The sequence below is a fragment of the Tinamus guttatus genome, unplaced genomic scaffold (assembly GCF_059628265.1).
Source record: "Tinamus guttatus ecotype Peru unplaced genomic scaffold, ASM5962826v1 Tinamus_guttatus_pri_ptg000439l, whole genome shotgun sequence".
Lineage (NCBI taxonomy): Eukaryota > Metazoa > Chordata > Aves > Tinamiformes > Tinamidae > Tinamus > Tinamus guttatus.
Genome location: NW_028288973.1, coordinates 894,184 through 1,029,246, shown reverse-complemented (window position 1 = coordinate 1,029,246; position 135,063 = coordinate 894,184). Strand labels below are relative to the sequence as shown.

Genomic DNA, 135,063 nt, shown 5'->3' with positions numbered 1-135,063 from the left:
GGTTCACTCTCTTTAAGTCCTTTCCTGATGCCTCCCCCACCTCTTTCTCTCAGAGATCCCATGCAGCTGGACTTGGCCTCGGTCTCCTCCATCCAGGTGGTGGGCATTGTGGAAGCCCTCATCCAAAACGCGGACACTCTCTTCCCCGGAGGTAGGGCCACAGTTTCTCTCTGTCCTTCCTTCTTCGGGGAGCAGTAACACTGGGTCCCACTGCTATTGCTAAGTGCAGCGCAATAGCCAAAGAGCATCCCGTGCTGGTCAGCTCTGTCCTGCTCCTCTGGGGCTGCTGCAGAAGGGATTTGCAGCAGGAACAGTGCTTAACTGCAGCCCATGTTTGCAGCAGGGCAGCTGACAAAATGAGTTAGAAATCTGCCCCGCTTTGCTCAGGGAGACTGTGAATCACAGGCTCAGTGGGAAGGGAGCAATGGAGCACGATTTTGCCTCTGTGAGACCTGACTTGGCCCAAGTTTCCAGCTCAGCTGAGCTTGTGTCTCCTAGAGGTGCCCTCACACTGATCTGCTGAGCACACATATGTTGTCTCACATATAAGCCACAAGCTTGTGGTTTGTGGCTAGCTGGGGACTCTAATCCTGCTTCAAGCTCTGTATAGAAGCAAAGCAGCTCTCTGCCACCCATTCTCCCTGCTCACGCCCTCAGACACCAGGGGACTCATGGAAGAGAACTCTAGAAGCAAAATCACTCTGCAGGAAGGCGATCAGTCCCATCAGGTGGAGCTGCTGCCCCTAATCTGCACATGGGTCTATGCTCCAGGACAAAGTGCTGGGGCTATGCAGTATGAGGAAGGATCAAGTGCACTTTCAGTCCCCAAGAGAGGTTGATATCGAGGGCCAGGCTGTCTTCCCTCCCTCAGACAAAAGCTGAGGTCCTAGCCAAGAGGAGGGAAGGGGTAGGGTGCACTGGTGCAGGAAGGCAGCGGGGCTCAGGAGATTGCTGCATGTCTGGGCTATACCCCCCCCAGTCTGCTCTGACTCCCAGTCTGGTGATGAGTCCTGTGCAGCGTTTGACACTGCTAGTGTGTACAGTTCCCTGTACAGTTTCCTCAGGTCTTCCTTCCTTTCTCTCTATCTAGAGATCGATTTCAACGTCTCTGGCATGTTCACACCACCTGCGAACGCTGTACTCAGCGAGGCTGGCCCCGTGGAGGAATTGTCTCCCAAGTCTCCCCCAGCCACTGCCCCTGCTTTCCCAGAGGAAGAAGCGTAAGTCTGACAGGAGCTGGCAGCTCCGGCTGTCCTGGCTCTTCTCCCTTCCCATCCCACCCTGCACCCGTATCTTCACACAAAGCCATGGCCTAGGCATGGGGCACCCCATGCCAAGGACCAGCTGTCCCCCGCAGAGGCATGGACTCCCACCATCAGCAGGATACACTGACTTCCACTGCCAGCAGCATAATCAAAGCCTGACTTGCCCCCTTTTCCCGCAGCACGAAGGATCCCAAGACGAGTTCTCAGACAGCTTCTCCGAAGGTGACCACATCTTCCGAAGGTTCAGGGCTGGTAGCCCCAATGCCAGCCAGTGACACCACCCGCAAAGGTTAGGCCGTGCAGCAGGAAGCCCCAGACCACGCACCAAGATGCTGGCAATGATCAGGAGATATCCCCAGGCCTACCAACCCTAATGCTGCATTTTCTGGTTGCCTTCAGCCCATCACACCCTAGAAGAAAGGGTGCTCAGGGCTGCCCCTGTTGCTGAATGGGAGGGGAAGGGTTTGTGGTCCAGCTGTGTAGAAAGGATTCCAGCCTTCATTTCCAGCCACTTCCATTTCCACCACTAGCCGAGGTAGGACCATGGGATGGACCTGGCTAGCTCTCTGGTGGAAGAAACTCCCTTCTTTTAGAGCCTTCGAAGTTCAGGGTCTCTTGAGGAGGGGAGAAGGAAGGAAAAGCCCCCAAAGCTGGTGTGTGCTCTGTGCGCCCAGCTCGGTGCTCCAGGATGGGGTTTAGGAGCTAGGTGAGGGGCAGTGTGCCCATCACTGTGTCACGTGTGGGGCACTGCACGTGCCTCGAGGCAGCACCACAGCCCCTCTCCAAGGGATGCGCTGAGACCTGCGCGGAGGGGAAGCTAAGCCCCCCTTGGCTTCCTTTCCAGGCAAGCGCCCGGCTCCGGCGCGGCCCACGGTGCCGCCACCGCCTGTGGCCCAGCCCCGCAGCGCCACTGCCACCCCCACGGCCCCCGAGGACGCTGCTGCCCCCCGGGCCCTGCCCCGGCGCATGGCGGGGGCCGCGAGCCGCGCACCCTCCGTGGCCCCGCCGCTGCCCCCGCAGCCGAGCCGCCGCCAGAGCCGCGACGGCCCCCACCGGCCACCCAGCAGCGAGGCCGGCACCGCGGCTGAGCCGGAGCACAGCATGGACTGTGCGCCGGGAGCTGCCGACGAGGGGCAGCCGCTGTCTCCGGCAGGAAGGAGTCCTCCCGCGGCATCGCAGCCAACGGGCCAGGCCGCGGAGATCGACTGAGTGGGGCCGCGGGACTCGGAGCACCAGCTCTCCTGCCCTCCTGCCACAGGTCCGAGGGAGACGGGATCCAGTGCTCCTCCAGAATCCCCTTCTCCTCCTGTGGCCGAGCATCCGGCACGAGTGCAAGGGGAGCTCTGTGAAGACGTCCTGGAGGTGTGAGAGACGATGTGTCCTCAGCTCCTCCCTCTGCTGCCTTGGTTCATCCCGAGCGGACCCTTTGCGTGCTTCTCCCTCTCTGTCTGCCCCTCAGAAGGTCTTTCCTCCTCTCATCACTGCTTAGCCCTGCCATGTTCCTGCTATCACGAGCGCGGGTGGACTTTCCCTCTTCCCCTTCGACTGGCAGGAACTTCCCATCATGACGCACCCTGAACCTCAGCTCCTGGAGAGCCTTACTGCGTTGCAGGGATTGCAAATGCCTGCAGGAAACCTGTGCCCTTGCCCAGGCCCATATGCCCGATCCTGACTGCTCCTGTGGAGCCATCCAGCACTGTGGGGGTCAGGGATCGCTGCAGTCAGATACTTCAGATCAGTGTTAGGGTATGTGGTGGCGAGGGCCCAGTTGCTCTGTTTCTCCTGGGCTTGCCCTCCAGGGCCACATTGAAGAGTCAGCCCCACAAAGAGAGTTGCACAAGGCTGTGCCTTATCCACTTTCTTTTATCAAAATATTGTCTTATTTTAGTGCCCTCTTGTTCCCCAAACACTGCAGTGTCAGTGTGGAAAGAGACTCTAAGCTGTATTTGTGATATTTAGGCATGAGGTGGGAAATGCATCACCAGGCAAAGAGCAACTGCTTCTGGCTTCAGAAGCGTTTCAGCTGAGAAAGCCTGGCTCCACAGGCTCGTATGGTTGTTTACAGATGCAAAGGAGTAATTTTAAACCCTAACATCTATTTTTGCCTTAAAATGTCTTGTGCTACACACAGGAATTGGTATGGTTGGTTTTACAGCAAGGGTTTTACAATGCAAACACACACTCATTGCAACTAAATTATTTGAAGAGTCGGTGCCAAAATTACACCGTGGTGTTGCTGCGCACATCATGCTTTGCAGCCTGCGGTGCAGGAGGCCAGCAGAGAGGATGGGGACAGGGGCTGCTCCCTATAGGTATAAACATCGGCAGGACGTGGATCAGCGGAACTGGGTGCCGGGAGTCGCTCCCCAGCGCCCGGAGGGGCCAAGGGGCCCTGCGCCCGCACGTTGCCATGGCGATTCCCGGAGGAAGCGGTAGCTGGGGCCGCACGTTGGCCAATGCGCAAGCACGGTCAGGCTTTGCCCCGCCTCTTCGCCTCTTTCCCAGCAACTAATAGGACAAGCTGGGTGCCACTCTCGGGGCTCGCCCGCCCCCCCAGCGGCGAGAGTCTCACCGCTGTCTCCGCCTCGCTAACCCCCTCCCCGCCCCTTCCCCTCGAGCAGACTGGGCGCTGCCGCTGTCACTCCGCCGCACTGCGCCTCTCATTGGCTCGCACTCGCGGAGGGCGGTGCTGAGGGCGGGCCGCGGTGCGGGCGGCCGCGCGCTGATTGGCGGCGCGGCGGGGCGGTGGCCGTTGGGACGGTTGGCGGCGGCGCGCTGATTGGCGGCGCGCGGCGGCGGCGGCCGTTGGGACCGTTGGTGGCAGCGGCATGGCGGGCTGCCGGCGGCTGAGCGGCGCGGGCTTGCGCGAGGTGCTGGGCCCGGCGCAGGGGTTGCTCTTCGACTGCGACGGCGTGCTGTGGGCGGGCGAGCGGGCCGTGCCGGGCGCCCCCGAGCTGCTGGAGCGGCTGCGGCGCAGCGGCAAGGCCACGCTCTTCGTGAGCAACAACAGCCGCCGCTCCGTGGCCGAGCTGGAGCGGCGCTTTAGCCGCCTCGGCTTCCGCGGCGTCCGCGCCGAGCAGGTCTTCAGCTCGGCGCTCTGCTCCGCGCTCTTTCTCCGCCAGCGCCTCCTCCTCGGCGGCGGCGGCGGGCCCGGCCGCGTCTTCGTGCTGGGAGGCGAGGGGCTGCGCGGCGAGGTGCGCGACGCCGGCCTGCGCCTGGCGGGCGAGGGCGAGCAGGGCTCCGGCGACGCCGAGCCCGTGCGCGCCGTCCTGGTGGGCTACGATGACCAGTTCACCTTCGCCAAGCTGGCGCAGGCCTGCGGCTACCTGCGCGACCCGCAGTGCCTCCTGGTGGCCACCGATCCCGACCCCTGGCATCCACTCAGCGACGGCCAGCGCACTCCCGGTGAGCTCCCCTCACCGCTCCCCCTCGCCCGGGTGCGTCGTGCCAGGCAGCCCTGTTTTCCCCGGGTTTCTCCCACAGTATGTCCCAGGGGTGGTGGATGCGCTGGACTGAGGCCTGGCCAGGTTTGACCACTGGCCCTCCTTTGGGTTTGTGCTGTTGCCCAGGCCCATTGCGGCCTCTTTGGTGGTACTACACTGGGAGCTGGCTCAGGTTTCTAGTGAAAGGGTCGTCCCCTGTGGGATTTGCCATGCAAAGCTTGGATGAGACAGTTTGCTAAGCAGCAGGACAGGCTGTGTCTCTCTCGTGTATCACTCAGAGGTTCAGATTCTCATAGGGTTGCTGAGCTGCTAGTGCTCCACAGCCTACGTAGTCGTCTCACGTAATGCAAGGTGCTGGGCTGCCTGTGGCCATTGTGTGGTTATCTCGCAGTTATTTCTTTTTCTCCTCCTCCCAGGGACAGGCAGTCTCACAGCAGCAGTGGAAACTGCCTCTGGCCGCAAGGCGCTGGTGGTGGGGAAGCCGAACACGTACATGTTTGATTGCATCGTGGAGCGGTTTGGTGTAGACCCCTCCCGCACCCTCATGGTTGGAGACCGCCTGGAGACAGATATCCTCTTCGGCAAGAACTGCGGCCTCTCCACCATCCTTACCCTGACAGGCGTCTCCCGCCTGGAAGAGGCACAGGCTTATATGGCCAGTGACAGCGCAGCTGCCAAGGATCTTGTGCCCAATTACTATGTGGACAGCATTGCAGACTTGATACCAGGCCTGGATGAGTAGTGTTTGGTATATGTGAGGGGAAAGTGATTGAGTTCCCCATCCCAGATCTCCATCTGCTCCCCACTCTCTCTTTCAGCCCTATTTCCTCATTTTTTTTCCTTTTTTTTTTTTTCCCCCCCTCACATTCCAGTACCCTTCTTTAGGGGCAAAGAGTGTGGGGGAAGGAGGGGACACTGTTCCAGTTGTCTCCATTCTATGATAGAATCCTTCTCTCCCTCTTTGTCAGCTGCCAGCATCTCTGAAAGAGAGCTGGAGGGGCCTTGAGGATGACGGGAGCCAAATCAGAGTCTGTTTGTGGTTTCTGTCCCTACAGTGGTTAGGGACTGTCTGTCTTGTTTATTTTTCTCATAGATAATCAGTGGTGGCCTTTTACTGCTGTCCCTTCCCTCGTGTAACTCTTCTGAGCTGCAGCCCCTGCAATCCTTGTAGTAACCTCCTCCTTCCCAGGGTATCAGCTGTCTTGTCACCCTCTCTGTCTCAGTCAGTGCCAGGAGTGTGTCGGGGTTCTGAAGTGTTGAATGAGAGCCTCCCACAAGCACAAGTGAAAGGGAGCCTCATCTCTTCTATCCCCTGTTCCTCAGAGATGTTTCCCTCCAACCCCCTGCTCTGGTTCCATTAATAATTATGCCAGTGTCTGAAGGACTGTAGAAAGAGAAGATAGACTGTCCGTTTCTGTGCCAAACAATTCAGGCAAGCTGTGACTGTGCACAGTGGTTCTGTGATTGTATTATTTTTTTAACCCCATCGCCCTCTCCCAAGGAGCCTGTGAAGGGGAGAGAGCTCCTAGATCAGGAACGCACAGCAGTGATGGACTACATGGCTTTCCCCTTCCCCCTACTCAGTGGATTTTGCCATAGCATGGTGAGAAAAGGGCTGATGGGGGGTCTGTTTTCCAACCACTGGTGTGCAGGTGGGGTGTTGTTAGTATTGTCACTGCTGTGAATCTGTCACAGCCCTCAGAATCATTCCTTACTGCTTTGTCTTTCTAGTTTTTTTTAATTTACCTTATTTATTGAACTTAATTTATGTTAAAATATTGTATTATTTGTATAAATTATGCTGACTGGTTGTGCCAAGGGGCATTGATATTGATGTTCTTACACTCACTTGCCATGTCTCTGTATATAATAAAATGTGAGCATAGGCTGGAAATGGCCTCTTTTTTTTTTTTTTTTTTCCCTACTTGTGGTCTATGTTACACTGGACCCATCAAGGTGGGAATGACCTGGGCATCTTTGAGCCCCTAGAAACTCCATTTGACTAAGCAGGTCGTGGAAGGGCTTTTACTCATAAGGCTGTGCTAGGTAGGCAGAAGAGCGGATGGACAGCAACTTGTGGACAGTGTTTTGCCTTCTTATACTATTGTTTCCTGCTGCCTCTTACTGAGGGCTACTCTCAAAATATACAGCTTGAAACTAGGGTGGAAGTGGCCCATGTGGCTATGACATAGGGCAAAGAGCTGAATGGTGTCTGGATGGGTGAATTAGAGAAGTGAGCTATGCAAACTTTGCCCAGTTCTTTTTGCTTTCCAGCAAGACTGACTCCTCACCAGGACACGATTTCTGTCACTAAGCACATGAGGTCTGCCTGCTGCTGCTCAGACAGCCTCTTGCATCCCTACAGCCACATGCACTGGTACCCAGCTCTTGAACATGCGGGACTGTGGAGGGACGAGGTGTCTCCTTAGCCTTGACCTGGCTGGGGGAGGGCAAAGAGCTGCTCCTGTGAGGCTGCTGTAACCCTTTTCACCTATACTAAGCCATGAGTGAAGGGGAATTGGGTCTTGCCACATCCTTGGAGGTGACTTTTGCTGGACTGGCAGTCATTGTTTGCCTTGTTCTGTGTCCTCTTCCTTAGCTTTGCTGCGATCTGAGATGGAAGGAGAAAATATGTTTTGGGTAAGAAAAATGGCTGAAATCCCACAAATGTCCTTTGTCTCCTGCCCCAGACGGGATCAAAGTCTGTCCTTTAGTCTGTCTGACCTCTTTAATGGTTGTTTCCTGATAATCAAGCATTTCATTTTCCACTTTAGTAGATAAATTGTTTTAATGGACAGCTGGCCTTACATATAAGTTATTACTGGATTAGGTCTGTGGTAGAACTAGATGCAACATAATGGCATTTTTCAAAATAAGTTAGGAGACGGGACTCCAAATCATAAATACATAAAAAAACGCTTAAAACACTCCGAAGACTGCCTGTCGTCTTAGTGGGTTTCCTTTGTGTGTCTTTCTCTTCCGTCTCTAATTAGACTATCTGAGGAGTGGTATTCACTTAATGAGCATCTGATCAACACTTGTATTGCTGAGCAAAGCAAGGTCTCTGCTAATTCTAACTAGACATACCCAGACCCCAATTTATTTTGTAGAACTCTCAGTTCTCACAGCAGGCTGGACCTCACACCTTTGGTGTGAGATTGAGACACCTGCATGTGAAACTCTGCATGTCTGTAAATCACATCAGTCCACTAGATGTATATGCACAGAGGAGACTGTGCACAGTAAGAGCCTACCTAGGAATTCCCCCTTTTTTTTTCCAAGGCTCCGAGGGTGAAAACTTCTTGTGCTCCTCTGCCTCATTCCTTCTCTCCTTTCAAGCTGTCACAACCAGCAGACTGGAGGTAGCAGGGGGTGATCTGGCACCCAAGAGTACACAGCTTCTAGCAGCTGATTGGATCATAACAGCCCAACAGCCTGTGCTTGGCTGCTCCCTCGACTTTGGCTTTCTCATGGTTCTTTATGCAGCTGACGCCCCTGTTGGGGCCCAGAAAGTGCCTCCTCTCCCCAGCAATGCAATGGGAGGGTTAAGCGCTACCTCCAGCCAGCGGGCGGCTGCTCCATCCCAAAATTGAATGAGGGTGGGAGCAGCAATCAGAGATCCATCAGGCCTGCTGAACTTCAGTATGTGGGACTTCCTTCTGCTACCTTCTCCCCTGTGTGTGGTGAAGGTGAGAACAGATCTTACTAGAAAATAACCGCTTCCCAGAGTCCCCAGGGAATAGTCAGTTCTCCATCTAAGCCCTTCAGATATCTATTCACTCTGTGTTTAAATCTCCAATGCTAAAAGCTGTGCAATATTTAATGGGATCAGTCCATGGCCTGGGGTTCTGGTTCCTGCCCTGAGTTAGGCCTGGGGGCCTGCAGAGCATGTCTGCTGTTGATTTGAAGTAAGTGGCAGCTAATGCCCAGATAGACTGATCTGTTGGTACTGGGCACTTTTTCTTTCTTAGGTTTGCTGTTTAACCAAAGCAGTGCAATTGCCAAAGAGAACAGGGCTGAGAAGAGCAAAAGCGTGGAAGTACGAGAGAGGGAGTGGGTGGGAAGCCTGACTTAGTGTAATGTAGAGAAAGGTATTTATTTTCTCACCTGCAGAAAACTGTACAGTTCTTTCCAGCTGTGCAATAAAGACAACACCCTGACCAGGAGCAGACTTACTGTTAGCCAGGGAACCTCGTATTCTTCCACACGTAAGTGTGGTTACTGTGGCAACCTCTGGTTGGATGATGCAAGCAGCAACCTGCAGAGCATCAACTGTTCTGGACAAGGCCCAGGGAGAGGCTCAGGATGCCCATGTTCCCCAGGCCTGGTGAGGGCTACGTGGCCACGGGAGGCAACTTCATGTCACCACCCAGGCTCTAGGCATCCTTGAGCACAGACGGGGGGAGGAGGCTGAGAGCTGGGCAAAATCTCCCTGAACTTTTGGGAGCATGTGGCAGTGAGGAAAAGGGTCACATTAATAGGCAGGCTAGCCTGCCTGTGTCTGCAGGAAATTACCTCTTCAGGTCCTTTAGGTCAATTTCATGTATTTGAAATCAGTAACCTGGAGACAGTCTGTGTATGCTCCTCTGTGCCCGTGCGCTGCTTTCCTGTACTGCTTTGTGATCTCTGGTTCGACTGCTGTCACCTACCTGACTTCTAGGGCACGGAGGCTGTAGGAACCTGGTGTCCCCTAGTTTGAAATATTCTTTAACATTTCTTTAACATGCTTTTTTTTTTTTTCTTCTCCTAGGATCAACGTATTAGCTGGTCCTTTCTGTTTTTCTTTCTAAAGCCACACATACCAAAGCGTATCACTTTCTCCCCTTTACACTGCAGGAAGACAGCAAATGGCCCTCAACACAGGCCAAAGGTGTTAATCATGAGTGGATATCTTTAATACAAGGGACTTGTGATCATCCTAGCTGTGATGTTTCTGGCATTCAGCCATGTGATGCGGTAAGAGAAATGGGAGGATCTGGAAGGTACTGGGACTAGCAAATCAGAGGAGTTTTTTTGCATGGGAAAGTTTCTCCAGAGCCAACAGAGAATCATGATCCTAAGAACTTGCTCGATACTTGCCTAACCTGATGTGAAACTCCCTTTTGCCAAGGTAGGAACCTCTGGCACCACCCTGTCCCGCAGCACCTGGAACAGGGAGGAGAACATAAGAATTCCTGCTCTTGCATGGCCTGTTACTGCCTGCCTTCAGGAGGCAACCAGCACCTGCACTTCTTCTAGCAATGTCACAGGTACAGGTCCCTTCTTCACAGCAGAGCTTCTCTCCTTGCTCCTCACATGAGGCAGGGCCACTTCCTGCCTGTAACGTGAGCTTTGAGACACCCCTTTCCCATCCTTGTGTCATTACCCATTCCTTTTCTCCTTATTTTATCTTCTTTCACTGTGAGGACTCTGACCCCAGCAAACTCGCCAAGCAACCCAGGAGACTTTCATGGCTATGCAAGTATGGGAAATGCTGCTGTGCTGTTAGGCTTTGTCTGCATGGAAACAGTACATGGATAATGTATTGGAAGTGCTCCTGGTACACAAGTTTTTTTTGCTTTCTACATAATCCCTGTGAGATTCTAGACATCCGAACCAGCTGAGAGCAATTAAACTCCAATTTAGAGACTAGCACTCGTTGTTGCAGCTTCTGCCTGCCACTGCAGCAAGGCTTCAGCAAGATTTGAGCATGGGGATGGGCTGTCTCAGGCAAGGGAACCTTGCACCAAAGGCTCAAAGCTCTGAGGAAATACCTCAAGCCACTCTACCATAATCGGAATATCTGCAGTGCTCTGCTTAAAAGCCCAGGGCTTTTAAACAGGCTTTGCAAAACTCAGATTGACTCTGCTGCAAAGCTAATGCTAGCTCAGAAGCATAGAAGGTCTCCTGCTACTGCGGCCGAAAACTGCTCTCTAGGAACGAGTGGGGCTCAGGTTGCTCCAAGCTCTGTGCACAGCAACCTTTGCTGAACCTCTACCTTGCCTTCCACAGAAGCAGCACAGAAAGCAGTAGCTGGTTAAAATTTTGGGGAAGCAATTGATTTAATGTTTGTTTCAAGTATTCTGAAATGACTCAGGTACGGTTTTCTGTTTCCTCAAGGTGTATTCTGCTGCTGTACTACTACTGCTTGTGTGCAAGTAAGTAGTAGTTTTCCACCATTCAGATATCGGGGAAATTGAGTATTTGTGGTCTGCTTCCTAGAGATTCCCACCCCTACACCTCCCTACTCTGCTAGAGCAATGGTGGTCAGAACCCTGGCAAGCTGCCCATTCCTTGTGAAGCGGAGGAGTTCTCGAGTTAGTGTCCCCTGCTCTGCTTCAGTGTGCTGAGGCTGCTGATGCAGCTGAACTTGATGAGCAGACCTTACGAGCGGCATGGCACAGGGCCAGCTCCTAGTTGTGCTCTTACAGCACTTGGGGGTGGAGGTGTAAGGGATGGTGATATGTTCCCCTGCAGCACTCCAGTACAGGGACCACGGGGCAGTAACCTGGAGATGGCAATGTCTCATGGAGGTGAGGTGGCCGTACTGTTGTGGTGCAGAGCTTAGACTGCTGACCTTTACAATGCTCATGGCCTTGCAATTCACCACAGTCAGTCTCATTAACTTTCTTCTGTAGTTTCAGAGGGGGAAGGACATATGTCACTGAGCAGTGCCACGTTGTGTTGGATTCCTGTTTGGCCACATGGCACTGTATCTCCTTGAGCTGGAATTGCTGGAAACCCACCTGTTGATGGAAGTTTCCAGCTGATTTTCCCAGTCATCTGTTTTGGCATCCCAGTGTTAAAGGTGCTCAGGAAAACTTTCTAGAGAAGTGATTTTCCTCATCCTGAAGGTTCAGCTGTCACTCTGGTGGTCATTGTGTCAAAAGCATGGTCCCCCTGCACTGAAGCACACTCTTTCTCTGGGTCCAGAACAGTCAATCCATGCCTGGAGATGGCAAGCAGCACATGCTCCTAGCTGGTGTACCTCTTAATGGACAAGATCTGAAGCAGACCCTTTTGCTGCTTGCTGCCACAATACAAACCTCTGCCGTTATTACTTGTAGGTGGGATGTAAGGTCTCCAGTATACCTCCTGCAACAAACAGCAGCAGGAAAATCTGCTATCTGAACCCTGTATCAAATCACCTCTTTCCTCTCTCTTTCCACCACAACTATGAGGGACTCTGCTGCCAGTTTCATGTACCAGTGGAGTGAGAGTTGTTGTGAGTCACCACCACCATCTACCCATGAAGCACCACATGTTACCATGTCCTTTAACACACAGGTAGGTTATACCTAGAGGCCACAGTGTTGGGCAAGACAGGACTAAAAAAAAAAAAAAGGATAGAAAGGAGGTATGACAGCTGAAACTGCTTTTCAGCAGACCTCATTTTCTCTGTTTACTGTGTGTTTCATAGAAGGAAAGGAGCAGGAGGTTCCATGCCACAGTTGCTCCATAGCTCTGCAACCAACATAAGCTGCCTGGAGAAAAAGCTGTTATTTTCATATCAGTCTAATGTGTAGCTGCAGGAATGCTACCACAAATGGAATCATAGAATCATAGAATGCTTAAGGTTGGAAGGGACCTCTAGCGATCATCTAGTCCAAGCCCCCTGCATACGCAGGGTCACCTAGAGCATGTGGCACAGGGCTGCATCCAAGCGGGTTTTGAAGATCTCCAGAGAAGGAGACTCCACAACCTCTCTGGGCAGCCTGTTCCAGTGCTCTGTCACCCTCACTGTTAAGAAATTTTTCCTTAAGTTCCAGTGGAACTTTTGGTGCTTCAGTTTCCGGCCATTTCCTCTAGTCCTATCAGTGGCCACCACTGAAAAGAGACCAGCACCATCCTCTGCACTCCCTCCCTTGAGGTACTTATATACACTGATTAGATCCCCTCTCAGCCTTCTCTTCTCCAGGCTGAACAGGCCCAGCTCCCTCAGCCGCTCCTCGTAGGGCAGATGTTCCAGGCCCCTGATCATCCTTGTGGCCCTGCGCTGGACTCTCTCCAGCAGCTCCACATCCCTCTTATACTGTGGAGCCCAGAGCTGGACACAATACTCCAGATGTGGCCTCACCAGGGCTGAGTAGAGGGGCAGGATCACCTCCCTCGACCTACTGGAGACGCTCTTCTTAATGCACCCCAGGATCCCATTGGCCTTCTTGGCCACGAGGGCACACTGCTGCCTCATGGTCAACTTGTCGTCCACCATGACACCCAGGTCTCTCTCCGCAGAGCTGCTCTCCAGAAGGTCAGTCCTCAGCCTGTACCGGTGTCTGGGGTTATTCCTCCCCAGGTGCAGCACCTTGCACTTGGCCAGTTAGTGCAAGGCACTGGCAAACAGCCAAAGGTGGGAAGACAGGGTAGAATGCTCTTTTGGAGTGTTATCCTGGTAAATGTGAGCTCATTGAAATATGGATAGTCAATGACAGCTGTCAGGGTAAAGAATGTGAAGTTCTGTCCTTGTACACATTCAAAACTTGCCTTCCTTTGGATTGTTGAACAAAACCCCTTCCCAAGGGTGGAAAAGTCTGATTTATAACTGCAGGCAGTTTTGACTGTGCTTCTGGGGTAACCTTCTTTCACTGGCCATTGTCAAAACTCCAAGGCTTCCAACTGTTCCTGGCACCCCAGGGTGCAGCAGTCACCCCATGGCTACAGCTCTCTGCTCCAGAGTTGTTTCTCATCCCAGCAGTTCCCTGCTTCACCACACAGCCCTGTTTGGCACTGGATCGGTCACGCAGTTCCTCTATTCAGGGCAGCCTGGGTGCCAGTGAGCACAACGCTGTGTCCTGAAGAGCAAACCACACAAAATGTGCCTGAAAATCCTGTAGTCTGAAGCCAAGTCACGGCCTCCCTTCGTATATATTTAATCAGCTCCTTCTGTGTTGAACTGTGGTGTGCTAGGGGTTGGTATCTCCTGTGATGCCTCCAGCTGTTCTTCGTGGGACTATGCCTTCCATCCATGTCATGTAGTTTAAATGTTATAGACGTATGTTTTCCAGTCTGCACATCATCCTCCCTTCAATAACAGTCTTAAGCAGCTCTTCCTCCATCCTTTGATGGATTCCAGACACTCTCGTCACTGGTTCATTCACACTGCATCAGCTGCACAGCTACCAGAATCAGATTTTCTATTTTCCGGGCCTGTAGCAAAATGAAGAAGGGCCTGATCCTTTCAGGCGCTGCTGTAAAGCCCTTAGCAGTTTCAGATGCCTGGTGAATTGGACTTGAACTCTGAAGTTGAGGGATAGGGAAAAGGGGCTGTGCCCAGCCCTGCTGGCTGTTGCTGGCACGCTGGCCAAGTTCATGCCAGTTCCTGGCTCCTACAGGAGAAGGTACTGAGCCTGCAAGAAGTGATCTGATGAACCATACTGGGTAGTGATGATTTAAATGACTCTTTTCTGTTATCCAAATACCCAGGGAAATGTGTTATCAGTCCTGAGTGGTGGGCTGGAGCCTTAAGGAGCGGGCAGAGGCCCATCAAGCAATCCCAAATTCAAATGTGGCATCCCTTTCCTGACCCTTGTGGAAAATGATTATTAAATGAGGCTCCATTATCATTATTAATCCAGGTGCATTTCACAGCGCAGCTGTGACTTCTCCTCTGTGACTATGGATGTTTGGCAAGGCGTGGGAAAGGAGAGTAGCTGGGACTACTGTTTGTGCACTGCTGGGAAGCTGCACGTACGCATCCTTGCTAATCCATGCTGCTGTAATGCAATCCTCACCTTCATCCCAATTCATCCAGTGATGCCTGTCTGGTTTGCTATGGAACAGCAGCCCTGAGGGACAGTGTTTCAAAGGGATGAAGCCATTGACGCTCATCCACAGCCACGGGCTGGAGCAGGGCAGCCACCACCCTGCACAGTTGCCACCACAGCCTGCTCAGCCAGCCTGGCCCCAGGAGAGCCAGGGCTGCAGCCAGACAGCCTGTAGTCAGCACTTGCATGGCTGGCAGCGAAGTTAGGCTTGGCACCCATGTGAAGTCAAGAGACCATAGAGCTCTGTGGACAGGCTCTTCCAAGCAGAGCTGAAACACACCAGTGGGGACATGCAGCCTCTTTGTGCTTGCCCCGTGTACAAGCTGAGAAGGCCAGGGACATGGTCCACCCAAAGCTGGTAGAGTGTTCAGATGCTATCAGCAGCAGGAACAAGGGGAGCCGCCTTGGCAACCTATAGCATGGGGCTCTCCCAGCGCAGGTGCCAAAGGCTCTGCCTTTCTCCAGGAGAGGCAGGACATGACCCAGCCAAGCAAATTTCGCTGTGACAACGGTGAGTGTAACAGTGCTCTGCAAAACAGCCTGTCAAAACTGCTCTGGAGGGCAATGGCAAGGCACGAATGTGAAGAGGGTGCTGTAGCAACCAAAAGGGAGTGGTGAGTGTTGGCATGCCCTGAGCTGTGGGTCATCCCTCTCGAGAGAGGGAGCCTTAGGAGGTCTCTCTCTGTCCTGCAATGTCAGGATCTCCATTCTCATGCCAAGGACACCACCTACTCTTCCATCGTGCTGTCTCCATTGGGCCAGACCAACTCTATTTCTCATACTTGTGCTACATTTCTAGGCCTGTGCGGCCATCATCTTGGTTGTTGTTGCTGCAGCCTACCCAGGCCTTTTAAAACATCACTACTCTCCTCTCTCCCCTCTCCTAGTATTAGAGTACCAGCTAATTTTCCTTAGTGAGGGTCCTAGTGTTTCCAGAAGCACATCCACAAACCCCAGAAGACTAAAAAATGTGGCTTAAAAAAAGAAAGGTGAAAAAAATATAGACTGCATTTCATGTTTCAGCCTCTTGGAGGGACCAAAGAGTATCTTGTGCTTAAAGGCAACTCCCCTACCCTGAAAAAAAAAAAAAAATCAGCTGTATCCATACAGCATATCCTACTTTCCACCTTCTCCCTAGGGTTCATTTTTCTCCAGTCCACGGCAGATGATACCCACCGTGCTGCAGTCATCTCTGACATGGTGCCGAGTCTCTGGGGAGCCAGACTGAGACACCCTTCCCGGGGAGTTAGGAGAGAGGGAGGGCCTGCAAAGAAAGAGGGCTAGTATTCTGCCTTTGGTAGGCCACACATTGTCCACGGCAGGCCAGGAAAAGAAAAGGCAAAAGCAAAACTTTCTGAGCCATTCACAAGTTTCCCTGAAGAGGGCAAGCACCTTCACTGTAGTAGGCCTGCACACCAAGTCACCCATTTCCTACGGACCGTGTCCATCCCCACTGCTGGCAAGCTCCTCGTAGAGAGTCTGCCTTTTGCAGGTACCATCCTGTTTCCCTGCAGGGAGCATCACTGAGCTAGCAGCCACCCTCCAGCTCCTGAGGAGCGCAACTGCTCTCTGTGGCTGTGCCTCTTCACCAGCTTCTGCTTATAGGAACAGCAGTGCAGATCCAAACAGATCAGTTTCCTTCTGAGGGATAGAAACATCTGTTCCCCAATGAAGCTAAGAAACAGACTTTTTGTTTGATCATAGACACTAAACTTAGCCTTTTTGCAGCTCCTAAAGCCTCTGTTTGGGCCTGGAGGAGGTCAAACATTGGTGTAAGCAGATAGCTCTCTTGTTGCATTGCCTCTCTGTCCAGCTGAAAGCCATCTGGCAGGGGCCTCCTCCTGTCAGGGAACTATTTACATTCTCCCACCATAGTGTACATGTGGCCAGAGGGGAAGAGCTCCAGTTCCCCGGAGAGGAAATTCTGACTCACCTGGTAGTTAGTCAGCATCCAGGCCGAGTCCTCGACAGCATCTCCTGGGCAGCTGCATCCTCCCAGATCCGGTAGGACTTACTCTGGACATCGCCTACTTAAAGACGTTTCAGCCGCACATTTTGAATCTGACCTGACCCAAACCACAGCAGCCCTTTTTGAAACCCTACGATCCCCAAAGATGGGTGAGCGTGTGAAGGGGTGGGCCAGGCAGCACCCTGTGCTCTCGCCACAGTGCTGAAGAGCCATACTTTGGGATTGGATTCGGCAGACTGTGGGCTTAATATTCAGTTGAAACAAAGGGGTTTTGGTTCTTGGACAAGAACTATCTACTACAGACCTTTTTCCCTAGGGATGACATTTTTCTTTGTCTCCTGGTTTTGCATCCCAAGGCACCATGTGTTCCAGTTTCTCAAAGGTAGTCATCACTCTATGGGGAGATAAAGTTTTCCTGCAAACTAGCTCTGTCACATGACAACTAGCAGCGTTATAAGCAGAGTAGCCTCCAGACCACATTCCAAATCCCTTCATGTGCCACAGCCCTGGGCTGCTTTGAAAGCAGATTACTCGAGAAACAGCTGTTCCTCCAGCCCGTGCAGCTGCATCCAGGCGGTTGCAGTAACCTGGCCTACCTCTTCCCCAGGCCAAGGGTTTGATAAATTGGAAGCACTAGTCTAGCTCCATTGCTGGCTGAATGAAGTGATCCCAGCATGGATCCCGACCTTGTTTTGTTCATAATACATATAGGTCGTGGAAGCACCAGATTTTCTCTTCCTGAATGAGAGTTGTTCCAAAGCTAGAAAGCTGGTTGAACCGTTGGTTCTTCTCTTCTTGACATCTTAGTCATTTGCTGCACCTTCTCACAGTTCCAGAGCTGCAGTACTTTCCACAAAATCCTTCTCCATGAAACGTCTGTCTCAGGCTTTCCTGAGCCCTCAAGACTTCATGAAAGAGTCCTCAGGCAAATGTCTTGCAACACAACATCTTAAACAGCTTGAACTACCTAGAGAGCCTCTAAATATAGACTATTAAAAGCTCACAGGGCTCCCCTGGCTATTTTGGAAACTTGAAGAGGTGTTTTTCAGGAAGCCTTGGTCTGATGGACATTGCATAACACAAGAAGAAGGTAGGTGCCGGGTAAGCCCAGCTCCCTCCCGCAGTGTCCTGCCCTCACAAGGACTGGCCAAATGTCTGGGAAAGAACATGACTCACATCTCCACTTCTTTCTCTATAATTCAGCTCAACTTTTCTGGCCTCTCCAGTTGCCAAACTCAAAGGACAGCTTCAGGTGTTTCAGCCATCGTGTCACCTCCTGCCTCTGTTTCCCTTGCCAGCCTGTGCTAGCACCACTGGGTAACTCCGCCGCATGGCAGCAGTTCCTTGGGGGGCTTTGGGTAGCAGAGCACTGCCTCTGCAGAGGGAACTCGACTCTCTTTCTCGCTCCCTTCTCACAGAGAGGGCCCTATGGCCAAACAGCAAGCCCAAAGCAGCAGGAGAGGCAACAACTGCTGCCGTAGTCCAGGCCACAAGGGCAGCCTGGTGACAAGGTAGGGGTCTCAGCCCCATTGCCCAGCCAGGGCAATGATGTTGGTGGTGGTGGGCCCTAGCACAGCCAGGCAGGAGGCAGAAGAGACAGGAGCCCAACAGTAGTGGTTGTCCTGCATGAGCATCTTGGCCCACTGGCTGTGTCACCAGAGCACATGAAGGAAAGGATATCTCTGTGCTCCCTGTGTTTTACTCCAAGGATCTTCACCAAGGAAGGAGGGGAACAGGCAGATAGAAATGAAGTGGAGAGTCTGAATAAAGTCCAATTTAGGCACCTTGCAACACAAACAAAACAACAAAACTCTGGAGAAAAGCAATTCTCAGTGCCCTGTCAGAGCCCCTCCCGGAGATGCCAGAAAGGCAATCAAACACATCCTTGGCTCAGAGGCAGGGAGTAATGAACATGGGGGAGACTTCACAGGCAGCGAGGGTTTTACCTGTTGAGCAAGTCAAGTATGTTCCTGTGTTCCTCCAGCAGCTGGGATCAGGGCTACTGGATGGGATTAATGCCGCAGGGAGGCAAGTGGGCAATGGTGTTTGTATGACATTCCTCCACCATGGCCTTCAGTGCAGCTGGATGGGCAAGAGGTAGCAGAGGAGCTCAGGGGGAGCCGTGTTTTCTCTGTGATCATCCAGGTCAAGGGAGTGGCTGGGACACCTGCAGAGAAGAGCAACACCTAAGGAAGACTGGGGGTGTCGGGGCCAACACAGGTAGCCAAATATCATGGGCAAGAAACTGGCTAGGGAAGGCTGAGGGCCTTCACCATGTTCAGCAGACTGTCCAGCAGATTTCCCATGTTTCTTGGTACCCTCCTCGGACTTGAACTTTTTCTGTTGGAGAAGCGCTCCTGTACATTTGACAGGCTGGTTTCGCAGACGCTCTGGCTTGGCCTGCCAGCTGTGATGGGTCCCTTTCTCAGCCACCACTTTGCCGTGCCAGCCTTGCTCCCTGTTCATGAGCACAGGCCCTCCTTGACTTGCTCCACAGGTAAAACCTTCCCTGCTTGTGAAGGCTCTGCCTAGCTTGCACCCCAAGGGCAACCAAATAAAGCACCATGTGGTGAAAGGCCCTTTTCTGTTCTCTGCTGCTTCTCTTTCCCTTTAGCCCAAATAAACAGGCCACCACAAAGAGAGAAAAATTGTCTTTGTTTCCAAAGCTGGAAATGCTGTCAGAATGGCATTTCTCCCTGTGTCTTGTCAGGGATCAGATAAATCCTCAAGGGTCTCGGGGTACCCTGACACACAGCACAAGTCCTTGCTGACAGTGCTATTGTTAAGAGGGGATGTATTTGGGGGAGAGTGCCTGAGACTGTTTCCCCATACTTGTTTCTCTCCAGGAAAGGCACGTCTGATGCCTGTTCTTCCCTATTCAATCTGGTGGGAATGAAATGACATATCGTCCCTGGCCCCTGCTTCTCGAGCAAATGCCTGAAGGCCTGGAGGCTGGTACCTCTCAGATGTCCGTGGTTTTTGAAGTCAATCCACCTGCAGAAGAAAACTCTTAGGTGGTAGGATTTAAGACTCACATGCACATGCAAATCTTGACAGGCACATGGAAATGAGATTGTAACTCAGCATTTCACAGGCAACAAAATAGATTAGAAGACTGAGTGGAGTGATTGCTAGCGTGAAGATGACCCATCAAGACTGTCTAAACTTTCCCAACTACTTTTTCTGCACATTGGCACAGAGAAAAGTGTAGTTTGATTTCTGAGTTGGCTGTTCTTTTTTTTTTCTTCTCCTTTTTCTTTTTTTTCAGTTAGTTTGTTCATCTTGCAGGTTGCCTAAATTGGACTTCCGTCAAACCCTGCTTCAGTTAATTTCTATTTACTCATTTCCTTCCATCAGCCTTGTTCAGGCACCACTCACAGCAAGGAAACCACTTCTGAGAATAGCCACCAGCCTGGTGCTTCTTGGAAATCTCTGAGCCCAGAATACCCACTACTGAGTCTAGCTGTTGCCTCCATCTAGATTGCGCCATACGGGCACATGCTTCATTTCTACCCACACTCAGAAATGCCTGGAGGCCTTTATCCTGCCTCAGCCTGGAGTATGGAGGTTGCAGTTGAGAGAAGAGAATAGAAGGGTGTCAGAGGAATTGTTCCGAGGGGCTTCACACAAGACCTGCTTTGACCGTCAGCTCCCACAGCAAGGCCAAAGAGAAATCATGAGAAAACACATGTACACCTGCACTCCCAGGCTCTTTGTGTGGGGCAGTACAGACTGGCAGGAGAAAGAAAGGCAGGGCTTGGTCCCTCAGATCAACAAGGGGTGGGATTGGACAGCGTTGTCATCCCTGCATAACATGTCAGGCAGTGGACATGTGGGGTGAGAGTGAATCGGTATAAATAAGCCCTCTGGAGTGAGGGGTTCAGGGGACGCCACATTAACTATTTCAGTATGGTTTCTGAAATGTTATCACTGGCCCAGGATCTGGGGCAGCAGGAAAAGTCAGGCAAGTTGGGCAATCCTGTTGGGTAATCTTAGTTACTATTTGGAGGCAAGGAAATGCCCCGCTGTGTACGCAGGAATTCTGCAAGAGTTCCTCGGCGCTCCTTAGTGCTCGGACTCTTCTGTCTTGTCATGCCTAAAGGGATGTGCCCAGTGCTTTTCCCCATCCTCAGGCAATGCTCTCTGCCCTTCCCTTTCAGCTAGGCTCCCTTGCAACCAGTCATTTTGCTTTTGCCAAAGGACAAGTTAAGTGCATTAATTACACAGTTGCCTTTGCCTTTGAGGAAGTGTGAGAGGTCAGCACACCTGGACCATAAGGGCTGAGCCTCCTGCAGAGGCAGCTGCCCTTGGCGTCCTGGTGTCCTGGCACTGTATGCCCCAGGGACTGAGCTAGCTATAGCAAGAAGTGATGCACAGGATATGTCTAAAAAAGCCTGGTTGACCAGCAGACTCCCTCTCACCTTCTATCCAGGCAGAGAACAGCACTCTTAAAACAGTGAGTAGCACTTGCCACCAAATCACTGGCACTTCCATCTTCTTCCCCCAGGGTTCTTCCTGCAGCGAAGCTAAGCAGAAGCATAGACTGTGTCTACCAACCCCTTGTCCCACCAGTGACCCCACTCCTGCTGAAACATCACTCAACAAGTAGCCAATGGGTCACCAATGCTTAGTAAAATCCTAGAAGTAGACCCACCAGAAAGGCGTTGAAAATCCCAAACCCGTGCATATGGCCATGCAGTCAGTTGGCAGTTCAAGATCTGCTCCCTGACGAAAGTCAGGAGTTTGTCAGTGCTTAGCCTTGATATTCATCATAATGACAGCAATACTACAATCCCATAGAACAATACCATGTTGTTTACTTCAGTGCTAAGTGCGTCAACATGCTTCCCTCTCTTCTCCCAAACCGCCCAGCTCTGCTGGGATGTGAACTACTCCATGGATTTCTTCCAAAAAGAAAAGAAGCGGTCCTTTGTTTGGGAAAGGCCGAGGAGGCCAACTCTGGAGCTTGGCAGAGAGCAGGAAGGGATATGTGTGCTGCCAGTGGTGGGACAGGGTGAGCTCATGTCCCTGTCTATGTTATCACCCTGCCAGGTGCTATTATAGAACTGTTCAGGCTCCAGGCCTGGCTCTTCCTGGAGAAGGACCTGAGGAGATCCAAAGTGCAGCTTCTGTCTTTGCCATGAAGACACGTGAGGCCTGGACTGGCCTGAGCGCCCAAGATGAGCTCTTCTCAAGCACCATGTGGACAGGCAAAGACCAGCTGCAATAAAGGCAGAGGTTTTGTAGTGTGCTCTCAGCCCAGGGAGTAGAAAATCAGAAATTTGAGGTGAGGAAGAAGGAGCCCTTGTACTAGATGTGGTAAGTGGATGAGTTTGCTTGCTGTCCAAGGGGCAGAGATGGCTCTTCAGCAGTCTTCCTTGGAGATACCTGCCTGCAATAACACCCCAAAGAGCAACATAGCCCTGCCCCTGCAGTGATACGCATGTGCCCACTGGCCCCAGGGAGTCCCTGAGCCATCTTGCAAGGGGCCGGAAACCAGCAGCATTGCAGAGCATGACATGTGCCAGTGCTTCCCACTGCCTTTGAACTCCAATAGCATCAGAGTGGAGAGCCCTGTGCTTTCCCTCCCCAGAGAGTAAATCTCCTTCTCTGAGCACTGGGCCTCAGGGAAGGGAAGAAACTGCAGAAACACCCTCCACTTCAGTGGCTGATTCTGGGGGATAACAGGTGGATTATACATGAAACAGCTACCAAGCTGTTTCACCTGCCAGTAAGGGTGGAAGGCAGCAGCTGTCTGACAGGACACAGTAGCATCTAACCGCCTGGGATGGCACATGCAAGTGAGCCCCCGCAGGGGAATTTGGGTGGGATCCCCAGTCAAGAGATGGAGGTAAATCCTGGGCTGTTGGTTTTGGAGTGCTGCCCTTGCGTGCAGGATGCACCTCTGCTGGGCTGTGCTGAGGAAGGATGAGCTGTGCCACAGGCAGGACCCCACATTAGGGCAGGACCCCACAGTAGGGCACAAACGCTGTCCATACTCCAAAGCGAGGTTTTGGCACTGGCCCCTCTGCTGAGTAGCCAAACATAACACTGTTACATCAAAAGCATCGCCAGGCCTGCAGGAAACAGGAGCAACTTGTGGTGAGCCACTAGTGAAGTCCCACCTGGGCCAAAACCAAGGGCTTCTTCTTTCCTCCAGCTCTTGCCATCTGCAGGGGCCCCCTTGCCACTCAGAATGGCCAAGCTGGCCTTTCTCCTTTCTCCTGGCTTGGATTCAGCCCAGCTGTGTTGATACCTTGTGGTCTGGTGCATTTTGGAGGCTTTTCAAGCAGAGAAACATGCACCAGCACTGTCTCACAGGCTGGCTGCAGAAGGGTGCTTGCAGGTGAGTACTTGCTGATGAAATGGTCCATACAGAGCGCGTCTCAAAAAAGTGAAATCAAGGCCTGGCTTGCTGTAGGCTCCCTGCTGGCCTCACAAGAAGCTCTGATGCTGTTTCTGCAAAGCATGGGAATAAACACACAGCACAGGTGTTGCTTTACATGCACAAAAAGGAGAGTATTTTCAGGCTCGTTTCTCATCCTTGCCAGTAAAATCTACTTAGAGCAATCTATTTCTCCAGGGTTATCATTCCAGATTGGATTTAACACATATCACTCACTGAAAAATGGCAAGCAGCTGATTTCAGTCTCAAGGGTGTTACAGGAGGACGTGCCTGAAATCCATGAACATTCATCTTTTCAGCATAGCCTCTTGGAAAAGCAGAAACCAGAGCCTGGGTTGTTGTAACATGTTCAAACACATCATCCACTTAACAATTTGCATAGTATGTGCAGCAAACAAACCTCTGCCCAGCATGTCTCAAAAGTTGCATTAACAGTCAAACAGCCTGAAACAGGTAGTGTGCCTCAGCAGGTACACTTTTTAGGCTTGAAATAGACTCAGCAAATGGCAGACAAGGTTTGGGTATAGCCACAGTAGAGAGCCAGTATCCACAGTCAGTTGGCAGACTGCAGTTTTTGCACTCCAGCACATCAGTACCAATACATCTGACCATGCCTGCAATGCATATGGAGTTGCATTGCCCTCCTCTTGCACTCCCAACATGAACCAGCAACTCACAGGGTAACATTTTAGTAAAATATTCCGTATCTTTCCTGTAGCAGTTGCATTGCACTTACGTTGCAGGCCCGCTGGGCATCATTAGCCAATGTCCAGAGAAGCGGTAGCAATGTTTTCCCCTTTATAGTCAGCATTTGCTGAGCTTGTAGCTCTGCTTTTGAAACATGTCATTGGTTAAAAGTTAGGTTTTAAGCCTTGTCTGTAATACCCACACAGCCTGAAGAGTGCAAAACAACCTAAACCCCAGTTTATTTTCACTTCTACCTTTCTCTTACTATTTATTTCTTCATATTGATTTGTTTAAAGAAAAATAATTGGAAATCTGGTCAAAATCTGATTTTCCCCTTTTTCTTTCAAAACAGAGAAATAAGAGCTGTTTCAAACTGTGTGACAGAGTTTGACCCTAACTCAACTTTGTCCACAGCAGAACTTAGGTCTTATTCCATTCACCTTCCAACTTTTACCAGTCTGTAGGCCCCCTCTGGATCAACAGTAATTGTTTGGACTGCTGCAATGGCTTTACTAATTTCCATTTGCAGCTACTGGAATTTCTCTATGTGCACAATCTCCAAGTCTAGGCTGTGTCATTAGGAACAACCTCTCTATGACAAAACCAAGAACTGCTCTTCCAAAGCATCAGGCCACCCCTCCTCGCCTTGCTTTGCCTTTGCTGTGATGCCCAGTGCCAAGTGCTCTTGAATAAAAATGCAAATGGCCTGAAGCCTACTCATCGCGTTGCGGGATTTAAAGATCTGCTAACTCCATCACTCTGGCCTCAGAGTCAGGATTACTCATCTCTGACTTAATCGAAGGCTTGGCTTTTTTTTTTTTTTTTTTTTTTTGCTATACTGTCAGTATTTTCAGTGTCGCCAGGAAAGGACTTCTCATACTTATCGCTCAAGCCTGGGAGCTAACCACATAAGTCGGTGGTTCCCCATAGCTCTCACGCTGCAGGGAAAGGCTGGCTGATCAGCAGTGGCCAAGCAAGACTCAGCACTCCTCATAGCAAATCAGTGCTGCTCACAGCAGCAACCCAGTGCCCTATCCATCCTGCCTGTCCAGACACCAAGACGAGGACGTGCAACAGGCCATGGTCAGTGAGGGTCCCGCGCTGGCTCCTTGCTCAGGAGCACAGGGAAGACATTCTAGCTGGAGAGGTGGTGGGTGAGCACAGGAGAGACAGGAACCTTGGGTGGGCATGCTGGAGGGTGCAGGGGAGAGATGCTCAGGAGCACAGATTTGGGATGAGGCAGTGAACTCACCACACATATTTCAATATGTCTCTAAATCCTCTAACTTAAATTCCTGTGTTAACGGCAAGAATGAAAGTTGTTCCCACTTCCCCGAGCTGTAATTTCAGGCTTTCTCAGATAAATCACCATGCCTAGGTACCCTTTGACAATATTTGCAGAATTATCTTCATCACTGGGGAACATATTTCCATACGGATTTAATGAAAGCAAAGATTCCGCAGTTGGCAGTAGCTGAAGCCTTACATACAATTCTTAATCCAGGAAATTGGATGTAGTTGGAAATGTCTCAGCAGGCAATGTTTGCAAGATCCTGCTGTGGTTCATTCCTGCTGTGAGGCTGTGTATCCGTGAGATAGGGTTTGGGCATCTAATCCTGAATTTAAAATGACACAGCCCACATAACACAAAGTGACCGAACAGGTACAAAGACGCTCTCCCAGTTGAAAGGTGTTGCAAATCACTGAAGGAGTAATTGTAGCCTAAACAGGCTTTTCCCACCTTGGGAGCAGTATATACAGATGGACCTTACTCACGTAGTCCACAGGTTTTTCAACCAGGCCTCTTTGTTCCCTTTCCCAGTGCTCCAAAGTCATGACTCAGGATGCTAAGTCTGTCATGGCATTTCTCACAAGAAAAACTGAGGACAATTTTTTTCTTCTGCTTCAGACTCTTGCTGGACTGAGATATTTCTTTGACTGCTGCTAAGCAATCTTGACTACAGCTACCCAACGAAAAAAACCCTTAGTATGCAGTAGCTGAAATCTACCCTTCAACACCCAGGATCTTGGTCCAGTTATGTCAGGACATAGCAATGCCTGTCAGACCAGAAGGCAGACCCTAAATCAAAGCTATTCACAATGATGAAATATGATTCCTATTTCAGTGTAAGCAGAATTACAGGAGCCACACGAATGTTGGCAGGGGCAGCAGACTGCATGAGGAAAGACAGAGCTGGGCACTCAAGCAACTGTGTTGTGTTGGCATGGGCAGATCAGCACAGGCATTTTCAGGATCAAGGGGAGCGCTGGAACAAGAATGAGACACTGGAGGAAAGGCTTAAAAAAAAAGCTGTGGGCGTCCGTGTCAATGGATGGGGATGTCCTGTTCCTTCTAGAGGAATGACAGATAGCAATCAGCACCAGGGTATGAATTCAGGCCCCAGAGGCAGAAGCAATTCTTTGAGGACTGTCTGTGACTGATCACCTTACAAGGGCAATTTGTATCTTCCAAGGAGGAGCAAGAAGACAAGGATGTTGTGCAAGGAAAGGCTAGCAAGAGGTCAGTGAGTTGGTCTTGGAGCCAGGCTGTCTCTAAACCGCAGGCACATGGAGAAGGTGTCTCGGGTCAACATCTGAGGAGGATACCTGATCCCTAGCATAATGCATGCTTTGTGGAGTGTCTGTTTGCTGTGATTTCCGGCCTTGCACATATGCTGTCCATAATTTGGAATTTGATCTGCCTGTGTAATGGTAGCTGAATCTCCTACAACCTTTTCTCCTGGCACTGGCCTACCTGGAAGCAACAGTTTTGAGAAAGCAAGTGCAGATGCCATCACCACCTGCCTCAACCTCATAACCAGGGCTCAGGTATTGCTCAAGTAATATCACACTGATATTACTCACTGCTCCACACCTGTGGCTCCTTCTGGCCAAGAGTCTGCCATGACTAAGGGCACTGTTTGTGGCAACAACATTATAGCAACTTGTATCCTCCAGCTTGGATAAAGAAGCTTTTCTGGATCTCTTTAGATACCTTCTTGGTTAAAGAAGATCCTCCTGAGATGATGCAGATCAATACCACAGCCTCAAAACATGAAGCATCTGTAAGAATCTGCAATGTGATACAGGCAAGTTCTCCAGGTGAGGAATGCTGTGCCTGGCTGAAAAAGTCGAAGGGAGGAGACATTTTAAATGTCCTCCCACATCTCCGTCTCTAAGTGGTCAAATGCCAGGACATTTCCCTTCTCCATCAAGTCCTGCAAATGAACAGTCACTCCTAGTTCAGTTCCTGTAACTAGCTAGACCTTGTGTCCAGAAGCAGCATATCTCCTTGGACGGATGTCTGAGGTCCTTCGCAGAAGCTCCATGTGTCCAGTTCTACAGAATTTGCCTTTGAAAGGAAATTAAATAATCACATACACGCACACACATCCATGCTGCCTGAGCAGAGGGAAGATGGCTCTTCTGTAGAAGAAAGGGGGAAGTTTCAAAAGCGAACACTGAGATTTCTAGAGGCGAGGAAGAAGAGAGAGGACACGTCACAGCAAGGAAGGCCCATGGGCTTTGAGGGCCAAGTCTCAGAGATGGAGAAGACCCACTTTGGCCTTTACTCCAGCCCCCTTATGCCATGAGGTGATTAATAGGATTAATGATCTGGCAGAAAGCAGAAGCCATTCCCCTCCCTCCCCAACTCCAACAGACAAGAGTCTCCCTCCTAGCTCTGCTGTCATTTGAAATACTACTCTAGTATTTCAAATGACAGTAGTAGAGTAGCTAGAAATACTCAGGAGTGACAATCTCTGGAATCACACGAAATCACAGAATGGTTGAGGTTGGAAGGAGGTTTTGAAGATCTCCAGAGAAGGAGACTCCACAACCTCTCTGGGCAGCCTGTTCTAGGGCTCTGTCAACCCACACACTTTTTCTTAAATTCAGATGGAGCTTCCTGTGCTTCAGGAAAGCATTTTCACCAGCTTTTCTAGTATTATATTTTTGTCATATATTTGGATCTAGAGATGAGACTGTAACTGTAACACAAAAACATCAAAAATACTGTAGGTTAATCTCCTGTACTCACTTAAGAATTTCACCTAGTGTGGGATTCATCTTACTAAATTCTGCCTGATGACAGTTAAGGATCTTGTGCTTTATAGAAAAATGCTTGAAGGAGGTAAGAGAGATGGGGAGCGCCATGTCTTCAGCAGAAAGGAAACTGATGGGCCTGAGAAAGCTGAGAAGAAAGCGCTTCAGAGCATTTTAGTCCTGGGCCTCTTCAGGAAAACATAGAATGTCTTGTGATTTAGAGACAAATATGCAAGACAAGGAAAGCTTTAAACCACAGGCTTGGCCCACTGCCTGATTTTTTTCCCTCCTCCTTCAGCATAATTATAGTTGAGCCATGTTGTAATTAGCTAACTTTTTCCAGAGGAATCCTTTCACTCTGATTCATACTTTTCCCAAAGTGGAGGCAGAGAACAGAATTATATTGATTTGTTGTAATAGTGCTTTGCTCTCCCCCTGCACCCCATGTTCCTCAGCTCTCCAAACCTTCTGGGGTAGATACAAGAGGCAGGTACTGAGCTTTCCTAGATAATACTTCCCCATCTCTCCAAGACAGCTGCCTACAGTATGGCCCTATGGCCCAGCTATACTGCTTGTTTTGTAGGGCACCTCAGGGTTGGCAAGCCTGTGGCTGTTTTTCCTACTTCAGCTCCTGTATCTAAGGCAGCTGGTGGTAAGGGCCGGATCCATAGCTCCACAGTCTCTGGAGACTTAAGCAAGACTTAATAGCATGGCTGGGAGTCCTGGAATCAAGCGTCAGCCTTCTGCCCCTGGAATTTCACCTTGACCATGCAATTTCTGAATGTCATGTACACTTAGTGATACCTCTTCTGCTGCTGCTTTAGGCAGAGCCAAAGAACCTGGTCCTCCTCCCAGACCCTTCCCACCAAGTCTCAATCCTTCTGACCATTTTCCATGCAGGATAAAAGCCTCAGATAGTAAAACACTCATTGTAAAACTATTTTTCCATTGGCTTCATGGCCACACACAGCTGGATCTCCTCCTGGAGTAGCTGGCAAACCTCTTAAAGGGTTGGCCTTAGCATCCTGGAGGGGAAGGGTGGGAGGAGACAGCCTCCCACGGCCTCCCTTTCCTCCGCCTGATTGGCAGGCAGAGTGCAGAAGGGCTGGCACAACTCAGCTCTCCAGCTATTTAAAGGCAAGGGTGGGGCTGCCCAGCTACTTGCCTGGGTCTCCTGCATCTTGGTGAAGAGGAGAATTAGCCTGAAGAGTGGTACCATGTCTTGCGTGAGTAGGGAGCACGATGGGGAGGGCTGCACGAGGGCTTGTTTCCCTGGCTCTGCAGGGGCAGCTGGGCTGGATTTGAAGCTCCACAGAGGAGCTTGGTATGAGAGTACTTCTGCTGTCCTCTGTCCACTTGTCAACCTCTGTGTCATAGGGTCTCCCAGAGCTAGAGGCCTGCTGTTGTGATGCTCTGCTGCATTAATTGTAGGAGGGTGATGCTATTTCTTCTTCCTGGCAGGAATATGTTGGGTTTTCTTTTTTCCTCTGCAGGATACCTTTGGGGAGAGATAGGGGCAGGAATCCTTGGTTTCCAAGCAGGGGTAACCTGTTTTACAGCAGCTGTGCTCTGGGGAAGTAGCTTCTTTAATACTTAATGCTCTCCAAGCATTTCTTCTCATGGGCAGCCTTGTCACTAACTTCTTGTTTTCTGGCTGAAGCTTTCATGAGTCATCTGGTCCTTATCACTCTCCCTCCTAAGAAAATAGGGTTTTAGAAAGTGCTGCTTGCTCTCACAAGAAAAATATGTTCTTAAAGAGTATTAATCTGGGAGTGCTGGGGGTTTCTGGGGAAATAGTTGTGTCAGAAGAGTGTTTGCGCTTGTTCTACTGACTTATTTAACCTAGATACGGGTGAGGGGTAGCCAGGGAGTGTCTCAAGTGCTAAGTGATTTACTGAATTGGGGTAGGGAGAAGTTCTTATTCTTGTGGCCTAGCCCTAGGCATGATGAAATGTGAGCCTGGAGCCAGGGCTGACCGGGCTCATGGGTTTGCCAGGATATTTTAGTCCTTCTAGAATGGAGGTGTGGAAGGGTGTATGCATGGAGCAGGAATGTCCTTGGATGTGCTGGACTGTCTCCCTCCCCCCCCCACACACACAAAAGGTGCTGGGCAGGGCTTGGAGCTCAAATCAAAGTAAGGGGAAGGGAGTGGAAGCTCTACCCCTGCACAGCCAGTCTAGTGTTGGAAGATGTCAGACCCACAGGGCATGTGGGTGTGTTTGGCAAGTGCTGGGTTAGGGTGGGTGGCTGTGGTGGGAGCTTGGGGGTGCCTCACACTAGTGAAGTACAGCTGTGCTGAGGAGAGCAGCTGGGAAACCAGACATGCCCCATACAATTGGGATAACCTCTCTGGAGTGCCTCCTTTGCCCTGCCCTAGGGGAAGGGAGCCTCTCTCTAGCAGTCCAATGTGCTTTCCTCACAAGGCAGTAGGCAGATGCCAGGTCAGAGCAAGCCAGCCAGAAGGTGCTGAGATAATCTCTGCCCCTCTGTTCCTTAGGGACCGGTGTGCACCAACTTGGGTCTCAAGCCTGGCCAGCGCCTCACGGTGAAGGGCAAAATTGCACCGACTGCCAAAAGGTAAGGCATGGTGTGTGCCAGCACATGGCTGCGGCATCATGCTGAGTTGCTTTTGCTGTTTTAGAACAGAGGGAATCCCTACTGGGGGTGCGGAGTGTGGGTAAGGTGCAGCTTTGCAAGGGGTTAACACGAGCAGTGCTTTCCAATGAGTCATTGCTTAATGCACATTGCAGACACACTTTCCTGCCAAAGGGCTAAGCCAAAGCAGATGTGATGCTCCAGCCACATGCGCTGGTAACCACCACATCCTCTCTAGAACAGGGTAAAGGAAATGAAAGCTGAATCTAGCCTCAGATTTGGCTTGAGAGCATCCAGTCAGCTTCATCCTTGTGTGCACTCAGATAGCTCTGCAGCAGGGGCACTGGTAGAATGTCTGGCTGCACTGAACAAAGGAGATGACAGCCCAGGCAGCTGGGAGATCCTGGCTCAGTGTGGGGAAAAATGCTGAGTCACAGCTGCTGCTAACAGTGCCGAAGAAAAAGCTGTAAGCAGCAAAAAGTCAGGACACTGGAGTCTGCCTCCTCCTAGCAGAAGTGACTCGGGTGCTTAGAAGGGAGGAGCAGGAAAAGTGCTGAGCCATTAGGTTGGTTTATTAAGTAGACAAGAGCCCTTTCTGCAGGGACCAGTTGTTGCCCCCCACCGCAGGAATACTTCTGGAGGAGCCCTGAGCTCTTGTATGGTGGTGGGCCCCTTTGTAGATAAATAGAGTGTGTAGGTGATGTTTTGGGACTAGAAGTCTTCCAGGAAACATGTCCCAGCTCTTCTCAAAGCCTTTGAAGTTTGATAGCGTCAGAGTGAAGCCTTGTGGGCTTTCTCTTACTAAATAATATGCCTCCTCCTTTCTCATCTGGGTAAGAAGCCTGGAGGCAAGGTGGACACTGGGTTGGGAAGCTGTTCCTTCCCACTGCAGTTACAGATACTTTGGGATAGTTAATAAGATGGTAATTAGTTCAGCTGCCTGCAGGGTGGAGGAAGACAGCAACTGTCAAACAGGGTGCAGCACCAGCTAACTGTTTGGGACTGAAAGAGAAATTGGTGGCAAGCAATTAACTCAAACTGTTTTGAACATACAAAATGCCTCCCTGTTCAGGGCTAGACACCAAGTCTTTTCCTTTTAAAAGTTTTGTGGATATTAAGCAGTATCTCTTTCAGAGAGGTAAAGTCCTCCTTACTGACTTGCACTCTTTTTGCTAAACTGCAGAGCTTTCTTGTTAAGTTATCTTCAGGTGCTGACATTTCTACCTGAATGACGAGACCCAGAAGCATTCATAGTAATGGACAAGATGCTACTGCGTTACCATCATTTCCTCTTTCTTTGCAGCTTTGTGATGAACCTGGGAAAGGACTCATCCCACCTGGGTCTTCACTTCAACCCCCGCTTTGATGCTCACGGTGATGTGAACACAATTGTGTGCAACTCAAAGAATGTGGACCAGTGGGGCACAGAGCACAGGGAGACAGTCTTCCCTTTCCAGAAGGGAGCTCCTATAGAGGTGAGGCCTGCGATGTGCTCTCTACAGGCCTGCGTAAAGGGAGGGTATTTGGCACAGGAGACCCAATGGTGGGAGCTGGCTCTAGACTATTTGTATAGGATGTGGATGACTTCTACTTGGCCAGTGCCATCATTCTAGGTTTTGGGCAGTAGTGATGGGTAATAACTGAACATGTGCAAGTTCCATTTATCTCAAGAAAATGTTCCTATTGAACTGAGACAGGGAACTGACATCTCTTGGGGGACCATAGTGATACTGCTGTTGCAGAGTTGATTAAGTTGTGAGTGCATTTGCACTGCAAAGTGGAGGGGTAGCACAGCACCACTGAGGGGAAAGGCTTGCAGGGTGTCCAAGCAGAGGCTTTTTCATACTCTTCCACTTGTCTTGCAGATCTCTTTTGCCATCAACCCAAGTGACGTGACAGTCCATCTGCCAGGCCACCAGTTCACATTCCCCAACCGGCTTGGTATCCCAGTCTTCGACTACTTTGATGCACAAGGAGACTTTGCACTCCAGTCCATCAGCTGGGAATAGTTTCTTACTATGTCCCTTTAATAAAAAAAAAAATCAGATGGCAATCATTAAATGTTTGGTCTACCTGATCTAAGAGCTTGTGTGATTTGTCTACACTGGTCGGCTACCCTAGTGGCAGGGGGATACCAACTTTACTGGGATACCATATGTGGAGGAGTTGACCCAGTATGAGGGCAGATTGAGTGGTTAAAATCAGTCTTGGCCCCAAAATTCATGGAAGGAGCAGATAAGGGCTAGGGCAGAGCATCTTCTGCTTTGGAAGTTAAACAAGCTAACCCAGAAAGAAAGAGGAAAGGTGGAAACATGGGAAGACACTGTACATCAATAGTCCATAACTTGGACAGAGTAGAAGTTTTGTGGGTAAAACCATCACTTTTGAGGCTTAACCTGCTATATCTTGCTGCTTGAGGAAAGGGAGTTGATGAAATCTCTCTTGGACAGAGCAGCACTGCCTGCTCCCAAGAACTGCAGAAGCCCCAATACAGTTGGGTCACAGCCTATATGTCCTGTCTGGCTGTGAGTTTGAAGAGTCTGGTTTCAATCTGTTCCATCTGCCTAGCCTATTCCCTCCAGAGCTAGGAATGTTGTCCTTCTACCTGCTACAAGGGGCTTGAACAGTAGTAATGTGTAGCTGAGGTGCCAAGGATGACTCCACTGTGCTTTTGTTACCCTATTATTTTGTTACCCCTTTATCAGCTCAGAAGACCTGGAGTGCTTCTCAATCTAATCTGAGGCTGGTAGGCCCTTCCTTCAGCAACTGACGAGTCAGAAGATGAGGTATATTGTGGTGCTGTAGCACATTCCTCACACAGTTGTGGGTTACTTTTAGCATCTGATGGCAGCTGCCTTTGGGGCTCTCTCAGATCAGTGCTATTTCAGCAGTGCTGGTGGCAGCTGCTGCTGCTGCTGGGGTGGAGATGCCTGGCAGACCTGGGAAAGGTGGAAACTGTTCTTTCTAGCTCACAGAAGTTGCCTGCTAGGCTTGAGGGGGAGGGCCCCTTTTTGGGTCCTTGCATCCAGCCTGCCCCATGTGCAATACAAAACTCAGACAACCTGATGGCCCACGGGGATACATAGCCAGGCTATTTAACTCCCCTTGGCCTGTTGCAGAGCAGCTGGGGAGCAAGGACTTGTTTCTAAGGCAGCACCACTTGTTCTGGTGCAGCAGTTCCCAGGGCTCTGCCAGGCCCTTTGTCTGGAGGTGCCTGCACAGAGCAAGGCTTGGCTGCCAGCATGTGAGGACTCAAGCTGGAAGCGAGGGCTTCGGATCAGCTTTCAGGTTGTCAGGCACATTAGGGCTTTACAATAATTCATGATCTGTGATTGGGTCCCTCTTAGTGCTCTTTGCTCTTGCTCCCCTGAAAAAAACAGATGACGCTATGAGTCATCCTGCTTGTTACAGCTAGGTCTATATTAGTAAATGCAACATCTAGAACCGCCACTCAGTACCCAGGCACAGCTGCAGGACAGCATGGGCTGGGGTCTGTTCCCATGGGGTGGTATGGGCCAGGATGTCCTTCAGAGGGTGAGAAGAGAGATTAGCTGGAGGGAAGTAAGCCATGGTGGGCCAGCAGGCTTTAAGATGAGAGAACTAGCCCAGTTTATGGACTGGTATTCAGTAGAACACAAGGCTCAGTGCAGGGACCCTGCATTGATGAGAGGCCTCTTCATTCACTGTGAGCAAGGAGCAAGGAGAAGTGTTGGAGCTGTTCCTTTGCTGAAATGATCTCAGAAGCTGAGCGGGACATGTACTGATTTCCCTGAGCTACGTCTCAGGGGTGTATCATACAAATCATAATGTCTCTCAATGATACTTTGAGAGTCTCTTCTTTTGGAAAGATTCCTCAAAATCTTTGTTTTTATTTTTTTTTGGGGGGGAGGGGGGCGTGGGAGGGAAAGCTGAATCTGAGTTTTGCCACCAGTCAGGAGAACCTTGCCTCAGGTCTTCCACTAACGTGGCTGCATCTAGAAGTGACTCACTGGTCCCATGAAATCCTGTGACTCACTGTTGTCCTAACTTTGTTATGTGTCTTAGCCCGTTGCCAGCAAGGAGATGAGGGGTGGCAAGGACTCTTTGGCTGCATAATATAGATGTATTGAGGCTGACTGCTCCCTTCCACCCACTCCATGGTTTTGTGAAAGGTGGCAGCTTGTGTGCAATGGCTAGAGGAGCCAGGAACTGTTTGACACCTCACACATACTGCAGTCAGGATCCTCGAGGTGAGTCTCTTCCAGAGCTTCTTCCAACCACCCAAGGGGACATAAGCGCTGTTAGACAAGTAAGCAGGAGGGGACTTACAGTAACCTTGTGGAGAAAAAGGTGTGAAGGTGACTATGCTGCAAAAATGGAGGACATCACACACTGGCACAGAAGACAACTTGCTTTATTTTCCCTTCCTGGAGGACTCGACCCCAGTGAAAAGCTTGGAGAAGCCCCTGTCTGGGGCATTTATCTCCGCTCTGAGGCCTGCCCGTGTTCCCCTGTGGACCCCGACAACTCCTTGCAAACCAGGGAGACACCGTTGTCTCCTGCTGTGCCCTGTGTGGCTCCCCGGGAGGGGGCCCAGGGCCCCAGCAGCCTCCTGCCGCTGTGGCCAGGGGCCTGGCGGTAGCTCCTGGTGAGCAGAGTGTAGAGGAAGGGGTTGACGCAGCTGTTGCCATAGGCCAGGCAAGTGACCCCAAAGTTGAGGTAGGCCTGGGCAGTGGGGCCGAGTCCCAGGCCCTCGTCACAGTAGAGCCTGGTGAGTTGCCAGGCCCAGAAGGGCAGGAAGCAGGCCCAGTATGCCGCAATAATGCCGAAGATTCGGGAGAAGAGCGTCTGGGAGGAAGCCCGGCCAGTGGCCAGTGGCCCCAGACCCAAGGTGGAGGAGCGGTAGGCCTGGGCCAGGCGGGCATAGACAACCCCCAGCACCAGGCCGGGCACCAGGATGCTGGTGGCGAACAGCACGGTGAGGTAGAGCCGGAAGGCAGCTGGCGTCCAGGTGGGGAAGCAGATCCGCTTGTGGTGATCGCCCTGGTCCCGCAGCTGGATCATCGCCATCATGGGGGCCGTTAGCAGGAGCGAGAGGAGCCAGAGGATGGCGCTGGCCAGCTTGCGGTAAGTGTTTCCAGCCCGCCTGGCCTGCAGGGGCCTGGTCACTGCCCAGTATCTCTCGAGGCTCATGGCAGTCAGAAGGAAGATGCTGGCGTGCATGGTGAGGAGGTCCAGGCTGAGCAAAAGCCTGCAACCCACATCCCCAAAGAACCAGTCGTGGGCAAAGTAGGTGCAGACCACGAAGGGGATGGTGGAGAGGTACAGGAAATCAGCCAGCGCAAGGTTGAGCACATAGACTCCCAAGGAGCCTGCTGAGCGGCCCGTGACACCGCCAGAGGCCACCACCAGCGTGTAGATATTGCCCGCCATGCCAACAAGGCACATGACCAGCAGCACTGCACTCAGGAGCCCTGTGACTGTGCTGTCACCTCCCAAGACACTGTTGTCATCACCCCTGCCACTGTTCTCCTCTGAGAAGTTACCACCCTCAGGATCCTCCTCAGGCCTTACACTTAGCAGAAAAGGGTCACAAGTCATCTTTGGACACAGGGAGCAAAAGCAGTCAGGCTGCCAGAGAAATGTTCCTTCCCTCCACCTTCCCCGCTTGATGTATAGGAAATATATGGTCTTAGCACAAGACCAAGGGAAGGAAAGAAGGGTGTGAGTTCAGCAGACATTAATCAGCAGACATCAAGGTATTCCACCAAAATCTACTCCTCACCTCCAGCGGTCCAGTCCTTTTTGCTGATCTTGTCCATCACAAGCTCTGTCCAGCAGTTTTTCTTAAACACCATCAAAGAGTTAAGAAAGAGACCTCTCTTCCTCTCAAGGCTGATCAATGCTAAACCACCTCTGTCTGACAGAAGGAGACATCTCTGCTCTTCACCAGCTCCTGTTCACTTGGGTCCACAGAAGCCTGCACAAATTTCTCAAGTAACTGGCTTTCTTCTTCTCCCAAGTCTGTCTCCTCTCAGCACAAAGAGATACTTTGAGAACTCTGCCCTGCCACCCTGAACCAATCCTTGGAGAGTCATTTTGCTCACCGTGCGGAGGAATGTGGTCCGACTCACAGCTTCACACACTGGTGTCAATGCATTCCCAATTTACACTGGGCTTTTAGCCACTAGCTGAGGAGCTGTGCTGGTTCCCTCTTCCTTCTTTCATACACATCTTAAGAGCACTCTTTCTTCCCCAATGCCTTCCTCCAACTCTCTTTCAATCTTTTTTTTCCATTTCTATTTCCCTCAACAGTTTTCATCCTCTTCGAAATGATATAGCGCTTGTGGCAGGAGCAGGAGGAAAAGTCACTGTATTGTAGCTTTACAAGGAAATCAAGGGTCAGTATCAAAAATGCAGTAGGAGGGAACTGCGACACTGTTCTCCGTGGCTCTTAGCCAAGCAAGGATGAGAAGGTCTGTCCTGCATCTCTCCTCCAGGAACAGCAGAACCCCCTGAGGTGTAGACAATAGAGCACAGCCACTGGTGTTGCAGCCAAAGCTCACCATGTGCTAGGACATCACCCATTGCCTATGACTTGGCCCTGTTCCCCCCTTCCTCCCACAGGCAGCACACGCAGAGGGATAGATAATTTAGACACAACTCTTCCTCCCCTGTCCCCAAAACCTTCCTCCTCCTCTGACCTATCCCCCTCCTCCCCTTTTCCTACCAACACCAGCTCCCACACTTCAGAAGGGAAAGCAGAGCACTGTGATATTGGTACTATTGCCTCCTAGTGGTGTATGTACGACACATGCCCCAAGAGGTTTTGCCTTAACGCAGCCCTGCTATGTCCTTGCCCAGATCTGAGCCTCCATCTCAGCGAGCAGACATGTGGCAGTTTGAAGAGCACGGGCATATTTGCCATAATCAAATATGCTCTGCTGACCACACGGTGTTTTCAGGCCACTCCAGATTATACACCCTTTTTTATCCTCCATCTAGTAGCTTAGTTCAAGTCAAGTGCCTCCAATCCCAGCAACGGTATCTCAGCAGTGGAGTAAAGAGCCCAACAGCAGTGCCCGTGCTGCCCTTTTTTGCAGTAACATCCAAGCACCTAGCCAGCTGATGTGCTCATATACAGTAGCACCAGCCTCAGCAGCACCGATAGGCAAGTTGCAGTGTATGGCACAAAACATCACATGAAGGGGACTTCAAAGGCCTCCATCAGGGATATAGTGAGGAGATTGTTGGTCTGGGCCACTCTCTATACTCTTCTTCCCAGAGGAGAAAGGAATGTGCAGGATGTTTAAATGGGGCTTGAGTTGGTTGGGTTTTTTTGTTTTGATTTGTTTTGTTTTTTACTGAACTGAAGGAAAGAAGGGTGTCCATTTCCATGTCATCAGAACCAAAAGGGCACTATGTCTCAGGACAGAGGGTGATAAGCTTTGTGGCAGTCTTTAGTTTCTGGGACACCTCATGCTCCAAATTGAGAGAGATCAGCCAATTGCAAAGAAAATGTATTTTTGGTTAGAAAGCTCCATTGTGCCATGGCAGCAGGATCAGTAATGCTGCTTCTCATTCAGGAACTTTAGGTGAAAAGTTGATGCTCCCAACAGGTTGTGGTGGTGCCAGCATGGAGAGGGGCTCCCAGAGGAGCAGAGGGGGTCATTCCCTTATTCATCTGGCTCCTCTGAGAAAATTCACAGTCAAAGTGCCCTGGGAAATGCCCTGAATAGTCATGGGAGCTTCTTCTGATTTTCTATCTTTTCTTCTTCAAGAAACAAACTCATGCCATTAACAGCTCAGATCACTTAGGAAGTAAGAACTGGTAATAGATTTTTTAATTAATTTCTTTAGGACTAATTAGCTAATTGTCCCATTAATTCCAGCTAGTTCCCCTCAACACACTAGATACCTGTTCTCACACTGCCTGTGTAAAACTGCAGACATAATAGATACTGCAGTCATGAGCAGAACTCAACTGGCCTTTCCAGCAGGTGTAACCCAGCTTTCCCAGGAAAACTTAAAGGCAGGATCTCTAAAATATGAATCATAGGTTTATTTAGTTGCTAGGTTGAACTGTTACTAGAAGCACATGAACATACAAACGTCATGACCTGTTAAATAACCACATAAAATGTTAAAACACATATGTCAGAATGAAAGTGCTTGGCCTCTGTCATACATTTGCTTCATCTAGAGCAGATACTCAGGTATTACTAATTCAGGCATAGATCCCTAGGCTCCAGCAAAGTCAAGAGGAGTCAAAGGACTGTAACAGACTTGCCACAAGCTATTCTCTGCTGGAGCCAACTTCTCTCCTTTGGTTTGACTACAGAGACTCATGTTTGACAGTGGAACTTTGATGACATAAATGTCCCTCACAGTATCTTCCCTAGGCCTGTATTTCCCCTCCCACTTCTTACGATGTGCATGTAAACAGACACAAGTTATCCACATACACACATGTACATACACAGGTTTCTGAGTTGGTCTCTTAAATCCTCTCAGTAGCAGCTGAAGGAAGGTCTCTACACAAATGTCATCTGAAGAAGCTCTCAAGCCCATGCACAGGTGTCAGAAAATATGCCCCACACTTGCGTGTCAAATTACATCTTTTAAAGTGACCTTTCGCAACCACAGTTCTAACTGATCAAATGTATGGATGATTCACTTCTCTGTCCCCAGCAGAGAATATATTTCTTCTATTTGAGCAGTCCCTCCTAATCCAGTCACTGTAACCATCTGAGCCTTAGCTCTAGCCAGGTGCCTATTTTCTTGCATAAGATGAGGTGGCTGTCCCCAGTTCCATGCAGATGCGACATCAGGTCCCATGTGGATCATAGTGCTTGCCAGCATGCAGTTAGATGACAGGGACTGGTTGCACTGAGGGTTCAGTCTCACAAAGTCTTGCGTTTGAAAGGAAGCAGCTTAATTGTGCCCCAGACGAAAGTGGTTTGTCTATGGAAAACAAAGTGCTTCAAAGGGCAGGTTGCAAGAGCATTGTGTTTCTCTGATGTGGATCTCCTCTCTTCTCCTGACACCCCACTCAGCATCAGGCAGAGTTGAGTCATAGCTGGGTTCTCACACGGCTTCCTAGGATTTAACCTTGAAGTAGGCTTCAACTGCAGAGAAGGAAGAAGTTGGTGCATTAGTATGTTACTCTGAACTTGAGGGGCAGCGGGGGAAGGAAACAGTGTCCAGGCACTTACTTGCATATTCCTGTGGTATCATGGGCTGGTTGACGACGCTAGTGAAGGCTGTTATCCAGTCCAGCTGGTCAGTCTCTGTCTCACAGGTGAAGAGGTATTCCCGGTCGGGGGTGACAATGGTGAGGCCGTAGTGCCAAGAGAAGTTGCCCTGTGTACCCGACGGCAATCCCTTCTGGACACTATAGCCATTCTCTCTGCTGCCCACAAACACTTCTCCCTTAGCAAATGCATCCTGCACACAGGAGGGAAAGAGAGGGATTAACTGAGTCCCAGAAGGACCAGGGAGTAAGAGTTGTGCACCAAAGGGCAGGAGGTGAGTGAGTGAGTGAGTGAGTGAGGACAAGGAATGTAGCAGCAAAAGATGAAGATGATCCAGGGATTCACAATAGCAGAAGGATTACGCCCAAAGGCAGTGACTGAAAAGAAAATCAAGAGCACAGACCCCAAGATACCTAACAGAGGAACTACTCCTAACTCTCCATGTCACCTTCCATGTCACTCTCCACCCCACCACCACCTCGACACCGCTGTCCTCCCTGTTCCCATTGTTTGCAGGCAGTGAAACAAACACAGAAAGCGTGGGATGAACTCAGTGGGAGGAAAAAGGGGAAGATGCAGCGTCCGTTCAGAGCGGTTGGGGAACCTGCAGGCCTCCCCTATTCCAGAGCAAAGCAACGCACGCGGCAGAGCCTCTGGGTGCACTTTGACCCTGCCCACAGCACTGCTGCCTGCCATGGGCAATGGTCACATCTCCCCCTCACCAAAGGGTCCTTGAAGTACATGAGCCTGCGGTGATCCAGCGTGAACCAGCGCTTCTTAAAAGCCTCTTTCTGCTGCAAAGGGAAGATGTGACATATATAAGGGAACGGTGCCCTCTGCTGCAAGCAGGGTGAATGGCTACCTCGAATTCATCCCAGCCACTTCAGTTAAGCCCCCTGCCTTAGAGCAACCTTCAGTCTTTTGGAGCTGAGAGTGGGGATAAGCAGCTGATTTGTTTGTTTTTTAGTCTCAAATGCTGCATCCAAATCCAGAACTTCTATGAAGGATCCCACAGTTCAGACAGAAAAAAATCCAGACTCTAAATACATGTAAAGTCACATACAGATACACGCAGAGGGATCTGTTGTTCCCGGAGAAAGTAGAAACTCCGTCTTCTTCCACTTTTACATGCATCCTTCCCCTTCCTTTTATTCCCCCCTCTCTTGGTGCACACACACTGCTCCCATGGGTCTCTAAAGGGTGAGGGAAGGAGGAACAGCAGCTCCCTGTTAGAACTGTTAGAATTCTCGTCCCATAGCAGCTTACCTTGGGACCAGTCTTTTCCATGTATCCCTCTTTCAAGAAATTCCTTGTCAGACGGCTTTTAAGCTGGAGAGGGAAAACAAAAAAACAAACAAACAAACAAAAAAAGCTTTCTATTAGCCATGTTGCTTTGTCATTAACTATCTCCCATAAATTTGGTTCAGCCGCTCTTGCCCACTCTTCCTTCTAGATCCACCCCGCCCCGCCTTTTAAATTCATGTTTCCTGAACTGCCTAAGCAGGAGTCACTTCCGCTGCCAAAATCTCCAGAAATAAGAGACAGTGGCTGTTCTGTGGCCATCACATGCCCTTGAAAGCACATTTTTCCTGCTTGTACCTCAGCACTGTATTTTCTACTTTTGTATTGGGGAATCTTAGAGCAAACTAGCGGGCTGTTGTTTCATGGTAAGTGAGTACCAGCAGGAGTCTCAGCACTGCTCTCTGCTGCTGCCTTACCTCATTATCGCTGGCTATGGGAAATGCTACCTTCAGGTAATGGAACTGCACAGAGCGAATGGCATTGAACCAGTCCACTACCTCCTAAGAAAGAAACAGCACAGGACAGAAAGATTAGCTAGAGCAACAGCGAGCAACGCAAATCCACCCAGCTTCCCCCCTTCCTACACTAACTACAAACACAGCCAGTTCTCCCTTCCAAGGCCCTGCAGCACCTTCCTCACACTCTTGCAACAGCCAACACGCCTGCCCCATGCCCACAGACACAGCCTGCACCTCTGCCCAGCTTCTGCAGCAGCTCCTCCCACACAAGCCCCCCATGCTCCTGCCCTGCTCCTTGCAGCAAATCGCTTGCACAGACGCACAGAGCCAGACCCCCAACCCTGTCACCTACAGCAACTGACACGCTCCCTATCCTACCCATGCCTCAGACTATTTAATACCACTAGTTTCTCCTCAACTGCTTTGCGCAGTGTTTGATGCTAAAATTAGATACCTTTCCATTTTCATGGTAGACAAATATATTCCGGGTCTTGTTGTCCTTGAGATAGGTGATCTGCAGGCCATTGGGGTTTCCAATCTTCACTGGCTGGAACGTAGCATTGATGACATCTATTTTAATAATGACTTTGGGTTCTTTGGCCTGAAAACAGAAATAGCATTGGTCATAAATGAAGAATCTTGGCGGAAAAGGGATCTAAGCTACTAAATTAGTGGTATAAGGCAGGGTCAGAGTGTTTTAAAAGGTGTAACTGTCTCTTCCTATCAAACGCTTGCAGCACACACCTCACTGTGTATTCATGACTGAACAGTGGTTCGGTCCCTCTAATTTAGATTCGAGCTGCACCCACTCTTGAACTAGCTCCAGTGAGGTCAAGTCAGCTCTCAGGCTGGTGCCAGAGAAAAGGCAAGATTACAGCCAGGATAGGGACAGAGGTAAAAAAGAGCCCTCTTACCAGCAATGAGCTTAACTGCGTTTCAAACCTGTCTCCTGAGATTCACTGGTCAGACAAGAAAAGGGGAATCTAAAGGAAGTGATAATTATTATCACTATTTTCAGCAAAGAGATTGTTCAAAGGGAAGGGTGTAGTGTAGCACAAAGGAGGACATGGGGGCACTGTCACCCTGACAGTAGGAAAGGATCCCCTCTCCTCGGTGACATGGTTTCTCCATTATCATCCCTGGTCTGGAATGAGCAAGGAATTGTCAGAAACGCATGTAGTAAAATGGCCTCTGTCACTTCAGTGACTTGGGTGGAGATGACCACCATACTTACATCCTGCTTGGTAAAATACTTCAGACATCCCTCTCTCTCAGACAAGAGGAATTTGCGGGGTAGGAACTGCCCGTTGTCTCGGCCTCGCTTCCAGAGAATGCCTTCCTTCACCCCTGCGACAAGAAGGGCCATTTTTATGAGCATCCTCCCACAGACACAGTAGGCATGTGAGAGCTACATGCAGCAGCTTATGAAGTATTGCCAAGAACAGACACCTGAGAAGGGGAGATCTCTTGCTTCCTGGGTTTGTAGCCAGATCCCTGGTCACCAAAAGACCTTCACAGATGCTTTGCACCTCCTGAGCAGGCTCCTGCTACTCACTCTGATAGCAGGAGCTGTCTCTCCCCATCGTCACCACAGCCTTGGCCCACACAGCCAGTTGGCATGGGACCAGAACTCTTCCTATTTGACTTTGCAAGCCCTGAGGCCTCAATATTTTGTGTCACAGTGCTGGCAATGGCATTTCAAAGACAAATGCTGTGGTTTGCTGGGGGTGGCATGAAACAGGACAGAACTTCCTTTCTGCAGAGGTCTGGCTCTGCTAGCAGCAAGTGCCTTTGAATAATGCCAGCTGGTATTGTCAGTCCTGGAATACCCCATGACAGTGCCAACCTACACTGCTCCCAATTTAAGCTCCCCCAGAACAATGCCCAGTCAGTACCAGACAGGTTCTCAAGAGAGCTTTCTCCTCCTGGTGGTAAACAGCTCCCAGAGAAGGAAACAAGCAGGACCTTTTGAAGCTGTGCTTTGCTCTTACCATCAGAGTACGGCAGCTGTGTCCCTGGCTTGGTGAATTCTTTGCGTTCATATTTAGCCCTTATCCACTGCTCTCTCAGCACTCTGTGGAAAAATGGCAGATAGATCAGGAATGAACTATAGGAACCCAGAACTGCCCTTCCCCCTTTTATTTTATATACAGCAACTTACTGGCAGTCATTGTAGGTTGGCTGGTAATAGTAAATAGGGATGTGAGCTTCGTATGTGGCTTTGGTCACAGCATTCCCATGATGGGCCAGGAACTGTAAAGTTAGACAGAACATTAGTGCTTTCCCTTTGAGATGCAAACTCATGCTGGGACTTTTTCTTACCTATAATAGGAGAGGACAGATGCGCTCTAAGCTGTAATGACAACTCTCTCCTCCATGCAACATCCCAGTAAAGTTCAGCCACAGAAATGTGGTTCTCAAAGGTCTTGTCTACCCTCAGAAGCCACACTGATTGCACCCAAACCAACAGAATGCCTTAAATATTTGGCAAATAGTAGGGAAGGCTCTAGTCTCTGTAGATGTCATTATCTCCAAGGGATCACATTCAATCTGGAAACCCTTATTGGAGCATGGAATTGTCCCAAATTTCCCCTTGCGCTGCTGAAACTAACAGAAGATGTCAGATTGGGTGATAGTGACCATAAGAAATAGGTCATGTAGAGCAATGAGAACCTTTTGGCTTGACAAGATACTCTGCAAGGTCTCTGTTCCTGCCCCACATGAGTATTCAGAGCACACCTAGTAGAACGGGACTGCTTATCAGATCGAATCCCCAAATGTATGATGCCCAAGGCCTGATTTTCCTGGGACACACTAGTGCATGGCCTAGCACCAGCCCAAACGACATACCAGTGAGGATGAATATCCCACCTGCACCTGAGCATCATCCCAGTGGTCCATCTTCAGGGATTTCACTTTGCTGATGCTAGGGATGTTGCGATGAATTCCTGAACAGCTGAGGCATATAAAGACACCCAAAGTAGAGGAGGCCCAGTCAGGATCTGAAAGTACAAAAAAGGGTATCAAGAGCAGAGGCAAAGTTTCCTGGGATATAAATATGCTAAGAAACTGCCAAGAAACAGAGAGCTGGGTGACCACTATTTAATCTAGGCTGACTATTTACCTCCTAGGGCACAGATGCCATTCTGGAAAAAGAATAACTATTACTGCTTTGTTCTTCTCACTTCAACTATTTACTTTTAAATCTCTATTGACTTGAATCCTGACAAATTCCAAAGCGGTCTGCAGATTCCTGATATGTAAAGAATCATCCAAGATCAAAATGCAACTGCTGCTGGGACTCCAGGGGCTGCTTAGTGCAGCACAGCAAACCCACATCAGTATTTAGCTCAGGAAGTAGAAAGCAACCTTGAATGCAAAAATTCCCCAGCGTAAATTTAAGTAGGTAAAATACTGTTATTTAGCCCAATGTTAGTTTGACCTGGGTGGCACAAAGCATATGCCCCTGTGTGGGGAGTGTGATGGGCATTTTTACAGCTTTTGTAGGACCTCAAACTGATATCCCTTCAGGAGGATAAGCCCTTTAATAAAAATTAAAAAAAAAAAATCCCAGGGCGCGGGGGCTGTGGCAGGTTGTCAGTTTGAAGCTGAGTCACAGAGGAGGCAATGCCCTTTTGAATCATGCCTTCTTTCTGCAGCAGCTAGGATTTCGTTGGGAGCTTTCCTGTCAGGTCCTGACTGGGCCTGACCATGATTTGTATTTGAGATTTGCCCGATTCCAGCCTTTGGTGCTGCAGTTGCACAGCCCCTGCTCATCCAGCACTATAGTGCTCCTTCAGCACAGCAGCAGCACCTCCTTCCTGCCACCTTCCTGACTCACCCCCAGACACAGGACGCTAATAGCTAGCCGGAGCGATGGCTCTCCTCTCCCTCCACCATCTGGGGCCTCTGTAGTTCGGACAACCTGCACCAAACCACATCATGACGTGCTGCTGGCCTACATGCAGCTTCCAAGAACTCCAACTCCGCTTTGCCCCTGTCCCTGTTCACTGTTCTTCTCCATAGGTTGCCCCGAGGCCTCGAAAGGGCCAGAACTGTCACTAGAAACTATCCCCTACTCTCCGCTTCTGGCTCTTCCTCCAACAGCATTTTCCAAGCCCTCGGGGACTCACCCGGCTTCCCACAGTCTGCGCACAAAGAGTTTTCTGCTCTTCTCCACACCTCCTTTAGGGCTTTCACACTCTTCTCGTTGCCTCCAGGCATCATGTTTAAAGGCCACCCCTCTGGGCAGGGCCGGATCAGGCCAAGAGGGCAGCTGCCTGTGTCTTCTGCACCTGTAATCCAACCCCCTGGGCTGTCCTGGGAGAAAGGGACACCAGGCAGCTAGAGGATTTTGCAGGAGGGAAAAGGGGAAGGTGGGAAAAGCCGTCAGGTCAACCAAAGGACTGTGAAGGCCTGAGGAGCGCCTGACTGGCAGAGCACAGCCAGGGCCAAAGAGGCTGGAGGGCGAAGTGCACCCAGACTGCGAGGCAGGAGGAGGAGGAGGAGGAGGAGACCTACCCCATGGGCGTGGAGGGAAGTGCAGCAATTAACCACAGAACTGGTTTTTCCGCATTTCTGCTGGTGAAAGGACAGGCCAGGAAAAGAGCAGAAGCAGCAGGCGGGCTGATAAAGCACTAAGCCTAGGAGGAGCAGCCACCACGCTGTGTCAGAAGTCGTCATGCTCTGTGGGCTGGGGTTGGCCTTGTCACTGCCCACAACGCCTCAGCAGCTTCCACCGAAGTCAGCGGGCTACAGCGTAAGCCATGACGCTCACTTTGAAGACAAGGACCAGAGGACAAGAAAGGTTCAGGAGACTGAGCCAGAGTCACTCAAGTGAAGAGCGAACCCGGCAGTCCCGATTCTCCCACTGACCTTTCCTGGTACCTCTCTCTGCCATCAAGTACAGAACTGTGGCTGTATGGAGAGGTCCTGTGTCCTTGCAGGAGGTGCTGAGACCCATCCCCACGCTTGCCCTCTGAGAATAGGCAGAGATGCCACAGGCACCAAACAGAATGACAGACAACCACCTTAAAGACCTTTATTAAAGAGATATGGACATGCACTATCTGGAAGAGTGGCAGAGCAGGTCTCATGGCCATGACCCCCTACTGGCTGAAGGAGGGCAGAGCACCTAAGAGCTTTTCAACGCCTTTGCAGGAAGCAAAACACGAAGGACCATGAGCTGGTGGCACAAGGGCCTGGGGAAACGCCCTGCTCCCCTCAGGCTGGACGTCAAGGCTCTGGATAGACGCCAGAACATCGATACTACCCAGAGTTGTGGCAGCAACTTCTTTCTCCCAAAGTGAAAGAAAATGCGCCAGAAGCAGGCGAGGGGCACGCGGGAGGGCTGCACGGATGTCGTCCCCACGCCGATGCGCGCAGGGCAACGAGGGGGACAGATCCCTGCTCTGTTCCTTCTCATTACTGCAGGCCAAATGGTGCCCCAACGGGATCCCTCGCGGGCGCGAAGGCCACCACGGCAGCGGCGCGGCACAAAATGGCGGGCGGGGCCGCGCCGGGCCGGGCCGGGCGGTCCCTCCCGGCGCCGCCTCCCGGGGGCCGGGCCGGGCCAGGCGGCGGAAGGGGCGGGCGGCAGCGCAGGGCCGCGGCGTGGACGGCGCCATGGGCAAGAAGAAGAAGAAGAAGGGGGCGAGCGGCGGCGTGGGGCGCGTCGTGGTGACTTTCGATGAGGAGCGGCGGAGGTGAGGCCGGGCGGTCCCGCCGCCGGGAGGCCCGAGGGGCCGCTGCCCGCGGCGGGGCGGTGAGAGCCGCCAGCAGCCTCGGGGGTGTTGAAAGCTCCGCGGGGGTTTGCTCCTTCTCCAGGGAGTACCTGACCGGCTTTCACAAGCGGAAGGTGGAGCGGCGCAAGGTGGCCCTGGAGGAGATCCGGCGCAAGCTGAAGGAGGAGCAGAGGAAGATGAAGGAGGAGGTGCGCGGCGGTGGGAGGCCGACAGGGACGAGGCCGTGGGGCACAGGGGCTCCCCTCTGGCGGGGAAAGGGTGCTCCTGGGCGCGGGGATGGGAGTGGGGATGCGGCCAGCTGCCTGGTACAGCAGAGGTTTTGCAGTGACCCGTTTCCATCCCTCAGCGGCACAAGGAGTACCTGAAGATGCTGAGCGAGAGAGAAGAGGCGCTCGGTAGGTGTTATCTGCCCGCTCGCAGCTGGATGGGGGCGAGAGGAGTCCAAAGCCTGTGAGAACTGCGAGAGGTGCTGAAGCTGGCTAGGAATCTCGGGGTCTGCCACACAGCGAGCCTGGATGGGGGTTGGAGGTGGAGCAGAGGCACTTCCGTGGTCTGTTGGGGCTCGCAGCCTCATGTCTCCCTGAGAAGCAGGATAGCGATCACCGTGGTGGGCTGAACGGTGAACTTTGCCGCCTCTGGTCCCTAATCAGAAGAGGAAATAGGGATGTTACAGAGAAGGGAACAAATGGGATGACATCTCCAAAAGAAACTGGGGCTCTTTCCCCCAATGTAATGGTGAAGGAATTAGTGTAAGGCTAACTTGTGAAAAGCTGGCATTCGAAGTGTGGGTTTTCTTGCCTCCTCAGATGAAGTTGATGAACTGGAGCACTTGGTGACGGCACAGACAGAGTCTGTGAACATCGACCACCCAAACCACATTGTAACGGTGACCACCATCAGTGATTTGGACCTCTCCGGTGCACGCCAGCTGGGACTGACCACCTCTGAGGTAAAGCCTCTTACTGCCTCCGGTTGTATCAGCCTTGAGCATTCTTGGGACTGCCTAGGTAGGGCTGATATGATAATGTCAGTAGATTTGCAACTAGCTGGGAACATGACTGAAAAGGGTAAACTCAAAATTTTTGTGTTCCTCCCTAACATATACTGGTCCTCCAGAAAGGAGGAAATGTCCTGCATGAAGGGCTTGTTCCAGACCTCATTGGAATGCTTTGCTATTTCTCTTTAATGTAATGTTAGTGAAAGATACTACAGTGTTGTATGGGGAGAACATGGTATTTTCCAAGCAGGTATAACACAAGCAACAGGAATGCAGGCTTCGCTGTTGAACAGGCCTTAACCCCTTGCCTGTGTACTGTCCAGGAAAAATTGGTACTAGAGTTAAGAAGAATTTCTCTATAATCCTCCGCTTGGACCACAAATAAGGAAACAATTCATTTGAGTTCTGGTTATGGTATCTTTTATTTCATGGAGTCACAGAATGTTTGATGTTGGAAGGGACCTCAAGAGATCATCTAGTCCAATCCCGCACAAGGTTGCATCCAGGCAGGTTTGGAAGATCTCCAGAGAAAGGAGACTCCACAACTTCTCCAGGCAGCCTGTTCCAGTACTCTTGTTAGCCTCACAGTAAAGAAGTTCTTTCTCACATGGAGATTAAACTCCCTGTGTTTCAATTTGCACCCATTAGCCCTTGTCCTGTCACTGGCCACCACTGAGAAGAGTTTGGCCCCATGGTGGCCACCTGCCTCAGGACTGTTCAGCATTTGGGAAGATGAACTTGTCCTGTTCTTGTGCATCCCACAGGTACTGCAAAGTTGAGAGGAGGCTTGCTGAGAAATTTCAGAACCCATTTAAACTGAGCCCTCATATTGGTTTCACAGAGGCTTTCTGGCACTAGCTGACTTAAATCCTTTTCGTCTTTTACAAGTTGTGGCTGGATTTAAGGTCTTTGGAGAAGTGTCCATGTTGGGACAATGAGGTGTCTTTTAAATTTTTAAGGACATTGTCTAATCTAAAAACCTACTCAAAGAAGTTTTGGTAGTAATTAAAAGGAAAAATAACATCTTCATCGTTTAGACTTGAATTGCATAGCCACTAAGATCCTGCTGAAGAGTTGGATCTTAGAGTGGATTCATGTATTTCTTGCTGACTTTGTTTTTTGAAGGGCTGAATTTGGTAAGAAATTTTAAGGTTTGGGCAATAAGGGTTGTAGAGGATTTAAAGAATTTGGTTCATTACTAGATGTTTCACAAAGCAGGATGCAACCAGGAAGGCAGTAGAAACACTCGATTCACCAGATGCTGTCTGTTTTAACATGTCTATGAGATTTTTGTTGTTGCTCCTTTCAAAGGGAAAAAGTATTGGATCCGAAGAAGAAAAGGAGGAAGAGGTGGTGAACAGACCCACAAGAGCGGTTCCCAAAAAGTCCAGAAACCCCTTCCTGTCTGAAAAGTATGTATTAACTTGTTCAACACTTTGCTGCTGGGCTTTGCAAGCTGTCGAGAAGCACCTTGCTCAGCCTGCATTCCCAGAGCAGCCGTGTGGGACCCGGGAGAGGTGGAAACAGGGAGAGGATGCCGTGCTGCCGGGTTGCCTGCGGATAGGAGCCAGCAGAGGGCACTTGCAGAGCGTGAGGCGGCCTGGGACGCTTCATTCCCAGCCTGGAGTCCCAGCTAGCTGCCAGGCTTCCTGTTGTATTGATTTCTGGTGACAGCAGCAGGAAGATGCTGCTGCAATGCAGTCAGGCTTTGCGCTGAATTATGAGCTCAGTCATCCTGCTGGATGGATATTGCAGGGTGCAGTGATCCTCTGAGATGTAGGCATCTCTGAGATGTAGGCAAAAAGACGCTTAAAGCTCTTGCATTCCCCACATTTTTCAGTACCCAGTGCTTGCAGCTGCTTTGGCAGTATGATTATTTAACTCTGTGGTCTCTGGACTGCCTGTTGCTCAAAGGCTGCATTTGGCTGTTGCTTCATAATGTAGACTTAGAAGTTTTTTTTCTTGTTAGGGTAATGCTCAACACGGTGGGGTTTGCAGGTGCCAACATCCATTTCTACTTTGCCGAGCAGGGCTGTCCTGCTGTTATTTTGTGTCACCTTGCTCCTACAGGTTTTGGTCCTCAGGCATTTCTTTCTTTCTGCCCCGCACAGGATCTCCTCCCTTACTGCCTCACTGCACATGCACAGCCGGAAAAAGACGAAAGGAAAGCGACCCCAACGCGGGCAAGGCCCACGCAAGAAAATCCAGAAGTCCAGCACAGGGCGAACCACTAAGACTCAGCGCCGGAGACTGACGGGCAAAATGGGACGTGACCAAGATTAAGGGAAGGACTAGTGCTTGGACCAGGAACTGGGACAACTGTTTTATCTGTCCAGTGGCTTCTTGCAGCCCATTCATCATGAGCAAGGGCCTTTTTTATTTAACTCTGATCAACTATGATTCCATCTGAGTTGCCCTGTCACCTTCTCATCTGGGCACTGGACAGGGTCGCTGGATGCTCTTCCTGCTTGTTTCTTCGGTGATTCTCAACTAAGTGTTTGGGTGCTCTGGAAACTCTCAAATCTTCTGCTGAGGCTGAGGCTATGAACTGAGTAAGATTCTTTATTTGGCATAAAACTCTCCTGTCCTTGGGCCTCTCCTTCCAAAGCTGATGCTTGGCTTTGTTAAAGGAGAGGATCTAGGGTTGAGTGCAACAAACACATCATCAGGGAAAGTTACGGACTAGGAAGAGTTCTGCTTTCACTTGTGTACAGTGCCCTTGTGTTTCATAGAGATACAGTTTCATCTTGTCTCATTTCTTCTCCAGTGCCACACCTGTATGAAGGGCTGCTTGCCCTTCTCTTTAAGGTACCTATCCCAGGTGAGATTTGGTGACTTTGAGGACATTTTTATAAAGTCAGTTTGCCAAGAGGAAAAAAGGAATGTGTGATTTATCTGAAAAAGCAACAGCATTAATGCCTGTATCAACTGGGAAGAGGGGAGATGATTGCTGTTTCTTAAAGGATCTGGAAATCCACTGGTGCTCAGGAAGGAGAGTAGCAGAGAGGTTTCTGTGGTATACAGAACCAGCCAGAGCAGGAATGGCTCATTTCTTTGTCTGCTGAATGAGCTGATCTTAATTCCAATAGCCCAGAGGAGTATGAAATCCCCCAATGCCCTTGCTGTATGTGTGTGGCCCTCGGTGATGGAAATGGGAGAGGCTGCCCTTCACCTCAGGGCTGGTGCAGCGAGGAGCGGCGCCTCACTACATGCGTTTTGGCATGGATGCTTCCAGCCAGTGGCAAAACTGGGAGTGAGTTCCCTAAGGAAACTAGGAGACTGCGTTGTTAGCTTTAATGAGCCTTATGCACTGGATTTAAAAAAAATACAGGGGCAAGTCTAGGGAATGAGTACTAATGAAGATAAGACAATGTGCTCAGGTCAGTTCAATATTAGGACAGCAAAAGGTCTGTGTTACACAGCAGCTTTCCCTTCTCCCGCAGACATCGTGCCTTTCCCAGTGACAGGAAGGCTATGGCTTGCATTTACACCTGTTCCAGGAGTCTGCTGTAGAATTAGAATGGCCATTTTCAACAAGCTTCACATATTTTTTTTATATATATATATATATTTCCCACAACTGTAAAATCTGCTAAATTGTGGAGTGTGAGCTTGGAAGTTTGGTTGCCTTCTTGAGCCTAAAGGCCTGAAGTATTCATTGAGACCGTGCTGAATTACCCTAGCTGTAATCCTGAAGGCGTGTTAAGACTGACTTCAGCAGCACTTCAGTTGTTATTTTGTTGCCAAATGATTTAGAAGAATCACTCTTCTAGATTGCTTTTCCCTTGGCCCTCAAACTTCTGAGTCTTTCTGAACTGTCAGTTAAAATCTCCAAAAGCCTCTCTTCCGTGTTCTGAAAACTTGCAGTCCTTGCTGGAAGCTGTGCTTGTACATTTATGAAGAGGAAGGGGAGAGAAAAAAAAAAGTGTACGGAAAAACTGAAACCAGAACTGTTAAATCCCATATGGAGATAACAGTATTACTCAACCCGTTATTGATTTCTCCAGTTGATTGATTAAATCTTTATTTTGTAACATAAATTACTGACTCAAAGACATCAGGCTGCTGTTGTCATGCACAGGGTTTGGAATGGGGCTACTCCAGAATATACTGGATCAAGGCTATACGTTTCCACACGCAAGTTAGCACGTTAAGTGTTTGCTGGACGCATCACATACCAGGCTGGGTGCCTGCTCATACCAGGCTGTGGCTTAAAATTCTTGTTCTGTGATTTGTTGCCCCACCCCCACCTTGTTTTCAAGACAGATTTGAGCTTGGTTGTTTTTTTTCCCCCAGCTGTTCGCAAACAAGTTCCAGCGGCTCAGGAAGAAGCAGCTTCCAAATACAACCTACCTGGATGTGCCCCTGAGCTGCCCCTTCTCCTGCTGCCCCGCTCTGCTTCACGCTTGGTTCTGCAGCGAGGCGATCACAGGCACCTGCATTTTATTTGAGCCTGTGCCTGAGGGTTTGCACCGAGCGCCACGCAGTGGGGAGGGTTTGACAGGGGCTGCTATGTTCAGGTTTCCGTGCTTGGTGGATTTCGCTGGCTAGACTGCAGTTCTGCTCACGTGTGAACACAAAAGTGTCATGGGGATTGCAGGGGATCAGAGCCTGACTGGGAGCCAAGAAGGTCAGACAGCTGTGGAAAAATAGGAGCGCAACACAAGCTGGATGTAGCAGCAGCACGTGGATGAGCTATTCAGTAATCGTTGCTGTTAACAGCCGTGCAACTGCATGTCTGGCTCAAGGCTGTATCCAGCACAGTGCCGCTCCTGTTCTCAGCCTTGCATTTCATGGACATGGGGGAAAAAATGTGTATGAGGGAGTTTCAAGAGCTGCTGGAGACTAATAGAATAACGGAGTTGATGTGAGAGAGACAGAGCTGAGGAGTGGGTTGGGAGCCCTTTTTTAACACGCAGCAGGAGCACGAAGAGCAGCAGGAGCAAGGGAGGGCATCACTGGGGCTGCAGAGGTTCAGGCCCGGCTGGTGCGAGCAAGGGAGGGCATCACTGGGGCTGCAGAGGTTCAGGCCCGGCTGGTGCCAGCAAGGGAGGGCATCACTGGGGCTGCAGAAGTTCAGGCCCGGCTGGTGCTCCGGGACGCGCCGCTCCGGGGGACGCTCCGGTAACCGAGAGCTGCCCGGGGCTGCCGCCGCCCGCGGCCCCGCACACGTGGGCGCGGGCGCCGCCGCCAGCCACTCAGAGGGCGCTATTCAAATCACAGCTCGGCCGCAGCCAATGAGCGCCGCGGGGGCGGGGCCTCGCGCCCCGCGTTTCCCGCGGGCAGGCTGGCTGCGCGCGGAGCGCGGCGGGCGCGGGAGATGCCGGCACGGGCAGGTACCGGGGCACCGGGGGCACCGGGCACGGCTGGCTGCTTGCTGCAGTCCCAGGGGAGCAGCTTCCCCCCGAGGGCCCGGAGCATCCAGTGGGAAGCGGGGAGTGGTGCTTTGCCCATCAGACGGTGGGTGCCGCGTCCCTGGGACGTTCCCCTGGGACGTTGGACGTCCCTAGGAAGTTGGACGTCCCTGGGAAGCAACGTTGGGGGTTTTCCTACTGTGTGCCCAGGGAGGCGAGTGCCGCGCTCGGGGCAGGGTTTGGCATGGCCACTGAGCTCGAACACAGGGCCCAGTGCAAGGAGGGAGGCTGCGAGGTTGGCATTGGTGCAAGCTGCAATATTGCAAAATGAGTGCATCACCAAAACAAAAATTATAGCTTGGTTTTGGTGCTGACAGTTATCAAGGGGCGCTTTGGGGAGCAGTCATAATCTCGGTCAGCTGCTCTGACTCAAGTATCCACGTTCAGAGGAGCAGCAAGATGTTCACATCAGCGATGGACTGGCTGCCTCTGGAGCACAGTGTTGGCGGAGCGGGGCAGGGGAGGGGGTGATGGGCAGGATGTTCCAGGGAGAGTCCCGACATACGTGCAGAGCCCAGCTCTTGTGCTAGCAACACTTGTACTGTGCACCGTTGCAAGCAACTATCGCACGTGTCTCAAATGTTGAAAGAGATCAGCAAGTTTAGGAAGTCTCAGCAGGCTTCTACATTTTCTAAGTTGTCTATGTCCCTTTACAAGTAACATAGGCATGAATAAAGATTTTCCTTTATTGTGCTTTCTAATAGAGCTTGAGATAAGGAAATTTCCTCCAAGCAGAATATCAGGAGCCTCTCTGGGACTTCCAAACTGGGATGGGCCAGCAGACATTTGAGCATGGATTGAAATGTATTTTAAAATGTATTATATGGGTCACACTGATGACCTTGAATCTTGATACCTTTTCATTCCAGTATTGTGCACTAAGAGCAGCAAACTTGAGTTTGGAAGCAACATTTCTGGCTCTGCAGGAGCTTGAGGTCAGGGGATTGAAAGCTCTGGTTTTCTGCGTCTGTTCCTTACTTCTTTTCTTCTGGCTGCTCCCTGCCTGTAGCACATCAGCCAAAGCACCTTTGTCCCTGCTATGGACTATGTCGGGTTTGTTAGACGATGTGCCCTGTGAGAGCTTTGAAGCCAACGCGTTTGCAAAGAGCCTGTGCCAGCATTGCTTCCACGTGGCGGGGGCTCACCAGCACGCGAGCCAGGTGAGCACCACCGTCCCACCTGGAAGCTGCGAATGCTTCACTGAGGGCCCCTCTGTTTGGGGTTGGGACCCCGTGTGCCTTTGTAGATATGGAAATCTCCAACACAAAGGCTCAGCGGGGCTTTCTAGGTGTCTTTTTGAGAGAGAAGGCTGAGTGAAGAGAGAGTCTTCCCAGGCAGGGAGAATCCTGCATTTACCTGTGCCCACAGACTGGCATCAAGCCCAGAGCTGCTTTAGGGAGAAAGTGCTGGACGTGGAGCATCAGGAGCTCCATACATCCCAAAACAGAATGTAGGGTTCTTCCAGATACCAGTACATGTGCATGAATGGTGACAGGTAAGGAAGGGGGAACCGGCAGAGCAGGCTCTGACCCTTATCTGGATCTAATCCTTGCTGATTCCACCTGCTGCTGTTCATAGCAGCTTCCCCTATAGCTCTGTCCTGGCATGTGTCCCTAGGCCCCCCAGTGATGCCTCAGACCTAGGGCTGAGTAGCTGCAGTGAGGTGTCCCCACAGGGGGACAGCAGGGCAGGAGGGGGTGACGCACCGCAGGAATTTGGGCTCTGCAAACCTCACCTTGACACCGTCCCTGAGCACGGGGCTGGGCACAGGGCTGGGGCAGGGCTGGGGGCCGCGGCCGGCTGCCTCTGGCCCTGCGTCAGCCGGTTTCATGTTCACAGAGGGTTTCGTGTTGTTCTCTGTCCTCCAGGAGCGACTGGCCTGGGATTATGAAATAGTAATGAGCTTCCCTCTCTCTTTCTTGCCCTCTCCCTCTCTCCCCCTGGCCCCGGGCCCTCTAGAGTTACCTCAGCCCTTTGCTTGTGATCTGCTCAGAGCCATCTCCTCTGAGCAAATCCCAGCACGGGCGAGATGCTGGAGGGAGAGCGGTGCTGACAGCTGGCTCACAGGAGCCTTCCCCCCTTGCTTGTAAGCTGTGAAGGTAACGGGGCTGGGGAGGAGCGACCAAACCCTGGGGAAATGCCAGTGCATCCACAAGAGGGGCAGAGAGGGGCGGGGGCCGCAGCCTTCCCTGGAAAAATCATCCTCCCCTCCGCTTTGCCGGCTCCGTCACCCGCTCCACGAGCGGCGCGGGAGAGCGGCTGTGAGCAACGGCCAGGCTGGCGCAGGCGGCGCGCAGGGACGCCTCCCCCGAGCCCTTTTCCACTTGCTCTTTCTCCATAGTGGCTGCAGCGGGGGAGATGTCCATCGTCACGCAGGACCTCACCAGGCCCCTCCGGCCTCCCGGAGTAGGAGACAAATCTCAGCAGTGAGGAGGAATGGGCTGGGAGAGGCAGTGAGAGCCCCAGTGCCGGGGCCGCTCTCGGAGGAGGTAGAGGGAGTTTGGGAAAGGCAGCTTTCCTCCTTGTCCTCGGCACGGGGGCGGCATCACCGCATCCCGCTCCTCCCCGCAGGATCATGCCGTGGAGGCCCAGGGGCGCGAGGCTGGCAGCACTACGGACCCGGGCGGGCCCTGGGACACCCTGTGCATCGTAGCACCTCAGTGCGAGGTGTACGTGAGTGTGGGCCCCGCAGACGGGACCGTGCGGTGAGTACGGCCGGCACCGCGCTCAGTCCAATCCTGCTTGGTGGGAATATCCCAGCAGGGGCAAGGGAAGCTAGGCCATGGCTGTAGCAGGAGGATAGGGGTGGGAAGATGCAAGAGATCCTGTGTCTGGAGCTGTGTGTGCAATGCTGCTGCCCTTGAGCCTCCCGGGTCTGTGCTGACCACCGGTTCTCCTGTTTCCCTGCTCCACAGCTGGGAAGGGAGCTGGACATACCCCCTGCTCAGCCCCAGAGCAGAGGGTGAGCACGGGGAAGGCAGCACCAAGCCCAGCACCGATGTCCGCACCTGTGCCGAACCCAACTCCACGCTCCCCAAGGTAAGATGGGGAGTAGCAAGAGGGTCTCTCTTGGTTTGGGCTATTTCATTCTCCCCTGCTCCCTTGCCCCAACCCCTCCATACCATATCTGCTGGGTGCTTTCACAAACTCCTGAGATGCAAGCGGGGATCGTTCGAGGCATTTAGTCCCCACAAAATGTGGTCTCCCCTTAGCAAATGAACAGATTTACTCATAGATTGCCCCATGAAGGTTTTCTTATGTTATTCCTTGGCATGCCAGCTGATGTCGGGCTGGGATCACCTTATGCTCCCCTTGCTCCCTTCCTGGTCCCTGTTCACCAGCAGCTTTGGACCGAATGGGCTGTAACTCCTCACCTCTGCTTCTGCCTCTATCCCACAGAGGCTTCCAGTGGCAGCTTTCTGCCCTCATTGCAGAGATCTGCTCTATCTTGTCTCTCAGGACAGGGAAATGACCAGGCTGTGGGACAGCGTTCTGGGATCAGGCAAGCGGGACATGATGAACTACGCATGCCCCAAGGAAGAGGCGCGGACGCAAGTCCTGCAGACGGACAGAGCCAGGTGGGGGCAGCCTGTTCCCTCAGCACCCTGGGCAAGAGCAGAGTCCCAGAGCTTTAGGAAAGAAATCTGCCCTCTGAAAGCAGGTACACTTGGTTTGCTCCCATGGTACGTCTTAGTCTGGGCTTGCTTTACGCATGGGGACCTTTATGGGAGTCTGAATTTCACAGCAGAACTTTATTTAAACTGAAGGGGCCTGAGCTCTCCCAGCATCTCTTTATTCTGTGCCTAGTTTTGGTCCCAGAGGTCTGACATACCCCTCTGGGAACATGCAAAAGGATAAGGCCCAGATTCTGTGAAACTCTGTATCTCTTGTGTGTGGACCTCAAAATGTGGCTCTCCTGAGTGTTGTCTGTCTGCATGGCTTGGTGCGCCCTTGGTTTACAGCATCATGTCTCAATGCTCCTGCCCCACCTGGACAGTTTCTGGGATTTGTCTGTACCCTCAAGGATTGTAGCTCTCCCATGAAGATGTGCATTGCAGTAGATGCAATGGTGCTCTCCTGCATCGCTCATGCCTACCGCAGTAACTGCTTTCTCCCCATCCCAGAGCGTGGTCTCAAAAGCCAAAAGCCTGCAGAGAGCTGGGCAAGAACTCGCACAGAGCGCAGCTATTTCTCCCTGGAGCGCCGGAAATCTGACCCTGCCTGGGTTTCCCCGCTGCCCCGCGCCAGCCGCAGCGCCTCGCCGGCCCGCAGCGCCCCGCCATGCCCCGGCGGGCACCTCGCTTCCTTGGCCAGCTCCCCGCCTCGGGAGGCCGCCGCGCGCCCCAGCGGCAGCGGGGGCATGGAGGGACGCCATGGCATGGAGAGGCAGGAGTACACGGCGCTGGCCGGCCTGCCCAAGCCCAAACGCCTCAGCCACGGGGAGGCCTTCGATCGCAGCAGCTCCCGCACACTCAGCCCCGGGCGGGTGGAGGTAGAGCGGATATTTGGCTGTGAGCGCAGGTGAGAAGTGGGATGGGTCCCCATGTGGTGGACGCATAGGATTGCCCTCAGATGCTGCCAAGACCTCCAAGTCTCCATGCCTCAGGGGAGAGCATGGGCTAGACAGGGAGGCCCGGCCCACATTCATACTTCAGCTATGTTTATGTTTTCTTTAAAGGTAGGGCTGCGTCCATGTCCAGCCTCCCTGTCTCCATGAGGGCCCTCTGAGGAGCTTTCAGGCCAGGCCAGGCTTCCTGTGGCAGGCACGAACATGAGGCCTTTGGAAAGGTTCAGCTAAGCTGAGCTGGCGGAAGCAGAGGGAGCTGCCCACCTTCCTCCTTTCCCCAGCCATGTCCCAGAACCTGCAAGACATGCTATGGGGTTGGGATAGCCGTGCAAAGAGGAATACCAGAGGTGGTTCCCCTTCCCGTAGTGTCAGCGACTCCCCAGGGATCCAAGTTCCACTGTAGGTTTGAGAAAACCACTGGGTTGTGGGATGAGCCTGTGATTTCAGCCTCACCCGCAGCTTTGCTTGCAACTCAGCCAAGGACTTGGGGTTGCCTTGCAGTCCCCAATGCCAGCTGGTTCCTGCTTGCAGATATGGGCACAGCATGGCTTTGGGTTGAGAATCCCAAGTGGCTCTAGCACATGCCAACAGCTGGTGGTACAGGGGAAGAAGGGAGAACAGGAAGTAAATGGGAAGAAGACGGGGGAAGTTGTCCTGGGGAGGGTGGACAGGATGCAGGATTGAAGGACAGGATGGCGGGAAGCTGGGTTTTCCCTCAAGCAGTAGTAGAAAGACGACATGGGAGACAAAGTGGGACACATAAGCAAGGGTGGTTAAAGCAATGAAGACAGAGCAAGAGAGAGGCTAGAGGGCTACTTGTGTTTGGCACAAGCAGAGATCTGTGGGGTCAGGCTCAGACGGGGTAGGAACTATAGCCATAGCTGGCTCACCAGGTCTCTGTAGCCTCCAAGCCTCAGGGCCCTGGAAGCCAGTTTGAAGCAGCACCTGGGATGGGCTGTGTGTGCCTGCAGGAAATCGGAGACTCTGGAGGCTTTCCAGGCCCTGGAGGAAGGCCGTGTGGACCGGCTCGATGGGAAGACCCCTGTGCCACCCAGCAAGGCTCGACTAGCTCGGAGGCAGTCCAGCCCCACTCTGTTCAGAGAGGTGAGTTTGCCACATGGTGGGACTCCAACCCTCACTAAAGCTTAGAGAGCGCAGGCCCAGCTCTCCAAGCTGGGTTGCTTCTTCCTGACACTTGTTGTTGTTGTTGTTTTGTTTTCTATTTTTACCTCATGCTTCTGTTTCATTTCCTCCTCTCCTTCCCTCTGTTCCCAGTCCCTTCCTTTCAGCCCACTCCCCCAGTCACAAGCGAGGACTTCTTAGGTGTGTGTTGGTTCTACACACATGCATTCAACTGCTGTGATGCTTTTCGTCTGTAGAGCTATTAAACTAAACTGTCTCCCAGTCCTAATCTCACCTTTTCTTTCTCCCTTGCTCCCTCTCACCTGCGAGATGTTAGTTTTTGAGGGTTTTTTTTTTTTAATTATTAGAGAACCCTTTTCTCTCTCTCCCCCCTATGTCCCTAGGGCCAGCGGCTATTCCGGCACCTTGAGCAGCACAGCAGGGAGCCCAAGGGCTCCCTTCGCTCCCTGAGCCCGGCTTGGCAGCTGGAGAGGAACAGCAGGAGCCGCGGGGATCTCCTGCACCCCACGAGCCCAGCAACACGGGCAGAGAGGGACTGGCGGAGACCAAGAGAGTCCACAAGCCCCGTTCGGCAGCTGGAAAGGGACAGCAAAAGCCTGCGCTCCACAAGCCCGGCTCGCAGATCGGAGAGGAGACCTGGGCAGGCTGCGAGCCCTCCCCAGCGCTCCGAGAAAGACTGGAGGGGCCAAGCAGAGTCTGGCCACCCCACGAGTTTGGAGAAGCCCACAGAAAGAGACCGAGCTGCCTGGCAGACTGGGAGTACAGGGAAGCACCCAGAGAGGAAGAGCCGAGGGGATTCCCTGCACTCCGTGAACCTCGGTAGGAGTTCGGATAACAGCAGGCCTGGCCAAGCAGGGCCCTTGCGATCGGCTAGTCCCAGGAGACAGGCAGAGAGCACATGGAAAAGCCAAAAGGAGATTGCTCCTGCCAGCCTGGTGCAGAGCACAGAGAGGAAATGGGGGAACTCAGGAGAGCTGCTGCACACTGGGGGCCCTGTGAGGCACGCAGAGTGCGGCTGGCAGACCCTCAGGGAAAAACTGCAGCCTTCCAGCCCGGGGAAGGGTGCAGACAGCGACCAGAAAGGCCGAGGCAAGCCCCTGCGCCCAGTGAGCCCAGTGCGACCACAGGAGCAGGACTGGAAGCGTCCCGGAGATGTTCACCATGGCCAGAAGATAGAGAAGGACTGGAAGCATCAAGAGAAGCCCATGTGCCATGCCGATTTGATGCACCACCTGGAGAGGGAGTGGAGGAGCCCCGCTAGGTGTGTGAATGCAGGACCACGGCCAGACAACAGCTGGAGAAGGCCTGAGAGTCCAGCGCAGTGGTTGGAAGATGACTGGAAGGGCCCAGAGCCTGTCCGAGCCTCAAACAATCCAGAAAAGCCATTGGAAAATGACTGGGGGAACAAGAACTTCATTTCTTATGTGAGTATAGTAGAGGCATGAAAATGTGGGCAGAAGCCCACATAGAATAGATGGGGACCCCCACCTCCCCTTCCACAAGGTTTCTACCTGCATAGAGCAGGAAGGTCCCGTGATTTGCTGTTCTCTTTGCTGGTCAGAACAGAAGGAGATTGTATGCACACCCTTATTCACACGTACACTATAGCCCTCCTGTTGCCCGGCCATCCCCTCTTCTCCAGAGAAGGAGCAACGCTGCCTTCCCAGAACTGGGAGGAGGTTCTTCCCCTGCGAGCTGTACTGGGAGGTGGATATTCACTCCTGGAAACTGAGGAAAGCACTAAGCACCCAGGGCTTAGTGCCTGCTTTCTCTCCCTGCAGTCCCAGCCGGGTGGAGGCACCCTCCCACCACAAAGCAGTGCCAGCTCCTCGGGAAGCCAACACCTGTACCTGCATGCCAGCGAGAAACACCACAAGGTAGGGGACAGCGCCTGGGAATGGGACAGGAAGGGAGCTGGTGGTTGCAACAACGATGGTGTGGCCTTTCTCTGTGACCAAAAAAAATGGCATCGGCCCTCCCTGCAGGTCAGCACGTAGCTGCAGACTGCGCTTGGGTCCTTGATGCTGACACTGAGCGGGCTCAGCTAGGTGTACTGCTGCCCAGAGCTGCAGGTGCCTGCATGCCTCCTTCCCTGTGGTTCACTAACACATCCCTGTGTCGCACGGAAACAGGTCTCCTTCATACCCTCTTTCTCAAACTGGAAAACTGAGACTTTCTAGCCTTTTGCAAGGTCAGGGAGGGGCGAGTGGCAGATTTGGAGTCGAGCTCCTTCCCTTTACTATTATCTGTTGATAAGACAGAGCCAGCTGTTTCATGGGCATGAGGAAAGGGATGAAACTGGCATCAGTGGCATGACAGAAAATATCATCAATTGTGTTGGCATTTCTGGGAGACCAATAATAGCAGGCAAGTGGTTTTGGAGGGCTGAGGAAAGTGCCCTGGGAGCCTGTATAGCCCAGTTTCCCGTCTCCTTCTCTGTCCATGTTTGTTGGTCTCCTTGGCCAGGCTGTCCCCCAAGAAGTAAGTCTCGGAACACACATTTGCTGAGGCAGGCTTGCTCACTGTACAACCAGGCAGGAAGGCCTGGCAAAAGCCTCTGAAACCCGAGACCAGTGACTCCCCCCTCCCTCAGCTCCCTGCCCCAGGTCAGTGTGGAGCCCTGCGCTCGCAGAGCTCCTGGTTCCAGTCCTGCCTGCCCTTCCAGCCAATGTACTTCGCGTTTCCACACTGCTGAGCTCCGCGTCAGGTGCTCTAGCAACGTCCCATACAATCTGGCACGTAACGTATCTCAGCCTTTCTGAGCTCCCGGTTACCCGCTGCAGGCTCAGACCCTGCCCGGCAGTTCCCCCTCCGGCTGCCTTTCTGCAGGGACCTGTTGCAGGCCTCCAGGAAGAACCAGTGCTCCTCTCTGCGCTGCTACCGCCTCTGCGCAGACAACCCATCACAAGCCGCTCCTTTTGGGCCCTACTTCTGTGGGAGGGGGGAAGGAAGAAAACCCGAGGACCTCAATCCAGGGGAGCGAGCACAGGTGTGGGCCCTGTCGGACTGCCAAAGCCCCTGTGCAGCCCGGCTCCGGGCTGCTTCTTCCTGGGTCTGGGGTATAACATTTCCATGCCCCCGAGCTGTCCAGCAGGGACGGGGCCGCAGACCCGAGGCACCGGGACGTCGCGCGGGACAGGCAGGACGGGCTGGCACCCCCGTGGCGGTGCCCAAATCCTCGCCCTTCCTTCCCGCACTGGCTGCTCCCCTGCCCGCCCCGGCCGCTCCATTGGCTGCGGGGCGGCCCGGCCCGCGGCGACAGGCGCCCATTGGCCTCGCCGGGCCCTCCCAGGAAGTTTCAGGGGGTGGAGGGAAGGGAAGGGAAGAAAAGTTTTCTTAAAAAAAAAAAAAAAAAAGAGAAAAAAAAAAACTTGGAGGCGGGCGGCAGAGCGCGGCTCGGGCATGGTGGGGCCGCTGGAGCCGCCCGGCCGCTGAAGCCGCCCTGGCTGCGAGCGCCCAGCCCCGCCGCGCCGCCCCCGGCCCCGCTCCCGGCGCCGCCGCCGCCCGCGGAGCCCCCGCCATGACGGTGAGTGCCGCGCGCGGCCCTGGCCGGGGGCAGCCCCGGGGGCGCTCCCTGGGAGAGCGGAGCCACAGCCACCCTCCTAGGAAATATATATATATGTGTGCGTGTGTGTGTGCGTGTATGTGTATGTATTTCCTGGCGGTTCCTCTCCTTCCTCTTCGTGATCCCTGTTTCCCTCCTTCCTGACCCCGCTCCAGGACCGCCCGCCCCATGGGGTGCTCCCCTCGCCCCATGTCCCTGTCACCTCGTCGCAGCCTGGATCCGCCACAGGGGCTGGAATTGTCTGGGACCTGTTTCTCTCCTCACCTCCCCGGGCCGGGAGTGCAGAGGTGGCCCCCTCTTCCTCGGCACCGAGGAGGCAGCCTGGCCCCTGTGCCCAGCATCGCCGTGGGGTACCGAGAGGGCTGGGGGGTGGTTCCTGCCCCCCAGCAGGACCCAGGGTCGTGGCGGGGGGACACCCGGCCTGGCCCTGCACCCTGCCGGGAGCTGTCAGCTGCCGCTTCCTCCCTGTCCTGCAGCATCCTGCTGCCTTTCCTCCCCTCCCTGCTCCTCTTCCTCTCGGCCGCCAGCGCTGGGGACAGGCAGGGCGGGAGGCCTGCTGGTGCCTGGACTCCTGCCCCCCGATGAGCCAAACGCTGCTGCACTGGTGCCAGGTCCCTCCTTGCCACCATGTTCTGTTCTGTTCCTCATCTGCGGCACCATGAGGCTCCTGTGCAACCGTCTTTGTGGATGCTGTAGCAGCAGGCACCACCCCGCGGGAACAGGTATCCCCCTCCTAGATTGGTCAGCAGTGGTAAATCCATGCTTTTTGTAAACAGCGACTTCGCTGAGATTTGCTGAACTCGCCGATTTCAGGCAGTTCTAAAATCCACTTCAGCCAGGACATGAGAAGTCCTCCCTCCATGCGGGGAAGGGATGTAGTCTAGCAGCAAGGAGCGTTGTTGGAAGCAGGAGGAAGGTTGTTGAGCAGAGTGGAATAATGGAGATGACAGACCGGGCCATGCCCGCAGGCTTTTCTCACGGAGGGAGGTTGTGGGAAAGGGAGAGCTCGTCGCCTGCTTGTTTTTGCAGTACGTGTAGCTTTGGGAGCTGTGTGCTCTCAAGCCTGAGAGCAGTTTTGCTTCCACTAAGCCAAGACAGAGCAGTTTGCTTTGTCTTTTGGCCTTGGGCCTTTTGCTTGTGAAGCAAGTTCCCTTTCTGGAACAGAGAAACACATGTTTTCTGGGGAGCTGAAAACCCTTTTACAGTCTTTCTTGTGGTGAAAAGGAGGTGAGAGAAAGCGGTAGCCCTGAACCTGTGGCCCTCGGGAGCTCTTGGGATCAGGAGGAGGGGAAGACACAGGGACAGCAATGGCAGGAAAGGGAAGGAGTCCACCTGACTGTCGCATCCCTTTCCCCTGGCTCTGGAGCCTGCAGTGCCAACCAGGATTTGTCTAGTCTAGCAAGCCAAGACGAGGTGCTCTCATTCTCCCCTTTGGTTGGCTGCTCCTTGGATTTGGAGCTTTTTTTTTTTTTTTTCTTCAGCGTGGTCCAGCATCTTCTCCTGTTTTCCATCATTCTGGGTTCTGCCTTTTTTGTACCACCCAGGAGTAATTCTTTCACCCCCACCCCATTGCCTTTCCTTCTTTGGTGTTTACATTCTTCAAATGTTTGCAGACTGTTATCAGACTGTAGCTGCTCTTCAGCCAGACCGAGCAGTCAGCTCTCTCTAACCTGGCCTTGTCAGCCATTCCTTCCAGACCTCACCTACCTTCCCAGCCACTCTGCTCCGGCGCCCCTACCTGGCCGGCCACGCGGTGTGCGGAGCTGGGTACAGCTCTGGTAGGTGGAGTTGCAGCCGGGCGGACTTGCTCTTGCCTCTGAAGCCCAGAGCTCTCCATGTGCAGCCCTGAGCAGCACTTCAGGGACAGCGGCTTTGTGTTTGGCTGGGGGTGCATCCGGTTGCATCTTTGCATCTCAGCTGGTGTTTGCCAATACCCGGATCTCTCAGGGTCGCTGCTTTCCTGATCGTTTACTTCCTCCTGTCTCTGGGCCTTTTCCTCAGATGCAGTGTTCAGTCTCTGTTCTCTGGCTGTATCTCAGGCTGTTTATTCCAGATGATGAAGCTGAATTTGGTTGCGGAGACGGGGAGAGAAAGGGAACTTTAGATATCCCTTGCTGTGGTACCATCCTGCCTACAAGAATAATTTCAAAGACGCTTCCATAGCTGTGCTCCACATCTAAGGGCTGCAGGGAAAGGAGACTATTTCTGCCCTGTGCAATTCACATACTTGGGGAAAAGCCCTGTGGGAGGCATTTTCTGGCCCTAGTCCTGCATAAAGGGCAGAAAAAAGGCAGGGATGTGGTGGCAGAGGTTCTGGCAAGACTTGTACAATGCTGGGATTTTGTTGGGGTTTTTTTTTCCCAGTGGAGTGTGCTCTGTTCTTGTCCATTACTTCACCAGTTAATGCTTTGGCTGTGGAAGTCTTCAACAAGACGAGACCTAGTTGGTCTGTACAATAACCCTGGCCAGAAATCCTTTCGCTCCCTGCCTTGCTGTATTGTTCTTTTGCCTCTCTGATCTCAGCTGCGTTATTGCCTGCAGGACTCGGAGCCCAGAGCCTGCCCCATAGTTTCTGTGAAGGCGCTTTCCTAAAATCCAGATGCCTCTAGGAAGCTGCATTTCCTCTGTCTCGCAGCCTGCTTAATATTGCGGCTTTGGTTTGGTTTTGAAGCACCCCAAAAAGGAGGGGAGAGCAGTCCCCGCTTGTGGTTGCATTACTCTGTAATGTCTATTACTCATCGCAGCCGTTCCTGGGAAGCAAGCGCGTGGACATCTGGTAGAGTGGAGGAAAAGCTGGGCGGCCTCTGGGGACGCTGGGTGGGCTCGGGCAGAGCAGACGTTGCGCTCACACTAAGGGCCCCAGAGGAACCGAATGCGCCTGTGTCTCCTCCGCCTGATGCACGTGTGTCCCAGGATGGGAGGTTGCTCTTAGCATTTTGCTTCCTTTCCTTCCCCTCCTCCTCCTCCGCCCCACCGCTCCCAATCTGGAGCCAGAGCTGAAGTCACTGGATTGGAAGGGATAGCGGGAGAAAGGGTGGAGCTGCTGCCACGGGGAAGGAATTAATTTTCGGGGTGTTTTTCTCCAGAGCGGCGGTGGGGCTGGCGGGATGCCTGGGGCTGTGAGAGAGGACGCAGGCGCCTTCCTCCTTTCCCAGCCCCTGGCAGCCGCTGTGGGGGAGCCCGCGCTGCGTCGCTCCCGTTTCCCTGCCCGGCTCCCTGCCGCGGGCACTGGGGGCTGCAGTCGGATGTTGCGGCCCGGCCTGCAGCTGCGGCGGCAGCCGGCCCTCCCCTTCTTGCGGCCTCCCCGCTCTCACCCGCCCGTAACCCTGGGTGTAACCCAAGAGCTGCGGCTCAGCGAGGTGAAAGCAGGGGAAGGTTTTGCCCAGCGGGGCAGCGTCGAGCCAGGCCTGCGGGGCAGCGAGCCGACTCCGCAGCGGCCGCTCACTGTGCTTATCCGAGGGCACAGGAGAGCCCTGGCTTTGCTGAGCCAGCCCTTCCCACCAGCCGGGTCCCGCGTGGAGGACGTGGCACGTGGGCAGCGCGGGCAGGTCTGGTGCAGACCACCCGGAGGTACAGCCTGGCTCAGCCTCCTCTCCTCTTGCTGTGCCGACCTGGTGACAGATCTGCAAACTCTGTCCTCCCTGAAAGAAGAGTCACTGTGTTATTTGCTGGTGCTACTTTTTCAAAGCCAGCAGAGGTGGTGGGAGGAGATCCAGCTCTAGCCTGTTGGGCCGAGGGCAACACGAGGGAGAGCAATTCCGTGAGTCAGATCTGCAGCTCCCCACCTTTGGGAAGGAGATAAACTGGTTGGGATGCTGTGTTTGCTGTGTGAGGTTAGGTGGAGCCAGGGAAGGAGGGAGGGGGGAGCTTTTTCCTAGCATGGGGTGATCTAGATGAAAATCTGATCATGCTCCTCTTCAGCATTTGTGGCCCAAGGCCAGAGAGAGGGCAGGCCCTGCAGCAAGAAAGAACAGAAGGAGCAAGGTAGCAAGAGAGAAGCCCCAAATGTGTCAGAGAGGATTTGTTCTCAAGCTCTGGTTGTAACTCTGATTTGATCTCTCGCCTCGGGCAGATCATTTAAACGTGGTGTGTTTTCACAGCTGTGTAATTACCTCCTGTACAGTTGTGGTGAGGGCCGTTTCATAGAGAGCTGCTCTTGTCTTTAATAAGTGATTGGTGGTGAAGTTACTAGAGGGACATACCTGTGGGGTACTCTTGCCCATGGTTTGGGTGAGGTATGTGTCTAGCTCTTCAGCTTGGCCTCCTTTCCAAGCCAAGCCTGTTCAGTGGCAGTCCAGCATTCCCGTCTGCACATTCCCCTTGCCCCTGCCTCCCCTCCCATCTCTGAACAAATACCTCCAAGGCAGCTTGTGGAAATCTCCCTGCTGCATATTTTCCTTTATTTATTTTTTTAAATCTTTCCTTATCTCCTGTTTGCTCTTATAGGAGTGATTGCCTCTTGCTGAGAGCTAAAGACAGTCCTCCTCTGCCACTGGGTCCTAAGCCCCCATGAGTTTCCTAAAAGTGATGCTAGGCTATTTTCACTTATTATACACTCAGCTCCAACCTGCTGGCATGAAAAGACCTTTTGTGGGTTGTCCCAGACCTAGCACAGAGTAACCCTCAGTTTTGTCTTTTTATCTCCAGCCAGATCTCCTCAATTTCAAGAAAGGATGGATGTCCATCCTGGATGAGCCGGGGGAGGTAAGCCTGACCCTAAAGACTGCCTCCTTCCCCAGCATCCGTTCTTGGTGTTCCCCACATGAGCAGTGGTTTTCCTTCCCCGCTTCTTGTGGTTGCTGAGAAAGACCCAGCTGACTTCCTGCTGAGGGGAACCTTTGGGTTAGGTGCCCTGCTCGATGTGCAGGCACAGCATCTTGTCGAGTGCCTGTTGCTGCCCCTCTCTTAGCTGAGGTGGGGGAGTCGGAAGGGATCTGGAGAAGGTGAAAGAGCTTTGCACGCAAGCGGGCTGAAAGGTCAAGAAACAGAAAGTCCCTCCCTGTTCCTTTGCTTTCCTCAGTAACTGTCTATCCGTTTCCCTCCTGTCTTTTCCCCTCCCTTCCCCTAACTGCCTGCAGTGGAAGAAACATTGGTTCGTGCTGACTGACTCAAGCCTGAGGTATTACAGAGACTCTAATGCTGAGGAGGTAAGCACGGGCAGCATTGCTCAAGACCTGCATTCTTTCCTGGCCGTTTGTGGTGCTGAGAGGGAGAGAGGAGAGAAAAGCGACCGCTCGCATGACCAGCTTGCTTCCAGAATGGGGAATGTCCCAATAAAAGGAGCCAAATGTGGCAAGTCTCTCTTCGAGGCAGTTTGCAAAGGGGGTCCTGAAGAGGATGGGGTATATAGTGCCCCAACGAACAGGGGTGTCAAGGTCTATTGAGAGTCGCTTTTTGATGGGAGAGGAAGAGAAGGCCTAGCCACCCAGAGATCCAAGGCTGGGCTGCTCTGGTCCTCTCCATCCATGCTGTTGGTCACCACTGGAGTCAAGTTAAAAGAATCCACACTATGTAGAAGCTGAGACTGGAGTATCTGCTGATGGACTGGGCTATAGTGTTTGGTTTTCCAAGTACCAAAAGCACCTGACCTGTGCCAAGGAGTGCTGAGAGCCTGCTAACACACTAGCTCTGGTGGGACTCCCCACCTTCTGGAGAAGGGGCTTCTTCAGAGCGGGATTTTGTACTTATGTCCTAGAGGGTGGCTGTGATTTCAGGCTGATGACCTTGATGGTGAAATCGACCTTCGTTCGTGCACAGACGTGACTGAATTTGCAGTGCAACGCAACTATGGCTTCCAGATACACGTGAGTGCCTGATACCAAACAGCTCTGGTGCTGAGCAGAGGCCACGCAGACGGGTACTCTTTGGGAACACGCGTTGTCTCCTTTCGCGTGCGTCTCCTGCGGAAGCTCCAGCAGTGCAAACCTTGTGCCACAACTGCCAGTCCAGCAAGGCTAGGTGGTGACATGTGTCCACGGTGTTCAAAGACATGAGGTACTGTGTGCCAGCAAAGGAAGGAGGGGGTTTTGCTGGACTGGACTAGGGCTAGAGGCTTCCCAGGAGTAAAGCTCCTGCAGGAATGTTTACTTAACCCATTGGCCGAGGAAGCTTCTGCAGAGCTGAGTGGGAGGGAGTGGTTAGCAGAGCAGATCTCAGCACAGTGCAGTTCACCATGCTCTTGAGTAACAACCTGTACCCTGGATCCAGCCCCAGTACAGCTCTGTCTCCTGTTACTTTGTGTAGCAGTAGGAGGTGGCTGCTAAAGCAGCACACATCACAGTATTTCTTTCTGTGCATGTGCACAGTTGGGCATTTAATGTCTTGGTGTCCCTGTGGCAACCAGCTGTATCCCAACATTGATGCTCAGTTCCAAGCATTAAAAAGTTTGGACTAGACTTTCTAATGTTTGTCTCAATGTGCTGGCAATTTTTTTATATATATATACTTTTTTAGAAATGGTCTCATGGGGGACATGTAACAAGGTTCTGTGCAAAAAGCACGCCTCCTCTCCTACCCGTCTACAAAACAGAGCATGGGTGTGAGCAAGTCTTTTGAGACAGAGGATGGTACCTCTAGCTGGTATGACAGGGACTATAGAGTCGCCAAAGAGGGGCCATAGGGTTTTGTTAAAAGCTCTTGGTGATTTTACAGTGTGCCACCTGTGCAAGCAGGTTGCCCAGTAGTATTGGAAAAGCAGGCAAGAGCCGCCCATGGCCTTGCCTGGTTACGGCAGAGCGTCTCTCGTGTCTCCTGTTCAGACGAAGGACGCCGTCTTCACGCTGTCTGCCATGACCTCGGGCATCCGGCGGAACTGGATTGAGGCGCTGAGGAAGAACGTGCGCCCGGTCAGCGCTCCAGACGTCACCAAGTGAGACCTCCCTGGCTTCGTGCTGTCCTCTCTCACAGCATTCCTCTGTCCCTCTGCCTTAAGGGCAAGCACTGAGAAGGCTCATCAGGGATCTGTAAGGCTGGTAGCTCCCTGTCTCCCCACGTTTAAAAGGGGAGCAAGGCGTGCACAGGGATCGATGCTGGGCCTAGGCTGGAAACTCAGTACATGGCCACATCTGGACTCATGATGAGCAGGAGTTTGTTTCCATTCCTGAGTCCAGCTTGCCCGCTGTCAGCAACCAAGCACACGCTTAGTTCTAGGGGGAGGTGATGCTCTCCAGAGGCACAAGTCCCTGCTAGACTCCTGTGCTCTCCTGTCTGTGAGCTTTGGGGAATTAAGCATGGCTAGATCAGGAAGAAGTTGCAGCCCTGCCCAACCAGCTGTTTCCCTGTGCTCTGCTCTTCCTAAGCATAGCCTAGAGACACCAATCTCCAGCCACAGCCAGCAGCATGGGTTGAAATCCTGCTGATCACACTGGCCGCAGAAGCCTGCTCTTAAACCCACTTTTTGCCTCACAACATGGATTTAGTTTGAGTTTACCACTGGATTCTGGTGCAGCTGGGACTTGGGCCTAATTCTTTCCACCCCCTCACCCCTCAGGAAAGCATGTTTCCTCACACACGCATGCAGAGCTGCCAAGTGACATGATGTAACAGGCCCAGCTCTGCACTTATTTTATATATTTTTTTAAAGGTTGGATTGAGCAAAGGCTTAACACTGAGTTAGGCCTGCAACGCAGAGGCCATTCTGCCTCTACAGGCTCCTTTCTTGCACCGTGCCTCTGTTTCACGTGTATCTGCTCTGGTTCCAGGCTCTCCGACTGCAATAAGGAAAACTCGTTCCGAAGCTACGTCCCTCCGAAGAGCTCGCTGAGGACAGAGGAGCAGCAGCGGCCGGGCTCGGGCTCTGAGGTGATCTCCAAGGGCACTCACTGGAAGGCAGACGGGCAGCGCCACGCTTTTGACTATGTGGAACTGTCCCCCTTGCAGCAGGGCCCTGTGAATCAGGGCTCCCCGCAGAGGACAAGAGGGAGTTTGAGGGTCAGTGACCGAACTCCCAGGCATGACGATCTGGAGCGGGATCAGGCCATCCGTTCGGAGGAGAGGCGGAAGTGGTTTGAGGCCCCTGATGGTGTGGTCCCACACAGCGACGGCTCAACAGGGAACTCCTCCCGCAAGGTCGGGGAGCAGGATGTCCCCCCTGCCCCACTTTCGGAGGACCAGCGGCTTCGGCTGAGCGAGGAGATAGAGAAGAAGTGGCTGGAGCTGGAACGTCTGCCTTTGAAGGACTCGCGGCGCGTGCCCTTGACAGCGCTGCTGAACCAGAGCAAGGGGAGCCATGGAGAAACCAATGAAGCACTGAGGAAGGAGGTAGGGGCATTCTCCTCTGTGAAAACAGCTTTCTCATGGATCCTTATTGTACTACCCCGAGGCCTTTGCCTCCTGGGCAGCAGGGAGCCCTGTGAGAGACCAGGGCAGAGGTACAGAGGAGACACTGGTTCTTGTCCCACTGGCTCCTGGCAGTTCTGGCTCCATTTGCCACCTCTGAGACACATGGGAGCACGCGCCATTGGGTAACACTTGTTACCTGGCTTGTTCTCGTGTGCATTGAGAGACTCCCCAGGCCACATTTTGGGCAAGGGTAAGTTAATTCGGTGGCTTTACTTGTATAGAGTCTGTTTCCCGGGAGTACATTTGCAGCCTCTTTTCTCTGGCTGTTTTCAAGCTGGCAAATGCTTCCCTTCCCCATCTGTGAAAGGAGCAATGTGCTTCTCTCTCAGTGTAGCCAAGGGTGCATTGATGTTTGCCATTGGGATGGATACAGCTCTACAAGAGTCTTATGATAAAGTCACCTCCCTTCCTCACTGGTTCTTGCCATGCTGGGGCTGGCTTCACTGGTTTGGTGGCTTTATCGCTGCCATTCCCATGGGAAGCACACGTCTCCTTTGGCTGTGCATGTTCCTCCCTGTGCCTAGGCCCAAGGCTGGCAGATGCAGCGTGTTAGTCTGGCCTCAGCACCTTGCTGCCTGCGGCTGAGCTGTTCTCTCCCCTCCGTGGCGCAGGTCCAGTCCCTGCGGGCACAGCTGGAGTCCTGCCGGGCCCGCAACGAGAGCCTTCGGGATGCTGCCAGATCCCAGGGAGAGAGCCACGTGCCCCGGGGATACATCTCGCAGGTGAGCAGGGCCAGGGTGCGGGATCGGCCCAGGAAGTGATGGCTCTGGCTGCCAGGCAGGTATTGCTAATCATTGGGTTGCTGTGGTGACAATAACTAGCTTCAGTTGTAATCAATGTTAATTACATAAAGGCCAGCGTGTGTTGCCTGGCCTTAAAGGAACCCGAGTGTAAATGGCGTGGGAGAGGAGGAGAGTTAGGCAGGCACTGTGTCCTGCTTTGCGCTCGCGCAGGCTGGAACGAGCCGTCTCCTCTCTTGGAACAGACTGAGCTCCAGAGGCGCGAGGCTGCATGGCGCACGCCAAGGTTCCTGTTCCCTCCTCAGATGTGTTAAACATCCCACAGTTCAGGACACACATCTGTTTAAGTGCTGCAAGCTGTGGCCTTGCAGCTTTAATCCTATGCTGTGTGGCTCTGGGTGATGAAACCTTCCTCTGGCCCTGCCAGAAGCAAGCTGTGCCGCAGCTCCCTCCTGCCAAAGGACCGTTGCAGCGTTGCGGAACAGAGATAGCAACTTTCTCCTGAGCTTGCTCTGTGTTCACCAGTGATTTGCACACTGCTGTCACCAATAGGGGCCCGCTGGAGGAGGAGGCTCCCTTCACAACAGAAATCTCTCCTTAAAAGTAGTCCGTCAGGCTGTGGGGAGCTCCCTTCCCTGCCAGGGCCGTGCAAGCACTGAAGGTCACCTCAATAGCACAGCCCATAGGTTTGCTGGGACAGCACGTAGCAAACCCTGCAGATCAGAGTTTGCTCATGCTTCAGCCTGTTGATTTACTTTTTTTTTTTCTTTTTTTTTTTCTTTTTCTTTTTTTTTCCCCCTTGGACTTAGCCAGTGGAGGAGGAAAAGCAAATGGGATCAAATTTGGCAGCATGTTCAGCACCCTTACTGGGGGAAGGGAAGTAAAATGTGCCCTGTGTAAAGGGAAGCTGTAGTTTGACCTCAATAATGAGATTTCAGGGCTTGTCTTAAGTGTTGAAAGAACCTCTAGGGGAAGGAAGTTCAGGCTGGTAACCAGCCCGTTGCAGTGGGGTTGCTGTACCTAGCTCAGATAAAGAAAGCCGCAAGTCACGTGGCACCCAGCGCAGCCAGTCACCTGTCACTCTGTGATCTTGATTGCTGTTAACCACTTAAAGGCTTCTTTATGGTTAAATAAATGAAAAAGGAGTGGGAAGAAAAGCCATCTTATCCCCCTAATTACTTGGCCTCAAAGGGCCAGTGAGGGTATGTGAATAAAAACAGCTCCTTTCCCAAAAGGGATCTTTCTGTCTTAATTTGCCAGTGTTCACCACAAGTTTGTGGACAAACCACAGAACTGATCCCTCACCTTTTCCTCTCCTTTGTTTGAGCTGTGAAGCAGTTGCCAGATTTCCTCATCTCAGTATGGAGGAGCAGCAAGGACATATATCCCCACCACACATCTCTGTTCTTAATCTCAGCATTTTCTTTGCTGCTGGAAGAAGGAATGGGACAGCAAGGGGCTCTTGGAGAACACCATAGCTCTCCACTGAGGTCTTGGCAACCTTGGCTTTTTAAAGTCATGATCTGGAACAGTTTGGCATATAAATCCTTCCCCAGGGGCTGGGGGCAGCACTGCTGGCGTCTGCAGTGAGTCTGGTCACACAGCTTTTGAGATGGGAATTGCTCCGTTTCTGCAATACCAGTAAGCTCCAGCAGTCAGGCTTTGAGAGAACGATTTTGTTGGTCTCCTTCTGCACAAACCCATCAAAAAGGGATGAGTTGCATGAGGAAGATCCCTAAGTTAGGCTTTGGGGAGGGCTCTTTAATAACATCTGACCGAGCTGGAGGGGAATGGAAGGTGTCACTTTTCTGAAGAGGCTCAGCTTTCACTGATTCTGGGGAATGCTGCTTCATTTAAAAGGCAAATACTGATATGTGGTTCCAGTCTTTACTATCCTTGTGTCAGGCAGGGTAGCCTGGTAGAATGGTCCTGGCCATGGTGTTGGAAGTGTTATTCCCAGCTCCCCTGTGTCCAAAGAGAGACCTTCATGTCTTGGTGACTCAGTTATAAGGAGAGGAAGAGGAATGTTTCTTCTGCAAACCACCTGAAGCTGTGAAATGGCCCCATTAAACACTTGTGCCCAGCAATAAAAGAAGTTCCTCAGTTTCAGAAGGAAAGCCTCATCCTGGAAGGTGGTCTCGTTTCTCTCAAAATGGCCCTGACTCTGAGTGAGTGAGGTCTGCAAAGCCAAACATCAGCATGGCCACATGCCAACTGTAGGCTCAGCCTTTCCTCCCTTCTGCGCGTCTAGGCCTTGCAAGCCCCTCACTCCTGCTGTCCTTTCCCTGGCAGGAGGCTTGTGAGCGCAGCCTGGCCGAGATGGAGTCGTCCCACCAGCAGGTGATGGAGGAGCTCCAGAGGCACCATCAGCGGGAGCTGGAGCGGCTGCGGCAGGAGAAGGAGCGGCTCCTCGCGGAGGAGGCCGCGGCGACAGCAGCAGGTAGGGCTGGAAACCAAGATGTGCCCCGCTCAGGTGGTTCCTCCCTCCTCTCCTAAATGCCTTTCACTTGTGCCAGAAACCATTTATACCACTGCCCTTCTCCTCCCAGTGTTGGAACCCTAGAAATTCCAGACTGAGGACATTGGGTATGGTCCAATTGGATGCTGAGGACCCTGCTTCCTAGGTGTCAACATGGCCCCAGGTCTCTGGGTCTTCAGGAGCAAGAGTTTGGTGAGTTCCCTGGCTAATCCCACATCTGTTTTCCCCTTCTGCAGCTATTGAAGCACTGAAGAAAGCCCATCGAGAGGAGATGAATAAGGAGCTGGGGAGGACACGCAGCTTTCAGCAGGGTGGTGCAGGTGCAGAAGCCCTCCAGAAGCAGCATCAGTAAGAAATCTCTGCTCCCTCTGCCTTTCCCAGTGCCCACTGCCCTAGCCAGGCCCTTTGCTGATCCCCATCACACCCCACCCGTGCGGCCACTGCCTCTAGCTATCCCTGTTGCTGCTTTCCCAGCAACTTTTCCAGGCCATGGCGTGCCAAGCAGTGTGCCAGGGTTGCTGGAGGGTAAGACAGGGAGATTCATTCCCTGTTTGGCACCAGTAAAGTGGGATATGCCCAAAGGAGAATAAACAGCCACTCAGCACTCTAGCACTAGCTGAGGTTGTGTTCTCCCCCACTGCTTTCCCTCAGCTTGTTCTCTCTGTTTTCCTTCTGCATAGCTGCTCCATTTCTCCCACAGTACATAAAGCTCCCAAAAGCACTGTGCTTCTGTGGGAGACAGATTGAAGCCTTAATCCACAAGGAACTTTTTTTTTTTTTTTTTTTTTTTTTTTTTTTTTGTAACAGTGACTGTTGGAAGCTTTGGGAAGATGATGTCCACTCGGTGGGAAAACAGGGCCAGCGCCTAGGGGACAATTGGGAGGGGAGGGCAATGGGGGTGGCAGAGGAGTGATGTCCTGGTGCCTCTTTGGCAGGTTGGACGTGGATTCCCTGAAGCGGGAGCTGCAGGTGCTCTCAGAGCAGTACTCCCAGAAGTGCCTGGAAATCGGGCAGCTCACAGAGAAGGCGGAGGAGCAGGAGCAGATGCTGCAGCGCTCTCAGCAAGAAGAGAAGGAGCTGCTCCGGCAGAACCAGGCGAGAGAGGGGCGCTCTCCCTGCCAGCAGAGACCACAGAGCACATTCCTCCCACGGGGGGCTGTCTCTTGTACAGCACGCCCTATCTGTTAAAATTCCCCTATTTGTTCATGTTTCTCCTCTCCAAGATTTTATCAAAAAGGAAGAAAAAAAAAAAGAGGGGGAGGGATGGTAGCTGTAGATGGGCCTATCCTATGGAGAATCCTTGCTGCTGGAGGAACAGACACAAGTTATGGGCAGACACAATTGCAGAAAGGTCTATAAGCTGGGGAAGGGGTTGGTATGAAGACTGAGTCCCCTGGCAGGGCCCGGTGCAGCTGAGAGACTTGTGTCATGGCCATGCTGACATACTTTACTCTTACTCCCAGGAGCTACAGTCCCGCCTCTCGGAGGAGATAGGGAAGCTGCGAAGTTTTATTTCGTCACGGTGCTCCGGGGACCGCTCTGCACAGAACAACGAGCGAAGCTCCTGCGAGCTGGAGGTAGGGAGGGTGCTCTAGCCTGCCCAGTTGCCATGGGCCCTCGAGTGCTCACCACAGTTTCATCCGGGAGCCATCCTGTGCGAGGGAGTGGGCAGGAGGAGGGGGCAGTGGGGTCAGGGAAGCACCGGGGCTGGTGCAGGAAGGAGGTACGCAAGCTTCCCCTCCGCAGCTCTCCTGGGGCACCTCACATCACTTCCTTTCCTGCCCTGGCCCTGCTGGCCCTTCCTTCCTATTCCAAGGTCGCACGCATGCAGAGACCCGGTGCCCATGGCCGTTTCCAAGGCAATCACTCTCTGCTTCCCTGCCTTGAGTCATCTCTGGTTCCTCTCCCCCATGTCTGGTCCAGGTACTGCTGCGGGTGAAGGAGAACGAGCTCCAGTACCTAAAGAAAGAGATTCAGTGTCTCCGGGAGGAGCTTCAGATGATGCAAAAGGTATGTGTTTTCCAGGAGCCATTCCAGCCTGCGTCCCAGGGCCAGGCACTGATTGCCTCGCTCAACAAGTGGTGGGAAAGCAGCAGAGGAGCGAGCTGAAGGAAGGAAGCACCATGGCTGCGTGGCAGCAGGTCTGAGTGGACTAGCACTGAATGGACCCTCAGGTGAAACAGCTGCGAGCCCAGAACAGCCCTGATCTCTGAACAGTACAGGGCAATGCAGACTGCTTGGGAAAGCACTGCAACCTCAGGCTAGGTTTGGCGGGGAGATACCTCGAAATAGTTGGGGACCTTGGTAGCTGCTTTGTGAGTGAATATGGTACTTACACAAAGCAGGGGAATGGCCAGGAGCCCTTCTTTGCCAGGGGGGAAAACCTGGAGAAGCCTGCGCAGCACTTTGATTCCCCAGCCCCCTCCTCTGCTCCCTGTCCAGCCTCTTCCCAAGGGCTAGCCCTCTCTCTGTGTTGATGTGTTTCCTTGGGCACAGAGGCTAGATCTGCTGCCCTCTCTGCTTCTCCAGTGGCTTCCTAGCTACAAGTGCCTCTGAGCGCAGTGGCTTCTGCTGCATTCCGTGTTCCCAAACCATGATGAGTAAATTGCTGCCAGTCTGAGGCCATGATCTCTGGGACAGACAGTGGTGGCAGCCCCTTTCAGAGGGTTTCCAGTGAAAAGTGCCCTGCCGCAGCAGGGAATCTGAAATAAGCCGTGACAATCAGTGATGACCTCCCAACTTCAGAGCTTAACTGTTTTAAGCTTTTCACCATTTCAGTGGCTGGTACCAGCTCTTTCAATATTCAGTAGCCCACATCTCTCATCTTTTTTTTTTTTTTTTCTCTCTGTGTGACTGGCACAGATGCACATGAGCAGTATTGGAGCCCCAGCTTCCTGCTCAGTTTGATGCCCTCATTCCACATTGTTGTGGAACCAGTGACTGTGTCTTCCTCCCCAGCATAGGTTAGGAGAGCACCCTGTGCTTTGAGAAGTGGTACCTTAGTCCTTTCTGGTTTTCCAAATGGTTTCTGAATGGCTCAGTTTGGCCTGCTGTGGGCAGCCCGGCTGAGCCTTTCTACCAGGCTCCCCTGGCCTGCAAGGAGGGAGAAGCAACTTGAGCTGAGCTTCACTACTCAGTCTGGATCTCCCTTCACCCACTGGCCTTTCTCCCACTAGCCTCTCCTTGCCATCCCCTCCCTGGAGCAAATACCAGCACAAATACCGGCTTCAGGATTGCTGACTCCTCTCCCTCCCTTGGCAGGATAAGCGATTTGCCTCAGGGAAATACCAGGATGTCTATGCAGAGCTGAATCACATTAAGGTGCGCTCAGAGAGGGAGATTGAACAGCTGAAGGAGCATCTGCGCCTGGCAATGGCGGCCCTGCAAGAGAAGGAGTCTCTGTGCAACAGCATCAGCAAGTAACGGTGAGCAGCAAGGGCCGGAGGCATCCTGCTCAGGAGCTGGCAGTTGGGCCTCTCTGCCTTGATGCGAAGGGAGGTGGCTGAGGGGGACAGAGCCAAGGGCCATTCCTCCTGCCCCGCTCAGTGCTGCAGGGCTGACTGCCCTGACTACGCTTCTTGAAGACCCCTGGCTCGCACCCCTGGTCCTGGCCCTCCTCTTGTCCCTGATATTCTCTCCTCAATGTCCTTGTCTCTCTTCACCCCATGCTGCCCTCGATGCTTGGCTGCCTTCCTATTGCCAGCACCGAGTGCCACTAAACTAGGCTGAGGGGTAGGAGCTGGCCCCATGCCAGCCTTTACCTTGCAGTTTTTGTGGGGACACTTACCTGATAATCTGCTCCCCGCATGGGTAATGTTTCCTCTTCATTCACCTTTGAAGGGGCTTACATACCACAGCAGGAAATCTTGGGTCTGCACCAAAGCAGCCCTGACTCCAGCTAATCATTAACATTTACTCTTGGGGTTTCCCTGATGCAGGTGACTATATGTGGATAAGGAAGTGGAGTGACAGGGCGCTATGAAGTGAACAAGGGTGCCCTGTTATCCAGAGCTAGTTTGTGTCTTGCCTGGATGCAGCAGCTGTCAGGGTTGGGGTTGGGCAAGGCTAAGGTCTCTAGCAGATGGCTAAAGGGCCGTGCTCGTGGGTAGCAGAAGGGCAGGGGTGTTTCTGCACTCACTGGGATCCTTCTAAACATTATTTTTTGTCTCTCTGTTTCCTCCATAGGTCTACTCTTCATCTGTTTATCTGTTCTCTTTTTTTATTTGCTCCATTCCTCACTTACGGGGAGGGAGAGGTTGAATCTCATCTGTAATCGCCTTGGCAAGAAATCTCCCTTTCCCATGCAGCTTCCTCACTCCCCTCCCAAAGCTTTCAATGAAGCCCTTCCAAACTCCTTTCACTTGCGTATCTGAGCACGTTGTTTGGACTGGCTCCTTTTGTGCACCTTCTTCAGGATTTTATATGTGGAAAAAAATATATTTTATAGATTTTTTTTTTCCCTGGAAAGAGGAGGCATAGGAGGGGGAAAACTTTTTACATCACCAGCATCTTCTAACCTGAAAAAAAGAATTTGTTTTCCCTCCTCCCCAGCCGCATTCCTCTTGATCACACAGCCACCTTCAGCTGGACTTGTTTCCTCCCTTCCAAATGTCTCTGAGGCCCTGCTGGGACATACTGCGAGGACAAGGCTCCCCCCACGCTATCCCCAGGGACCTGCAGACAAGACAGACAAAAACCATAGGAGGGAGCTAACGGGCAGTCTGCCATGGATATGCTTCGAAAGAGGAGACCTTGGCAAAAGGCCGCCTGATGAAGTACTCTCAGAGACTGTCCTTTGGCTCCTTCATGAACTGAGTTGGCAGGAGCCTGGGGCTGTGGGGGCCTTCTCCCAGCTGCCCTCCATTCAGGACAGGGGAGATCCTGTCCTCTCCAGCGAAGAGGAGCTGAGAGGCTGCTACTGCCCCCACCCCAGCCAGCTCTTGAAGGTGACAGCTACTGCTCTGCTGTGCAGTTCAAATTTTAACTTAATAAAATCTTCCCATGTCACTGAGTAAAATGCATTCGGAGTGTGGAAGGCTTCCCAGGGCTTCCTAACCCTGTTCAGTGGGGGTAGTTTTTCCTCTGCTCTTTAGTGCCAGGTTTGTGCATCAGTTTGGAGCAGGCATGCTCTAAGCTAACTTTGCAGCTACTGTTAAATGCAGAGTTTGCTTCTTTCTAGTTCATAGTGCTGAGCTGTGTATCTCAGGCCCCAGCGTTACAGCTCTTGCGTGGCTTGTGTAGGCAGATGGTTCTGTTTGCTCAGGGTTTCTCCTGTGCTGGAAATGTGCACAGGAATGCTGATGGCCACGTCCCTTTCTCTAACCTTGTGGAAGGACAACAGTATTCACCCACAGCTGGAGAATGAGAGAAGTGATGCAGCATAGCTGTCCAGCTGTTTGTTCCTCCTCTCCTTGACTCTGGGGGGAAATAATCTGTTTTATGTCACCTGTCCAAAAGTCCCAGCCCTATGGCAGAAGAGCCTGAGATGAATCAAATGCTGCCATGTCTTGTTTAATGTCTCTTTAGTGGGAGACAGAAATTTAGTGCAAGCTACTGGAAAAATAAAGAGCACGCATAAGAGGGCAGGTCAGAAGGTCTCAGGGAAGGGGGATAGAAGCAATCTGAAATACATCCCTCCCTCTTGTTTCTGGGTGAAAATGTATTGCTCTTGGAGCAGGGGTGGGGGGAGTCTGCCTGGTTGCTCTGGTATGCGAGGATGCAGAACCTACCAGTAAGTGCTCCTTGCTCAGCTGGCCGAGCTGCACTGTAAACATAAACTTCCACTCTGCAGAGAGGCTTCTGGCAATTCGGAAGGAGCCGAGCTAGAAACATTGCTGGCTTGTGCAGCAGGCTGGAGGCGCCATTTGAAGAGGGGAAGGCAGAGGGGTCAAGGAGAGCTCTTGGAATGAGTGTGGGCCTCCAAGAAGATGGATGTGTCAGCTGGGACACTAAAGCACTGCGATGAGCAGGGGTGAGGAGATTTCAGTGTATAAACAGAAGTGGGGCTTAAGGACACTGTCAACTGCTAGGAGATGGGTTATGTCTGAGTATTTGCTGGGCTCCTGATAACTGGTATAACCATGTAGTGTAACTAGTTGGTAGCTTAGTCTCTGAGGCAACTTTACTGCTGGGAATAAAGAAGAGAGGGATGATGTGAAGCATATACAGTACCACTCCTCTGCGAGTAGGCTGCATGGCTGCTGAGTGGGGCAGTAGGGTGTACGAGTCGCCCTTTCTGTGTGTGCGTGTGTATGCTTGTGTGCATCCAGGGGATTTGGGCAGAAAAGCTCCTGTTTTGCTGACTGCTCTGCTTAGGTAAGAGAAGCCATTCAGTAGGTCACACATTCCAGTAAAACTGGGTCAAAGGCTTTCATCATCCTCGAAAGGGAGTTGGGCAACACACCAAATGGTGCAAGAGGCAGCGAGCTGAGCTCAGCTCCTGGCCTCCTAGGGGGCTGAACCAGGACCGGCTCTGCTCTGCTTCATGCCCACGCTGATGTATGATCTGATCGTGCTGAGCAAACGGTTTGTTTGGCCTGGCGCTACGGGAAGCCCTCGCAGGAGCCCCTCTGTAGCCTGCTCCAGGCCTCAGCAGCCTCCTGGAGGCGAGCGCTTCCCCTCGCCTCATGGCAGCCTGCCTCCCCCTGGTGGTTACGGAGGGCTTCAGGCAGGGAGAACAGCAAAGTCGACAGCACTTCCCGCGCGGAGAACTGCCCTCTCTAGCAGTGCCCAAGGTCTCAGCTTTTCCCTTGATATTTAGTACTCTGTTGGCCTAGGATGGGAAGGAAAGAGCTGACACATCAGCAAAAGGCACCTGCGTCCAGATGATGGAGATTAGTCCTGCCATTAGGGATGAGTAGTCATCAAGCTAGGAACAAGACATGGAGTTTAGGGACTTGTCTTGCAGGTGGCAGGGATATTCACGCTTTCTTTTCTTTTAGAAAAAGGGGCTTGCCTGTCCCAATAGGAGACGGAAGACGGGAGAACGACGCACATGCAGTGCCTGCCACCGGCAGGCTTCCCTGCCTGCCTGGGTGCCAGCCTGCATGAGGAGATTGGCACCTTCCTCCACACCCCAGCCCTACTGCTGTGTTAGGTGCCAAATTAGCAGTGTCATATCCCACCCCCAGGGACGGGAACCTCTGGAAGTAGGATACTGGGTGAGAGAAGATGCTATCCACAGGAAAAAAAAAGGAGGACTAACAGTAAAGGCAGCATTTGACTATGGCCTGCTGTTCACCAGCCCCCTCCTCAAGGCATTTGGGATCTCAAACGTGTTTTTTCTTTCTTCCTCTTCCTGCCTGGAGGCTGTTGGCCCAGATAAGCATGTCAGACAAGCACAGTCAAAATGTGTCAGTGCTTGACATGAGGTCTAGACGCTCCTCCTCAGGGCTGCACAGCAGCAGATCAGCTGTCCCTCGAGACAGACCGGCTAATCATCTCGAGGCGACACGTTTCTGTGCTCTGGAATGCCCCTTCCAAAACCAGGAGTAAGTTAATCAAGTGGCTCCCCTGTCAGAGTGTGGTAGGATGATACTGTCATTTCTGTCTTTGGGGCATTGCTATCTTCTGGGTCCAGAGGAACCAGAGGAAAGGAGTGGGGGTGGGGAGAAGAGTCACCCGAAATGTCCTAAGTAAAGGAGATAACAGCCAGGGGGAGGCCCTGTCTTCATGGCACCTCACATAGCCCCTCAAACTTCCCGAAGCGATGGCTGAACAAACTCCAGTCACCTGTGATTGAACTGTGGGGTTATGGCCAACAGAAATGTCCCAGCCTCAAGCAAGGGGAGAAGCCACAGCCGTGACTGGCCGCGTAAAAGTGAACAGTCTGTGTAATTAAGGAGCCACCTGCTTTTAAAAACTACCTCATAATTCTTTTAAAACACACTGTCATAACCGCTCCATCAGTCTGAGGCCACTTGTTGGAGAGGTTGCTGGTGCCTGTTTAAAACCTCTATTTGTTCTAGCAGAGTGCAATCATCATTGTAATGATAGACCCAGGGAAAATTGCTTCCATGTTTGGCTTCATCCCTTCCACAAAATGCCACTGAAAACTGCTTCCGTGTTAAGCCTTTTGAAAATTTTAATACCCCTTCACAGTTTGTTGCCATCATTAAAGACGCAGTGCTCTTTGTGGCGATGGGGGCTGAGCTGCTCTCGCTGACCAGCGCTGTGGCTGTGTTCCTCTGCTTGCAGGGGCCTGAGGGCTCTGCTGCTGCACGTGAGCCCTGAAGAAGAATGCAGCTGGAAAAAACAGCTAATTTCCTTGCTTTGCTTCTAAAGAGGCATTGAAGCACTTGAATCTGAGTGCCAGAGTTGCTGTGTCCTATCACTTCAGCTGGAGGTCTGTATATTTGGGAAAGGTAGTTTCTCTGAAACTAGAAACCAGGTAAAACAAAATTTTGCAGTTGCAGAATCACTGGCATTAATCACCAAGACTGCTGCTTTCTCTGCCTAATGCACTTTGATGCTAATGAACAACCTTTTTTGCCCTAAAAGGCATCAGTCATTAGCCATAGCACTTGCAGCACATCCACAATGTATGTGGTTTGACCATTTAAGAAGATGAAGTCCTTCGCTGGAATAAATCCTGACAGTCTGGTCAAATTAGGTCCAGGGAGGGAGAAGAATGTAAATGAAGTCATTTGGATTACTGAGCGGATTCCTTCACCAGGCTCTTTCCTTTGAGGTTTGTCAAAAAAATGGGATTTCTCAATCTCTGCCGCTTAATGTCAGGATGGTTTGGAGGTAATCTGACCACAGAGGGCTGGTTGGATTCACGTCCCCTCTCCTCAGGGGCTAGGGGCTCGCCGCAGTACCCTGATCTCCTCCCCATCACCTGCTCCACCAGGATCCAGCTAAATGATGCTCTGATGGCCTTAGAAATGGCTCCATCTGCAGGGAAGGTAGCAAGGCATTTCCTTTTCCAAAGACACTGTAAGGGACCACTAGCTAAGAGGCATTAGTTATCCAGTTCTGCACAGTCCAACTCTGAGGATAAATTAGGCCAGGAGAGTTGGAGAGACTAGACAGATTTCCTTGTGGTGAACTCAAGGGGAAAGGGAAATCCAAGGGTAACCACCCATGGGGCACTGGAGCAGAGGCCTTTGAAGTCTCGATATTTGAGTGATCGTAAGAGGGTATTTCAGTAGCAGTGCTTTCCCTGAACATAGTGCACTATGGAAAGGGCTCATTGGCCAAAGTCTCCTGCCAAAGATGGCAACATAGTTGCTAGAAAGGGTCACTTAGCCCATGGGGAGGTTGTGGTGGTCTGGAGGCAGGACAGGAGGGGGAGCCTGCAGAAGAGATGAGGTTGTTGCAGGCAGAAAAGGTGGCATCTCCCAGGCAGGGCACATCAGGAGATGATGTGTCCAGCAGGGATGGCGGTGCCTCTGGCACAACCTCCTGCCCAGCTCACCCCCAGCTCACCCCCAGTCCTCTGTAACCACAGGGACGTGCCCTTCCAGTGGTCCATTTCGTCCCCTCGGCCCTTCTGCTCTTTCCTCCCCGTTCTGTCGCGGTGGCTGCGTGTTCAGCCGTTGTGAGAGAGTGTGCCCAAACCTCCTGTCTTTATTGCACTCCTGCCCTACCCGCCCTGGCCCAGCCGCCTCCGTGCTCCGGGGTTATCAGCCCTACCAGGGGCCATAGAGTGACAAGGGCTGCTGGCTGCTGCCACAGGGAAGCAGCTAGACAGTACTGAGCAACGGATAAGAACAGAAGTGCTTCCTGTGGCCAAAAATAAAGGCACAAGCCTGAGTCAGGCACGGTCCCAGTGAGGGGTAGAGCGGGGAGCAGATGGCCCACAAGAATATTTTTTCCAGAGGGGTGAAGGAGCAAACACAAAGTGCCTCCTGTGCAGAACCCAGGTGGTGCGTGAGCCCAGACAGACAGGCCTTCTCCCAGGGAAGGCCTATGCTTGCTTTTCCCTGCGCTTGCTTGCATCGCGCTGCTTAGTCTCACTGGCTGGCCCCAGGCTGGAGAACTGGTCTTGGTTTTGCCCCAGACGTGTTAAAGACACATCAGTGTCTCAGAGCAGCTCTCCAGGATTAGAGGGTTGCTTCCGGTATCAAGGGTTAAGTGGGGAGTTTAGGTGATGCCCAGGCTCTTTGCTCAGGATCCTCCATTGGCAAGACCAGCCACAGTCCAAGGAATCTTGATCATCTTTATGGCTTGTCCTCACATGTCACTTGGAAGCAAGCAATGTTTTCACTATTTTGACAGCTAAAAATCAAAAACCTCATCCAAATGAAGGGATCAGGATGAAGGGATACATGGAGGGGAGAGGGTGTTATGCGCCACCAGAGGTACCTGCTATAGGGGGCTGCATCCCTGGAGCGGCTGAGCTGTATCCATTGGCTACAAAAGGTGCCCAGGTGACTGATTTAGATAAGACAGCTAATTTTTCAGACAGGGAAAGTTAGGTAAAGTGACTCCCCCTTCCCTGCACAGTGTGTTACCCTAATAAGGGCTGCCTAATTTAACACTGGAGGCTTTGCGGTCAGCCCGCGTCCCTGAGCCTCCATAAGGATCGGAGAAGCAGTGGGGTTTGGTGCTCTTGTTTGTGTCTCACCACCGTGCACTCTCAGCTGCCGGCTTACAGACAATCCTTCATGCTTCTGGCAGTTAAAAACTTCAACAAAAATAAAACCAGATGGTGCCTTATCTGCCTATGCCTGGTTTGCCTACGTGCAGGCCGACAGTGTTTTACTCCAGACTAGGGAAATAAACTGTCCTTCCCCTGGTCAAAGTGTGGCACAGAGCCCAGCAAAGCCCATCATGAGCACTGCTGCCTGCCTCCCCTTTGCAGCAGGAAGGTGCCTTTCACTGCATGACCCCAAGTTGAATATTCAAAGGGCAGTCCAAATGGGGCATACAACTCAGGATAGGAAAGAAACAGATGGATTTATTAGATTTAATGCAACACAAACTGAGGTGTGGCGGAAGAGTGGGTATTCTTTCTTACGGTTATGATCTCTTTGCCATTTTTAAAATCAGATGTTCTGCAGGTGCTGCAGCTCACTTCCAGCCTCAAAACAGCTCTTAGCAGTAGCCAGCACAGGGAATGCTGTGAGGATTAGAAAAGCCAGGCAATTTTGGCCCAAGAAAGGAGGGTTCTTCTGGAGCAGAACATCCATGTTCACCACCTTCCCGTGCCTGCCCTCTCCCCTAAGAGGAGGCTGCTCTGTGGCCGAGTGTGCTATTTTAATGATACAGCATGAGACAGCCTTACAACAGCTGCAGCCCAGTGAAATACAGCTGCGGAGGTGAAGCACTGCCACTGGCTAGCAGCATAGGCACTGGCTTCCAAAAAGCCCACAGCTTCATAGGTTAGTGCTATCAGGACATGGATTTTCATACCAGATCTAAAAGTAACAATCCAATTTGGAGGAGAAAAAGACATCCAGCAAAGAAATGAGGCTGGCAGCAGAAAGAAGCAGCAAGTGTCCTAGTCAGGAGTAGGAATATAAATAAATAGATAGGACTTTCCCAGCCTTTACTTTTTTCTGCATTTGCAAGCTGCATCAGGAAAAGGTTTGGCTGGGTTCATATGCTTGGGGCAGCAGCCCTGGTGCCTGGGTACATGTGCACCTGGTTCCGGAGGTCAGCAGAGAAGAGCACTGTCTATAAGGCACAACTTTCTTACCTCTCTTGCAAAGGCCATCCCCAGTGCTCCCAGTCACCTTTTTGTTTGACCAAACTACAGGCTTACCTGCATGCTGGCCTATCCCTTCCTTCATAGGGAGAAGGCCTTATGCTCAGCAGCCTCCAATATCTTGCCCGATCATTATGGGGATCTGCTCAGCCCTTTCACTGGGGTGAAATGCTTCACATTGGCTATACTCACCTGCTGCATGCTGTTTACCAAGGGCACTGGTGATTCAAAATAAATGCAGAGTACCAGTGCACTGCGTTGCCTCCAAGAACAGAGTCAGGCACTGCTCCTCCTTGCTGCTGATATCCATCATCCAAGAACAGGCTTGGATGGCTTTTGGCTTTGCCATTGCAATCCTCTGCCCATTCTGGCATAGCTGGGAAGCAGTACATATTCAGACACTTGAGGAGAAATAAGTGCTCAAGATACTCTCCCCACCCAGAGAGTGGGAAGAGTTGTGTTTTTTTTTTTTTTAAAGCCTGGTTTCTTACGTCTATCTTGCTTGCAAGGCACTTCTGACTCATCCAAAAAAAAAAAAAAAAAAAGGTTTGCAGTGAAGTTTCTGGGCTTGTCAAGTGCCGATTCCCTCGCCCCACCACAGGCATTCCTTGTGTGCTGGCCCCAGCCTGCTCTTCTGACTGGATTCACACCAGATCAAGCTGTGAGTCTGGGAGAACATGGGAAAGGGGAAACATCTTCTGGTTTGAGTATTTCAGAAAGGTTTTGTCTAGGAGTTAATATCAATCCTTATCACATCCTCCTTCCTGATGGAGCATCTGTATCCCTAGATTAACCCATGTCACGTCTTTCCAGTGGGGGATATCATCTGCAGGGAGGCAAAAGGCCCTCCTTCCCTGCTCACCCCAGCATCCCACTTCTGCACATGCTCCCAGTGTGACTTTGGTCCTTGCGAACACTTTCTATGCTTTGAACACGAGTCTTTTCCAGACTTGTGTTTTCAGTTCCTTTCTCATTCCCCATATATAAAAGTCCCACCGCAGAAGGAAAAAAGCAGCATGTGAAGGTAAAGACAGAACCGGGAGGTTTGGAGATGTACGGCATGACTTCAGTCCTACAATTCTTCTAGGAGAAAAAAAGCATCAAAGGGATAAGTATCTCCTTGCAAGACAGCATCCTGCATCATGCTCATGTAGCATGTGGAACACAAAGCGGGCTGAAGTGGGGTCCAGATACACATACACACATATACATATGTGTGTGTGTGGGGGTATATAAATATGCCATATATATATATGTATATAAACACATGCACACATACACACACACATATATAAATATATGTGTGCACCTTGACGGTAGCTTTTGCGTCACTGGAGTTCTAGGCATGTAAAGGTTATGAAAGGGTGCTGTGTGTATTTTAATGCCCTCTTGAAGGCCAAGATATTTCAAGCTGTCAGGTTTCAGCTCTGAGCTCCACATGACATGTCTCTGTGCACGATCTGTGTAAGTCCAGATATTTTTAAGAAGGTACAAAACACTATCTAAGTTCTACCAGCAAGATGATGATAGCACCTACATTTAATCTCCCAGGAGCAATAAAACACTTACCCAGCTTTGGAAATAACGGTTGGTTATCCTTGTTATACACCCTCCCCAGCCCCTTGCACAGAGTTGTTCTCTTTCCCGCCAAAAATGAGAGTCGCCTTTATTTGTGACAAGAACCACACATGCAAGAGAGACGAGCCAAGGCTGTCCCCAAAATACTCAGTGGGGAGCAGGGTAGAAGGTCAGAGGCATTTGGCCATGGAGTACTACTGTGGAAGCTGTTTTGAGCCTTTTGGGGATTATTTGGGGTGGGGGGGAAGCGGGGGAAAGAAAAAAAAAAAAACTATTGTGAGCAAATGCACCTGCAAGGTCCCAGGTCAGAGTGTACATGTAGAGGGGAACCATTTGCACACCTACAAGGAGAATCTTCAGCAGCCTGAGTCAGAGGGAAAGGAAGGACACTTGTACCCCTCGTGTCCCTCCCTGACTCACTGGTGTCCATCTCCCACTGTCTCCCCTAATATCCCTTTGTCCCGCCTTGTACCACTCTTTGTTCCCACCAGTGTCCCTCCTTGTCCCCCTCCAGTGTCCTCTTGGTGTACAGCCCCAGCATCACTCCTTGTCCCCACAATGTACCTTCCTTGTATCTCCCCTCCAGGATTGCCCCAGGTCTTTCCTTATTCCCCTGGTATCCCCACAGTGTCTCTCCTTGTCCAAACCCAGTGTCACCTCCAAGTTTCCCTCCTTGTTTCCCTGGTGTCCCCCTCAGTCTCTCCTGTCCAAACCCAGTCCCCATCTGTCCCTCTGTGCCCGTGTCCCTGCTTGTTTCCACTAAGTCCCCAAGTCTCTTGTCCCCATCTAGGGTCCCCAAGTGTCCCTCCTTGTCCCCAGCGTGCCTATGTCCCTCCTTGTCCCTATGCAGTGTGCCCATGTCTCTCTGTGTCTTCCAGTGACTCTCCTTGACTGCACGCAGTGTCTACCCTCGGTGTCCTCTCTAGCGTCCCTCCTAGTCTTCTCAGCGAGACCCCAGTGTCCCTCCAGCCTTGGGCCAGGGGGCTGTGTGGGGCCGCGGGCGGTGCCGCCACGTCGTCGCGGTGCGGGTGGCGCACAGGGGCGCAGTCCCCGCTGCGGTCCGCACCTCACCCTTAAAGGGCGGTGGTGACAGCGCAGTGGCGGCGCACTGAGGCGGTGGCAGCCCGCGGCGCACAGCGGTTACTGCCCTCATCCGTCAGCCCCGGTCGGAGCCGCCTCCCACCCCAACCCCCGGCAGCTGCGGTCCCAACGACAGTTCCTGGCAGAGAAGGGCAAGCGTTGGTGCTGAAGGACTGAGCCCGCCATGACGGGGAGCCCAGGCCCGGCCCCGGTCCCGGCCAAGCCCAAGCGGGCCAAGGCAGTGAGGCGCCCGGCGGCCCACCCCAAGTACTCGGATATGATCGTGGCTGCCATCCGTGCCGAGAAGAGCCGCGGTGGCTCCTCGCGCCAGTTCATCCAGAAGTACGTGAAGAGCCACTACAAGGTGGGCCTGCATGCCGACACGCAGATCAAGCTCTCCATCAAGAGGCTCCTTGCTGCCGGCGTCCTCAAGCAAACCAAAGGGGTCGGTGCCTCTGGCTCCTTCCGTCTAGCCAAGGGTGACAAACCCAAGAAAAAAACATCCCGAAAGGGCAAGAAGGCCGTCGGGAAAGCTGGAACACCCAGGAGAGCAGCTAGACCCAAGAAAGCCAAGTCACCAGGAAAGAAGCCCAAGGCCACTGCCAGGAAGGCGAAAAGAAAGCAGAGGAGCACTCCAAAGAAAGCTAAGAAGCCAAAGACTGTTAAAGCCAAGTCACTGAAGACATCAAAGCCCAAAAAGGCAAGGCGGTCCAAATCCAGAGCAAAGTCCAGCACCAAGAAGTCACCCAAGAAATGAAGTCTGGAGGCTTGTATCTGGACTCTTTCCCTCTCTCTTTCTGTAAATAGTATTTGGCTTTATTTTTCCCTCTTTCTATTGCAATTTATAAAGAATTGATCTGTTTCTGCCTGCAAATAGTTAAAATAATGCAATTATTGAAAGAAAAAAAGGAACATCTTTGGTATGGAGAGTTCCAATTTTTAAGAGTTACTGGCTCAAGCTTTTATTTTGTTGTCATTGCAGAGATTTCTTGTCTGTGTCTTTTTTTTGTGTGTGTGTGTGTGTTGGGAGTGAAGGTGAGTCCATGTGTATGTTGAGGCCATAAAGGATCTGAATTCCTGATCGTGTCCCATCTCTCAGAGGGCTGGGTATTAGGCTGGCCAAAGTCTCTACCGATGTCAGAGGGTGGGAACAGGAGAGCTCATGGGCAGAGAGACTTAAAAATATATATATATCAGTTTAGCAGGCGCTTGGTGCCCTCTGAGTTGGCTGTGCTGGGCACAGGGTAATTTGTTTAACCTCTTTCCCGTGATGCGGTTATTCCTATGGCCAGGGAGAGAGTGGCTGGGATAGGAATTTATTCAATCTCTCCATGTAGAGGCATGGGCAAGAGCTGAGGTCTCTGTGCCAGGTAGCCTTTGTCAGAGACACCAGGAGAGCTCCTATCAAACAAGCAGCTTTGGGATGGGATCAAGGGAGATTTTTTTTTCTCCTGGAATTTAAAAAGTGTGAGGCAATCCCTGGTTGACGGGATGTCCATAGTAGGAAAACATGGCTAAGGGAGCCACAGATTTTCCATGAGGAAACAAAGAGATGCTCTGCAACCCACTCCTTGATCTCCCCAGGTCTGTATCATAGGGACGTTGAGGTTTGGCTGTGGTCTTGTGGGGGGACGTCTGCTCCATCCTTTTTAGCACTGGGGCTGCCTGTGGGGCAATGGCAGAGTGCCTTCACCGCAGCAGGGAAATCTTTGGGTGGTGAAGGGAAGCAGGACTTGGAGGACTTGGAGGGAGTCCACTCAGGCTGTATGCACATTGCTTCTTAGGACCTGGAACAGCAGGTTGCTCTTACTTCAAGTTTGCTCTTGGGAATACTTGGTGGGGGGAGAGGGGGGGAAAGGCAAACATGACTTTGGAGTGGGATTGCTCACTGTGGATGAAAAAGGCTGCAGGGCTGGGCAGCACCTCGGTGGACAGTCCCCTGGCTGGGTGGCGTGAGCGGCTGGGCTAAGGCAAAGCACAGCACCCAGGCACGGCCCTGCTGCTGGACGCTGGCACAGCTCCAGGGCCTGCTTAGGCTGTGCCGAATGAGCCCGAGGGCTGGAGTTGCAGGGAGGCTGCTGGCTAGCCCTGCATCCCAGAAGCCTTGGACAGGAGCTGCCTAATCCCCCTCTTGCCTGGAAGTGCCTAAACCCACTGGGCTGTGCATGCCTGAACCTCATTTGGTTGCTAGACCCCTAGGACCCATCATCCCTAAGTATGTTGGTTTTCATGGTCCCAAATCCCATGGACTGGCACGGGGGAGAGGGGTTAATGACTGTTGGCTAGACATATTTAAACCCCTTGGAAATCAGGATCCTCAATCACCTGTGGTTGCAAAAACTAAAAGTGGGGTTGGGGGTGGGCAATTTTGTTGGACTTGCTGTGTTAAAACACCTTGGACTTGTTGTGTCAAAGCTCTCCTGCACTGGTAGTTCCCAGGTCTCATTGGCCCAATGTTCCTAAATCACTGACAGAAGGTGCTCAAGCCTCTTAGACTGCAAGGATCCCAAATCACGTAGCTCATGTTGCTCAAATATTTGGCTTTGGGGGATCTAATGAGTTAGGGCATTTTTTTTTCAAAAGACCCTTGGACTAAAGGGTCTAAAAATCACCTGGGTAGAAGAGCCTAAACTCTTTGCAAGGGCCAAGTGCCCAATCCTCCTGGACACAAGATGCCTAAACCCTTCTGGCCACAAGATCCCTGATCAGCTACTCTGGAGGTGCCCAGATCCTTCAGGCAGAGGTGCATGGTCCACTTAGGCTCTTTGTGTCTAAACCCATTGGACTTGTGGATTCCAATTTCTTCCAGCTAAAGGAGGCTCAAATCCCTTGGGTTCAGGAACCTAATTTCCTTTGACTGATATTTCCTAAACCCCTTGGATGCAGTGATCCCCAAACACCTGTGTGGGATGAGCTCAAACCCATTGAGTTGCTGATGCATAAATCCTATGGGCTTTTGGTTCCTAAACCCCCAGTGGATGGTCCCCACTAAACCACTTGGCCCTGAGGATCACAAAGCAACTAGGCTGTAAAGGACTGCAAACTCATTAGATGAGGCACCTAATGCTCCTGGGCTGGTTGAGCCTCCATCCCTTTGACCTGTCATTTCAAAGTCCCTCAGGTTCTAGAGCCTAATTCCTCGGGCTATTTTTTCCTAAACCCCCTCGGTTTGACTCAAATCCTTTATGCTGCAAGGAACCCCACTCGCCCATGGGGGAGCCCCTCGGGCCAAAGGCCCTCATATCACCTGGGCCAAAATCATCTGGCCACCTCCCAAAGGAGGCAGGCACATCCTTTCAGATGGAAAAACTTTAACCCCCCACTCTCCAGCATGCTGGACCAAGAACGAAAATCCTACCTCGGTGGACGAGGTGCCCACCTCCTTGAGCTGCGGGCTCCAAAAACACATTTGCCTTCAGGATCCCGAATCACCCAGACCGGAGTCTCTGGAGGACTCCGGGGAGCCTGCGGGCAGCCCGCGCTCCAGGCAGGACCCAGCCGCGCTTCCACACGAGCCTTTCCCGCCATCCTGCTCACAGCAGTGTCCAGGGCACCCTTGCCAGGGCATTGCGGTGGCTGCAGATTGGGCCTTGCTCGCCACTAATGCCACCTGACAAATGCAGGAGCCGGGACATTCACCGCTTCGTGTCACCCGGCCGGCCCCGAAGCCCCGTGGCTGCCCCGAGGGCGGCGCGCTGGGCAGGCTGACCGCAGGGGCACGGAGCCCCTCCGCGAGGGCCACCTCGCTCCTCCATCTCCCCGCGGGCAGCGGAGCGCCGGCCCCGCGGCCCCCACGGGCCCTTTAAGGGCCGCGGGCGCGGCGGGGGCGGGGCGGGCGCGGCGCGCGCACAGTGGTCGCCGCGGCCACGTCACCCCGGCGGCAGCAGCAGTGGAGGCAGCGGCGGGATGTGGCGCGGGCGGGCGGCGCGCGCGGCGCTGCGCGGCTCCCGGGCCGCCTCGGGCTCGGCGGCGGCGCAGCAGCAGCTCCGGCGCCGCCTCGAGGGCGAGCTGGAGGGCATCCGCGGCGCCGGCACGTGGAAGAGCGAGCGGGTCATCGTGTCCCGGCAGGGCCCCCACCTGCGCCTGGCGGGCGGCGGCGCCGGTCCGTGCGGCGGGGACGGGCGAGGGGAAAGGGAGAAAGCGGGAAGGAGGGCGGCGCGGCGGCCCGAGCGCGATGCCGGTGCCCTCTCTCGGCAGGGATCCTCAATTTCTGCGCCAACAACTACCTGGGGCTTTCCAGCCACCCCGAGGTGATCCGCGCCGGCGTGGAGACCCTCGAGCAGTTTGGCGCCGGCCTCAGCTCCGTGCGCTTCATCTGTGGGACACAGGTACGGGGGGGCGCGGGAGCCCCGCCGGCAGCCACGTTGCCTTCTGCCTCCCGCAGAGCCCGCCTGGACACAGTGATCCGGTGCCGCGTGCCCCCCGCCTGTACCGGGAGTTGGACCCGAGATCTCCAGAGATCCCTTCCAACCACAGGGGGTCTGCGATCCCTGTTACCCATGCGTAGGTCTCCCAGGGCCCGCCAGATGCCAGCTCCGCTCTGTGATGCTCCCACAGTGCATGGTGCTGGTGCAATCGTGAGCCCCTCTGCTCCGTGGCTTCTGCACTCCATTCCCAGTGGAGCTGGTTTTTCTTCTCTGTACCAAGCCCTGAGGCTTTCACAGCAAAGGTGGCTGCTGTCTGTACCTCTGCTCTGTGCGAATCTCCCTTTTCAGAGGTTGTCCTCACACTCTGTGTGTGTCTCAACGCCCACACATATGCCCAGGCACATTTACCTGGGTGTACATGGCCACAAAGGAGAACCCTGCCAAACTCTGGCTTATCAGAGACCTGGAGTCATGACGCCAGAGGGGAAAAATAAACAAAAAGCACTCTGAATCCCTAAAATGAATGTCATTTCCTCCCTTTTGAGCGTCAAAATTGCAGTTAGTCTGACTTGAAATAGCACTGCCAAACTCATCTCAGTTTATCCCTGCCAGAGGCTGTGCAACTTCTTTCATAGCCCTGGTTAGTTAAGTGCAGAGAAAGCTCCCAGCTGCTCCCCTATGGGTAGGGAGCTTGAGGTCTCTCAGCTGTGCTTCTGACATCCAAACCAATAACCACGTTTTAAGGCCACATTTGTGAACGTTTTCTTAACAAAACTAACTTCTTCCCCATGAGTCTTTTCTAGATAAAATACAGCTATTTCCTCCCTTGCACAGAATATCTAACAGTTCCAGGCAAGCAATAAGTTTTTCTTCTCAGATAGTTATGTGCCTTGTCCTTCTCTTTAGAGCATACACAAGGATCTGGAGGAGAAGATCGCGCGTTTCCACCAGAGGGAAGATGCTATTCTCTATGCCAGCTGCTTTGATGCCAACGCTGGTCTCTTTGAGGTTCGTAGCACTTCAGTCGTGTGTGGTGGAGGGAAGGGACAGCAACATCCTTGCCAAGCCTTCCAGAGGTGTGAGCTCTGTAGCTGTGTAGGTGGTGGAGAACCCTGCCTTGGTGCCTGGTGCAGTGCCCTTAGACTGGCAGAGCCCACAGGCCACGTGGAGATGTTTAATCAGCCTTTGCCTCCTCCTTTTAAACTGAGTCCCAGCCGCTCGCTTTTGGGGAGTGCTAGGGTGGTAGTGCTCCCATTTCCTGGGAAGCCTGTGCTGGCTGCATGGGATTCCCAGACCAAGGCATATGTGTGGAAGCATGATGCTTCTGGGGAGCTACCTGCTCCTAAACTGTGCAGTACATCAGCCTTCTGCAGCTTGTGCAATGCTTACTGCAGTGTGAAAACAAGGATCCTCAGATTCCCACTCAGATGGGACTTCTGGGCAAAAAGAGGATGTGTTGTGAGAAAGGTCACTACACATCCTCACAAGCAGGTGAGCTTCAGCCCCTGGTGTAGAAGGAGAGAGCCTGCATATTGGAAGGACTGCCCACCTCCTGGGCAAATGGGAATGGAATAGTACCTTGCATAATGGGGATGAAATAACATCTTTGAGCCATGCATGTCTGTACCCCCCCATCTAAGCAGAGGGTAGTAGAAGCGGGTGGAGGGTAATCCTAGGTTTACTAGGGAAGGGGAGTTAATTTTTGAACTCAGAAGCCACAACCAAGAACCTGATCTGAGGAAGCCAGGGGAGACAATATCTGAGAAGGAAAGTGTAAAATTTAGTGATGCCAGGGATGTGGTAGCTGGAATCAAGTGCAGCCTGGCCATCTGCAGTGAGAGCGGGTGTGAGATTTCAGTGAGGTGGTGCCCTCAGGCAAAGGCCGATCCTTTCTGTTTGGCCAGGGTAGGTGCTGCTGACCCCCGAGGACGCAGTGCTGTCGGATGAGCTGAACCACGCATCCATCATCGACGGGATCCGCCTGTGCAAGGCTAACAAGTACCGCTACAAGCACATGGACATGCAGGACCTGGAGGCCAAGCTTCAGGAAGCGCAGGTAGAGGGGTGTGCACCCACCCCAACATGAGGGTGCTGCCTTGCCCATGTCACCAGTGCAGCAACCCGCCCCAAAGCACCAGCTTTGCCCTCGCCCATGCAAAAGCCTCCCTCTTCCCAGAGCAGCAGGGATAAACCTCGAAGGTGGAGAAGCAGCTGGTTGCAATGCAAACTCCCATTTCTATTAGAGATCGCCAATTCCAGCAGGACGCAGGCAAAGGGCTGCGTTCCAGGCTGCTTTGCCAGCCTTTTGCCGCAGGCTGACGTCTTCTTCTCCCTCCACCAGAAACACCGCCTGCGGCTCGTGGCCACGGATGGTGCCTTCTCCATGGATGGCGACATTGCGCCGCTGCGGGAGATCTGCCGGCTAGCTGAGAAGTACGAGGCCCTGGTTTTCATCGACGAGTGCCATGCCACAGGCTTCCTCGGGCCCAACGGCCGGTAAGCGGCTGTCCCATGCCTGTTCCTCCATCCTGCCTTGGCTAGTTGTGACGCGAGGCAAAAGGTGGTGATGACTGAGGGGTTTTTGTGTAGGACTCCCAAAGCTGCCATCCTCAGCGGCTTCACACGCCACCTCTGCCTTGGCCTTCTCTTCCTGCTAACACATACCTTTCCTCTCCTTGGGCACACTGAGTATTTCTAAAGCAGATTTTTTAGCATCAACCCAGCCCAAGAGAGCAGCTGCTTCTCTTGCTTCTCACCGAGGACTGATGTGGCCATCTTATCTCCCTCTCCTTGCAAGCACTGACCCAGGGCACTGTTGGAGCTCCTAATTTTGAAGCCCTGTGCCTCCGCCGCTAGCACTTTCAAATGTTTAGGGGGGTTGGGGTTTTGTGGAGTTAGCTTGCCCAGTTCGCTTGATTTCCTTGAATTTTCCAGGTACGGAGCAGTGTATTTGCTGCAGGTTTCTGCTGAGAAAAGACAGTTTAGGTGCTTGTTTCATCGGGCATGGGAGTGCCAAGTGCTCTGCTGTGTGGTCCTTTCTGCTGTCTCTACTGAATGATAGAGACCCATGAGACCAGGTATTTTCTACAACACTGTTTCAAGAGGACCAGCAGAAAGGCTGGGCAGTCATGCTCCATCCAGCTTTTTGACTGGGGAGACAGAGAGTCAGTTTGCCATGTCCTGTTGGTTCCATTAGTGCGGGCCTTAGCACGAGTGCTTTAGGCCTGTGTTCATTTAGGGTAACACATTGGTGATGTGCACAGCCCAACTCAAAGGACTGATTGTTCTAGACAGAACTGTTTTTCTTGGTGTATGTGGGCCTAGAATTGTCATTTTAAAGGTGTGTTGAAGACTTGCATCAACGGCTAGCATTCTGTTTTGGGCTTCTGTGTAGGCAGTTTGAGCACTCTCCCACTCTAGAAGTAGTGAAAAATCCACGTTCTTACCCTGTGAGATACCAGCTTCACCTTTCTGCAGGAGCAGGGAAGGCCACTGCTTGGGTTGAACTAACACTGGTGGGGGGAGCATCCCTCCCTTATCAGAAAAGAGGGGACATCAGAGACCTGGCCGGTGCTGCTTTGTTTGTGGAATCAGGTGCGGAGCAGCCTCCCTGCTGTGTGATGGCTTGGCCAAGATGGGATGTTTCTTTCTTTCTTTATACAGAGGTACCGATGAGCTCCTGGGAGTGATGGATAAAGTCACCATCATCAACTCCACCCTGGGAAAAGCACTTGGAGGAGCTGCAGGTGAAGTAATTTCCCAGTGCAAAGCCCTCCATGCCCTAAAGAGCTCCACACCATCTCTCTGATGTTTTCTTCCTCTGTCTAATGAAAAGGACAAGAAATGCACATTCCCCTTTTTCTCTGGGTGGCATATGAGGTTCAGTCTGGGACCCTGCCACAGGGTCAAGGGAGGTCCTGCCATGGGCTCCTTCTCCTGCCAATCTTCACCATGAAGTTGCCCTTGAGCTCAAGTGGAAGCTTCTGGTTAAAGGCATCAGCTGTTTTATAGGCCTGTTTTGTTCCTGAAATCCCATGTTTCCTGCTGTAACCTACTGGGTGGCTTTATGGAGGAACCGCGCTCTGAGCAGCTCCCCCTGGGCTTACCTTCTCCATTTCTCTTTCCTCCCCCACCAGGCGGGTACACGACTGGCCCCAAGCCCCTCGTCGACCTGCTGCGCCAGCGCTCCCGCCCGTACCTCTTCTCCAACAGCCTTCCTCCTGCCGTGGTGGGCTGCGCCTCCAAGGTGCTCGACCTGCTCATGGAGAGCAACGCCATTGCGCAGTCCATGGCTGCCAAGACCCAGCGGTGAGCAGGGACGGGTCTCTGCTTGCTTTTTGCCTTTCCATCCTCTTGCCCAGCTGGGGCAGGAGCACAGGGAAGAGATTCCTTAGAAATGCGCTGTCCCTATGTGTTTATTGACCCTCTGCTGATAACTACGGAGGCAGCTGGCAATTCATGCCTGGGAGAATCTTGGGGAAAACTGCAGAATGTGCCTGTACATGCCAGCCAGATGTGTAGGCAGATGTATCACATCTGGATGCTCTGTGAGCTGAGACAGGTCTGCCCCTCCAGCCGCACAGAGCCGAGCGGCAAATGGCAGAAAGTCACACCAACAAAGAAGAAGATCCCTGTCCTGCATAGGAAACGCGCTGTACGGTGTCCAGGGTTCCTGTGGCAGAACAAGGGAAAGGTCCCCAAGGACAAGGGTGACAAGCTGTTCATTCTCCTCTCCAGTTTCAGAAGCAAGATGACTGCAGCTGGCTTCACCATCTCAGGGCAAGACCACCCCATCTGTCCTGTCATGCTTGGGGATGCTCGGCTGGCTTCTGTGATGGCTGACGACATGCTGAGCAGAGGTAAGCTCAGGAGGCAGCTTCGGATGCAGACACTTGCCTTGACTGAAGGGATTTCCAGCGGTAGCACCATCTCCATTCCTCCCCAAAGGGTGTTTCAGCTCACTGACCCTTGTGGAGGCAATCTGTCCATTCCTGGCTTCACACTCTTTCTCTTTCTGGGATGGTTTTATATTAGTCCTTTCTGCCCTGCCATGCGTGTCCTCCTCACTGGCCCTAACCATCGTTTCCATCACAGCCTGGGAGCCTATGCCATTTACTTTAAACACCCACAACCTTGGTAATGTTTACTGAGGAGATAGCTTTCAATCACCCACTACCACATCAGCTGTCTTACCTCACACGTAACTCCAGCTCTCCGTGCATGTCTTCTCTCCAGGCATTTATGTTATTGGCTTCAGTTACCCCGTGGTCCCCAAGGGAAAGGCCCGCATCCGGGTCCAGATCTCTGCTGTGCACAGTGACGAAGACATTGACCGCTGCGTGGAAGCCTTCGTTGAGGTTGGACGGAAACACGGAGCGCTGCCCTGAGGGGCTACCTTCTCAGGTGACTTTCCTGCCCAGGACCACAACAAGTGCCTGTACTGGGGAAAAACACTTGAGCAGCACATTGCTGAAAGCAGCAGTGCCCAAGGCATTGTAGCCTGTGGGCAAATCTGACTGCTATACTGTGCTGGCTAAGGTATTGACAACGGTTCTTGTGTCATTAAAGGTTCCCTGCAGTACAGGTGATGTTTGCTCGACTGTTGCTTTCTTATCCAGGATCTGGAGCCCACCTCTATCCTCCTTTTGCTGCAGCCAGGGCACGCTGCATCATTTGGCTGTGTTTTGCTGCAGCTTCACTCTGGGTATTCCAATGCCACAGCTCCTGGGTTTCCAGCTTATGCAAAGTTACACTAGCTAATATGACCGAGCTCACTTGGTTCCTCCATGATTTCCTATGCATCTAGCAGTGTCAGACGATCACATCTGCTCACTGTAATTCTCCACCAAGGTGAGAGGAATCTGGGCTGTCTATCAGCCCTGCGCCTTGTCCCTCAGCCCTGTGCCACTGGCAGCTGCCTGGGGAAGGAGAGTATAGGATGGCCGAAGCTTCAGGGCTCTTTTCTCCTTTCCCCAGAAGGGGAAGGGGCTCTTTTCTCCTCTCCTCTTCCCCTCTGTCTCTGTCTCAGATATGGAGTGTGTCGCTCGGTTGGTCTCAAGAGCCTGTGCTAAGGCTTTGCCTGTTGTTGTCCTTGCTGTATGCAGCACAGACTGCAGTGCTCCCCTGCCTGCCCGGTGAGCAACACTTCACTACAGAGAGGTTCAGAAGCAGGGAGCTTAATGCACGGTGCACAGCACAGCTGGCCAGGTTGGTAAGACAGTGTGTACCTACCTGGGGCTGAAAGCAGGAGGAGAACAAGTGACAGAAGCCCGTAATTTTGATCCATTAACTGTAATTTTAGCACTGCAGAGAACATACAGCAGTCTGGGATTTCTGAATCTGTTCTTCCAAGCTGCCCTGAGGTAGTGATTTAACACTCAAGCAAGCACAAGTGGGCCCCAGCATCTCCCATACTGTTTTGTTTGCATTCTTTGTTTTAGAAAGAAACCAGGTGTCTCACTATCTGCCTAACCCCATGCTGAATTAAGTATCAGCTACCTGCAGCTCGGGGCAGATTCCAGCCAAGAAGTCCTTTTGGGACACAAGGGCATGGTGTGTTTGGGTGCCCATGTATTGTATCACATCAGCAAAGACCTGCTCCTAAAACACTACTTGCTGCAGGCAGCCAGGGATGACAAAGAGCAGTGAGCTGGCAATCCAGAGGAAAAAAATCGAGGGTTTCAGGAGTCTGTAGTAAAGTACAGCACAGTGAGGGCTGAGGATGATGAGAAATGTATTTTCCATGAGGCTGCTGCAGGCTCTTGTTAGAGCAGCTTTAACTATGTGCCTCTTCCTTCCCTCCCTCTGCAGGAATCTGAGCTCGGGTTACTAACAGTTCTCTCTGTAAGGCTCCAGGCCCGGGGGGCTTCCCTCCTTATCCAAGAGCAGTACGTGGGAAATGGGACACATATATGCTGAACAAACCCTCGCAAGAAGGAAGCGTGATGGTAGGGACATGGTGTCTGCCCAGTTTGTGCTATGCTGGGTGATAGCAGCTGGGGTCTGTGTTGCCTGGGGTCTGTGATGGTTGGGGTTGTGCCTCCAGGCTCTGCTTCCTCTTTACATACTCCAGACCCATGATCCTAGGGCCAGCCCGTGCCTAGGCTGGAGACCACGATTTGCAGGACAGATTCTATCAAGGCTGTGGGAAAGTGGGAAAATGAGCTCCTGGTTTTAAACTCAAAGCCCTGCCGTTTCTCACCTGGTGCCTTTGACCCCTCTCTTCTCCCTTCTTGCACACCTTTGTTGCATGCCTCTACCACACTCTCCCCAGTCCTGCTCTTCCCACCTTGGATGCCTTCCCTGGGCATCCTTCTCTCCCTTGGGCCAATGCACTCATCTCTGCCAATGCCTTCTGCTTGCTTGGGGCGTGAGACCTGAGCAGTTTGACTGTGCTCTTTCAAGCCCTCTCGCAAGGAGAGCGCTGCACAAATGGCTGCCCAGCTCTAAGCCTTTCCTTAGCAGGAGAAGCACCAGCCTCCCTCTGCTGCAACACACATACATTCCGTCATGCACACATGCACTCCATCTTCTTTTCTTCCTGCTCTCATCTCCAAATGTCCTGATCTCTCCCCTCTGTCACTCCCAGAGCTCTTGGCAGCTGACCCCTTGCACTCCAGTTTCTGCTTCTGGCTGCTTCAAGGCCAAGCTCTGCGGCAAATTGCGTTTTCCACAGCGCCAAGAGCTACAGCGCTCTGGGAAGGCAGAGGGCTCTGTTGATCACGTACTGGAAATGAATAATGCAGTGCCTATTGACTGTAGGAGGTGTGTATTTCATTTCCAGGCAAGCTCTTGAATTTTCTGTCTTTTCAAGGTTTCCTGACATATGTCATATTTTGCAACTCTTTACAGCTTTTATCCCAAAAATCAAATGACTTTTGCTCCTCAGAGGAACACAGATGCAAACAACAGCTTTTCTGGTTGCAGTTCCCACCCTGGGCTTATCTGACCCATTCCAGACCCTACATGACTTGTTACTGACCCATCCCAGTGCTGAGCTGCCAGGCTGCATGTGATGTGATGGCATGACTTGCAGTTCCCCGTGTTTCTGCTGTTGCACTGTGAAATACAAGGTTGCCCTGTGCCTTACCATTTCCATATGCACATACGCACACACACACACACACTTTCCATTCAGGGGGTTCTTGTCGCCACCATTTCCCTCCTCTGTCCTACTACCAATCAACCTTCGTTTTCTCCCTACATCTCAGTCCTGAAGTTGGCCCCCTTGCCACTAACACATTCTAGCCCCTCTTTATGCTGCACAGTTTTCATCTTGAGGTGTGACTCACCTCTCTCTGCCCCTTCCCCAGTGCTTGGCTGCAATGTGGTCTCCCGTCCCACCATGCACAGGTCATGGTGTCCCTTTGCCCTTGCTCCTCACCTGGTGCCAGGTACAGACAAGCACAATGCAGGTGGAAGTGGGCTTGTGGCCTGGCTTGTGCCAAGCCCAGTGGGGCTGATTGCATTAATGGGACTCAAGCTATGATTGTGGCTATAGCTCCAAAATATCCTTCATCCCCTTTGCCTAGGGAAGCACTGAGGGCACATGTGAGTGCATTTTCCTGCTGGATAGGAGAAGCAGGATCAGCCCAGTGGCAAAGCAGAGCCTGCAGCAGGCTGCTTTGACTGAGCTTGTTTGGGCTGTGCCAGGAAGCCCTGGCCGACCCCATCCCAAGTCCTTCGCTGGAGATAAATGGCTGGGAACGCTGGGCGCGCACAAGGACTCCCGGTGTAAACAACTCCTTGCACTTGCAGGTGAGGGGTAAGAGCCGTCCCCTTGCCCAGGGTGCTGCAGCAGTGCAACTCCAGAGCCTGTCCTGCTTTTTCTCTGCTGTGTCCCCACAGCAATAGCAGGGACACCCACAATATGCGGCCAGTGGAGAGCGCAACATGGCCCTCTCCTCCATGCTGAGGGAGGCAGCTGGCCCCAATGCTGCTGTCACCCCCATCTCGCTGTGAAAGAGCAGTGGGCACCGGCGCTTTCGCTTTCTTCTGCTGGCACTTTATTTCTCCACACGACGAGCACGCGAGCAAGCCCTGGAGAGCGCTGCTGCCTGCGGCGTTTCCATGGTGCCTCAGCCCTGCGGGGCCGAAAACACTCGGCCGCTTCCTCCTCTAGGCAACTTCGCTGGAGGGACACGCGTCCGGAGAGGGACCCCCTCACCCTGCTTCCCGCTTCGAGACCCGGAGCTGGCGGCCCCATTCTGCCTACCGCTGCTTGTGCTGTCCCCGCTTTCCCCTGTGCTGCAGGGAGAAAGCCTGGAGACGGCACCGGCATGCTCTCCATGGGGTTGGGAGCGAGCGCCAGCCACATGTCCCCGTCCCGGCACGCGACCCGCGAGCCGCGGCGGGAAGCAGCCCCCCATCCGCGCCGCCCCGTCCGAGGCGCCCGTTACCGGCAGGAGCACTTGCAGGCGGCCACGACGGGGTAGGGCACCTGCCGCCAGGCGCACTGCTGGGCGCCGGGCGCCGCTGGCCGGCCAGCCCAGCAGTGCCAGGCCAGCAGCTTGATGTGGGTGACCTGCGCCGGGCGGCAGGCCATGCCGGGAGGCCAGGAGCAGCCGGCGGCGCCGGCATCGCAGGCCGTGTGGCGCACCCAGCGCGGCCAGAAGATGGGCCCCAGGTCCACCCAGGTGGAGGCCAGGCGGCATGCAGCCCGCTCCACCAGCCACTGGCGGAGGCGCCAGGCCACGGCGCGGCTCAGGTCACCCGGCAGCCCCTCGCCCGGGAGCAGCAGCAAGGGCAGCTCCAGGCCCTCGGCCTCCCGCCATAGCTTGCGCCGGTAGCGTCCAGCGCCCTCCGCCAGCTCCCGGCTCAGGGCCTCCAGGTCCTCGGCGCTGGTGTTGCGGCCCCGCGGGTCCTCTGGTGACATCCAGAAGGGGTCGAAGGACGGGCCCAGGAGCTTGCGGAGCCGCCCGGTCCGCAGGTGCCTGGGCTTGGGGGAGTAGTGGTAGTCGTCGGGGGAGAGGGACAGGCTGTAGGGCCGCACCGGGGCCGAGGGCTGGGCCCGCAGCAGGCGTGCGGCAGGGTCGGCGGTAGCGGGTGGCAGTGGCGTGTCCTGGATGAGGGGCGGCAGGTCCTGTGGCGCGAGGAGGCAGTCAGCGGGGCCCAGTGCTTCTGGCAGCAGCAGCAGCAGGCGGGTGAGGAGGAGGACGAGGCAGCCGCGGGTGTCCATGACGAGCGCCGCTCCCACGGGCTGCCCTTGGTGCTGTGGCGGCTTCCCCGTCCTCTCCCGCTGGTTATCACCGCATCCCTCCGGCGGGAGGGAGCCGTCCCCTCTACCCTAGTTACAGTGCCTGATACCACGGCTGCCCGCGGAGACACAACCAGCCATGGAGGCACCTCGGGGACGAGGAGGAAGGAGAGGGGGAGGAGGTTGTGCTGCCCAGAGCAGGGTCATGGGCACTGCAGGGTCGAGGGGTGCCATTCCAGGTGATATTGGGGAAAACCCACCAGGGCTTTGCACCACCTCCCTTGCAGGTGTGCAAGGCTTGGGGGAGGAGAGGTGCCATGTTAGAGGGTACTGGCGATATGGGGCTGGGAGGTCTCCCACCAGGGTGATGCACGAGCCGGCAGCACCTGTGGTGGAAACGCTGCGCAGTCCAGGACCCTGGGAGCAAATTCAGACGGCAGAGCACCTCTGTGCAAACCTGCATCAGAGAAGGTACCTCCGCCAGCCCTGCCCCAGGGAGAAGGGGCCAATGTGGAGAGGCAGAGACCGGTGCATCCTCCTCCCTTGCATCCAGCCTGTTCATTTTGCCTTACAGAGAGGGCTGTCAAGGCATTGTGATTTGAAGAGACAGACAGATCCTTCCCTGCAAACCCCAGAGGGGATTGAAGAGGCAGCAGATGTTCCCCACTCACCCACAGTGGCCTGACAAGGCCACTTGCCATCAAACAGGCCTGTTCCCATGGAGATATGGGATCCGCTGAGATGAATGCACCCCTGTTCTCTGATCCTAGCCATGCTTGCAGGTTCTTTCCCCTTCCTCTGTGGAAGGATGAACTGCAGTGGGCCTCATGCGGCAATGAAGGCCTTCCTGGGAGGGGAGGTATTGTCAGAGGTTGGGGTCATCCCCAAGATCACGGTCTTTTGGCCTCACATCTCCTCAGACTCACTCTGCATCTCTGGTGGCTTTTGAGTCTTCCCAGGAAAAGACCACGAAACCACTCCTGGATTACATCTCCTCTCTTCAAAACCCGTGTGTCCTCCGCCCACCCCTCAAGTGAGCTACACTTGGTGCTGGCCTGTATAATTGGGGGCCTGCAGCGCACATATCCCTTCGTGAACATGAATGCAGCTGGAAAGCGGGAAAGAAGAGAAAGGAGAGCTGCAGGGGTCAGGTTTGTCCCTCCTCGTGTCCACAGAAGCCTGTTCCATACCAGCCATCCCGACAGAGTACACCCTCTCAAAAAAACCCTCTCTGGACAACTCCCCCCCTACACACATCACATCATCCTGGCATAGGAAATTGTTGGGGACAAGTCAGACCTGGGCTAGGCAGAAATCAGCACCTGCTTTCCACTTCTTCTTGAGGATCTGCTGTTACAGGACAGAGTGAGGAAGAGTCTGGTCTGTGATAAGGCACTTATTTCCATTCAGCTAATAAACTAATAGTTATGAATAAATGGTGATAATAATTATTTTCTCATTCTCCAGAGGGTTCACATCCATATCCCAAGCATGGGGCAGGAGGGAGCCAGGATTGTTGTGATGGTATGTGCCTATTTTCTTGAGGTATTCAGAAACACTTCCCGAAGAGCCAGAGGAGATAGGGTCCCTGCACGGCTTGACTGTGGGAATCTCTGTCCATCTCCATCCTTCTTTTCCCACTGAAGAACAGTACATTAGTTCTTCTCAGCCCCTCATGGAAAGAGGGGAGCAGCTGAACCCACGGGAAGGCTGGGCACAGAAGGGTTAACTCCAAATCCAATCTCATGGAGAGAGGAGGGGAAAAAAAAAGAGATCAATGGATCAGCTGTAGGAGCAGGCGGAGGGAAAAGGGGGAGGCAAAGAGAGAGTGAGAGGAGCTGAAGAAAGAGAGAGCAGAGTGTGAGAGCCAGAGAGAGTGGAGCTGGCGGCTAAGCGACCGGGAAATCAGAGCTGGGTGGCAGGACCCAGGCAGGAGGGACGGTGCTGCCCAGGTTGTTTCTCCGTGGCCTGCATCGTGGAGGGCAGTGGGGCTACCCCTCCTTGCTGGAGCGGCCAGGGCTGAAGGTCTCTCCTGAAAGAGTTGCAAAGCGGCAGGTCCTTCCTCCCAAAGGTGAGTGCCGGCTTCCCAAGCGGAGGGGCAGCCCTGGGCTCCGCTAGCAGGAAGGAAGCTGATGACAAGATGCGCTGTAGCTAGTGTGTGAGGTGTGAGAGTGTACTGGCCTCTGCCCGAGCGGGAAGAACCCCGGGGCCAGCATGGAGGAGAGAGTTTGCAGTGGGACAGAGGGGACTGCAGAGCCGGCCAGCCAGGGATGACCTTTTGGTAGGATACAGAAAGACTGCGAGGAAGGAGAAGCAGTGTGAAATGAGATGGGGAAGCGTTGGGTGAAAGAGCTTGCACTATGCAAAAAAGAGTTAATTGCATCTCAACAGTTGCTAGATAACTGTCTTATCTTCTCTGTTGCTGCCCAGCGAAGGGCAATTTGTTCTAATGATAGAACAATAAAGCAAAGACTTGTTGGGAGATAGAGTGCTTGCACTCCCTGTCTGAAAGCTGTGTTATTCACTACTGGAGGAAGTTTTGCAGCAGATCCCAATACCCCTCTCCTTTGGCTTTGGAATAATTTGCACTGCTTCGCAATGATTATCACTTAGTGCTTTTGGTGGTGCTCTGGAGTCTCCCCTCTGTCCTCTCCCACATCACAGGCACAGACACTTGGCAGCACAAAGCTGTGCAAAGAGTGGAGGAGAGACCGAACAGTGCAGAGTGTGAGCACGTTGGGGCAGGATAGGACTGAGTAGCTGATTCCCCTTTCTTGTGACCTATCTACTGAGTCAGTAGTACCCCAAACCCTCAGATCATGCTCCATTGCCATTGTCTGCTTTTCTTGGGACTTTCTAAACTCAAAATTGAAAATGGAATAAAAGGTATTAGAGTGTGAATCGTTCCTGACACCTGCTTATACACTCATATGGCCTCCACCATCCCAGCCCGCTGCCTCCTCTCAGCATCAGAAAGAGTTTTTCTGTTGCTTCTCCTATATTGAATATCACTATGCAAACAGAGTCAGGGATAGCGAGGCCTGGGGAGGATGATCCCAGCTGAAAGAGGCAAAGAGTTCCCCTGGGGCAGGAGCGTGCCAGCATGATGCTGTTGAGATGTGTTATCCTGCATGGGAGGCATCTTGTCCCAGCTGCTGGAGATGGCACAGCCTTAGCAGCCAGTGTGGGGCAGGGTGAGGGTACCAGAACTGCTTGCAGCCACCTTTCCTACATCTTTGCAGCCCTCACTGAGCCCTGTGGAACACAAGCTGGGATTATAAATTGCCCAGACAAGAAATCGCAAGAGGTTTAGGAGCGTTGGGATTTTTTTAAGGAATGTGGAGAAGGTCAGGTGGTGTGGTGGAGGGTCCTTCGAGGCTGGGAGCAGAGGAGGTGCCATGATATGGACATGAATAGCGATTTTTTGTGAATCTCAGCATATCTTGGATTTTGTTCCCCCTCTGCACATATTCCCAACACCACGTTCCAAGTATGGAGCAGGCAGAGCCCCTGGCTGCAGTCAAAAGGCGCAGGATACACAGGCACCTATGGATCAGGCATTGGTTCTAGGGATATAGCTCTGGTGGACAGATTAATGTTGGGCCAAGTGTGACATCGAATGGCATCCGTGCCTCCACAGCAGTGCACAGTCTGGACCTGGAAGAGGTGCTGTCTCTCTCTTTTCTTCCTGCACAGGCTGGCACTGTCGGAGAGGGGGATGCCGGAGGGCTGGAACGCCTCCTCCGACAGCCTGGAGGTGCGAGCTGCAGGGATCATCGTGCCAGTGATCTTCTCCCTCATCTTCCTTCTGGGCACTGTGGGGAATGGCCTGGTGCTGGCCGTGCTGCTGCGCAACGGCCAAGTGAAGTACAACACCACCAACCTCTTCATCCTTAACTTGGCCATGGCCGACCTGTGCTTCATCATCTGCTGTGTCCCCTTCCAGGCCACTATTTACACACTGGATGGGTGGCTTTTTGGGCCCTTTGCCTGCAAGACTGTACATTTCCTTATCTACCTCACCATGTATGCCAGCAGCTTCACCTTGGCCTCAGTCTCCGTTGACAGGTAAGTGTTCCCTCACCTTTGAGTCTGCTAGCTCAAGGACAAAGTGTTTGTCTCTCCTGACTAAGGGGTAAGAGAAAGACCAGTCCTTACCCCACCCAGTGCCCTCTAAGAAGCAGACAGCCTCCTAAGAAGCAGGCCCTGTGGAATCAGTCTTCATCTTTTACTCCCCATCTCCCCATGCCCTCTCTCAGCATCTAGTGAAGCTCCCGTTCTGGTTAGTCAGTCCCTTCCCTTCCTCACTTTAACAGGAGGAGTGGAGGCACACACTTGGCCTGGGTGTCTGCCAGGTAGAGCCAGGAGCACCAGCAGCCCAAGGCAGCAGTCTGCCAGAGGAGAGATGAGGCACAGCCTGGGGCCATCTGGGGCCTTTTCTTCCCTGATTCAGGAGGCTTGCTGCTTGCAGCAGAGAGGGCAAGCCTGCCCCCAGCAGTGGGGTAACACTGATCACCACATGCATTCAACATAATCCTCCCTTCTAAGCAGTGGAGAAGCAGGAGGGATGGGTGGCTGTGTGGTAAGGTATGCGCAGAAGGCAGCTCCACGGGGCAGGGAGTTGGGGATGTAACCTACCTATCCGTTTTGCTTGATCTCTTCTTCTCCCTCCCCACTAGGTACCTGGCTATTCGCTATCCGCTGAAGTCCCGGGATCTCCGCACTTCCCGAAATGCAGGAGTGGCCATTATAGTGATCTGGTCCCTGTCGCTGCTCTTCGCAGGGCCTTACCTCAGTTACTACCACATTGTCCATTACCACGGGATGCCCATCTGCGTCCCCATTTGGGAGGACCAGCGCCGAAAGATTTTGGATATCCTCACGTTTGTCTTCGGGTACCTCCTGCCTGTCACTGTGGTGAGCCTGGCATATGCCCGGACCATCAAGTTCCTGTGGACATCTGTAGACCCCCTTGAGAGGATCTCGGAGGCCCGGAAGGCTAAGCGTAAGGTCACCAAGATGATCGTGGCCGTTGCCATTTTGTTTTGCCTCTGCTGGCTGCCCCACCACTTGGTCATCCTGTGCTTCTGGTTTGGTCACTTTCCCTTCAACCGAGCCACTTACGCCTGTCGCCTGGCTTCCCACTGCTTGTCATATGCCAATTCTTGTCTCAATCCGATCGTCTATGCTCTCATTTCCAAGCACTTCCGCAAGCGTTTCAAGCAGGTCTTCACCTGCCTCTTCTTTCAGAACAAGAACAGAAAGAAGAAGAAGAGAGTTGGAAATAAAGTCCATGTGGTCAATGTGGGCAATGGTTTCACTGACAGTGCCAGAGGTTTCTATAGAGGCAATGCTGAGGTGACCCAAACTGCAGGGAGGAGTACCAGGTTCTGCCCCAGTCATCTGAAGGGAGACCCTGAAGGTACCAGTAGTGCCAGCACATGGACTCACCAGCTACAAGATGCTATGGTTTCTGTTCAGAAAGGAGTGCTGGAGGAGGGAGGTTTGCCAACAGCTGGCCAGTCGCTGTCTGTGACCCCTCCAGGGAGAATTCCAGAGTTTGTGACTGTTCACTGCAGATGAACAAAGTGAAGAAAACTTTTATCCACCATGTGAGTAACTGCTCCATTCTCAAATAGGTAATGTGGGACAGTAGGGAATGGACACAGCAAAGCCACTAAAAGCTCACGAGGCCGTGGTTAACATGTTGTCCCTGCTGACTTGCCTACATCATTTATCTAGCACTGATGCAATTCACCCATACAATGCAAAACAGAGGCACCTATTAATGTGACACCAAGTGTTCTAGGTAGTTTTGCCAACAAATTTTAAGGCCTCCACTTCCCAGCTTCCTAACTTGCTAATTTTGTTGTAGTAGCTTCAAACTCCAGAAGAGAAGCAACCAACATGAAAACATCTGGTAGGAAATCCAGGCTATGGAAGACAATTCAGAGCAGAGGTAGGAAGGGTGGGAAGAGCGCACGTGGACATGTGTGTGAATACGATAGCTGCCAGTCTCTCTTCCTGCCAGGACTGGAGTGCTATGCCCAAGCCCAAGCAGTGAAACACCATCCCCTGCCTCTGTGCGTTTCTTCTTCCATGATCCATGGGCAGGTCTAACCCATCTTCCCACCTTCCTTAGGCACTGAATCTGCATGACTGCCATTTGTCTCAATAGCTTTATTATACTGACTCTGCTGCAGTCACGAGTCATATTCAAATGATTTATGTCACAGCAGGTGAAGAATGGAACGGCTTGTGCGCTCTCACCTCTGGGTGCCTCCCCCAAGATGTGTGGATGCTGAAATTCAAGGGGGAAAGGATCATCAGTCTCTTCCATCTACCCTGCCCAAGCAGGAGGCATCTCCTAGAGCTCCATTCCACCTTGCTTTAACTCTTGCCGGCACATCCTGCTGGAGACTGCCCAACTTCCTAGCGCCTCTTACTCTGCAGAATTATTCCCTGATAGTCAACCCTGACTCTTAAATAAACCCAGTAACTCCTCCACTATGCTGTTCCATCTAGCTCATCACCCTTTGGTCTCAGCAAGCTACATAGAGCACCATCCCTTCCGTCCCCAGCAATCTGTTCGCTGGCCCTTCTCTGGATCACACTGGTTTACTGCTACCTGTTTTTCACATCTCTCAAAGCGCTCCAGGATGAGCAGGAATTTCCTTTCTGTACAGCCAGCCATGGCAGTTTCTCTTGTTGCCAGTGGAGTGGCACCTGTCACAGGGCTAAAGGGCTTGCTGTTTTCTGAGTGGTGATGTTATCTGGTGGTGTTAGCCCCATGTTTTTGGATTACGGACTTGGCCAGATTTTTTCTTCTAGGTAATGAAAATTGTAATTGAATTGAGGGTTGCCACCAAGAAAAATAAAGTACCCAGCAACACTCAGCTCTGAAATGAGCTAGGCAGCCAGATGAGAGTTGCAGTGTAACAAGGGAGAAGGTGTGAGATGGTCCTGAGTCACACCCATGGAGAAGAAATAGCCTCATTACACCCATGTACACACAGTTTAATCTTACCTCCTCAGTGTCCCTTTTTACCTAACAGAGAGGGTTTCCAGGAGAGTGTAAGGCCAACACCATGCGGAGGGCTGGGATATCTTCTCAAACAGCCACTTTTCTGGGGTCACCACAAGACCAGTGTCCACCTGGAGGGATTGCACCCTTCAGGCATGGCCAAACTTCCCCTTGTTCTGGCCACTGTCACCTTCCCTCCCACCATGCCCGGAGCAGCTGAGGAGGAGACAGCTGAGGAAGAGGTGTGACGGCAGCCGAACGACAGCCCCACACCAGGGCCAAGCGTCTCCCCTGCATCTCCACTGTGGGAAGGACAGAAAGAGCTGCAGGGGCAGGGGGAACAAGAGATCATATTCATTGGGAGGTGCTGGAATTTCTCCCCTGCTTGATCTGAATAAACACTTGTACTTTCCTCTGCCTGTTGCATTTGCTGTGTCCTGGCTGCACACACTGCCTGGTATGCAGCTCTCCGATTTGGGCTGGAGCCAATGGAGGCCGCGTGAGCTGTCTGACCAGTCTGATGCTCCCGAGTCACTAGCAATATATCATTTGCTTTATTCAACTTTGTAGACACTGCAGAAGGGAATGGAACAAACAAACCTGCAAGCTTGAAGAGGGATCCTAGAGCAGCACTTGTGTTCAATATATAGTTATTAGAGATGGAGAGACACATAGCAGAGAGAGAAAAAAGGAGGGATGGTGAGAGAACAGATGTGAGGGGGGCAATATACATAATAAATGTATCAGCTGTTCAATAAGGGGGTTAGAAGGTTTTCTGTCATAAGGACAGAAAATAGTGGTGAGAAAAGGCAAGGTAAAGTGAGGGGAAAGAAGCAGAGAGCAGAAAAGAGGGTCTCACTCAGGTGGGGAGCACCCACATTTTGGTAGGTGCCTTCTTCCCCACACAGGTGCCCAGAGGTATCACACTGCTCCAGAGCTGGGTGAGCATCATTCACCCTCATGCAGCCCCAGCTGCATGGCAGCTCTCACCAGCATTTCTCTGCATCCTTGGCTTGCTGAGAAGCCCAGAAAAAAAAATCCTTCAACAGGGGCCTTTGATCAGCCTAGGAATAAAGGCAGCAAGCTGCGCAGCAAGTGCCCCCCTCTCCAAACAGCTCCCTGCCCCGGGGCTGTGTCACGAGGGGAGGGTGCACCGAGCTGGCGGCACTTGCATCACTGCAGTAGCTTCGCTTCCCCAGCTGGCAGTGCAGCTCCATCAGCTCTGCAAACCAGCTCCTCCTGCGCACAGGGAGGCTGCCGAGGAGCCCATGGGGACGCTGCGGGAAGAGGAGAGTGCTGCAGCCAACAGAAGGGAAAATGCTCCCAGGGAAAAGGGAACTGCCAAAGGGGCAATGAAGCAAGGACAGAGGGGAACAGCTGTTCCCTTCTCTCCAGGTCAGCCCAGGCAACCAGGAGGCAGACGGGATACCACTATTGCACACACTTGCAGGCAAGGCAGGAGATGAGTGTCATGGGAGGATAAAATCCCCATTCCCCATTTCTCTCCTCCTCACCCCAAACAAGACACTGCTGGCAGAACTTGCAGATAGAGGAAGATGCATCGCATGTTTCAGGCTAGATATAGCTGTGACATGAGTGGAATGGGGAAGGGGACTGAGCAGGGGCACTCTGCTTTCCCAGGATGTAGAGTGCATGTGCTGCGGGGATCCTACTGCTTGCTTTATGGCTGAATTAAAACAGCCAGGGAGCTAAATTAACACTGTGAGGCACACCAGCCAGGAGATAGCAGTGCCAACACCAGCAACTCTGCAAAGGATGCTGCAGCCAGAGGTGCAGCCGGCAGGTTAACCCCTCCAAAACGCAGGCTCTCACTGTACATAATTTGCTGGCAGCCTGCTGATTGCCACGAGCTCATTGCCAATGTGAGCCTGTGGCAAATGCAGAATCACCAGAGGCAACGCAGCCCCGACTGGTGGTGTCCTGAGCCCGGCCTAGCTCCGAGAACCACCAGTGCCCTCACTTTCCCTGGCACACAGTGGAACCTCAGAGAGGCAGCCAGCAGCTGCGGCCAAAAAATAGAGTTTTTGGCACCTCGGGGAGGGAACTGAAGCTGTCTCTGTGGCTCCTGGCCCTGCCCCAGCTCCCTACTATGATGCTCCTGTCCTGCCTGTCATTGTTGGAAATTCCCTATTCTTGTCCTTCAAGACTTGTGGGCCATAGTAGCAGCTGCTGCCTTATGCCCCCAGCCCTGGCCTTGCTGAGCCAAAGGAATCTCCCTGAGGTGCTTTTCCTCTCTTGGGTGTTTCTGGCTGACCTGCCCCATCCCTAATAGTGGAGGATGCCGTTTGCTGGCTGGTCCTTAGCAATTGTGACCATCTGCAGATCCTTCCCGGAAGGGAAGGAGATTTAATGACCTGCCACAGCTGTCTCAGCCCAGAGATCCACCATCAAGCTGCAAATGGGGTTGTGGGCTCTGTGTGGCTTGGGTGAGAGCAAGGGGAGCCACAGGGCTTAGAGAGCTCTGGTGCATGTTAGCTGCCCTGAGCAACGTCACAGACCCACTCCCCAGCCCGCCAACCCCCTTGTTTCTTTTTTCTTCCCATCCCCTCCCTCTGCTTGTGTAAATATTCCCTTACTGCTTTGGCCTTCCTGCTTTTAAAGTTCCCAAGCGACGTGGTATTTCTAAAACCCGCTGAAGCTGTTGCACAGCCCACTAGAGCTCAGCAGCAAGGACACCTCTTTCCCTGCATTGAGGTCGGTTGAATTGTTTTTCTGGGCACTGCTGTTTTTTGACACTTGAGTGTTTGATGTAGCTCTCTGCACCTGTAGCCTCCTTTGCCTTCTATTCCTGTTTCTGATTTCTCTGATTCCTTTGATAGAGTAGCCCCTTCCTTCATGGTCCCTGCAGCTCCTCTGAAACCGGTCCCCTCTAGAAACACTGCCAGTGTGCTCTGCCCCTCTTCTCCAGGATTTAGGAGCCTGCAGCTCACTGCAGGCACCCTTTGCTCCTCACTCTGTGGTTGAGGCCAGCCCAATTAATCATGAGTGTCCTCGAGTTAAGGTGATGAACTCAATAGCTTCTCTAGGTGAGGCCCCATTTCAGCACTCAAACCATCAGGGGTAAAAGGGACTGCAGTGGAGCAGTGACGTGGCTTGGCCTGATGCAGCCTGTTCTTGCCCGTACAAGGCTGAGCTGTTTCTCAGCCCCAATCCTGTTCCTCCCTGGCTGAACCTCTAGCACGGGCACACTGGGTTTGTGGGACAGAGCGGAGCTGAGCCGACAGTCAGCTTGGGAGTGACAGCTTCATGGCCAGGCTAACACAAACCAGGGCACAGGGCAGGGAGAAAACTTGTGATGGAAGCTGGATTTAGCAGGGCGGGTGCCTGCAAGCCCCAGTTCCTCTCCCTTGGTTCTGCCTGGTTCTAAAAGCCCCTATTTTGGGGAGCATATAAACAGGAAGGGCAGATGCTGCACCTGGCCTAGGGGTGTAGGTGGCCACAGAGCTGGGTGGAGCCAGGAGTCTATCTGTCCAGTAAGACAGTACAAGCTCCAACTGGCTTAAAAGCTCAAATGTAGAAGCAAAGAAAAGATGTCATGTCCTTGATATGGATCTGACTTTAATTAAAGCTGCATGAGCTTGATTGCCAATTTGCAAGCATTCCTATAAACACAGCCTCTCCTCCAGACTGATTAGTCTGCTGTGGTCTCTGCTCCCAGCTTTTTGCCTTAATTAAGGATTACATGCCTATACTTGTCCTCATTCAGGCAGATGAGCTTGGCTTTAACCCTGGAGAGGCCAGTTTGCCCCACCTGGAAAGTGTCTGAGCAGAGCAACGTGCCAGAACAGGCGGAAGCTGGGAGATGCGTTGTTTCTGGCTCTGTAGGATCAGGTACGGATGCCCTTAGCCATGTAATGGTAGCAATGGGACTTGTAGCAAAGAAGATGTGCTGGTCGTGTCGTGGCAGGGCTGCTGCAGTGAGGCTGTGCTCAGCAGATTCCCTCCCTCCCTGGCTCGGACAACCTCTGCCCAGCACTGGGATTGCGGATCCGGATGTTGGCTGGGCTGGTAACATCCCAGTGGCTCTGCTGCTGGGGTATGGCCCAAAGGTACCTGAAAATCTGGAGGTCTCGGGCCATTCTCTCTCCCTCCCTGCCCACAGGCAGACTGCACCTCCTCGTGCTGTCTCCTGCCCTCTCTTGGCCTCCTGCTCCACACGGGATGCATTCCTCCTGTCTCCAAACTCGGCCAGTGTTCCAGCACCTTAGCCAGGTTAAATTAAAGCTAATAATCAGACTAAATTAATATTTCCCCCTGCATCCAGGTCAAGGACTCTCAACTTGCCCACTTGCTGCGAGGAAGGTTTTGTGCAATCTCAGAGAAAGATGCTGACAGCAGTGCAGCCTCCCCTACACACTCATAGCCTCTGCTTAGGCACTTTCTGCCATGTTCCTCTACCCATGATTGCCTGTTTCTTCCTTGCCACCTTTGCCATGGAAGCAGGGAAGGGGTGCTTAACTAGTCCCTGAGCTAATGCAGCAGCAGGGTCTGGACGCCAGGGAAAAGACTAAGGATAAGGCGAGTTAGACACCACATTTCTCAGCCTCATCTCTCCAGGAGCCGACATGGGATCTGCTGGTCCCCCAGATGCCTCCTTCCGAAAGGAGAGAAATGTCACGCTCTAAATGGGTGGCTGAGGTAGCCCCGGGCTCTTGGGCCGGGCTGTGGAGGGGGATGCGAAGGCCTGGCCAGCCTCCCCCTGCTGCGTCGCGGTGACGGCAGCACAGACGGCCACAGAGGCCTAGGCCGGTTGCCGAGGCAGAGATCACTGCTGCTCCTGGCGCGCAGGGGTGACTGCAGGTGGTTTTTGCACAGGGGAAGGACACGCATTCAGGGCCGGCCGCTAGTGCTAAAGAGGAAACCGGCAGCACCAGCCAGGCTCACCTACCCTCTGCAGAGCCACGTCGCTCTGCTGGATTTGTGCTGCTCCTGGCACCATTTCTCAGGTTGCCCACTGCATTCCCAGCTCTTCCTCCAAAGAGCTGCAGATAATTTAAGATCTGGCCTGGGATATTAGCAGTTCTAATTTGCTCAATGCTTTGAGTTTAGCCTTAGAGGGGTAAGATGCTCCCCTTGTGCCTTGAGACCCCTTGGGGCTTCAACTCTTGTCTCTGTTGTCTCGCTGTCACTTGGAAACTTTGGTCAGCTTGCTCTGAACTTTGAAACAGCTTTGCAAACAGCTGGGGAGTCCAGATAGTTGTGTTAAGTCCCACTTGGGTGCTGGACATATTGGAAACACAGGCATGTCCCCTGTGTACACAGAGCCTGATGCTGCTTGGAGGTGTCCTATGTATATGCAAAGACACCAACATGCACATGCCCCTGCTTTCCTGGCACATCAGATTTCCTGCATTTCTTGTATTTTTGTTCAGGAAACCCCCAAGTACAAATCCAGTAGCTCTATTAAGAGGATTCCCACCTGCAGACACACGGGGGTGGGAGGCAGAAAGCCAGGGAAAGTCACTATGAGGATGACAGAGGCACCAATTCCTGGGCACAGAGTTGCTGGAGTGACAGACTTCAGTGCTGCCTTGTTTTCTCTTGCATTCCTGGAAACGGGACTTTGTACAGACACTCTGAAAACAGCCAAGGCTGTACTGCAAACATGCAGCTCATGCCAGGTGAACCTTGCCAGCTCACAGGTAGAGCGGGAGCAACGCGGCAGGGATGATCTGGGCACGAAGCACTGTTAGCTATGGACAAAACTGGCTAAATGCTTTTGGTTTTAGCTTTTGGTCTTCTGGTTCTTAACTCATGACTGGACTTACCGGGTTGCCAAATGATTATTTTAACTCTTCTAATGACTTTCTGCTTATAAACTCTTTCTTCTCACAAAACTTTCAGGAAAATAAATAAATAAATAAATGGCAAACTCTATCTGCCCTATCTCCTCTATAGGCTTCCTAATCAAACCTCACAGCTCTTCTGTCCATTCACCTGGGGGACTCTGAGCAGCTCAGGGCTGCTCTCCCACTCTGGCTGGGTGCAGCGCAGTAAGGAAGATGTTCTTTCTGTCAGTACCTTTCCACAAGGAACGAGATGAAATCTGACTTGTTTGCCAAAGGAGCAAAAGCAGCAGCCAGCGGGGTGGGAGGGTTGCTGCAGATGTGTCATAGGGCTTATGCGGCAGCACAGAATATAATTACTGTGAGAGATTGTGACCTCGCTGGAAAGGCAAAGGGGGATGAACTAATGGAGTTCTGCTGTCTCAAGGGCCTGTTGACTCAATACCCTGTTGTTTAATTATTTCAGCTGCTGCAGAGTGAAAGGCAATATATTCTTGATATTCACGCCTACTTCTACTTGCATTTTGGACTTGGGTGAGCAGCTGCTTCAGATAAAAGCTTTTTGCTGAATAGCGTCTATGTAACTTTATTATGAGGCTTTGTACAGGATTGTTGCTTCTGCTGTGAAGCATCCTCAGTGAAATGCAAGCCAGTTTTGAGCCTTGGCTTGCTTGGTGAGCCGTTTCTCAACCTGGCTGGTTTAGGTTGTGGTGTCTTACAGCCCAAGTCTTTTACACGTGGGCTGCAGGGTCATTAAGGCTTACTGTTAAATTCAGTGACGGGGGCTTCAGTGCCTCACTGCAGAGTCCTGTGCTGGAGGAGATGGGGAAACTGAGTGTATTTAGAAGCTGAGATGGGGGAACACGAGCCTCGAGTGTGCTCTTGGCCCAATACCACAGCCCCAGGGATGGCCACGTGCACCATCGTGTGGCGGCGGGCCAGGAAGGTGGCAGATGACAGCATAGCACAAGGAAATAAGGAGGCTGTACTGAGCTGGGCAAAATAAACAGAAGGAAAACTCTGCTACTGAGCGTTTGCTTTCGTAATTACTGCAGATGACACCTCTGCTATGTGTGGAAAGCTGCCTCCACTTCACGGCTACGGGCTGCACAGGGAAATCTGTGACCCAGGGTGCAGGTGCAGGGGGAAAAGCTCTGAAATGAGGCGAAAGGCTCTAGGTTGGGAGCACTAGAAGAACCAGACGGTGCCAGTGAACAGCTTCTGGCACAGTGTGTAGTCACACTCTCCTCCTCCCCTCGTGACCGTTTCTTTTCCTTTTTCCTTCCCCAGCACCCAACTCTTTTCGAGCACTGCAGATAATCCAAACACCACTGTCTGACACACAAAAAAGCACAGGACTTCTCAGGACAGTGTCAAACAGGTGGCATGGCTCTCCACAGCCCAGTACTCCACGCCTGAGGGCAGAAAGTTGACAACAGTGACTCCTACGTGTGGCATTTTTCCCCCAGTAAAAGTCAGATCTCATATTCTGTCTTATCACTAAAGCAGAAGCAAAGCTTCCTACCAGCCTGCTCTTCTTTGCTTGCCCAAGCTCCTTCCTGAGGCAAGGCAAGTGCCTGTGGCTGGCTGCAGCATTCCTACCTTTCTACTCCAGGTGTGCAAACAGAAGCAGTTAGAAAAAAAAATAACAACAGACAAAACCAGAGCCCGAAGAACTCTGGGCAACTTCATGCATGAACTTAGCTCTGAACTCCACCAGCTGTGCTGCCTTCCAGGAGGGAAGTTTCCAAGCTGCATCAAGTCGAAGGTGACATCTGCAACGAAGGTATCTACAGATTCAAGGAGCAGCTCAGCAGCCTGCTCTCGGCGTACCACAACAGGCTCCCCAGCAAGAGAGCTTTGGAGTGCAGAAGCAGTGGCCGCCAGGCACAGACGGACACCAACACCAGGCTCTGAAGATGGCAAGACACATCACAAGTAAAGGCTGGACACAAAGCTCACCTGCTCCTCAGACAGGACCGTGCTGCGGATTCTCCGTCCTGCCGAGGGGAGGTCCTTCCCCAGTATCTCATCTCACTGCTTTTTCTTCACGGCATAGCCAGTTTATTTGGCAACAGGGAAGGTATAAGGGTTAGCCACCTTCTCCCCACTAGATTCATACTTATGCTGGAGTGCAGATTGGCCAGGCTGCATTTTCCTCTGCAAAACAAGTCTTCGGCCAGCTTGAAGCAACCCTGCTGAGGTTCTCCCTCCCCTATTTCTATGGTTTCACAGCAATTAGAGTTAAAGTTTAGATTTCTTGGCTGTGGGAGTGGAATCAGAAGGTGAGTCAGAAGCTAAGTACCCCAATCTGCAAACAGAATAGTGTTTGACTTCAAACAACTTGCTATTGTCACTTCTTATTTCAGCACCAAGTTTGAGAGTAGCAGTTACCAAATCTGGTACTGAGCCTGGGGCCTGGAACGTACGTGAGGGAGGAGTGAGCTGAGTCCAGAAAAGGCTGACAGGATTTTACTGAAATTCAGAATACAAAAGGGTCAGATTGCCTTCCAACCCCTCAGTATCCTTCCCATCCATCATGTTGTAAAGAAGCATCAGCACACACAGTGACAGCTCCAGCCAAACCACAATGCTGCTGGTCCCAACCATGACCTCCCAATGCCCAAAGGCCAGCCCGTTTAAAGCCATGCCTGTTCCTGACATGTCAGCTTTGAATGTGGAGGTCAAGTAAGTCTGTTCCTAGATGAAGAAAGGATCAGTTGTTGGACAACAGATTATCCTAAGAACAGGCATTCCAAACTGATCAACCCCTAGCTGTGGGATGGGTAACACCATGAGCAGATCAAGTCATTTGAGTGCAATACACAGACGGGAACTCAGATTGCTACTAGGTGTATTCTTGTCATCCTGCTGCCAGTTATGCCCTGCTTGAAAGATATCACAGACCCTTGCTCCAAAACTAAGCTGCCCATCTTGATTAGTGATCTTGGTGGAGCAGAAGCAGGAGAGGAGCAATGGGAGTCCCCTGCATCCTTCAGAGCAGCATCACCCTGGGCTTCCAGCAGAGCTCATAGCAGAATCAAAGGGCCTGGAACAGCACATCTCCAGGACAGGCAAGAAACATGGCACTTGAGTCACCTCTGGGTTTGACGCTGCTATGACAGCCATAAACCCACCCCAGCCCAGTAACACAGCTGGGTACCAAACGCTGCCTGTTGCCACTGGACCTGCAACCTGAGACTGCCAGTAACAGGAAACAGAGAAGTCAGTTTTGGGGCGTTCTCTGCAAGATGCAGACGTCTGCCTAAACCTGCACGAGGATTAAGCCACCCCCAAAACCACATCCTTGCATCAGAGTAGCAATTATGGGCTGTCTACCTGGGTACTTCTGAGAAGTATTCACTGTAGTATTTAAGCACTAACTTGCGGCACTGATTTAAAAAATGGGGTCAGTGGAAGTGTTACTCTAGTGACTAAAACCCTTCCACCCCATTCACAACCAGATAAATTCTCTCGCTCTGACTGTAGGCTCTGGAGAAGGTTAGAATTAAGTCTCTGACCTTGTTTCTAAGGGCAGTATGTTTGCTCAGCTGCCAGAGTGCAGCATTCAGTGTGTTGTTCCCACCACAAAAAGTCTTCTGTTGTCCAAGGCTTCCAGTCTCCACCCTGTGCAACTTCATACTGCAATGGTGGCAAAAGAAGCCTATTCCAAGGAGATCTGTGAGGTGACCCAGCTGCTGAAGGCACTAGCCAGGACTTGTGGTCACACATGGCATCTGCCACCACCTCCACTGAATTGGAGAGCTTAGGAGCAGATCAAGTACCTTTGAAGGGGGTATCCTACTCAACGTCATCTGACAAGGAGTAGCTTTTTTTTTTCTTCTTTTTTTTTTTCCCCAAAAGTCTCTCGCTTGTCCAAAGTTAACTGCTAGCCCATGAGACAGCTGCACAGGGACAGTCTGAATACCACCCAGAAAGGGGGTCAAGCAGCCATGGCCAGTGGCAGCAACGTTCATCCAGCAACCCAGGAAGCAAGCTTTAGCTTCCCCTATTTCTCTCTCAGGCTTCTCCTTTCGGATCAGGGAGATAGCTTGGAAGCCTGTTACCTCTTCTCTATCTTCTGCATCTGCAGGCTGAGCGACGTGAAGCTGGCCAGCAGGTCTGTAACCTCATCCACCTGCCAGGAGAATAAAGTTGGCTGTAAGGCAGGGAAGCCGTTGTCCAGCACCACATCAACCCCTACGTAGCAGAGCATCAGGGTTGCTCTGTGACCCAGGGTAGCACTCGCAGCAAGCTTACACTAGGATAAGCTCCTTTCACTGCATGATCAGGTAACAGGGTTCCTGCCCTCCTGCTCAAGCAGGTCCTGATGTGAATGCAAGGAGAGCTTCCCCCCACATCCCTCAGGACATCAGTGCTTGGCCTCCACCTCACACAGTCTAGCCTGGCCTTAAAATTGAAGCATGCTGCTGCATTACCCAGAATTTAACACTGGTATCAAGGCTGCTTCCTCTAAACTTGTTTTTGAGGGCCAATCTATGCAGCAAAAATCAGGCTAGACTCCAAAGGCCCCACAGGCCTGGGGCTGTGCTGATTCCCAGTCTTAAAATGCTTGACCCTCAGCCCCCCTCAGCTTTTCTGCTGAGCTTACTAGCCACAGTGATACTTTTTCCTACAGGAGTACCACAAGTCATCACAAAAATTGGCTGCTTTAGTGAACATGAACAAGAATCCATAACGCTTTCTTCACTATTACCTTATTCAAGCAGCTGAATTCTCCTGCATACAAACTCCACAACAGAAATGAGTCAGAGCAACTCCATGCTGCCTACCTGCTCTTTTGTGCTGGTCATCTGTAACTTGGAGCAGAGGTCATCCAGCTGCTCCTTTTGCTCATGCCTCCCCAGACGGTCCAGGTATTCCCTTAACATCTGGATAATCTGGAAGAAAAGACATTAGGAGGCAGCAGAGGCAACATCAGGCAGCTGTACCAGGACAGATGCTTCTGTGTGAGAAGCAGCTAAACTGCCAAGCACAGCCTTGGAGCTGTGCAGAACACAGCTGCAAGAGAAGAACATGTGCAAAGCAACTGGCCAGCCCCACTGGCAGCAGCAGAGCCCAATGAGCACCCGAGGTGCTGATCAGCCACAGACAGACTAGCTGAGATCCTATGCTGGACCAACGAATGGGTAAAAGATAAGCCCAGCTGGAGAAGCACAAGTTCTAGGATAGCCTTGAAAGCACCAAGCTTTTCTTCTTGGTCAGTTAGCTTTTCTTGCTGGGAACAGCAGGGACTTCCTGCTCCTTGAAGATCTGCTTCTGCACTAATGGATGGCTCCTACAGCGACGCCCACATCTTGTGCATTTGTGAAATAGCACTGCAACTTGCTCCTGTCACCATGTCACCATATACTAGAAAGAGCAGGGCAGTCTGCACTAGCATTTGATAGCTGGAAATGTCCCACACAGCATATGCCCCTACTGGAATACACAGCTGCAGTTTCATGCTGCAGTCCCTCCAGCTGTCTGTCTTACACGGTGGTTGAAGAAACCACTGTTCTGCACAGCCTGAGAAGTAAGACATTCAATGCATCCTTGGCCTACCACAGCCCAGACAGTTCCTGCAAAAATTCAAGGTAGTGGTTGGAGAAAGCAGAGTCTCTGAAAAGAGAAGGAAAAAGTCAAGCTTCTCCCAAAGCAGCTAAGAGCCTAGAGACAGTTATTCAAAACAGCTGCCAAATGCTATTTGATCTAAAGGGGGCAAAAGTCTGCCAGCAGCTGCGCCACCTTACCAGAACCTGTAAGTGTTTCCTTCACCTGTTTTACTTCAAGGCGTACGGCCTCCAGGCTGTGGGAGAGTCCTTCCTGCAGGATGTTAAGCTTCGATTTTGCCAGGTGCAGGGGGGTTCTGCCAGCTCGGTCCAAGGCATCAACTCTGGCCCCTGGGAAATGCATGAGCAAGGACAGAATCCGAGATCTGTTGAAAACATTTAGCATGGCGGGGATGCTAAGAGGAGCAGGGCAGGAAGGTACAGGCCATTATTGCCAAAGAGGAAACGTTACCTCCGCGCAGCAGCGTGGTGATGACAGGAACGTGGTTTGTGCAGGCCGCTGGGGAGGGAAAATACAAGATGCACAGCTCAGAGTAGGGCTAGCCCAAAACAAAGGAGTTTCTGCTCAAAGGTGGAGGTTGCTACTTCCCAAAGGGCTCTTTGTCATGGAAAAAACTTCTTAAGGGTAACTGTTAAGGGTAACCCTGTGGGCTAAACCCTGGGTGCTCTCTCTAGAACAGGTCTCTTGTTCCTTGGGGCTTTCAGAGGGAGCGAAATAGATTTTCCCTGCTCTGATCCTTAACCCTTCATGAGGAGTAAAGCTAATGAAACCCAAAGACTCCCTCCTAAGTCTTTAGCACTGGGGACTAGCTACTGTGATGCATAGGAGAGGGGGATGCAGAGGAAGGAAACACCTGGCAGCACTTGCCTTTCAGCATGCACAGCTTACCCGCATGACACTTACCCAAATGTAAGGGGGTGTTTCCCAGTCCATCCCTCTGGTTTGGGTCAGCGCCGTGGTCCAGAAGCAATTGCACTGGAAACAGGGACACAGAGCCATGTCAGTCCCTTCCCTTTGCCCGGCAGGTCATGGCCTATAAGCCTCAGTCCCTGAAACCCACTCCTCAGCAGTGCAAGAAGCCCTGTTTGACACCAAGGCACCCCAGGTCCACAGGGCTGCTTCTGTTCTGATTAACAGCTTCCTCTCACAGACACGGAACTGAGATCCTGGCAACACATACAGAAGAAAACACATGTCTAGCAAGCAGCACTGCCCCTGGGCTCCCTGCGTGGAGGAACTGGCACTGAGAACATCCTTCCTTCTACACCAGGGCAGGCCTAGTGCTGGAGCTGCTCCTACCTCAGTAGGAGCAGGAAGACTTGGCACATCCCAGAGCTAGGATTCAGCTGACAACCTTACTACAGAGTACAAGGAATACAACGCTGTCCTGCGCTGAACCAAAATAAAGCTTTTGGTCTGAAAGCTCTGCTGTAGAGAAGTCAGGTCACTCACCAATGTGATCGTTGCCATTACAGGAGGCAAAGTGCAGGGCTGTCCGGCCCTTGTCGTCCGCAGCACAGGGGTCAGTTCCATCCTCCAAGAGTTGCTGCACTGACAGCACCAAGGAAAAGAAGAAAGCTCGTAAGCTGAAGGAGCACCTGCTCAGAACGGTGCAGCAAAAGCCCGTGGAAGAGTGTAAGAGTGCAAGGATGTGGGTGCCTCTCACAGCCTTTAGTCACCTCCATGTGAGTCAGAACTAAAACCCTGCACTTAACAGCCCCCACAGGCTTGCTCCCTGTATCCAGGCAGTTCCCTTTGGAGTGGGAGTTAACATTTTACATCAGGGTGCACCTCTGGCAAAGAGCTTCGCAGTGTAACTCCATCCTGCAAAGGCAAACGTCTCCTGCTCTCTGTTTGGAACATGCCGCTTCCTGGTTTCATCTGACACCTCAAGGTTTCTTTTTTCTCCACACTAATGGTGACAATTCACTGCAAAGCAAGCAGGTGAGTGCACTGACCTGCAAACAGCTGTGCAAACATTCCCAAGGGGAGCAATCTATTCAACTAAGTGGGTGAACAGCCCGAGCAGCCCTTCCTGGAAGCTCTGTCATCATTTTCTCTCATTTGTTCCCCCTCGATCTTCCACCCAACTATTTCGATACCACCACAAACCACCCTGCCTGTAATGAGAGCTGCCAATCTTTCTCAGATAAGAAAGAAAAACCTGCTTATGCAGAGGAACCAGTGAGGCTCTCAAGTACCGGGTATTAGAGATACAAAGAGCCTAGTAAGGTTTTACCTAACTAAAGAGCAGCAGCCACAGCAACATGCAGCAAGGGCAACTGAACGTGCTATTGCTCCTCATGTTCTCAGTTTTCCTGATGTGGTAACCAGTGCACAAAGTAAAGCTCCTCCTGCATCTGTGAAAGATACTAACCGATTTGCTCTATCTTTGAAAGCCTGGTTCCTTCCGTCGTCCCCTTGCCTCAGTGACTGCTGCCGTGTCACGTATTTCCTGTCCTGGCAGGTCGCCGCGCTGGCAGATCCGCCAGCTCGCAGGGGCCGGCGCTGGGCAGCACGGGCCATGTTCCCACTCCTCTCACTTGCTCTCACCCCTCAACACCCCAGCAGAAACAGATGGGCAGGGGCAGTGGCAGGGTGGAGCACAACCAGCTGTCCTGATACATCAGCACCTTCTACAAGCCAAACCGTTTCTCAAAGCACTTCTTGACTATCTTACGACCCACAGTGTAAGACGGCCGATGGGTCTCACAGAGACCTCGTGCCTGCTCTGCAGTCACTGTGAGAGGCAGAGGCGAGGGCTGACAGTCGTTATGATCTGCTGGGCCTTGCTATCTCAAGGTACTAGGTACTAGGTTGTAAACCTGGCACTTTTCTTTCTTACAAAATACTCTCTTATTGCTTACAGTAGGAAGAAGTTTTCCACCAGAAGAGCTCGGATGCTGGAACATCTCAGCACCCAAAGCGCCCTTTGTAAAACTCAGCTTCCTCCTCAGAAAACAGAGACCCGTGGCCGAAGGGCCCGGCGGGAGCCTCACCTGTGTCCAAGTCGTTGCCGTTGGCGGCTTCGCGCAGTTTCTTCAGAGCTGGGGGGAAACAGGGTGGTTATGGGACGCATGGAGGAGAGAGGCCGCCGCCCCAGGCCCCGCGGAGCCGGGGCAGCCCCGCGCGGGCGGGCGGCCCCCGCCGCGCACGCACCGTGGCTCTCCTTGCCCGTGGGCCCCAGGCGGCGGTGCAGGCGGGCGGCCCTGCGCAGGCGGCGCGCCGGGATCTTGCCCGCCGGCTCCTCCCGCTGCCACAGCACGTGCAGGCAGCCGAGAGGGGCGCCGGGCGCCGCCTCCAGCGCCGCCGCCCCCGCACCGGCCTCCGCCGCGCCGCTACCGCCGCCGCCACCGCCCTCCATCCCCGGCGCAGAGCGGAGCGGAGCCGAGCAGGCCGGCGGGGGCGGGGCTTGTCGCTATGGCAGCGGGGCGCGGCCAACGGGAGCACAGCGCTGCGGGACGCTCAGCCAATGGGGAGCGAGGAGGGGATGCGGCGAGGGGAGAGGGGAGGTAGGAGCGGGTGCGACGAGGCGGAGGCGGTGCACACGAAGGGCTGACGGGCAGGCGCGATCACCAATCAGAGAGAAGGGGCTGGCCTGAAGCGGCAGTCAGCCAACCGCAACTCGGAAGACTGCGGATAGGCAGCTGTTTCAGCCAATGGAAGAGCGCAGAGGTGCCCCCGCCCTCTCGGGGGCGGGAGTTCGGGAGTGCGTTCCGGGCGCAGCCCGCGCCTGCCCCGGCCCCTTTCCTCCGCCCTTCGTCCTTCCTTCCGGCCGCCCTTGCCGCGGCCCGCCCCTTCCGGCCGGGGCCGTCTCCGCGCCGCCGCCATGGCCTACCCGGGCGAGGACTACGACACCGAGGTGGGTGCGGAGCCGCCCCCCGCGGCCCCCCGCGCGCCCCCCGCGCTCACCGCTGTCCCCTTCCCTCCCTCTCGCCCCGCAGGCCGCCTACGATCCCTACGCCTACTCGAACGACTATGACATGCACACGGGTAAGGGCCGGCCCGGCGGCCGCGGCCTGCGCGGGGCCTCCGCGCGGGGCAGCGGGCCCGGCGGCCGCCGCCTCATGGCCCTTGCGCCCTCGCAGGAGACCCCAAGCAGGACCTGGCCTACGAGCGGCAGTACGAGCAGCAGACCTACCAGGTGATCCCGGAGGTGATCAAGAACTTCATCCAGTATTTCCACAAGACCGTGTCGGACCTCATCGACCAGAAGGTGTATGAGCTGCAGGCCAGCCGCGTCTCCAGCGACGTCATCGACCAGAAGGTCTACGAGATCCAGGACATCTACGAGAACAGGTGCGATGCCACCGTCCCCGCTCCAGGGTGCTGCTCCTTGGGCTGCGGCAGGAGCGAGTCTGCCCTTCAAGGCAGCACCCACATGTTGCGCTGGCCCAACAGCAGCATGGCCCAAGCGTTGGGTTGATCCTGAGAAAGAGTAGGTGTTTCTAGGTCAGTAGGGTAGCACAAGTCTGGGTGAGTAGTGACCTATCTAAAAGAAGATACTGTCCCTCCTATTTCTAGGGGACAGGCTGCAAGAAGTGACCTCAGTGGCACTACTTTGCCAGATTGTGGGTGGCCTTTGGAGTGGCATTGTTTTATCTGTTTTTTAAAAATAATGTTTGTGTCTGTGCTACCTTAACATAAAGGGTATATGGAAATAGCTTACGTGACAGTTCAGTGCTTCAGGGATAACTGAAAGGCTTTAACTGCTTAGTCTGTCATTCTTGCTCCTTGTTTGAACACTCCGCTTGGTAAAAGGGAATAATATCCTCCATGTTGTGATCTCTATCTTGCTGACAATGAGAAAGGTTTTGTAATACCATGAGCTTCTGTCTTGTAGCTGGACAAAGCTGACTGAAAGGTTTTTTAAGAATACGCCATGGCCAGAGGCAGAAGCTATTGCCCCGCAGGTTGGAAATGGTAAGTGTTTCTCTTCCTTCCCTTTTGCTTTTTGGAGGAACATGAATCACATCTGATACATGAGAGAGCAGGTGGGTGTATGATGTTGCTGCTTTCTGAGACAGGGAGTTTTGTTACTGTAGCAACTTGAATAGATGCTTGGCAAGAAGTCAGAACTGAAAGAAACGTCTTTTCGTGCCTTTCTTTATCACTGTGGCGGTAGGAATGGCATCAGTGCATTTGATATAGCCACTTGCCTGGGCCTTCTGCCTTGCTCATGACCCGTTCTGTCATGTTTTCCAGATGCTGTTTTCCTGATCCTATACAAGGAACTTTATTATAGGCACATCTATGCTAAAGTCAGCGTGAGTATTTATCCTTTTTTCTACATATTGCTAATATTTTGTTTTCTTTTTACTATAAAGCTTGCCAATCCTTCCTGTTTCAGCATCAGTAATCCTATAAATTTTGCAGAACAAGATGGGTTATTCTCATGAGCTGTATTGTCAAGTTGTTTTTAGGGAAGCTTAAATTTTTTGCAATTTGTTAATTTAGTAAGAATTCCTTGATTATTGAAAAGCAAGACAACTGACTTTCTGAGGCTTGTTGTGTGTCTCCTCAAGCTTGGCTGAAAAGAGTGTAAAGTCCTCCCTAATAACTTATATCAATAAGAAAACCTGGCCTGTGTTGTGAGGAGGCTCTTACGTGAAAGTTTGACATTGCTAATAGTGACTGTTATAGTTAGTGAGTTAGGGAAGAGAAAAATGTTGGAAGATAGGTTAATTTTCTTCTGTGTACAGCTGTAGCTGCAAGACCTGTAGATCAGATTGTATGTGTCCTGTTGTGGCTTTTCAATTGTACTTCAGAGTGGCAAATAGGTGAGAAAGGGGTGCTGCAAGAGGAGGCTGTGCTATTTGTGAGTAGAAAGCATTGCTTCAGAGTGCCTTTTGGAGAGGGAAAGGAGGGCACCCTACAAGAAACAGACAGAATAATGATCTTAAAGCGACTTAAGGATTTTTTAGGCTATTTTTAAGCTAATTGGAAGACAAAGGGAAAAACAAAGTAGTTCATGATTGTTTGAGAAAAGATGATGAGTGGTGAAGGGTTATGGATTAGATGAGTAATAACTGCAGTTTTGGAGCAGTGGGTGGAGAAATGCGGACTTCAAAAGGACTGCTCTGTTAACCTGAGTCCAAAGCAGGCTCTAACAGGAGAAACTGGTTTCTGGAGCAGGGTCGTTAGTAGTTCTCAGACTGCCTTCAAGTGTCTCCAAGTGAAAAAAGGAAGACTGCTCTGGGAAGAGTGATTCCTTAATACATTTATTTGTCTTTTAGGGTGTTTAGAATTATTGTCTAGAAGCAGAATTGTCATTGCTTGTTAAGGCTTCTCATGAAGAGAGAAGGACAGAAAGCTGTGAAAAGTAATAAGAAGTTCTGGAGTGTGGACAGCAGTGAGGAGGACAAGGAAAGATGAGGCCTTCCATTCACAGGAGGTTTGAATGCTTTAGCATTAGGAGTTGCTGCCAGCAAATGGAAAGTCAGATCTTTCCTACTGGGCACAAATGATATTATCTCAAGTTTTCTGGGTGGCGTTGGTAGGCATGAAAATCAAGGTATTGACTCTAACATTACCGGAAAAGAACATCTGCTCGTGTGACTGGTGTCTGTCCTTTATATGCCATTGCCCATGAATTAATATCTGCAACTAAACAGATTGTCCTGACTTCTTATTGCAGGGGGGGCCCACTCTGGAACAGAGATTTGAGTCCTATTACAACTACTGCAATCTCTTCAACTACATCCTCAGTGAGTCCCTGCAATTCATCCCATTTGTGAATTTTGCAGAGGGAAATTGTGCAGAAGAGGGGTTATGCAGTGGAGAGGGGTTGAAAAAGAAGTACTGTAACACATTAACTTATAAATCATATGGGGGAAGCAGTCTGAGCTTTCTATATGTTTGAGGTTGTTGAAGGAAGAGCACTTAACATCTGAGTTTTTAAAATCACAAAAAATCCAAATGCTTCCAGTACTTTCTGAAATATTTTTAAAAAATAAACTTAAAGCTTTCTGTCTTGTTGAGGGTTGACAAAAGGAAATACTTTACTTATCTTCATTAAAACAGAAAAATGAGGATGTAAGTTAGGAAATATCTGCTGCAGCCTTTCACAGCTATTTACAGTTGCAGACTCCCTTTGGGACAAATTTAAATGTTGTTGACTTCCTGGCGCTTTTCTCACAGAGGACAGATCAGTGAGGATAACATGTTAGGATCTGTGCAGCCTCTGAGAGTTGCTGCTGCTGAGCAGTCCCACTCCAGAGATTATCCCCCTATCCTTACTACTTTACAACTTTAAAAAAGGTAGCCAGAGCTACACGTCACCTCTCTGCTGGAGGCTTCATGCATCTGATGCCAGCCACTGTTATTTTTGCTCCAGAGATTTTGCCTCTAATGTATTATTTGTGTTCCTCTGCAGATGCTGATGGTCCAGCTCCTCTGGAACTGCCCAACCAGTGGCTCTGGGATATCATTGATGAATTCATATACCAGGTATGTGACCGTATGACTCGGTCATTTTAGGGTGGTCTTGCATCTGTTTGTGCAATTAAATTGTGTCTTCCACCTCGCTGTGGTTCTTGTAGCTACCATATTGTTGTGGGTCAGTAAACTGATATAGGCACTGCTATTAGTGGGTCATCAGGTAGCCGAAGTAGTTGTAGGTTTGCCTCTTTTAAAGTTAACTGGGTGCTGTTTAAAGAGATTATTGTCCTTATTTGAAATAATCTGTGATCTTAGATTTTGATGTTAGGGAGATATTTTTCTGCTTCCTGTTCTGAATGCAGTAATTCAGATCTTAAGTGCTACTGCTTTTTTTTTTTTTTTTTTGCCTGGAGTTCCTCACAGTATTTTAGATGCAGTCTTCTTGAGCTGAGGTAGAAAGAGATGCATGCATATGCAGATATATAATGTTTATTTGGTAACTCTCTTTACTGCCTCTTCAGACAGTAAAATTATGCCTAGTTCTCTGACCTAGTTGTCTAGAGAGCATTCACATCTTGGTTCTGTTTTTTGGCCTTTTCCCTCAGGCTGTCTTTGCGCTTTATCAGATTTTTCCCTAGGCACTTTAATGCTGGTGTATTTGCCGCCTTGGTTGCCAAGTGAGCTCAAATTAAACTCTTTGATGTGACCTGCAGTTTATTGTTCTGGATTTGAATGATCAACTTATGAGCCTAGTGCACTTAAATGAACATTTCCACGCTAGCGTCTCATCAGCAAATGTCATCTTTTCTTTTTCCTATAGTTTCAGTCCTTCAGCCAGTACCGCTGCAAGACGGCTAAGAAGTCTGAAGAAGAAATTGATTTCCTTCGTTCTAACCCCAAGATCTGGAACGTTCACAGTGTCCTTAACGTGCTGCATTCTCTGGTGGACAAATCTAACATCAACCGACAGCTGGAGGTTTACACTAGTGGAGGTAAGCTGGCTGGGTGATACCAGGCCAGGCTGGTGTCTCTTCTGCCTTGCACTGATTTGACCAAGCTCTGTCTTTGATAGTTGGATATGTTATTGGGAAGAGGGTTTTCTTGGCCTTATTACTTGAAATATGTTGATGATTACACTTGAGGTCTTATTCCCTTTGCCTGTGTGCATGGAGGTGTGTGAAGGAAGGCTTGTTCCCTTAGAGGAGAACAACATGATTTTTTATTTACAGGTGATCCTGAAAGTGTGGCTGGAGAATATGGTCGTCACTCTCTCTACAAGATGTTGGGTTATTTCAGTCTGGTTGGTCTGCTGCGTCTGCACTCTCTGCTAGGGGATTACTACCAAGCTATCAAGGTTCTAGAGAACATTGAGCTTAACAAGAAGGTAATAGCACATGTTGTTAAACCCTCCCTTGCAGTTTCTCGAGTGCCTTTGTTCAAGTATCCTCCTGAAAGATTGCTATAATGAGTCTGTCAACTGATGAGCTGGTTTTAGCTGTTGTAGGTGTAAGGAACTCCTCTGAAAGAGGAGCTGGAAGAATTCAACATGTCTCTCGAACACACTTTTACACTTAAATCAAGCGGTATGATGGTTTGTTGCAATGCCTGTTGCCGTTGTAGCATATAAGGTTAACTTTTTAGGAGTTTTATTTGTACAAGGCAGCTTTCTTATAGGGACTATTATTTGAATCATAAGTGATAAAAGCACCAAAATGTAGTTGGATCAACAAATAGATGTTGTTTCCATCTTAGTTAATGACTAAGGTTAAACGGGGTGAGTAGGCCTGAGAGTGGAATGAATAGGCCCGAGGGAAAACTAATGGCTTATTTCTTTATTCTTGACCTGCTTGTTCTCATTATGCCTGCTCTCACTTCCCCAGTGCTGTCCCTAGGATTGGGCGACTTACAATGGCAGTGCCTAGTAAAAATCAGAGGCAGAGATACACCCCTGTGCTGTCTGGCACAAGGCAAGGACTGAAATAGAGGGAAAGGGCAGCAAGGTTGAGCAGAGCAGTGGCAGGCATAGTGCAAGAGCTTGCAAGAAGCTGAAACTGGAAAACATAGGAATTGGGATGATTTACTCCAATAGCAAGGAAGCTGTTAACAGTGAAGTGTAGGAGGTGACCCCCTCCCTTCTATATGTGGGACTGGAAAGGGTGCAGAGGCAGCTGGCTTCTGGGTAGCGGGCTGTTTAGTGTCCCCCCTCTAATGTAGTATGGTTTATGTCTGTCCGTCTCAGAGCATGTACTCTCGGGTGCCCGAGTGCCAGGTGACCACCTACTACTACGTGGGCTTTGCGTACCTGATGATGCGGCGCTACCAGGATGCTATCCGCGTCTTTGCCAACATCCTCCTCTACATTCAGAGGACCAAGAGCATGTTTCAGAGGACGACCTACAAATATGAGATGGTAAAAAGGCTAGAAAACTAGAAGTTAGCTGCCAGTGTTCTTGTCAGTGCTTCTTCAGATTCCAGTCCTAGTCCAAACCTATGTTTCTGCCTGCTTCCATTGTCTCATGTTTCACAAACTTTTTAAACTCAGCACGACTAACACAAAGCTCCTAACTCTTAACTTGCCTCTGATGTCAATATGTCTCCTGCTGTTCCTCTTCAACTTCCTGATTAATTTCTAACTCCTTGCATAGCCAAATCCTGCGGTTCCCAATTCAGTGACACTCAATTTTTGTCTCTGTTTTAGCCATTCAGCTCTCTGTTTCATCCCACATGCAGTTTCTTAGTGTCCTCCTCAGTGGCCTCCCTAATAGCTGTTCCTTGACAGTTCTATTTAGGACATGGCTGTTAACCTATCTGCCTTTTTTTGCACAGAAGCCTTTCTAGATTCTGTATGGCTATGGATTAGTTTACTTCACTGTCCTTCCCCATCTTCCAGCTTTATTTTTCACTGACAGTACCCTAGATGCTTGTTCATCTGCTTTGCCCTGAAGCCCTGTTTCTCTGTGTTGTCTCCTTTGAGCATTGTGACTGTCAGTGCTCCAGGTGAAGAGCCTGCCTCTGAAAAATGCATCTCCCAGCTCTTCCCTACCAGCTCTTCCCTGTTCTGTAAGCCTGGAGCACATTGGCTAGTTAACAGCTTCTCCTCTCTGCCTCAGATTAACAAGCAGAACGAGCAGATGCACGCGCTGCTGGCCATCGCCCTCACCATGTACCCCATGCGCATCGACGAGAGCATTCACCTGCAGCTGCGGGAGAAGTACGGGGACAAGATGCTGCGCATGCAGAAGGGCGACGCACAAGTCTATGAGGAGCTCTTTAGTTATGCCTGCCCCAAATTCCTCTCTCCTGTGGTGCCCAACTATGACAATGTACACCCCAACTACCACAAGGAGCCCTTCCTGCAGCAGCTCAAGGTCTTTGCTGATGAGGTTCAGCAGCAGGCCCAGCTCTCCACCATTCGTAGCTTCCTCAAGCTCTACACCACCATGCCTGTGGCCAAGCTGGCTGGCTTCTTGGACCTGACGGAGCAGGAATTTCGCATCCAGCTGCTTGTTTTCAAGCACAAGATGAAGAACCTGGTGTGGACCAGTGGCATCTCTGCCCTGGATGGGGAGTTCCAGTCTGCCTCTGAGGTAGACTTCTATATTGACAAGGTTAGTATCTGCTCCTTTACCAGCCTCCTCCTGTCCTTACCAGCCTGTCCTTCCTCCAGCCAGGAAGCTTTGGAGGTGAGAACACCAGGTTTGGGTACAGTTTGTGGGGAAACATCCCTTCTTTCTCTGCTATGTGAAAGGTTTGGCTGCCCATAATGAAGCTGTTCAATGCAAGTGTCAATGCATGAGCAGTTGCAGTATAATGTAGACAGCTATGACAGTCATTGAACCCAGGAGGTGAAAAAAGAGGTTCTAAATATCTTTGCCCTCGTCTGAGGAAGCTGTAGGTCTGTCACCGCTCTCAGGAAGTGATAGTTGGGTGACAGGTTGTGCTGTCAGTGTCTCAGGTGGGACTGTCAGCTTTGTAGGTCTCCAGCACATCTCTCCTTGATAAATGTGATACCTCAGTTGGCCATGTTGTGGCTGCATTTTTCACTGGAGCTCTGCTAGGAATCTAAACTCAAGATATGGTCCAGTCATCTGCCTGCTCTTATTGCTCAGAGCAGTGTAGGCTATCAAAAAAAAAAAGTCTTTTAAGACGTCACCTTTCATTCCTCAAAGAGGATAGCAGCAGCAACAGCTGCTAGAGGAACCAGTTATTCCAGACTTGTGGTCCTCAGAGCAGACTTTTTCCTGCAAGGCGTCATTCATGCTTTGTCTCCCTTGGTCCCATGAATTCAACTGACTTACAACTGGCTGACTTGCACTGCAAGCCTAGCTCTCCTTGTAGATAGCACTGTTCTTATCTGTTAGTAGAAGGAAGCAGAGTGTGACTCAAGGCTGACAGACTTTGGCTTAGGGACTATCAGGCTGCTGCAAAGGGGGCTGAGCTTGACTGGAGAAGCTGAGAACACAAGAGGTGAATCTGGTTTGAATCTGGGGCCCTTCACAGGCAAGGATGAAGGGAAGACAGCCTAAAGGGAACTAAATGAGGTGGCTCTGGGACTAGTACAGGCTAGGCACACATTTTATGCTGAATCAGGACTAGAGGGAAGCCCCCTTGGTTGCTCCTCCCATTTCATAGAGGTTGCTGTTTCCCTGCTGGTTCTGCCAGTTTCCTGACTATGCGGCTTCCTCCCTCCCCAGGACATGATCCACATTGCAGACACAAAGGTTGCTCGGCGCTACGGGGACTTCTTCATCCGCCAGATCCACAAGTTTGAGGAGGTGAGGCCTGAGCAGCAGAATCATGTGGCTCTGTAGGAGACATGGGGGAAGTCTGGGGCTCTTCAGGGTGCAAGCTGTGCGGTGCCTTGCGCAGGCACTGACCAAAGACGGGTGACCTAAGCAGCAGCTCGTGGCCTTTGAGGAACATTAAGTTCTCGTATGAGAGACATTCTTCCAGCTGAGCCACGTTGGGAAAGGAGAAGGATTTTTACTATTTAGGGGTGCTGATAGTGGGAGCAAGATTCAGCCTTTTGGTAGGTAAAAAGGGAAGCAATTTTTAACCACCCCTGGTTGTTGGCTTGTGTCAGGTTCTCTTCCCTGTGGTCTGTGGCTCCCTCATTGGGGCTCAGTTGTGCCTCAACAGGTGTGGTGTTTCTATCAGTAACGGGAACGAAGTCACATTACTACCCTCATTGCTTGCCAGGCTGCGTAAAGTAGATGTAAGGGTTCCTGGGGCACCAGTGACATCAGCCTTGTGCTCAGCCAGGAGGCAACACTGTCCCTGCTCTGCTTTCCCAGCAGAGGCTGCTGCTGGCTGGAAACCTGTGCAGCACAATCCTGAGCCCTGGGGATGTGAGCAGGAGCTAGCTAAGGGTTACCTTCTTAGTCTTCCTTTGCTAAATATCCTCCCCAGCCCTTACCCTGCTGTCTTAGGGAAGAGGAGGCCATTGTGTTAGTTCCCCCTCCTACCTTGCGTGCTGTTTGCACCTTTATGAGGATCCTTTTGTAAATGAGTTGGAGAGAAGCAGCAGAAGCACTGGATTAAGGCTGGGGGTGAGAACAGTCCAGCATGTTAATCATTGTATTTTTCTGACTGCTACTTTCTTTAATTACAGCTGAATCGAACCTTGAAGAAGATGGGCCAGAGACCCTAAACCAATGACCACAGTGATTGGACTGAGCAAAGAAGTGGGAGGGAGAGATTATTCCCTTTGCTGTTAAGGGAGGGAAGCTCAGGATTCCAGTACTTCTGGAATCTCCTATAGCTCTGAAGGTTTTTATACTTAATAAGCAGGCGCATTTGTCTCAAACCATCCTGCAAAGGTCAAAACTTCTAATAAATGAGTAAAGTTTTGGTGAGCATTCAGCATCTGGTGTATTCTCTAAGAACATAATTGCATCTGAAGACATGGGCAGGTACCTGCTGTTGGTTTATGCTCTTTGGCCTATATTGTTGCAGGTAACAGTGGGGAACAGATCTGTTTCCATATTCTGTAGTGCTGTGCACTTCACTCTTCCCCAACGAACAGGGAAGACTACAGGACTGAGTAACAACGAAAATATGAGCAGTTCTACAACATTTCTACAGGATATGGAAAGAGGTGCTATTTCTTTCAGCTATTGCCCCACCTTGAACTAAATCTGAGTTGTGATTTTGTTTTTAGAAGATTGAATTCATCTCCTCTACAATCACCACCTTTTTCTGTTGCTGTTGGAGAGAAACGCTCCAAAGTGGATTAAGGCTTGCTTTTTTTGCCTTTTTTTTTTTTTTTTTT

At 52.1% G+C, this 135,063-nt stretch overlaps 12 protein-coding genes and 1 pseudogene across 14 annotated transcripts in view; 9 read left to right on the top strand and 4 right to left on the bottom strand.

Moving 5' to 3' along the window:
* Window positions 1–2,635, top strand: part of SH3BP1 (SH3 domain binding protein 1) — a 10,740-nt gene extending 8,105 nt beyond the window's left edge. Inside the window, exons 15-18 of the mRNA XM_088531845.1 lie at window positions 54–151; window positions 1,091–1,220; window positions 1,445–1,554; window positions 2,110–2,635. Of these exons, the coding sequence (XP_088387971.1) occupies window positions 54–151; window positions 1,091–1,220; window positions 1,445–1,554; window positions 2,110–2,474 (703 nt within the window). The 3' untranslated portion in view covers window positions 2,475–2,635. The remainder of the gene's footprint in view (window positions 1–53; window positions 152–1,090; window positions 1,221–1,444; window positions 1,555–2,109) is intronic.
* A 1,444-nt stretch (window positions 2,636–4,079) lies between these two features.
* On the top strand, window positions 4,080–6,602 carry PDXP (pyridoxal phosphatase). Its single transcript, XM_010224162.2, has 2 exons — window positions 4,080–4,670; window positions 5,125–6,602. The coding sequence occupies exons 1-2, from the start codon at window positions 4,094–4,096 to the stop codon at window positions 5,448–5,450; spliced, it is 903 nt and encodes a 300-aa protein (XP_010222464.2). The 5' UTR covers window positions 4,080–4,093; the 3' UTR covers window positions 5,451–6,602.
* Window positions 6,603–28,681: 22,079 nt separating this feature from the next.
* LGALS1 (galectin 1) lies at window positions 28,682–32,229 on the top strand. The gene is made up of 4 exons (XM_010224147.2): window positions 28,682–28,783; window positions 30,055–30,134; window positions 31,456–31,627; window positions 32,018–32,229. The coding sequence occupies exons 1-4, from the start codon at window positions 28,775–28,777 to the stop codon at window positions 32,159–32,161; spliced, it is 405 nt and encodes a 134-aa protein (XP_010222449.1). The 5' UTR covers window positions 28,682–28,774; the 3' UTR covers window positions 32,162–32,229.
* Window positions 32,230–34,610: 2,381 nt separating this feature from the next.
* LOC104576757 (urotensin-2 receptor-like) lies at window positions 34,611–35,747 on the bottom strand. Its single transcript, XM_010224163.2, has one exon. It carries the CDS (start codon window positions 35,730–35,732, stop codon window positions 34,611–34,613), a length of 1,122 nt encoding a protein of 373 aa, XP_010222465.2. The 5' UTR covers window positions 35,733–35,747.
* Window positions 35,748–39,011: 3,264 nt separating this feature from the next.
* On the bottom strand, window positions 39,012–45,634 carry LOC104576742 (arf-GAP with dual PH domain-containing protein 1). Its single transcript, XM_010224143.2, has 11 exons — window positions 45,279–45,634; window positions 44,017–44,147; window positions 43,307–43,398; window positions 43,137–43,219; window positions 42,380–42,492; window positions 41,600–41,746; window positions 41,104–41,187; window positions 40,652–40,714; window positions 40,108–40,179; window positions 39,347–39,578; window positions 39,012–39,259 (listed from the first exon to the last, which is right to left on the bottom strand). The coding sequence occupies exons 1-11, from the start codon at window positions 45,370–45,372 to the stop codon at window positions 39,231–39,233; spliced, it is 1,140 nt and encodes a 379-aa protein (XP_010222445.2). The 5' UTR covers window positions 45,373–45,634; the 3' UTR covers window positions 39,012–39,230.
* Window positions 45,635–46,733: 1,099 nt separating this feature from the next.
* Window positions 46,734–50,351, top strand: NOL12 (nucleolar protein 12). The gene is made up of 6 exons (XM_088531844.1): window positions 46,734–46,850; window positions 46,972–47,077; window positions 47,236–47,284; window positions 47,696–47,838; window positions 49,198–49,298; window positions 49,998–50,351. Exons 1-6 carry the CDS (start codon window positions 46,771–46,773, stop codon window positions 50,167–50,169), a joined length of 651 nt encoding a protein of 216 aa, XP_088387970.1. The 5' UTR covers window positions 46,734–46,770; the 3' UTR covers window positions 50,170–50,351.
* A 2,334-nt stretch (window positions 50,352–52,685) lies between these two features.
* Window positions 52,686–79,151, top strand: TRIOBP (TRIO and F-actin binding protein). Its single transcript, XM_088531854.1, has 23 exons — window positions 52,686–52,753; window positions 54,310–54,460; window positions 55,872–56,005; window positions 56,216–56,339; window positions 56,760–56,961; window positions 57,425–57,821; window positions 58,839–58,971; window positions 59,143–59,175; window positions 59,394–60,434; window positions 60,792–60,887; window positions 67,223–67,279; window positions 67,654–67,722; window positions 68,290–68,379; window positions 69,334–69,443; window positions 70,276–70,834; window positions 71,527–71,637; window positions 73,948–74,095; window positions 74,371–74,482; window positions 75,070–75,229; window positions 75,598–75,711; window positions 76,058–76,144; window positions 77,396–77,559; window positions 78,320–79,151. The coding sequence occupies exons 1-22, from the start codon at window positions 52,686–52,688 to the stop codon at window positions 77,555–77,557; spliced, it is 4,158 nt and encodes a 1,385-aa protein (XP_088387980.1). The 3' UTR covers window positions 77,558–77,559; window positions 78,320–79,151.
* Window positions 79,152–88,568: 9,417 nt separating this feature from the next.
* Window positions 88,569–89,394, top strand: H1-0 (H1.0 linker histone). The gene has a single exon (XM_010224148.2). The coding sequence runs from the start codon at window positions 88,630–88,632 to the stop codon at window positions 89,200–89,202; it is 573 nt and encodes a 190-aa protein (XP_010222450.2). The 5' UTR covers window positions 88,569–88,629; the 3' UTR covers window positions 89,203–89,394.
* A 2,957-nt stretch (window positions 89,395–92,351) lies between these two features.
* On the top strand, window positions 92,352–98,305 carry GCAT (glycine C-acetyltransferase). Its single transcript, XM_088531899.1, has 9 exons — window positions 92,352–92,547; window positions 92,643–92,773; window positions 93,719–93,820; window positions 94,722–94,868; window positions 95,154–95,308; window positions 96,476–96,558; window positions 96,949–97,120; window positions 97,550–97,671; window positions 98,048–98,305. The coding sequence occupies exons 1-9, from the start codon at window positions 92,352–92,354 to the stop codon at window positions 98,197–98,199; spliced, it is 1,260 nt and encodes a 419-aa protein (XP_088388025.1). The 3' UTR covers window positions 98,200–98,305.
* Window positions 98,306–102,206: 3,901 nt separating this feature from the next.
* On the bottom strand, window positions 102,207–103,214 carry LOC148593175 (noggin-like; annotated as a pseudogene).
* Window positions 103,215–105,060: 1,846 nt separating this feature from the next.
* Window positions 105,061–108,614, top strand: GALR3 (galanin receptor 3). Of its 2 annotated transcripts, XM_088531843.1 has the most exons (3): window positions 105,061–105,078; window positions 106,704–107,075; window positions 107,687–108,614. In XM_088531843.1, the coding sequence occupies exons 2-3, from the start codon at window positions 106,726–106,728 to the stop codon at window positions 108,588–108,590; spliced, it is 1,254 nt and encodes a 417-aa protein (XP_088387969.1). In that variant the 5' UTR covers window positions 105,061–105,078; window positions 106,704–106,725; the 3' UTR covers window positions 108,591–108,614. The 2 variants fall into 2 exon arrangements, with proteins under 2 accessions (XP_088387969.1, XP_010222469.2); XM_010224167.2 differs by lacking the exon at window positions 105,061–105,078 and having other exon boundaries at window positions 106,554–107,075.
* An 11,082-nt stretch (window positions 108,615–119,696) lies between these two features.
* ANKRD54 (ankyrin repeat domain 54) lies at window positions 119,697–124,776 on the bottom strand. Its single transcript, XM_088531898.1, has 8 exons — window positions 124,572–124,776; window positions 124,412–124,459; window positions 122,865–122,963; window positions 122,316–122,387; window positions 121,863–121,910; window positions 121,617–121,741; window positions 120,632–120,739; window positions 119,697–119,976 (listed from the first exon to the last, which is right to left on the bottom strand). The coding sequence occupies exons 1-8, from the start codon at window positions 124,774–124,776 to the stop codon at window positions 119,902–119,904; spliced, it is 780 nt and encodes a 259-aa protein (XP_088388024.1). The 3' UTR covers window positions 119,697–119,901.
* Window positions 124,777–125,216: 440 nt separating this feature from the next.
* On the top strand, window positions 125,217–134,655 carry EIF3L (eukaryotic translation initiation factor 3 subunit L). Of its 2 annotated transcripts, XM_088531896.1 has the most exons (13): window positions 125,217–125,274; window positions 125,357–125,405; window positions 125,501–125,711; window positions 126,256–126,335; window positions 126,618–126,679; window positions 128,050–128,119; window positions 128,788–128,861; window positions 129,613–129,784; window positions 130,022–130,176; window positions 131,032–131,202; window positions 131,903–132,400; window positions 133,487–133,567; window positions 134,404–134,655. In XM_088531896.1, exons 1-13 carry the CDS (start codon window positions 125,242–125,244, stop codon window positions 134,440–134,442), a joined length of 1,695 nt encoding a protein of 564 aa, XP_088388022.1. In that variant the 5' UTR covers window positions 125,217–125,241; the 3' UTR covers window positions 134,443–134,655. The 2 variants fall into 2 exon arrangements, with proteins under 2 accessions (XP_088388022.1, XP_088388023.1); XM_088531897.1 differs by lacking the exons at window positions 125,217–125,274; window positions 125,357–125,405; window positions 126,256–126,335 and having other exon boundaries at window positions 125,506–125,711.
* The last annotated feature ends 408 nt before the right edge of the window (window positions 134,656–135,063 follow it).

Coding starts and splice junctions, on each gene's coding strand:
- GCAT (XM_088531899.1), top strand. CDS start 92,352: ATGTGGCGCGGGCGGGCGGCGCGCGCGGCGCTGCGCGGCTCCCGGGCC. Junction 92,774..93,718: donor GCTTCATCTGTGGGACACAG/GTACGGGGGGGC, acceptor CCTTCTCTTTAG/AGCATACACAAGGATCTGGA. Junction 94,869..95,153: donor CCAAGCTTCAGGAAGCGCAG/GTAGAGGGGTGT, acceptor TCCCTCCACCAG/AAACACCGCCTGCGGCTCGT.
- GALR3 (XM_010224167.2), top strand. CDS start 106,627: ATGGCATCCGTGCCTCCACAGCAGTGCACAGTCTGGACCTGGAAGAGG. Junction 107,076..107,686: donor GCCTCAGTCTCCGTTGACAG/GTAAGTGTTCCC, acceptor CCTCCCCACTAG/GTACCTGGCTATTCGCTATC.
- LOC104576757 (XM_010224163.2), bottom strand. CDS start 35,732: ATGACTTGTGACCCTTTTCTGCTAAGTGTAAGGCCTGAGGAGGATCCT.
- NOL12 (XM_088531844.1), top strand. CDS start 46,771: ATGGGCAAGAAGAAGAAGAAGAAGGGGGCGAGCGGCGGCGTGGGGCGC. Junction 47,078..47,235: donor AGAGGAAGATGAAGGAGGAG/GTGCGCGGCGGT, acceptor TCCATCCCTCAG/CGGCACAAGGAGTACCTGAA. Junction 47,285..47,695: donor CGAGAGAGAAGAGGCGCTCG/GTAGGTGTTATC, acceptor TTGCCTCCTCAG/ATGAAGTTGATGAACTGGAG.
- TRIOBP (XM_088531854.1), top strand. CDS start 52,686: ATGGGGGAAAAAATGTGTATGAGGGAGTTTCAAGAGCTGCTGGAGACT. Junction 58,972..59,142: donor GCCCCACTCTGTTCAGAGAG/GTGAGTTTGCCA, acceptor CTCTGTTCCCAG/TCCCTTCCTTTCAGCCCACT. Junction 71,638..73,947: donor CCCGGGGATACATCTCGCAG/GTGAGCAGGGCC, acceptor TTTCCCTGGCAG/GAGGCTTGTGAGCGCAGCCT.
- LGALS1 (XM_010224147.2), top strand. Junction 30,135..31,455: donor ATTGCACCGACTGCCAAAAG/GTAAGGCATGGT, acceptor CTTTCTTTGCAG/CTTTGTGATGAACCTGGGAA. Junction 31,628..32,017: donor AGAAGGGAGCTCCTATAGAG/GTGAGGCCTGCG, acceptor CTTGTCTTGCAG/ATCTCTTTTGCCATCAACCC.
- LOC104576742 (XM_010224143.2), bottom strand. CDS start 45,372: ATGATGCCTGGAGGCAACGAGAAGAGTGTGAAAGCCCTAAAGGAGGTG. Junction 44,148..45,278: donor CGCAGACTGTGGGAAGCCGG/GTGAGTCCCCGA, acceptor TTGTACTTTCAG/ATCCTGACTGGGCCTCCTCT. Junction 40,715..41,103: donor CCATAGCCAGCGATAATGAG/GTAAGGCAGCAG, acceptor TTCCCTCTCCAG/CTTAAAAGCCGTCTGACAAG.
- EIF3L (XM_088531896.1), top strand. CDS start 125,242: ATGGCCTACCCGGGCGAGGACTACGACACCGAG. Junction 126,680..128,049: donor ACATCTATGCTAAAGTCAGC/GTGAGTATTTAT, acceptor TTCTTATTGCAG/GGGGGGCCCACTCTGGAACA. Junction 130,177..131,031: donor ACATTGAGCTTAACAAGAAG/GTAATAGCACAT, acceptor TGTCCGTCTCAG/AGCATGTACTCTCGGGTGCC.
- H1-0 (XM_010224148.2), top strand. CDS start 88,630: ATGACGGGGAGCCCAGGCCCGGCCCCGGTCCCGGCCAAGCCCAAGCGG.
- ANKRD54 (XM_088531898.1), bottom strand. CDS start 124,776: ATGGAGGGCGGTGGCGGCGGCGGTAGCGGCGCGGCGGAGGCCGGTGCG. Junction 122,964..124,411: donor CGGCAACGACTTGGACACAG/GTGAGGCTCCCG, acceptor TGGTGCTGTCAG/TGCAGCAACTCTTGGAGGAT. Junction 121,911..122,315: donor AAACACCCCCTTACATTTGG/GTAAGTGTCATG, acceptor TTCCCTCCCCAG/CGGCCTGCACAAACCACGTT.
- PDXP (XM_010224162.2), top strand. CDS start 4,094: ATGGCGGGCTGCCGGCGGCTGAGCGGCGCGGGCTTGCGCGAGGTGCTG. Junction 4,671..5,124: donor CGACGGCCAGCGCACTCCCG/GTGAGCTCCCCT, acceptor TCCTCCTCCCAG/GGACAGGCAGTCTCACAGCA.